The sequence below is a fragment of the Carassius gibelio genome, chromosome A9, assembly GCF_023724105.1.
Source record: "Carassius gibelio isolate Cgi1373 ecotype wild population from Czech Republic chromosome A9, carGib1.2-hapl.c, whole genome shotgun sequence".
NCBI classification, from domain to species: Eukaryota; Metazoa; Chordata; class Actinopteri; order Cypriniformes; family Cyprinidae; genus Carassius; species Carassius gibelio.
In genome coordinates this window covers 18,597,185-18,741,363 of record NC_068379.1, presented here as the reverse complement: position 1 = coordinate 18,741,363, position 144,179 = coordinate 18,597,185, and the positions used below count along the sequence as shown (strand labels likewise).

General features: G+C 38.5%; 5 protein-coding genes across 15 annotated transcripts in view; 3 read left to right on the top strand and 2 right to left on the bottom strand.

Moving 5' to 3' along the window:
* Positions 1-38,546, top strand: part of LOC128019848 (Krueppel-like factor 7) — a 43,167-nt gene extending 4,621 nt beyond the window's left edge. The window contains exons 2-5 of one of the 3 annotated variants that reach the window (XR_008185253.1): positions 24,026-24,638; positions 28,727-28,850; positions 29,936-30,578; positions 33,684-38,546. Coding sequence is in view for 1 of the 3 variants with exons in the window: in XM_052606134.1 (XP_052462094.1) it covers positions 24,026-24,638; positions 28,727-28,850; positions 33,684-33,735 (789 nt within the window). In the remaining 2 variants the exon portion in view is untranslated. The remainder of the gene's footprint in view (positions 1-24,025; positions 24,639-28,726; positions 28,851-29,935; positions 30,579-33,683) is intronic. The other 2 variants (XR_008185252.1, XM_052606134.1) reach the window with 2 other exon arrangements.
* Positions 38,547-71,898: 33,352 nt separating this feature from the next.
* LOC128019847 (cyclic AMP-responsive element-binding protein 1) lies at positions 71,899-82,702 on the top strand. Of its 4 annotated transcripts, none has more exons than XM_052606133.1 (9): positions 71,908-72,065; positions 74,618-74,697; positions 75,742-75,854; positions 76,009-76,155; positions 77,132-77,232; positions 77,301-77,440; positions 77,621-77,803; positions 78,309-78,462; positions 80,371-82,702. In XM_052606133.1, exons 3-9 carry the CDS (start codon positions 75,750-75,752, stop codon positions 80,513-80,515), a joined length of 975 nt encoding a protein of 324 aa, XP_052462093.1. In that variant the 5' UTR covers positions 71,908-72,065; positions 74,618-74,697; positions 75,742-75,749; the 3' UTR covers positions 80,516-82,702. The 4 variants fall into 4 exon arrangements, with proteins under 4 accessions (XP_052462089.1, XP_052462092.1, XP_052462093.1 ...); XM_052606131.1 differs by having other exon boundaries at positions 75,739-75,854; XM_052606129.1 differs by lacking the exon at positions 74,618-74,697 and having other exon boundaries at positions 71,899-72,065; positions 75,739-75,854.
* A 1,565-nt stretch (positions 82,703-84,267) lies between these two features.
* LOC128019846 (cyclin-Y-like protein 1) lies at positions 84,268-91,981 on the top strand. Its single transcript, XM_052606128.1, has 10 exons — positions 84,268-84,421; positions 87,957-88,031; positions 88,200-88,234; positions 88,320-88,420; positions 88,600-88,635; positions 88,758-88,809; positions 89,530-89,649; positions 90,375-90,541; positions 91,373-91,535; positions 91,638-91,981. Exons 1-10 carry the CDS (start codon positions 84,268-84,270, stop codon positions 91,752-91,754), a joined length of 1,020 nt encoding a protein of 339 aa, XP_052462088.1. The 3' UTR covers positions 91,755-91,981.
* Positions 91,982-92,364: 383 nt separating this feature from the next.
* Positions 92,365-96,434, bottom strand: LOC128019844 (frizzled-5-like). Of its 4 annotated transcripts, none has more exons than XM_052606125.1 (3): positions 96,175-96,432; positions 95,859-95,991; positions 92,365-95,764 (listed from the first exon to the last, which is right to left on the bottom strand). In XM_052606125.1, exon 3 carries the CDS (start codon positions 95,477-95,479, stop codon positions 93,734-93,736), a length of 1,746 nt encoding a protein of 581 aa, XP_052462085.1. In that variant the 5' UTR covers positions 95,480-95,764; positions 95,859-95,991; positions 96,175-96,432; the 3' UTR covers positions 92,365-93,733. The 4 variants fall into 4 exon arrangements, with proteins under 4 accessions (XP_052462085.1, XP_052462086.1, XP_052462084.1 ...); XM_052606126.1 differs by having other exon boundaries at positions 95,859-95,994; positions 96,175-96,417; XM_052606124.1 differs by having other exon boundaries at positions 95,859-96,434.
* Positions 96,435-101,861: 5,427 nt separating this feature from the next.
* Positions 101,862-139,052, bottom strand: LOC128019843 (pleckstrin homology domain-containing family M member 3). Of its 3 annotated transcripts, none has more exons than XM_052606122.1 (9): positions 139,005-139,051; positions 138,653-138,710; positions 135,611-136,486; positions 129,702-130,637; positions 122,123-122,268; positions 121,786-121,979; positions 116,727-116,790; positions 107,033-107,190; positions 101,862-104,235 (listed from the first exon to the last, which is right to left on the bottom strand). In XM_052606122.1, the coding sequence occupies exons 3-9, from the start codon at positions 136,062-136,064 to the stop codon at positions 104,064-104,066; spliced, it is 2,124 nt and encodes a 707-aa protein (XP_052462082.1). In that variant the 5' UTR covers positions 136,065-136,486; positions 138,653-138,710; positions 139,005-139,051; the 3' UTR covers positions 101,862-104,063. The 3 variants fall into 3 exon arrangements, 2 of the variants coding, with proteins under 2 accessions (XP_052462082.1, XP_052462083.1); XR_008185251.1 differs by lacking the exon at positions 101,862-104,235 and adding an exon at positions 115,618-115,764 and having other exon boundaries at positions 107,052-107,190; positions 139,005-139,050; XM_052606123.1 differs by lacking the exon at positions 138,653-138,710 and having other exon boundaries at positions 139,005-139,052.
* Between the last annotated feature and the right edge of the window lie 5,127 nt (positions 139,053-144,179).

The window sequence follows — 144,179 nt, the reverse complement described above, 5'->3', positions numbered from 1 at the left end:
TTTGACCCACAATGGAAAGGGGACAGGGATCAGGAAGCAGACAGCACTTATAAGTCACTACTGTGTTGGTATCGGTGTGACATCATTAGCCAACCCATTGTCCAGGAATTTAGTGAATGCTACCCATGCCAGTGACTAGGCAGGTCAAAATCAAGTGCTATCTGGGTTTAGGTATACACTTTGAATCACTGTCAAGTCATCATCTGAGATTACAAAAGAGCTGTCTGGTTTTCTTCCCGCCTTCCTATATCTTTCCTGTGTTTTACATTTTGGGGTGTGCAGTCATTGGGAGTAAATGCATTTACATGCACTTGTGCAATGATTTGTCTTTTGAAACATGTTGTGTCAATGTCTAGTCACTGAAGTTAGATTTAAATAATATTAGCATATTAGATTTGTGAAAAGTTGGACTAACCGACTGGCTGGCTTATGCAATTGTAGCTCAGCTTCCTTCCAGCATGTACAGTATACACAATTATTTGACTACAATTTAACTTAGTGGACTTGCTCTAAAGGTGCAACGTGTGTATATAATCCTTTAAATATTTGGTTAAACTTTGTGTCATGTATACTTAGACGGATAAAGACAGATACACGGCTACTACTAAATTAACAGAAATAAAAACTGTAGCTCAAATATAATTGCTCATGTAAATATTATTAGTGAGTACAGCAAAAGGGGAGCGCCAAACAGCAGATCGCTCATCCCCCAGTAAGCTGACAGTAATTAAAGTGAGGGTGCAGCAGGGTCTTTCATGTGTAGGGCTGAACAGGTTTGACTTTGATGTAGGGACCTTTCAGTCACATTTTCTTGTAATGATTGAGTAAAGTTCATACTATGACTTTAACACAGCAACACATCAATTTCACGTTGCATTCTATCTCTTTGTTAAAATAAATCTGTAACCACAAGCTTGTGTGACAGGTTTGGGCCACCTAATAAACAACTAGGCCTAGCTGTAAAAATTACACAGAAAAAAAGTATCTGACTTAACTATTATTCTGTGATTTCAAGTTACTACATTAAGGTGAAACGTCTTTTCAAGATCATTAGCATTTGAAGCACAGCCCTAGCTCACCTGCATATACACCATGTGCTCTGTTTACCGAATATCGCACAACATGAAATTTGGCAATTGCTCTTTAATTTGTTCTCAGCGCCAGAGGTAGATCAAAGACAGCATCAAACTGGCAGTTGGTAGGTTTTTGAACAGTCAAACATAAGTTGAATGAAATGAGAAACTGGGGGATGATTAGCATCTCCAGAGAACACAGCCTACAACAAAGTAAAGGGCTGAAAAAAAATTAAAATAAAAATATATAATAATGTCATATGTAAAAAAAAAAAAAAAACCTAAATATATATATGATGTTATGGAATGATTTTCCATTACAATGACTTTAAAATTTTACAAGAGAAGAAACTGTGGTGTTCTTTGCAGACACCCGCTGGTAAACAGAAGTGTATTGAAGATGTGCTGCATTTAAACACAGCCAGGAACATTAAACTGTTAAGGAATAAAGTATGAAACAAGACCACTATTGTAAGCTATGAGAGTTGAATATTAAGCTTGTGACAACATTTCAAGGAAGCACTGTAGCTCAGTTATGAGAACCACTGATTTGCTGAGCAGTATTCTGATTACGTTAAAGCCTGTCCATTTCCAGTAAGCACAGAAAGTGATCTCACTCTTGATCTGGCCATGCAAGTTTGACGCACTAATAGGCCTTGCTTATCTTCACTTAGGGTGTCTGTTGTTTGTCTAACAGTATGCCACCTGCATAGCTGTGGGCACAATAAAATGTGAGGTTGCATATGCTGCCTAAGGAACTGCAGAAGATTCACAGCCTGCAACTGATTCACAGAATTCCACAGATGAATTCTAGATATTTCTAAAAGAAAAACATGCATGGAATAGACAGTTATTATTAAATTACCCAATGGTAGTACATGATAACTGAACACACCTACCCTCATCAACGCATTCAGTATGCAGACAGGCCAACATGCTAATTATCCCCACGCCTATGAGTGATTGCTGATGGAAGTGGTCTATTTATTGTAGGAATCCAGAGCTTTTCAGTTGCAATGATTGAGGAGCTGTTGGATGGTAAGGATGGTGAGGGCCATTTTTCAGCCGTTTTCTCAAGAGCCCATCAGCCCATGGAGACGAAAAACAGGGCTAGGATGGACAGAGAGAGAAAAAGACAGAGAAAGATGAGTGTTTGGAATGCAGCTTTATGCATGAGGTCTGTCGTCCCCCTTCGTCTCGACTGAGATGCAGTTTAGCCACTCAAGGATTTGATTAACAGGCTGAGAGAAACCAGCCATGTTTCTCTAAGCGCAAATGCACACACACATACAAACGTCGACTAACAGCCTGATGATATCTCTCACACCACCCTGAAAAAACACAGCCGATTGGAAATCAATACTTCCTCATTGCAAATGGTACATCAACTCTATTTGAGACTGCAGCACTCAGTATTCTGCAAATGGGAGAGTTACATAAACCAGGAGGGCATTTTATATGAATAATAAATATGGTATTGTGTGTACTCCTAACCAGCTATAAGTAGCCCTGCAAAATGTCAAGGTAAAAATAAAGAAATGGAGAGAGGAAAGAGCCGGAGATGAATGCTGAGGAGGGAAGTGAAGGATGTCGCTCATGTTTATTCAAGTGTTCTTGACGTGAGATGATCCTGCACTCTCTTTCTAGCCTCTTTTGACCTTCTGGAAATTCCCTGCACTGACATTGTCCAGATGGGAATGTGCATAAGGCAAATCCAAGACTGCTGTTAGCCTGTCTAATGTTCATATTTTGCAGCTAGCCAATGACAAAGTCAAGCCACGTCACCTTGTTTGACATCACAGACCCAAAAACGAACACAGTATACTCTCACATGTACACATCACAGTCCTTTGTATCCAGATATCTTTGCATCAGTAGCAAATTGTCCTGTTTTGCATGCAGATGCTGTAGCAACACTGCTGGCAAATCTGATTCAGTGGAGATGGTGATTTCAGATTTGGTTTCAGAGTGGCAGGAAGCTCAGGTCTGAATCACCCAACACCTGCGGTCAAGCTGCCAAACAAGAGTAGTGAGCTCATTGTTTGTTTTGGTGTTGGTGACACACAGCGAATAAGGACAGGTCACATGGACCATTCAAAACACTAAGACCAACAACAGGTACCTTTCCAGCAGGTATTAAATGCCTTTAGGGTATGTTTTGTGACCTTGAAACTACTTGTAAGGGAATTAATGCACATTAGCTGGGCATGTTGTAAATTAACAATTTTTATTTTTTATTTTTATTAATATAATATTTTGATTAATATTCCTGTAGTAGTAAGCATACTTACCAGCTAAAGCATACTTGATTGGCCCTTTTTCAGATTTGTGGAAGCAGCATCTAAAATAACACTTACACAATAGTAACATTATTAATGTAGACATAGCAACATGGCTGCTGTGAGTTATGCATAAGTCTTATTAGAAGCAAAAAAAAATTAAATAAAATTGCAATCAGTTTGAGAACCTATCATATCCAGTTTGCCTTTTTAGTGTGATTTGAACTATATTGTATCTGTATTTTGTGTGTGTGTGTGTGTGTCAGGAAATTGACCAAAAAAAAAGAAAACTTCCAAAAATAAAGTCTTAATGAAAATCCAAAACGATTCTATGAGGTTAAGGTTATGGGAAAGAAAATGCAATTAGCACAATATAAAAACAATTGTAGAAAGTTCCCACAATGATAGAAAACCAAACACTTGTGTGCAAGTGCATATTTGCATATCCCCTCTCTCTGGTGGCCACATGACCTGGCATGACTCCTGCCTCCTGCTGTGCCAGTCCAGTTTCTCTATACTTGCTCATATCCTGTAGCTCATTTTCTTTCCTCCTCTCGATCATTCTTTCTTGCTCTCTCACCCAGTTTGACCCTGTTCGTCACTGACCTTTTAAAGCACAGCCAACGATTACTGTACAATTTGCATGATGTGGGCTGTTCAAAATTCCAAAATCAAAACCAGATCCTACACGTATCTAGAGTCATTGTATGGCACAAAATAGACGGCATGTCATTACATCCATGGCACGATCACCATATTATGTACTTGAGATGTTATATGCAAAATAATGAATAGTATTAAAATTGTAAAATCACATCTCTGTGATGCTACTGTATCTGTTCATGTAGAGGTCAAAGCAGGTGTGTGCCACTTATGTTGAAAGGTGTGTAGGCAGCGTTGGCGCACATCACCCTTTACAAAGCCCTCCACCTAACTAACAGCTCTTCTCAATAATTACACGGGGAGAAAATAAAAAGGGCAGATGCCCCCCTGGCACCGGTGTGTGTCCAACCTGGCGATGTGGAAGAGCACACAAGTCTGACTCTTTGCTCCAGCGAGCAGAGAAGCTTTACACAAATACACAATAGAGCTGACTTCGAGCACAGTTCAGAAAGCAGGACCGCCCCATCAAGCACCAACAGAGAATGTTTTGAGGTTCTTCTCCTAGAAATCAAGTTTCTAAGTGTGAGTTAACACTTCCTATTCAGTGGAGCAAACCAAGACCTTGTTTACCGACAGGATTCTCCACTATCCCCCCAAACTCGCAGCCCCCCTCCCTTTCCTCCCCCCTGCCCCAAAAGTCACTCCATACACATGGACAACTGCCAAAATCCTCTCCATTTATCAACCCAACAGCCGTACTGTTACAATTATGCCGGTTACAGCCCCTGGTGGTGGTTGTTAAGCTGGTGCAAGAGCCATATTGTGTAAGCTTTATTTTAAGCCTTTTATTTTAGGCAGGCCAGACCCTCTGTAAATTGTGCCAAGTGCCATACTGTATACCTGATATAGCTCTGGCTAAGGATCTGCAGGCACTGCAGTCTCTCCTTGAGGTGGCTAGGAGCTGCTCTGCTGTGAGACCCACCTGTTCACTATTGCTGGCATGCTCCACTTTTCAAATTTAGATAAAGCTGAATCATATGGAGTAAAAATTTTAATTGTAATTAAGTAGTGAGATATAGTTAATAAGAGAGAAAGTCAAATTATGTGATAAATTATAAAGCTTTAATTGTTAAATAACATCACATTGTGAGAAATAGTAGTATTGCAGCACGTAAAGATTTAAGAGATTGCTGAGTTGCAATTAAAAGTCTGGGGTGAACCTTTTTTTCCCTAAAGAAATAAACACTTTACTTCAGCAAAGTTGCATTAAATTTCAAACTAATTACAAGCAGCATTGTTTGCAACATTGATAATAAGAAATGTTTCTTGAGCACTAGATCAGTATATTATGACTTCGTAATAATTTTATATTAAAGACTGCACTAATTCAGCTTTGCCATGGCAGAAATTAAATTGATATATTTAAATACAGAGCAATTAATTATTAGATATTCAAATGTAATAATATACTTTTTACTGCATTTATAATCAAATAAATGCAGCCTTGGTGAGCATGAATACCTTAATCAATCATTATGCATTTATTAAATACTTAAATTCACTACATCAATGTCTTTCAAAAAATAGCTCAAAACATACAAATAATGTCATATGTTGAAATAAAAGTCTGTTTGCCTTAAAAAAAAAAACCCTAGTTACAAAACTGCAAACCTTCTCCTATAATTCCGCTTGTAATTCAATCTTTCTCATCTAAGTGTAATATGTTTTTAAGAAGCAGAAACGTTGAATCTCTTAATTTGGAGCTGCCCTACAAACACAATAACCTCCCCACCACATCCACACTAAACTGCGCTTTCGTCCTGAAGGTTGTACAATGCAAGTCCTGCTGAGTGCTTTTGGGAAGGAGACAGAACAGACGTGCTGCTCTTATTCCTTCCAGTTTGTTATGGCTCAGTTAAATAGGTCACGCGCTGAGGACCAGCGACCTTGGAGCATTTGTCCTGCTCATTGAGACATTCAACCTTCTTTGTTTTGCGCAAAGACATAGAGACCCACTTTCCACCATTGGCACCAGAATCTTAATCATCTCATTATAATTTCTACAACATTTTGGGTGTTTTTGATGTTGTTAGCGAGTTCTTCTAGCACTGTTTTCTCAAAACACCTGGATGCTATGACAGCACTCTCACCATCTGGTGCGAATGCAGTAAAATTGGAGTGCAAAAATGACAGCAATTGTGAGGTGTTTGCAGTTAAGAACGTAAAGTCTGCCTTCTCCGAAGGGAGGCTGAGCAAGTGTACAACTATGTAGGTCGTTTGCTATTTTAATCTGTAATGTTGCTGGGAATACCTGGGGGAACAGCCCGGCTCTGTTGGAATGGGGGCTTGTCTGTGTGCAAGTGCCAGTTTGCCTGTGTACGCATATGTATGGTGGGTTAGAGTGTGTAGATCGGAAAGGTTGTTTAAAGATTTGCTTTAGTGTGAGCGATGCCTACTGGGCACCTCTTGTACCCTCTTAGATTCAGTGGAGCAGGGAGCATATATGTGTGCTTTTATGCATGGGCCACTGCACCAGGGCAAACCAAGCAGGGACTAGTCGGCATCTGTGCACACGTGAACACATCACGCTGGCACTCCCGGTCTTACGGTACCCTCCCCTCTCAGGCGATCCTCTGACAGGCCAACAGCTCAAGTCTACATTTCGAGTGCCTGTGACTCATCTCGTGTGCTACAATATTCAGGATGAGATCACCCACTTTATCAAATGCAAAGTGCTAAATGTGCTCAACTGCACTGTAGATTCCAGTAAAATGATGAGGTAATGCCTAAGATCCATCGCCGAGTTGCTACCTTGTCCTAGCAACGATGCTGTCACTGATTTCGTGACCTTGTGATAATCAGCAAAGGGTTTGGGAATTTTGGCAACGTTGTGCCAGAGCTCCCGTATGGGTTCCCCGCAGTGCAGACAGGTGTGACGACTACAGGGGTACCTGCCGTTCAGCCGTCCCACTCAGTCTGCGAGCCCGGGGGCTTCAAAAACTCCTAGGTGAGCACAACAGTCCCGGAGAGGTGCAACTCCGAATACACCATGCACACTAAGCAAAGGTCTTCCTCTCCGCAGTTTCCATTGTAGTCAGGGATTAAGAGACTGCAAAGGCATTCATCAAGTCCCAGTTAGGTTTCCTTTTATGTGACTGTAGCAGTCTTGTCAGATGCTGGTAATTGGGTTCAAAGTGCCATCACAGTAAAAAGCTTTGTGGGACTGAGTCAGAAGGGGCGGAACCTTGCCGTCTCAGGTGACCTCACTCTCGGCCCAGCTGCTCCAGAGTGCAGAGAGGAGGGGGGAGGTGGGGGATGAGGTCATTCTTTAGCTGGGAGTGTGTTGGCTGGATTTGCGTAGGTGTCTTTGTGTGCGTGTCTGCATATATGAGCGATAGATGCTGGCAGAGATAAGACTGGAGATTTCTGAGCCTACTTTTTGTGACATTGATAAAACAATAAAGAATGCAAAAAAAGTATGCTAAACGAAAAGCTTAGATCTGATGTCGATCAATAATGTCCACAATAAAGAAAAGGATAAATCTAGATTAGAACACATAGAAATGTACTCTTTGTATTCATGTTGGTTTCATATTTTTTGGAAAACATTTGTATAAAGAAATACCAAAATTAATTTTAACACAAAAATGTTAAACTTGCTCATTTATTTTGTTGTAATTGACCCATCTGCTCACATACTGCAAATTGTGCATTGCAAAGTCCATTGAAAAAAAAAATTGATAAACAAAGGAAAATAGTTTCTCCCACACTGAGGAATTTCATCTACACATTGTTTTATCAATAAAAAAAAATAAAAAAAATTCTCAGTGTCCCCTGCTTGCAGTTTGTGGTTTCATTCCTCACAATAAAGCTTTTAGGCATTAGTTCACAATCAAATGCTCCCTCCCACCTCATCCCATTTATGGCTGACTGGCAGAGTGGCAGGGCTTTGTGTCTGTTGTTGAGAGATGAGCTGGGCTGATAGCCACGTGGAGAAAACAGGACAGTCTGCGAGGACTGAGACGTCACAACGCAGTGGTGGCTTGCCATTGAGCGTTCAGAGCACGTGCTGGAGTGGTATCAGATCATAGGAGGTATCAGTGAAGCAGACATCTGATTTGAGGTGTCTATGATCGATGCCAGTGTTTCAAAATCTACACAAGGCTATTGTTTCATTGTAAATTCTCCCGTACATGTCAGTAAAGACATCTAGATGGAAAGGACAATTCCACCGCTAGCATGAAACAAAGTCGTAGTTGGCTCTCTGAGAGATTGCTTTTGGGATTTTTTACTGCAGTCGTTTAAAGCTCTAACTCTCCGCTCATGACAGACGACAACCTCATCACTCCAGCTTACATACTTCGGAAGCATCCAGCAAATAGCAATACTGTGATTTTCATAAACATCCCCAGAGACAGGCTTTCAAAGACAGGATTTATGTTTACCTTTCTGGTGCATGAAAGCGAAAGGAACAGAGACTAGAAAAGAGCAGAGGAGTTTGTTGTCCCATAAAATACCAGTGGTGCGAAGTCTGTGCAATTACCACACTGCAGGATAATTATAAAGAGGACAGATGCAGGGATGAAGAAGCCATTTACATGCACCTAAGTGAGTGATGGCAATTAACGCAAATGCCTATCCCGGAACTGCAAAATTGGGCTGGAAATCCTCATGGTTATCACACAAACCAGAAACGACCGGTCTTCTCCTATCTCTTGGAGGTGGACCTTGCGAACAGGCTCAAGCAAGTTGTTTAATTCTTTTAAGCCGCTTTGCTAATCTGCATTCTTCATTTTGTTTTGGAGCCTTTCGTGCGTGAAATATCCCTGCAGTACAAAGACTGGTGGGGGCAGCTGCCGGGTTGGAAGGGGTCTTGAATTCCTGTTATCATAACCGCCTTTGTCCATCACTGCCTGATCCAGGGGCTAAGTTGGAGATTGGACAGGTTACCATATCCATTCCCCCCAGGGTAGCGTGCCTGCACTAGTCCACAACGACTCCAGCCAGAAAATTTGTCCAGGCCGATCTTTTTATGAGTGCTTATCGGCAGGATTGCAGCCAGAGGATGGAGGCCCAGCGGGGTTACGTAACTTATCTCTGCTCCAGTCGTAGCATCTGCACCAAGGCAAGGACCCCTGCATCCCATCTATGCAATTTCCTTTTCCATTTCCTTTCAGCTGGCTGGCTGAGCCATCGTGCATGCTACTCGCATGGGACAGGAAGCTCACATAGATGTAGTGTTTCCTCTCCACGAAAACTCCTTGTTGATGGTGTGGCATTCTCCCTGCAGCTCACATTCTTAAAGGGATAGTTCACACGAGAATGAAAATTTGTCCATCTTCTACTCACCCTCAAAGCATCCTAGGTGTATGTGACTTTCTTCTTTCTGAATAAAATCAGAGTTATATTAAAAATTGTCTTTGCTCTTCCAAGCCTTTCAATGGGGGTAAGCAGGTGTTTGTTGTCAACAGTTCAGAAGACATGAAATAAAGTGCATGCATCTGTAATAAAATGTCCCTCACACGGCTCCGAGGGGTGAATAAAGAGCCCCTCACCCCTAACCAACCTCCCCCCCCATAACGAAACCATGTTTTTTTTATAAGATATGATTCCCGATTTACTATTCGTGATCATTCAGGTAGCACTTGAAGGCAACATCAGTGAAAACAGACAGACAATGGTAGCTTTAGCAATAAACTCGCACAGGACGGTTCTATGTTAGAACAGCAGTGTCTGTCAACTTTTGTGGGCAGGGCCTGTGGCTAATGTGATGTCACAGTAATAGCAATGCTGAAAACTTATGGGGAATTAAAAAAAATAAATGGGTGGATTTTTATCATTATAGGGTTTATGTCCAAACAACATGTGAAAGTGGATTTTGCATAAAAGGTCCCCTTTAATGTCACAATTGTTACCATCTATTTGCAATAGTTTATATCCAGCTGATCACATTAATGCATTTGTTAGCAGATTTAAAGCTGTGACGTGAGAATGCAAACTGATGTGTTGATTCGGCCGACAGAAATGCTGTCACGCCGCAGAGCGCCATTCACACAGTTTTCCATTAAATTACATTATATTTGTCACAAATTATAGTTAATTTACATAATGATTTCACCCTGGGCTGGAAGATTCTGTATTGTGCAATTTTGTCTTTCTGTGGCTCTGTTAAAGTCTACAATATAGATTGTGCTTTCTCTTTCTGTTTGGTCTGTTTTTTGCTTTAAACACTGAACTTCCAACTCTATTCCACTTTGTTCAGTCTTGAAGTGAACTTTTCCCACTATAACTGAACAAGATGCATCCAGTGTGTGATACCAAGAAGTTGTCCTAGATGTGCTGTACTTTTTTCCAGTGTGTGATTTGTTTGATTAGATAATCAAGCATTCTAAAACAGAAGCAAATTAATTGTGAGAGTATATATAAAATATTTAGTTTCAATGCCATGGCCTTTGTGTAGATTAGGGCTGCACGATTAATACAACGCGATTAATCGCGATTGTCATGCACATTTTGTCAGGAAAGCCAGTTCTGTGATTGGTAGAAAATCTCCATCATCTGCTTTTATGTGGAGAAGCATTTACTACACAGAGCCGTAGTTCTCTGACAAGCTATGCAAAATTGCATTCATAATCGCAGACGAAATAAAAGTAGGATTGATGAAATTGTTCGCTATAATGACATCTGTTTGAGTATCTTCTCAGTGAACTAATGGCTCTGTGAAATAAATGCTGCTCCATCTGAGAGCACGTGAAAATACCATATTTAATTAACATTTTTTTACTCCAAACTCACTTCATAACGTCATTTGAGTGTTTGAAATAAATCCTACTGTGAGATAACGTAGTCACCAAAATAACTTAAGATAAACCATATATTGCTGTAGTTGTATGTTTATTAGTCACACTGAGTCAATGAAAGCAGTTAAATCTTCTGTTTATTTAGCTGCAGCTGAATCTTCGGGGATTTTCAGCACGAGAGCGCCCTCTGGCCTTTGGATGGAGATTAACTACTGATCACAGAACTGTGCTTTATTGAAAGATACGCATGAAAATTGCAGCTTCTGACTAATCATGATCTAATGCCTTTACGATTTAATTTTGATTAATTGTTCAGCCCTAGTATAGACATTTAAAGATGGCCATCTTTAAGCATGACTGTTGACATGAAATGCTAAAACTTTACAATGAGACTCCATTTGTAACAATAACTAAGGTTAATAAAAGTTCATAAAATATTGTTCCTTGTTAGGGTTAATTTCAACATTTACTATTTTTTTTATTTATTTAAAGTTGCTTCTGTTAATATTAGTTAATTATTATTATTTTATTTTATTTTATTATTTTTATTTTTTAGTAAGGCATAATTGTAGTTTTCATTCAGTGTCTATTTTAAAAACTATAGTTTTATTAATCCATATCAGCTAGTGTGGTCCAACCTAGCTATCGGTATCGGTAAAATACACTGAAGCACGGTAAACCTCTACTTTAAATACATTCATACAAGGGCTTTGCAATGCAGCCTGTTTTGGAAGCACTGCTATTATTATTTTTTTCTTACTTACCCAAGACATTTATCAGTCCATTTATCAGCCATCCCCACCGCTGACTCTGTGGTCAATGAATAAGACTGGCCTTTTCACTTCTCCCCTGCTGTTCCTTGTATAGATGTGAATTTCCCATGGTTTTATGCCACACTGCAGAGCTTAGAAAGCAGGGAAGCCTGACTGATAGTCCCCACAGTGGGATAGGCATAATGAGAGCACCTGCTGGGTCCCTGGCTGAGGCTCCGTCCTGCAGAGAGACACAGACAGCGTTAGAGAGCTGATAGAGAGAAACTGAAGTCCCTGCAATCTGAAATCATGTGGGCTTTTTCTTTGCAATGACATCACTAAGAATGAGAGAACACAACCCCTTCACATCAGTGATAGAGACGTCACACCATAGTAATTTTGATCTTCTCTCCACATGGCTTCCCAATTGTAATGCCAACCCAGTCTCATTTGAAATATGTACATTTCTGCATCACCATTATTAGGTACCTTACTGCACGTTTCGCAGCAGTTTAAAAGTGAAATGTCCAGTGAGTGATGCTAAAAACAATGGTTCAATACATGACCCTGGAACTTTTTTTTTTCTTTTTTATATAGGCATGTATTGCTGTGTTTTATAACATTGCTTCAGGTTCATATTGCATTGGTTCATAAGTCATATATCTGGGGGGTGTCACTAAAAGTTGATTCTCTATCGTGTTGGAAATATCCCCTACACCAAGCCCAACCCTAAACCTAACCAATAGCGTTAACAAATGCAAAACTGATATAAAAATGCATTTGTTGATGCAACCGTGCCATTCGAGCTTCCTTATATGCAGGTTTAAACAGTTTTGTCGAAGCATAGTTTTACGGGATTCGTACAGGAGCTCTTCACCACTCAAGTACAACTTCATACATTTGAATCTGGATATGGGACGCTAACGTTCAAAAGTATCGGTTTTGAAATCTCGCAGCATGTTGACATTTTTTGAATTACATAATATTCCTAAAAAAAATGGCTTTAAATCGAAACTGTAATGATTCAGCTTCTGTATAAGCTCAATACAAAAAAGAATGTTGTTTGCTGGTTTTACAGCTGCAAAAAAGACAAAAATACAGAACTGGTTTACACCACACATGTGTGGGAAAGCATATTGGATCCATAGTCTTCTTAAAATAGTAGTCTGTGAATGTACAACAGCACAACAGTACAAAGGCCAAACCTAGCACTATTGGTGTTTGGCCTTAACTTTCACAATGGAATAATATAAATTGATTATATGTCTGTTGTTGTTTTTGCGTTCTATCCTGAATGGATGTTATGGTGTTATTTGTTAAATACTAATAAAAAGTTGATCTTAAAAAAAAAAAAATTGAAACTGTGGACCTGTAAATAATACTTTGTGTGAAATGGAATAAAAGTTATTGGATTTTTATGGCCTCTAGTGTTTATTTCAACTGTAAACTGCAGCGATTCGTATGAATACAATTTTTCACTTTTGCAGAATTGTGTTTAGAGGCATGTATTTCGAATGAGCCTATGTTGCGGAATGCAAAGCACAGACAAATCTCTAACATGAATCATTCTTCCACTCAAGTATGTTTAGTGAATATAACAAACACCTAGATCAGGACAAAAACTTTTTTTTTTAATCCAATAATAGCATTAAATCCAAACAGCTTCAATAAGTTTTATGTTTAATATGAGGTCCATAGGAGCTCATTTGCAAGGATCTGTGTGAAATATCATCAAGTTAATGGGCATGATCATTTATAGTGCTTCAAATACGTTACTGTGTTTGTCACCACAGCAAAGATAAGAGACATTCTTGGTGAAATAAAAAGCCCTCTTTATTTCTCCTAGGGGTATAGACCTTTACCAGAGCTTGATAATGGGTCTGCATCTGAAACTGACTTCCTTGGAGAACTTGGCCTATAAGTCATGTCTGTTGCATGTTACAGTATGGTATGTAACCGGAGATCTTTATACAATACCCCAGAGGGCCATGCATCTTATGAAACAAAATGCCCTCCAACTCAACCCCCTCTTCCAATTCACTCCTTGACAGCCAGCTCTCTTTTGTTTCCATGTGTTGTATTCCCAACCCATGTGGCATTCTCTTTGCACTGAGTAATGAAGATTAGCCTAGCGTCTGTCATAATAGAGCCCCCCCATCTCTAGTATCCCTTACTTAGACTCCCCAGTCTTATAACAAGCTGTTAACCCCATTTAAAAATGTCCCCTTTCAATCGGCTTGTGAGGGAATAATCCTGCCCAAGCGATTTAATGAAAATCGCTGTATCCTGATTAGATTACCCCAGTGCCGCCAGCCAGTGGCCATTAGCCGACCCCGTACACAGATAAACAGCAGCCCCGCTCCACAAATCCAGTTAAAGGAAGACGGAGAGAGGTTTTCTGAGGCTCAGCTTGCCTCTTACCAGCCTGCAGTCTAACTGCCTTTGTCAGTGGGATTATCCCCCATTTGGCACATCTATGGTGAGGATTCATTCACATCCTCCTGTACCCACTCCATCCATTATTGTGCTTGTCTTATTGTCTGCGGAGTATGATCATCTACGGCATATCTTTAAGATTTAAGATTTATGAGATTTGTCAAGAGCATTCATTCATTGTGGTAAATCTTAGATACACTGATATTGAAATAGGTCCGAAAATAAAATGATGTGTTCATTATTGTTTATTTATTGTTAATTATGGCCAAAGATTATCTAATGTCCAACTGTTTAAATCTATGTTAAAAGAAAATTTAAAACACTAAAGTTTGTGAATGACAGATTATATTTCACAACATATTATTTTATATGGATCCAAAAATTATTTTCTATGTATAGTATAGTTTGAATTAAAAAGCTCTTCTGTCTAACGTGGAGTAGAAAGGGAAAGCACTCTTGGGTTAAATATTGACCATATTGCTAAAACTTAATCAAAATTTTAAATAAGCAAAACATATTATTAAAATAAAACAATATGCAATGTTGGCAAGAAAAATGACTTCCCCTAGTATATATTACTTTCCAGATCCAAGAAATAGTAAATGTACATTTTTCTAACATTTTTTTTATAGATTATTACTACAAATGTAATAATAAATAAATAAATAATTAACAATGACCAAAAAACAAGGACAAATAACTAGATCACGACATACAATCTGGTTATAGTTAAAAATGAATCCATAATCTTTAAAATACCAAGCTTGTTTACCCAAATACTTTGTGGACTCGTAGACTTCACGTTATAAACACAGTGACTTAATCTGTGCGCCTCTCCCCACTACAAATTCATCAGGTGTTCTACACAGAGTTTACAAAGAGTTAATAGTAACTTTGTTCATTTGGGAACACGATCAAGGTCACATTATGTCCTCTACAATGCTTTGCTAAAGAAGATATTGAGAGATGCCATAATGCCTTTTCTGTTCCTTCACAGCTTCTTTGTCCCTTTTGTGACCTTTGTTACTGAAGTCTCACAATACTTTAAAAGCAAAACCACTGTTTGTGTACACAGAAATAGCTCTCAGCAGCCCCACGCAAGCACACCCAAAGGCTGACTGGCACCCAAGCCGCCTCTTCCATCTTTAAATGGAGGTATTCATTAGCTGCAGCTGCACCATGTCAGACTTAAAATCTCTTTTGAGGCTGGATGCAGATGGAGAAGTCGGCAAACACTGTCTTCCACTGTCAGTCCTAAATTATTGGAAGTGTCCTACCAACTGAAGAAGATCAAGTAGACAACAACAGTCCAATTAATGGCTGATCTAGTGCCCATGTTCTGGCCTGGCCTAGAATGCAGTATCATGCAATATTTTTTTAGCTGGTGTCCAAAGAGAGTTTGCACTGGACAACAATTGAAAATATAACTCTATATACATACAAGTCAGTGCTGGCTTGTTGATCTTTGGTGCTAGGTGTGTCATAAATCTCTCAAAAACACTTCTTGTAGTAGCATTCATCTGTGAAGTAATCCTGCCTCTAAGGGTACAGTGCACAGATAATGTTTGGTTGTTATCTTGCATGATTAGCGTTGCTCATTGTTTCGCATTACATGCATGCTAACTGAACGTATTGTGGAGAAATGGGCCATGTGTCTGTAGAGAAAAAGCTCAGTGATATTGGCAGTTGTTTTGATGGAGTGGACGGCTACGGGTGCGTATTTCCTGTTCCTGACCTCACAAGTGTTCTTGTCATAATAAAGCTGTCTCCGTTATGTCATGATCCTGATCAGGGCCCTAATGTTCCGCCAAGAGCTGTCAACGGGGATAAACTCGTCCACAACTAAGGCTAATGAATGCTTTTTATCCCTGCACTCCTTCACTAGACAACATATCTGCCAAATATTTTTATTAGCTTGTATTTTCTCACCAAAGATGGTTAGGTGACTGCATAACAGTCCGAGATGACTAAAACCTTGCTATTCAGTGCAAAGAAATGTAACTAAATATTTGGCCAGCAGATATGTTCACAAGTCCAAGTCCATTTTAGATCAAGTTGAGTCTCAACTCTCAGCTCCAGGTATTACCTAGGGATTTTGGAGATGAAGAAAATGGGAAAATAAGATAACCTCATGTTTTTAGCCAATTTGTTTCATTTCTGGTATCCAGTCACTTGGAAGTTCTACACTTCAGTGCCTCCCAAGACTCTGGTCCCAGTGTTCTTGCTCTTACTTGATAATGGAAACAGGAAAATGTGTCTTTCTGATACAGGCTGCACTCCCAATAATGTCCCGAACCAGTGTCCTGCTGTCTTTTCACATTTTAAAACCCAACAATGTGGCTGCTATGGAACCTGCTGCCAAGCCTGTTGTGTTCATCTCTGGCTGAGTTCCTGTCTGTCTGCTTCCTCTCATTTCCCAGAGGAGCTGGTCTGTGTTTACAAGCCAAAGAGAGACACGGGAGCAGGAACAGCACTGGAAAGGCCCTCTCTCACACAAGATGCAGCTGCAAATGCAAGAAGGAAGACTAGGAAGGAAAATGGAAGGCAGGGGAAGGATGAGGATTTCAAAACAAATTTGCAAATCGTATTACATGGTCAATATGTAATTAGCTTTGTGTGCGAGTGTAAATATTGACACACAGTAATGAGTACATGGAGTTTACACTAATCTGAAACCCAAAGCCAAGCTTAGCCTTTCTAGAGAGCACTCTGTACGACCATTATGCTTAGCAGCATTATCCTTACATTGTATTTGCATGGTGCTTTTTATGGTTTGAGAAGAGGAACAGTGCAAGCACTTAGAAGCAATCCTGTGACAAGTATCTGATTTCCTCAATGGAGTCATGTAATATTGTCTCTGAACAGATGTGAACATGCTGAGACGGGGGAAAAAAAATAACTCAACAGGAGCGACAATCAAAAGCCACATCATGAAAACAGCTCCAGACATTACCTCCATCAATATATAATAATCCAAGATTGGAAACATGATAAAAAATGAGCCAGACAGATGAACAAAGCATTAAGCAACACAGATACCACATGTTTTCTTCTGGGTCAAAGAATTGTAATGAGGTAAGAAGATGTGGTTGAAAATGACAGTATTAATACAAGCGTGTTTGGCTTCCTGAAATATGACTTTGTCCTGGCTGCTCCTGTCAAATTTGTTATGTGTAAAATAAATGTGGATACAAAATATGCTGGGACCATGCCAGTGATTCAATTATTCTAAGTACACATTAGAGCAAGGTCAAATTCGGTACACAGATATTCAAGACATGATTTAAACTGCAGCCAGTTTCTTTGTATTAGGCAATAGCAGTCATTACATAACAGAGCACTCAGACACGCACTCCTTCACAGGTTTGGCAGGCAGACAGGCCACTAGACAAAGAAGAAAAAAGCTTGTGCATCTGTCTACAGCAGGGAAGCCAGAAGCTAATGCATTTACACACTTTAAATGAGTGTTAGATTTCTTTAAAGGTCAGTCAAAATGTAAAACCAGGGCAAGTGAGCATGCACTATTAAATGTCCAGTAGTTACGAACTGATAAAAATAAAAACAAAAAATCTCTTGATATAATATGACATGATATACTGATATCATGCATCCCTATGTTGACGACGTTTGCTATGGGTGACAGATGTCTGGAAGCAACAGAATCCCAGACAGTTCTGGGAGGTAGTAGTCAATAATCATGTGTTTTTAATGCACATTTAAGCATTTGTTCAGTAAATATGTACACAGTGTATGCGCAGGTCTCACAAAACGCACACGATGTTAACCTCAAGTGATTGTGAACAAGTGTTTATATATTTATCTTGGCAGTTCCATCCAGCATTTTTAAAAACATTTGTGGATCAAGACCCAGCTTTTGAAGTCAGGTTTTACTCCTGCATTCAAATGTTGACTGTAAGTTATGATTTCCAATTAGGATGTACAATTTCAGATGCCATAATGAAGAACTAGACTGCTGTTATATGAAAAGCACTTGTTTGTAATCAAGTTGTGTTGTTTCTAAAACTACGACCCCGTGTATTGCAGAGGTGGTTTTGAACAACTTGATGGCAAGCTTGTGATGTATTTGCAGCGTAAGCCTACCGAAGCTGGCTTTTTGTTTGTGCAGAATGCCTCCCTGACAAGCCATGCAAGTTACATTTGCAGATGTACACGAGGGATTTAAATATCATCTGGTTCCCAGGCAACCACAACAATAATGCAACCTATATGTAAATGCAGGACACAAAACCAAGTCATTTTCTCCGGGGGAAATCTGGGACAGAGGTTTTCTCAGTAAATAGCTGCTCAGTAAATCTAGCCCTAAAAACATTCAGGCAGTCGGGCTACCAGAGCCTCTGGCTTATTTGTAGTGGCCCATTCGTCACCGAGTGTCCAGTTTTGCCAGCTCGCTAATAGGACACCATCCTTAGAGTAATTGGGCTATTTTTTTCCCCCAGCATTTTAGTGTAGCTCTGGATTTTGCCATGGAAAGAGCTGCATTATTTTCTCTTTGTCAGGGGCATGATATTAGTGATCTTTAAAATTCTTAACACATTACCAGTATTCTCCTGATGACAGATATTTAGCTCCAATCCATATAACCCATCTCAGCCTACTCTTCAGCAATGCAGCAAAAGCAGCAGTGGAGAAATTGGTGGCAGGTGGTCATTAGCATGTCACTGATGAATGAGAAATGGTTCCGCCATGGCGTTTAAGCATAGGCTACTTTTTACTAAAATTACACATTTTTCAAGATCCTTTTCTGCTGCTCAAACACAGATAAGATGAAAGCATCTGATCATTGCAAGACATTCCCAGCCTGCTATAAGTAAAACATTTTTCTCGTATCCTCCAACTTACAGCTTTTCCCTCAGCAAACAAATGCTGCAGATCGGAAGACAGGGACCCTGACTTGACAAACGACCTGCAACGAGCTTCCATCCACTGCAACAGTGGCCAAGGGCCAAGGGAAATGGGATTAAATTATCCGCCCAAATTAAAAGAGCATATCTGTCTTGTCCCTGCTAACAGCTGTTAGCATTTATCTCCCACGTGTCCGTGCCATTCATTCATTTTATAATCTGTGTTTATCAGACTGACTAGGCCGAAGTGGGGCAGTGGGGACCAAGGAGTGGCGCCCGGTTGCTAATTGCCTCACTGTGTTTGAGAACGTCTGTGTGTGCATGTGTGTGTTCAGAGGAGCCCACCGTTTTGGCAAGAAAGGGGGAGGCTGAAGTGAAGGAGGGGGTAGGGAGAGATGACACAGGTGCAGAAACAGGGAAAAAGGAGGGCTATAACACAGCGGGAGAGTCTGCTAAAAGTCACTCCATCACAGACCGCTGATTAAAATTTCATAGGAGGGGGCCAAGGGGCGAGTCTGCTGTAGGTAGTAGTTAGTAGAAGAACAGTAGAAGTGGATGGAGGCCAGTGGAAGTAGTTGGATTTCCTTTATTTGTGTAGGGTTAGGGGTAAGTGATGTATAAGTGTCCACAATAAAACACTGAAGAAAAAAAATAGTTTAAATAAATGTGCCAAGTTCCTGAAAATAAGCTGTTTGTATTCATGTTGGTTTAATGTGGTAAAAAAAAAAAAAACTTATTTTCAAGAAAAGTTTCAGTTCAGTTTTTCTAAGAATACCTGTTATGTAACCCAGTAAAATAAGAAAAATAACACTGTTTAAAATGTCAATTAATTTAATTATATTTATGAATAAAAAAATATATATTATATAAATTTTATATATATATATATATATATATATATGTATGCATACAAATGTATTTCTGCAGGCGTCGGGTGCTATTGCTAGCCACATGGACCGTTTGTAGTCCAAATGTTGCAGTTTATTGAGAGTGATGGGTTGTGGGAAGGCTAGGGCTACGATTTCAAATGCAATCGTGTCTCGGCAGACTCCTAACAAGTTGCTGACATCTCTTTTGTGAAAGTGAGGTTGCAATGGAAGCGGCCGTTTATTGACTGCGCTTGCTTTGATGGGGAGAATCATGAGCGAGATCAAAAGGAGCTGCGGTTGCTGCTCAGGATCGTACCACACTGATGTTTACCTTTCACATAACAGCTCTTCTATTGGTTATTAACTGCTTTACTGAGGCTCTTTTTCATTCTTTTGTTGGGCCTTTTGTTAGGAGGTCTGCTTGTAAGAGAGTGTAGTTCATTGGTTTTATGGCCACTTATCAACTGGCCATTCGCAACATGCACACCGAGGTCTGCAGTAAATTACAAACTGTGCGGAGCCCCATGCTGTAACTGTATTGTCTAAATGTCAGGAGTCCAAGAGCGGGAGTGCAGGGGGAAGGGAAGATGACAGTAGATGAAGTGAAGAGATTCAAGCTTCACTCTAGTGTGTGTGTGTTTGACAGCTGTTTTCTTCCACACTCACTTCCCCCCTCCCTGGACCCCTGTCAGCCTCCCCACCATTACTCACCCCTGCACTCCAACAACAGGACAGCAGTGACAGCTCCCTTCCCTGAGCTCAGCCGGCGAGGTGCAGGAACCAAACAGAGAGAGCAGTTTAAAAGGCGCGCAAGATCCGTGAAATCCTATCCATGACGGTGAGGGCCTCAGATGACTCTGGTGTCCACCCTGCTGTGATGATGGTTTATATGTCATCGGGACAGATAGGATATGCCTTTGACTGCAAATTTGCAGGCGGCTCGGTATCTCTCTCGGTGCTTAGATAGACAGATCCTGGAGGGAGGTCCTTATGGGCTATAAAGTTTCAGAACATTTCTTGAGGTTGATGGCGAGTTTGTGTCACTTGGCACAAATTGTCTCTAAGGTAATTGTTGTGTCATTACGGAGGTAATCGTGCAGGAGCCATACCAGATCCCTAAAAAATACTTGAAATAATATAGATAAATGAACTTGGTGTGCAAACAGGCTAAAAGCCCTTCAATACATGAAGGACGCATATTCAGTCTTACAAGGGAATGTTATGGTCGTAAAAAGCTAATGGCCATGGTGGGATCACAGCACCCTGGGAAATTGTTATTAACACTGCAGGGTATGGAATGATGGCATATTATAGACAGCTTTCATCACCAGATCATTGACAATGCCTTTGCTCTACTGAACAAAACATTGCCAGAGTCGAGGACAGGTTTTGCAGGAAGCTACAACTGGCCTGTTCATATTTTTGCATGACATACAATCTTTAACATCCGTCAAAGGACAATTTTCTTGGGTTCCTCTTAAATATAAATGGTTCTCGTGCTGACTAGGGTTTTAAAAAAAAGGTAATTGATGTTACATTATAGGTCTTTCAGATCAGCACATTGGTGGAAATAGAGGAAAAGTGAAGCTCTACTGGGTTCTTTGAAACATCAGTACATGGATGGAACTTACTGCGATTCTCCTGTTCTTGCTAAAAAAAATTACAAATAAAATATCTTAAACTAGCTTATGTTGGTTTTCTAGTGTTAGTTTAGCCAGCCTGTTTGCTGGTTTTAAAGGGATCTGGGAAACTTTTCAGTTGGTCATCCTAGAGGATCAGCATGGTGACCTGCTAAACCAACCAAACCCCAAATGCAATGCAGGCTGGGAAATCAGCTGAGAACATGCTTGCTGGTTTAAAATGTATTTTCCATCAGGGATGAAAAATCTATTGCATTAGACCCTAAAAAACATTTTTGCAGCAGAGCTTCCTACAGTCCTAAAAAAAGTGAAATAAATGTATAAATACGGCACTTTTAACTCAAGTGTTGTTCTTAGCCACTACTTCTTACACTCATACAAGCACACAGATGCACACATACACACTTAGGCTTCCCATCAGCAAATTAACTGAATAAAGAGCCTCTCTTTGCTGGGTCGTTTGAGTGGCTAATTAGTCATCAGCGCATGCTGTGTAGGGAGAGAGAGGGAGAGAGAGAGAGAGGAGCGCAGGAGAGATCGGTTTTGCATCAAGAGGTAGAACTTCAAACGACATCTCATGGAAGCCAAAATGCTTAATTAAAATCTATTTGTATGAGCGAAAAATCATCATAATTTCAACCCCCAAAATAGAGAAGGGTCTGTTTTGTTAGATGAGGGTGTGGAGATATAAACACATTAGTTTAGATAATGTGCTGACTTTATTATCCAAGCAGAGAGCGGAGACCATGAGAGGAACCGACTCTGATATTGGCGATAATTTCCCCTTTGTGTCTAACTTGGACTGCTTCCACATTTGCTAATTTTTTTTTTTTAAAACAGTTTTGCGATTCTACCCCTCGCCTCTCTCTCTCTCTGCCCGCTCTTTGTCTGACATTGCCTCTTAGTGCTGCCTGTGAACCCCCTGGCACTGCATTTATAATGTATGGAGCTCAGTGCGCACAATATACGCAGGGTATGAATGGGCTTTCTACACTAGCAGCTAGTACAAAAGAGTTGATTCACCTCATCTACATTTTCTTTACTTTTTTTTTTGTTTATGTGGTTGCACAGATGCATGTGAAAATATAGTGTGGTTATGCCAAGCTCTTTTAACCCTCTGTCATCTCTTAATAGCATGTTGCTTTAAGCTGCATGACATAGAGAATTTATTTGTATGCTGCTCGGTTCTTATTAAGGCAGGTTGGGTATGTCCTCAGGGCATCTATTAAGTAATAAGGCCTACAAAATGCACAAGAATGGAATAATTCCAGAGGTGCATGATCTGTCTCAGTTGCTAAAATTCCTGCTCGCTAAAACATATCTAAAAAAGCTTCAGTTTATGGATAATTCATGCACTTTCCAGGTAGTGCTCAGAATCATAAATGAACACAGATCTCACAGGGAGAGCTTGCAGTGGTAAATTGTAGATGCTGCAGTGGACTGCATTTCAGTTATTTTAGTCTTTGTTGAAGGCTCTACTGTATTGCATAACATGCAATTGTAGCTATAGGATTTTTTTTTTTCTTTTTTTTTTTTTGGTGTCACCACTGAGGTCAGTGAAAGTGCACAGGAACCATTTGGCTTCAGGTTAATTGAATGGTCAATATTGCAGTGAAATCATCTGATACTGTTTCTAACACTTCTGTTCTGTATTAGGTTTTATCTGTATTAGGTTTTAAACAGTAATTTCTGCTGTTTTATTTATATATATATATATATATTATATGTTATGCAGATTTGTTGTTGTTCTTACTGTTAATTACACAGTTTGTAATTAATCTACAATTAATCTCTTGTAAAACAAGCAATTTGGAATTTTTAAACTTTTTCATGAAAAGTGCATTCTTGCATGCATTTGTTTCAGACCCCCTAGAGGACCCCAGACACCAGTTTAAAAACTCCATGCGTATGCATATTTCAGTTCAGTAAAATTCCGTAAAAAGTGCAGTTTATCAGCAGAAAACAGATGCTATGCAAAATCTTCTTTTTGGACGATTTATTTAGGTCTGAGGTAAAGATGACGACAGAATAAGTTAAGAGAGGGCATGTACAGCTACCATACGGTAATTTACTGCTGGCATGAAGTAAAGAGTTGGAAGGTTTACTCTACTGCTGTTTGAGTGTCAAAGTGCTTTTATTGCAACAGTGAACAGAACTCTTTAATATCCAAACTGGCCACTGTGACTGGGGAACAATAATGTTAAACCACTGAAAAAAAACTGCTGAGTGAGCAGTCAGTGAGCCATGATAGCGCTGTCTTTCTATTCCGTTCTCCCTCTGCCTGCCAAAGTATTCATCAGAGGAAAAACCTGAGTGAGGGGAAAGGTATCTTAAGTAATAAGACCATAATTTCTCGCTCAATAAGAACCGTACGACAAGCACTATGCTACGTGGATAAATATTGCTCCCTCAACCACAGCAAAGTGAAATAATTCCACGGATATTCAGTTTCTCTTCCAGAAAATCTTTCCCCCTGGCTGACTTCAAAATGTTTCTTTCCAAAACTCTCTATGTAGCATATCTAGTCATTTACACCTTCCATAGTGTGACCGACTGAACCAATCCCAACTAGATATTTTGTTGTAGCACATTCAGCTGTAACCACAAGTGTTTTTTCAGATGGTTAGCATTCCCTCTTCGAACTTCACTGGACTTAAAGAGTATTCTGAAGCTTATTGTCTTACGTTTATGCATTTCTGTTTCTCCTGCAGACATGTCTGGAACTGGAGAGGTACCTACAGACGGAGCCCAAAAGGCTTTCGGAGCTCTTCGATGAGGAACTCGACTGCCTCCTTACGCCAGCCTTCATGAAGGGAGATAGCGACGAGGACCTGCTGGATCCCCTGCTGCCCAGTTTATCTGATGAGCCCAGCCTGCCACCTCTGCTTGTATCCCTACCTAAAAACCTTCATGCCCCAGCCAACACCAAGAATTCCGAGGCAGGGCTGAAAGAAGCCAGCGGAGGGGTTAATCCTGCCCAGCTAAACGCAGTCACGTCCCTCACTCCACCTTCCTCTCCGGAACTGGGACGCCATCTTGTCAAGCCTACGCAGACTCTTACCGCCACAGCCGATGGCACGCTCACACTGAAATTGGTGGCCAAGAAAGTCGGTCTTGGAGCAGCAAAGCTGGTGGCGACACATTCGCTACCTTCACCACCAAACCGCGGCGGCACACAGAGTGACGGAGAGGGAGGACTGGGAACAGTAGGCGGAGGAGACATTCCGGAGAACAAAAAGAGGGTCCATCGTTGCCAGTTTAATGGCTGTAGGAAGGTTTACACAAAAAGCTCCCACCTAAAGGCACACCAGAGGACACATACAGGTGATTACCTGCACCAGTGATATCATATGTTTTTTTAGGATTTAGCATCACATGTAGCATTTTTTACTTTCCTGGAGAAAGGTTTCAGGTATACCAAGTCTAACTCTGCATGTAATGAGATGACGTTTCAGAGTTTGGAAAATCTTCTTTGCCAAGCCTCTGATACTACAAAAGGGTCACAAGAGATCTTGTGGAGCTAACTCGATTTTTGCAGCACAACCCTACAGCAAGGTAGCTGATTTTCTCTCTCCTGCACCTTAATCTCAGACTAAAATGAACCCAGCCACACCATTCAAAAACCTGCCAGTGCAGTCAGTAATTGCAAGATGATTGATAGACTGACTGAGCTAAATCTCGTTTCCCAGCTAATTCGGGCTTGCACGCTCCGGTGCCGTCGTTTCTGCCCTCTCGCTGAACCTGAGAGCGTCTTGCACTCTGCCGTGGCCCCGAAACCTACTGTGAGAGTGGCCTCAATGCAGCGTATCTGGTCCCTGTGGCCAGCTGTTGACTCGGCAGGTTCCTGTGAGCACTGGTGATGCTAATCACTTTTGGGCTGATTCTAGCGTATAGACGGCACTTTCACTTTTGAAGATGGGGGAAAATAAGCATTAGCAGAAAAAAGGGGAAAATAAAACCCAGAAGAGACATTTTGGCTTGCTGGCTCATCACATTATGTGTTTATTACAAGACAGAATTATTCTTTCAATTGGTTTAATCCTGTTTCTGTTTTTTGTTATTTTTCTATTTCCATAGATTACTAAAACAGGGAGATTAAAATTTCAACAGGATTTAAGGGACGTGTACATGCTACAGGACCCTACACTAATATTTTCGCTCAGGAGCATTCAAAACTCTAAAAAGTGAATTAGAATGTTTCAAAATTTTGTAGACATAAGACATGCATACAACTTTTTTCCAAACTGCATATTTTAAGCTCACTTGAAATAATAATAAACAAACTGACTGATACCTTTAACACCTGAACATTTATAGGACAATTAACAAATCAGTAGTTCATGAAAGGTCAGAAATGAAAACGTGTATATCTGCTATCAGCACCACTTATTTTATTGCTGATTTTTCACATTCAAACTCAATCATTTATGCTCATATATTTGTAGAGCAGCTGTGGAACCTAATGACATGGTCCTGCTTTGCCTTGTCGACAGTGTTTGCTGAAGTTAACGGCACATCCCCAAATGGGATTTGAAGAGTGAAAGTGGGTTAGAATGAGCCACTGGAGAAGACAAAATAAATGGATGATAATTGGGCACTAGGCCCTACCTCTGAAATCTAAACTTCAGAGACAATAATAGCTTACCACCACTCTGTCCTGAGGAAATGTAATTAAGCGCACCATACACACCTAGTGTGACACTGGTGCTAGGGAAGGAGCTTGCTGTTTTGGAGGGGGCTCGTTGCTAGGAGACTATATAAAAAAAAAACTGTAATAGGTTGATTATTTGTGGCTGTAGACACCAATTGAAGCTCCAATATGCCAAATCAATCCCACCTTTCCCCTACCCTCTTTTGGTACAGTTGGGGTTGCCAGGCAACTACATCATGCATATCAAAAGCAAGCAATAATTGGTTGGTATTGCAGAGTGTCCATAGGTTGCATACCGACTGGATGGCTCTTGCTCTCTCCCTTCTCTCCTTTTAACACTCTCTCTACCTCTCTTGGCTGGTTGCTAGGCGACTCCATTTTGCATCCTTGACTCTCCAAGTTATAATTGGCCTGTGTTATGGTTGCCATGGTTGCAGGTCCAAGCCTTGCCTCGCTGCTGTCAGACAGGAAGAGGGGGAGTAAGTGGGCTACGGCATAAGGAGGGAGCGAGCATGAGGGGGTCTTTGGCCAATTATTGTGAATGTAGTGCGAAACGTTTGCCGTCTCACACCTGCGGCCCCGCCACTCTCCAAATGACACAGAGATGCTCTTTCTGTGCACTTGTAGCAGTCACAGACATGAGAGCAGATGTGGCGATATTTTCTCCAACTGATTTTATAAATTGAAAGAGCTCAAGGACAGGCAAACATAATAAAATAAACCTCAAGGCACTTTGACCTGCTGTTTGTCTGTGCTCGTCTTGCCTGGCAAAGAAAGATGAGATGTCAAAGAAGACATGCTACTTATTTGCAGTATTCCCAGAGGTGAACTAGTTGAAAAAAAAAGGCCAAACATGTTGTATTACATTTAAAAATACTCTTCTCTGTCTTCGAAAGTCAAGAAATATGTCTATGGGAGATGGAAAGAGGAACTGGTCAGACGTATTGGAGACGTTTTCCTCATCCCCGCTGCCATGTCATTCTTTACTTTGTCTTGCATCATAAGAGAATTCCAGGACCGACCAAGCGATGTAGTGGTAAACCCGCCGTTATGTCATCCTTTACCTCATCTTGCATCATAAATCTAAAAACCGAGATGGGATAAATAGATAAAAAGACTTTGATTTCATTACAGCAATATGTATGCTCATATCAACTGCAAATATTGCAAAAGCGAATACCTTCCATATTCTCCACCTCTTATTGGGTCATATTTTCCTTACAAAAAAAAAAAAAAGGAAAGGAAAAGAAAAGGAAAAAGGAAAATAACAGCCTGTAATAATTTCCATTCCTCTCTATGATTTTCTTTGCCAGTGTCCAGATACAGTCATGGAGGTCCAGGCACATCCTTGCCGAAAGACTAGCATAGAACAGAATGAACTTATATGCTGGTCAAGAGTAGTTTAGACTGGCTAGTATGGTCTTTCAAGTAAATTGGTTTAGTAAGATTTTTTTGAATACTTATTCATTTTCAATAATCAAGAACCAAAAATCTAGCCGTCTGTCTATTTATCCATCTGTGCGTCCAGCTATCTGTATAGCCATTTGTCTATCTGTCTGGACTTCCTATCCAAGGCCATCTTAGCAATCAACTACAAACACCATAGAAATGCAATAGAAACCACTTAGAAAATCAGAGCAGCCTCCTAGTAATGCCTGAACAACCACTCACAATGCCCTAGAAACCTACCTACTTTGTCTGACTGACTGTAATAAATGTAATAAATATATGAAACTTTCAGACAAGGCTTTGTCAAGCTAACATCATGTCTTGAAAAACATAACGCAACTAACTAACCCTAACGCAACGATTAAACGTAACCTAATATCATGTATTTTCATTTAAGAAATAAATTCCCAACTTGGTGGTGATCCTAGTTTAGAACCATGGTCGGTATCAATTCAGTGAAAAGCTATTTCCAATTGGGCAACTTCAACATTAATGAAGCTTTACTGCAGTTAGAAAGATTGGTGCACACATTGTTTGCTGGAGAAGCTAGCAGTTCTTGTGCTGTGAATATGGCATTGTTTCCCATTAAGTGTCATTAAGACCCCAATTATCATTACCACCTCCAGATCTGAATCAGTGCCATCGACACCCTCCCCATTCCCACCCAGGCCCCGGGCTGAAGCCCATGCTGTTCCCCAGGAACACTGCAACTGTGCCGGGACACTCTCTTCGGTGGTTGGAATCCCCCTTCCTCCCTCACTCAAGGCCATATTTTAAATCTATGCCATAAAAAGTACAGCGTGTGGAACAATTGATATCTCCTTTCTTATCTGTTTAACTTCATTTGAATTTCAGAGCTCACTGGGAGGGTGGAGAACATTTAGCACAAATGGCTTCATTTTGCATACTTGACTTTGGGTTATGAATTCGTTCTGTTATGGTGACCGAGCACATTTAGTCAGCCCCTCTTTGATTTAAGAAAAGATGGAAAATGACCGTTGATCAAATCAATTTCTGTGTCTGAAAACGAGCACCTCCATATATTGCCTGAGAAGGCAGCATTTTTCAAATGTCGATGAGGAGGTATGTGCTACAGAGATGCAATGGGTCGACTGGGGGATAAAGTGAGCGATCTGATTGGTTGGCTTGGATGTGTGATTGAGAGAAACAGTAATGAATGATGGATATAATGGAACTGCTGATGGTGCTTACAGTAGCACAGCGTCTGCCTCACTCCAGAGGTGCACCATCTGTGAACAGGTGTGTGTGAATGGCGAAGCAGGGATTAAGTGATGTGTGTTTGTGCATGCAGGTGAGAAGCCTTACAAATGCTCCTGGGAAGGTTGTGAATGGCGTTTCGCACGAAGCGACGAACTGACGAGGCACTACCGCAAGCACACTGGTGCCAAACCTTTCAAGTGCAACCATTGCGACAGGTAAGAGACACACTGCAAAAGCTGCAAAGCTTGCTCACAATAAATGTATGCACATATTTAACCCCTTTTAGTTCTTTAACATCCCCACACACACACATTCAAGCACGCCAGTCCACAGTCCTCGAGCGCCCATAAACAAATTCCTCAAGTTATGAGACCACAAGACTAAACTCTCTCCCTTAAAAAGAACCTATCGCCCCCTCCTTTTGCTTTTATTTTCTCAAATTCTCTATGATGGCACGCACATAGCAGTACTGCATTGGGCTCATTGGAATTTAGTGCAGGCCCAGTTCCCTGCTGAATAACTTATTCACAGTCTGGTCCTGTGATACCCATTACCAAATTACTGCGAATATCTCATTCTCACATTCTGTTCCACTCTCCTCCATCCTCCCATCAGTACAGCGTATACCCACACTGTGGGTTAAGTGCAGGGAGAAAAAGTAGTTGAAGGCATGGGTGCGCATTCCAAAGTAAGAGAGTTATACAACAGTCATTTTAAAGAGCTGGGGAGGAACAAGATAAGATGGATGTACGTAGGGCTCTGGCGGAGAGACACAGCATATTTGAGGTTTTGTTTTTGTTTTGTTTTTTGAAACATCAGCACACAGTAAGTGTTTTTTAGGACGTTTTATAGAATAACTATAAACAATTTTTATACTATTAGAAATTAATTGATATTACAATTCTGGTAAATACAACAAGCCAACAATTATTTTGAATTTAATTGTGGATAAATGGTCAATTAAATGTATTTTTTCTAAAGAAATTAAAAAAAATGAAACCGTTCAAAATACTTTTAGTATGTACTTTTAACTTTCACCAACCTCATTAATTATTTAAACAATTTTTCCACACCTTTTGACCACTGAATGTTCTTCATGATATAATAACATAACATTTGCATTCCTAAAGAACAAATGTCTTGCTAACAAAATATTTCATAGCTAAACATACAATAAACACAGTTACATTAAACATGAGACATAGAGGAAAGCATGGAAATAATGAACACAAAAAAGAACACACGCCTTAAAAGTCAGGAAATCACAAGTTTTAATTTCCCTTATATTTCATATTTCTAGGTTGTCCATGACTGTGGGATTCCTGTTTAAATCGTAAGGGCTGTAATTCAGGGCACACACACAATGCCGAAGCAATGTGGTGAACATGTGCTTGCGTGTGTGTATTGGTGATAAAGAGGTGAAGAGACACAGGAACAGCAAAGAAAAAGAGAGATTTGCATTAGCATGGGGAGAAAGAGTGATAGCCTGTCAGGTGACAGTATTAGGAAGATGTCACTCGGGCCTGGCATGTGGGCAGCAATTACACAGTGGAGGCTGCGTGCCCACTGAGCCAGCTCCAGGTGGAAGCACAATTAGACACGGCTCCCTATCTCGCCGCCGGCATCAAACCAACCTCGCTGCAGCCTTTAGAAAGTTGTCCATTGAACATTTCTCTGCTGCTCCATCACAATGAAGCCTCGCTGATCCCAGTGGATGAGTTACGGCTGGGAAGGCCTCTGTTCTGCAGACTGCTGCTGACACCTGAACAGCGACATTTTCCCTCAGGCGCAGCAGAGCACGTGAACTCTCTGGGGGAAGGCATGGGGAAATCTGTGTCCCTACACTCATTACTCAGTGTTTGGCAGCTATTGCTTGACAAAAGGAGGAGGAGCCAGCTTGGATAAGCAAATCTACATTGGCAATTCTTTCTCCCTCATGTCAGGTATAAACAAAAGCATCTTCTGAATTTGGAGTCTAGCTTAAGCAATTTAGCTCCACTGCTGAATCCCCCACACATAGATTCCCATCATTACCAGGGAAGCATTTATAAACTGAGCACTCCTGTTTCTTGCTTTTAATACTAAACCTTGAAGAATCTCTTTGGGTGGCACATCCATTTTTAGTTGTGCATTGCATTATGAGCGCATAAAGAGTGGAAAAAGTATTACAAGTGTGAACAGCAATGCTGCTGGAATCTAAAAAGTGACCTTGTGCTGCATTATTGCTCTTCACTGGGACAACAATCAACATTAATGTGTAGGAATGACAGGAGGAGGCAATACCATGCAGTCTGATGGCAGGAAGGATGCCCAGTTGAATCTGGATGAAATAAGCCAAGGGCTAAAGGTGATTCAGAGTGCACTCTGTTGAAAGGATGTGCAAAATTGCCTATTATGATCTTCAATTTTGCAACGGTCCTCTTCTTTGGTCCTGCTTCCAGTCAGTTCAGGGTGAGTCCTGTAACAGAGTTGAGCTTCCAGATCAGTTTGCCACCTGTACTGCCAAAACATGTGAAATGGTGATGGTATCATTACAATTGAGATGAATAGCTAGATACAGATTTTATTTAACTTGTTAGCTTAATAAACAAAAGCAGTTGCAGACATGTGGTAACCTTCTTATAGCATAGCATGGAATAGAATAGAATAGAATAGAATAGAATAGAATAGAATAGAATAGATCAGCACACAATGCAGCATTTCTTCTACAATTTATGGTATAGTGCCAGACATTTGCAACCGTCTTAAGTTACATCGATGGTCCCTCTTGGTCAACCTGAGGTTAAAGGTCTTGCTCAAGGCCATTACAGTGATTGTTCAAGGATTAACCCTTGCAGGGCTAAACCCACAACCTTTTAGTTCAACTTAAATTATCTATGCCTTTTAAAGTGACATTTCACATGTTCAAATTACATGTTCTGTCATCATTTACTCACTTTTATATTGTTCCAAAACTGTACAAGTTGATGTCCTAAAATTACTAAAACTAAAAGAAAGATAAATGAAAGCTAATCATAAAAATAAAAACCAACTGAAAATGCTAATAAATATTGTAATAGTATATAAATAATACTAAAATAACAATGGCTCCAAAAATGACTCCATAGACCTTAACTACATCCGTATGTGAAGTCTTCTGAAGCCATACAAGTTTGAATGAGGAAAAAAAAAGTTCTCAATGTAATTATTCAATGGAATAAAAATATTTGTCTTCTCATTTTCAAAATGTGGTAGAAGTAATAGTAAAATAGTAATATAATCTAGTAATACTCAAAAAAGTTAACTTTATGAATAGGTCACTTTAATAAAGAATATATGTGTATTAAAAAGGTTTAAACTTTCTTAAAGATAAATGGAAAGACATCCAGGTTTGGAATAGCATGAGTTGTGTCGTTTCTCTCTTCTAGGTGTAATGACTGACTGCACGCGTGTTTGAGTTATGAGGAGCAACAATCATAGGCAGTCTAACAGTAAATACAGTCAGCCACAGTCATACTGTCTCACAGTCACACACACCAGTGTACTGGGCATCATTAATCCTGCCTAATCAAGCACAGCCCCCTGTCGGGTGTTGAGAGGGGTGGAGTGAGAGGTGGGGGAGGGGTTATGAGATCTAAGGGTGTGCCAGCTGGTGTAGCTGCCACTTACAGTGAGTCACAGGACCATCTGTCCAGTCGCTCTGCCCTGTAAACTTCACACACACACTCGCACACAGACAGACAGACTCACACACACCCCTAAAAGCCTAGTCACACCAAGATCGATGCAAATCACAAACAAAAAATTTAACGGATTGGAATATACAATGTCATTAGACTCTGCCAAAAATTCACATAACTGAATGAAAAGAAAATATACAACAGCCAGGCTGATTGGTCAATACTGCAGTCCAGCTGTGCTAAAATGAAACAATATAAGAAATTAAGAAAAACTGTCAAAGCTGCTACTGCTGTGAAGGTTATGGTTGGGGATATGGGCTTGATTGTTGTGAAAATAATGTCAACACAATGCAACAGCAACCACTCACTTTTTTAATGGCTTTGATTCTTGAAATATTTCTCTCCCTTCGTTTTTCACATCACGATTTTTAATCCTCAATAATAGATCTAATGTTTGTATATTTGTTTGTTTGTTTTATGAGGGAAGAACTGTGAATGACAAAATTATGGTGCAATGTAAAAATACTGATTTGTAAATATTTTTGATTTGAACAGAATTCTGCAAAGCAAACCACCAACAAAACAGCAACCATCTAAATGATATGTAATACAGAAAATCATCAAGATGACTCATTTGAAAACCAACTGTGTCTACCTGAAGATGAACATCCTCCTTCCACCCCAATTTCCATCTTGGCTGCTTTCCATCCAAAAAGCAACCAGAGTTAACACAAGTAGCTCTTGACTAATTCATAATGGATAAAGCCAGAGGCAAATTAAAAATTCTTTCCAATTCTCTACACTCTTAAACAGTTTTTATTCATTAGTTAAGATTCACTTTCAAAACTTTAGCTGTAATATTGTAATCTTCATAGTCTTATAAATGTAACATAGACATGGCATTGCAATACTGTTTATGTATTGCTACTACTGGCAGCGGCTACATGTGAGCTTAATTGATGATGACACAAAAAAGCCCATGGCTCCTGACGAGAAACCAACCGCTATGACTCAAGTGCTACATAACTAATGTGGCCGCACAATTTAAACTATACCATTTCACCTCCAGCCTCGAAATAATTTCCTAATTCAAATAGGCTCAGCGTGATTTGTGGTCGCACTCCCAAAAGGCTCAGTACAGACTTCCCTGCTAACTGCATTGGCAAGATTTTTGTTCTAAACGATCTGTCACCAGTTTTAGAGCAAAAAGCTGGCTACGCTTAAAAATTCAAATTTTTTTCCCAAATGCCAAATGTTGTTTTCTCTGTTCCATCTGCAAAGCCGCCACACGTCTTCCAAGAAACTCAGATTGTGTCCCTCTTTAGTGCGATGATAACTGTGTTTCCTTAAGTGAATCCAAGCTAACTCTCTCTCCTTCTCTCCGTACAGATGTTTTTCCAGGTCTGATCATTTGGCATTGCACATGAAGCGACATATCTAAAGCCGAGGGAGATGGGAGAGAGAGAGTAAGAGAAAACGAGTGAGAACGAAGAGGAGAACAGGTGTGCACCGCCTAGACGGGATCATTTACAACAGACTTTGAGTGCACATGAGGGATCTGGCTGCAAACGTCACCAGGAAGAACATGCGAGGCAGCGTGGGCAAATGTTGTTGGATTCTAAATGACTAAAAGCCTTTTCATCAGCGATTAGCCATGCCTTACCGAGTGCGAGCTTGGAGGTCAGACACTGCCAAACACAACCGTGTTTTTTTTTTTTTTCTCCATCATTCTCTTTGTGTACAGTAAATCAATCAATAGCATGGAATGGAAACTATACACTTCATGTATAAAACTGAAACGCACATGTCATTCATCACATAACATAATGGTTCTACTAGAGAATCATATTCATTGTACATTCAGGAACTTCCTTTTTCTTTTTCCAAGGACACCTCACAATAACCAACCTGCAGCTATGTCGTATACAGCAAGCAACCAAACATGGAAAACAACATTGCCAATACGTTCTGAGGAGTGACCAATGGAACAAGCAGCCAAACACATCGCCCGGCCCCAAAAGTAGGATCTGCCTGGGAAAATAAAAAAAATATGAAAAACAAACAAATACGGCAACGCTCAGGATGTGTGTTGACTTCTCGTACTCTTCGCTCAGGAGCAAACTCTTCTCTGCTCTTCACGCCTCACGGGCGACATAAACGATGCGCAGCGACACTTTCTTGCCTTTGTTTTTATTTAAAAGAGTGTTAAAAAAGATGGTTTGTTTTCCTTCTGAGATGAAATGTCTTAAACTCCTGAAAAGTAAAAACTTGCTTTGTGAAAACAAGCATAAATGTGCACATACGGGAAGCAGGAGGGAATTGTGAGTCCTTCTCAGTATGCACATGGTTCAGTGACTGCTATCTGGCATGGAAACGAAACGTTTGAAGAATAAGATGAGAACAGAGCACCCCCCTCCCCCCAAAAAAATAAAATAATAATAAGATGGGGATTGCTGGTTTGGTATGAAAGGACATAAGTCTTCTGTTTTTCATTTTGCTTTGCTCTGATTTGATCCAGGAAAAGCGAACCAGAGCATGTCGTCATGGACCTTGTGTGTCACTCTCAACACTGGAAAATGTTCCTTTGTTGCTTTGTGTTGATACTGGCACCTGTGTAAGAACGTAGTAGACCGGTGTGCCAATAGAGGAGACGTTATGGGGGAGGGACAGCTGGCAGGACGTTTGACTCTTAGATTGGAGCACCTGCTGGGATCAGGATCCAAAAGAACTTGGTGCCATCAGCCAAGACAAACTTTGCCTGTTTCGTATCCATTGTCTGCACTGATTTTTTTCAATGTCCTCTGTGCTTTTTTTTTTTTCCATACAGTCAAAAAAGAAGCTCAAAAACTATACAAAAAAAGCTTAAAAACAAAAAAACTACTTGGAGGGAAAAAAGCAGAAAACAAAAAATGCATTAAAAAAAAAAACCTTCACACACACACACTGCAATACAGACAGAATGGTTTCTTTGCTCTTGGCTTTTTCCTGAGAAAAAAAAAATGAAAGAAGAAAAAAACAAGAACAATAATTACCAAGTTAATGAATAGCATTAAAACAAAACACTGCATGGCAGCCTCTTTCAGACAGATACACGCACTCGCACACACACATGCACAGCTTGCCTCTCAGCATTATTTGTTTTGCACCGAAATCTTCACAGCAGGGTTTTAGCAATTGTTGTTTTGTAGGATTGCGTTCCATCCAGACGTCAGACGTTAAATCGAGAGCTTGTTCTTACACTCGAGTAAATTATGCTAAACCAGGCCAAGGTCTAGCTCTGTGTTAACAATCAGCTTCTAAATCGCGGGGATGAAATATATATCATCGTTCCCAAGGATGTGAAGCCTGCCGTGGCTTCACAATCAGGGCCTTTCCCTGCCGACCCTCCTCTTCTGCATTGATTTAATGGCTACAAGGGTGGAAGGGAGATTGAAAGCCATTTCAATTCAGCTGTAACATGTTCTGAGTCATCGCAGACTTTACTAAACGATCCCAGAGTATCCCTCTGGGGACCGCCAGAGCTTAACGATCGTTTCCGAAACTCTCAATGCAGAGTGAATGGTTGGTGCCTTTCTCTTGATTTGAGGCCTGCTGAAGGCAGCTCTTCTATCACACACACACACACACACACTCACACGCCATCACCTCTGTTTGACCACAACCTACGCATTAGACTTCAGTTGCCATTTTCAGTTGATGTCTTTTTTTATTTCCGTGTCATTTTCTCAATTGAAATGCAAAGTCATGCCAAAACTCTGAAGAAACAGGAGGTAAATTGGTTGAATCTCCACTAATGTACAATCAGTTGTGGTTCGTGGCACTTTCTTTCTGCAAGAAGTGCGGTGTATGTGACGACTGTATGTATGAGTTTCTGTAAAGCAAGCAGGATGTATTGCTACAGTGTCATAATAGCATCCGCTAATATCCCACAATTCCACAAATTGGGCAATTATTGACAGTGCACAGCATTCTACATGTGTCACAACAACTTTAAAGCTTTGAAAGGGTTTTACTTACAGATAGCAGGGATGAAAAGCTAAATGTTTTCACATTGTTCTGCTCTCCTACTTTTTCCTTGACAAAATGATGATTCCACTTACTCCTTGATGCACCATATGGGATATAACAGCAGGAATGCAGGGACCGAAAACAAATGCTTCATATAATTTTCTTTAACACCGACGAACAATGAGGCAAATCTTCAAATCAACTCTGAAGATATACAAATATATAGTCTTTTTAAATACAGTGCAAAGCAACGTTAAATGCAAAATTACAAACAAATCTCCCTTTTGCCAACATGCTCCAGATGTTACCAATGAAAATAGGCCAATCAGATTCATTAGCAGACAACATCCCATACATATCCCCTCACATATCAAGTGCCATTAGAAACCCCCTATCTCTCGCTCTTAGAATGACAGCAGCAGTCCACGCAATCGCACAGGCGTCCAGTGCATACTTTGCCCAAAGATTTACACATTTGCAAATAAACTGCTGGATGCTGAAAGAGAGAAAGAAGACATTTTTGTTTCATTTTATTCTCACAGTATCTCTTCTGCCCTACACCAGCTTCCTATGATTCGTTCTTAAACAACGTCTAGGTGACCACTGAATTGGTCTCGAGTATGTGAGCTTTGTAAAATACGGTTTGAATGCAAAGTTGAGGATGAGTTTAACGTGAAGTTCAAACAGCGAATTAGTCGCATCGGTTCTAGTGCTTCTATAGTCAGTGCAGTTCATGCATGTCTTTAGAAATCAACATCCAGGCAATCAGTTTTAAAGAGATCGTTCACGTAATTCCTAACACGATTCTTAAGTAGCTGTACAGAAGACCACTTTTTGTACCGCGTGTTATCTGTACCACTTCAAAACGGAGATAATTCTGTGGCGGAGCGTTTTACACGACAGTAAGAATGTTTGAAAACATTCTAAGGGAACAATTTGAAGTGAACTAGATCTGGGCACTCTTTCAGCGAAGCTCCCTTCCCAAGCCTTTTGCTTTTTAGCTTCAAAAGAGGCTTTTGGCAGCTTAAATTTTATACAAAAAGATGCTTGAAACACCACAAGGGGAATTTATGACAAAAGGTCAGAGGTGACAACTTTTTTTCCTTTTTTATTGTCCGTATTGGAATAACATTTCACTGCATAATGATCACTCTTCATTGTTACCGCTAGCTTAGACTGTTTAAATGACACTGTTGTCGATTGTCTACATAACATTTAGTGGCATTTCAAGGTGCACTTTTCACAAGAATATGGGAACCATTCATTTTTCAGCTCCCTAGATAATGCTTGTAGGTTCATGGCACAATATAACTTGTCTTTTTTGGTCAACAGTACATCAAAAGTCAGCTATTCTGCATATACACTCAAATATTCATCCATATGGTTCCCAGTCATTTGTTTTGAGGTATACCGCATCTTGAAGTGTGTCTGTATCCGTGTTTGTCCAAACTTAATATGTCAGTACGTAAGGTTTTCACCAGGTCTTTCCCTTTGGCTTTTTGCGTTCCTCACCTCCCACCCCCATTTTTCCCACCCTGCACCTGCTGAACCACAGCCACTTCCTGAAAATGCTATCGCTTCAGCTTCATCCTGCAGTTATGCATTACCATCTGTCAGCGATCTCTTACCTGTGAATGTCCCTCGACATCGTTAAACAGGGAGCAACCGGCCAACAACAGACCTCAATGCTTTCACAGGTGCTCTCTCTCATCCAAACATTGATCTCGCAGACAGCCGCCAGTTGGTAGAGCAGGTACAGATCTGAAAAAAAAAGAAAGAAAGCAAAAATAGAACAGTTATGTGCCATCTTGATTTATCTGTATGGAAGTAGGACGAACTTTTTCCATACGTAGGCTGAAGCATGTAGTTTCTCGCTAGAGCAGGGACCCTCATATACACTGTCCTCTCTTTCCCTCGCCACATCACTAACACTCCACCCCCTCACTTCCTGTAACCTTCACACTCTTCCTCTCTGTTTTTTGGTTTTCTATTCTGTTCTTTCCCAGTGTGTTTTTCTTTATTGGTTCTTTTGCTGTACAAAGTGTTTAAAATATTATTATTTGGATGATATAATGTTAGTATGGTAATGTTCTTTATTAAGGCAGAAGATGAAATTTATTTTTGTTACTGGTCTGTTTCATAATTCTTTTTTAAATTGGTATTGTAAGATATCTATGCAAGAACTGTTCAGTGGAGCATTTTTATTTAAGAATGTAATAAGTGTAATAAATGGTAGAATCTGAATGCCTCGGACTGACATTTTCTGTGATTAGAAAGAAGAAATATTACTTTGACAGCAGGTGAGAGAAAGGCGTCTTGTCATGACCTTTTATAATATTTGGTGGAGTGCTTTCAAAAAGCCAAGACTCATTACTAGACAGCTTTTGTCACAGAAATCAAATCACCACATTGTGACAATGGCTCTGTGTATGTTGGCTCAAAATTATTATTTTTTTTCGCCATGGTTGAAATTGGAAAGCCAAACATAGTCGCCAACAAAAGCACTGTGAAGGTGCAAGATCTTATTTGAAGAAGGATATAATGGTGTATTTGACTTGAAATATATAATTGCATTTATAAATAAATCAATTCCATAACTACACTCGTATTACAGTTAATTACCCTAATTATAGGAGATTTCTGGTTGCTCAGCTGCATTAATAATATAGTTACTCATTGTGCATCAGTACATTAGGTGTTTATGTGAAGTCTAACTATTGCAGGTCCAAGTATATAACAAGTGCTTATAATTCTGCAATATACTCCTGCAACAAAAGAAGCCCTGTTGTCCCCACCCTACAATGAGGGCGGCCCACAATCGTCCACTTTGGCAAAGCTCACTCACCCATAAAAACCGTCCTGGGATACTAGCGTCAGCCGTGGAGGTGAAACGACTCATCCAATCAGATTTTCGAGCCAGAACTAGCCATTTAATAATTTAATTTTGACCCCACCCCCCAACCCCCCAAAACGTCTCTCTGCGGGCCATTTTGTGCATCACATCCTTTAATTCGTCGTCACAGGGCTGCCAATGACTAAGCCACCATTTAGAAACTTGTAGCCATGACTCAAGGATTAAAAGGGCTAATCGAATAACTAATGGTTAATTAGAGAGTAATTATGTGAAAGAAAAGGTACTTTTAGTGCACATTCTCACAGCCTTGTAAATGTCTTCCAGTGAGATTTCCTCCATCAGCTTCGCTCTGTTATGGCTGATGCTGCTGGTAATTGAAATTCACATTGTCATCGCCTCAAACCAAAGGCAAATGTGAGATTTATGCGTCATCCACCTCCTGATGCAAGCCTTACAGTTTCATCTCATCAGCGGCAACCTGATACACAGCACATCTGGTGTCAAATGTGTAAATGGAAATCCAATTAATTGCATTGTTAATTTGCAGGAATAGACGTGTCAGTGACTGCTGAATAATCTCACCTAGGCTAATCAGGAAAAAAGGGAATTCTGCAAGCTGCAAATTTTCAGCTCGGTCTCTCGGGATCCGTGTCAGTAGCTTAATGTGCATATCCAGCCCCCTCCATTCACCAGTTCACTCACCCCCTCTGCTCTTGGCACAGGGGTCGAATCGTCTGGGTGGCGGAGAAGACATTCATCCATGCCAAGTTTATTAATGTAATACGTCCCCGTGCCCTTGTGCACAGAGACAATGGTACTAAAATTAGTGTGTTGATTAAATGGAAATTATGCCACTGATGTGATTATTGCTTTAATAGGGCTAAACCCCTGTAACTGATGCTAACTAACAAAAGGTCATTTAATTAAGGAAGTGATAGCTAAAGATAATCAGGAATTTACAGGACTCTCGAGGTGGCTGGGGACAGGAAAACAATGTTTTGTTGCGCATAACATGTTCTTGTGAACGCCTAGATTGTGCGGTGGTAAATTTCCCCTTAAGACTGCATTCTGGGATGTAAGCAAACATAGTAGAAGGCATGAGCACAAGGGATTTCCCATGATTCCACTCTCTACACTTACTCAAACTGGATTAGATTATAATATCATCGTATTTTGATATACCATGGTACTGAATAATTAGTTTCCCCATGTTATTCACATGAGAAACGCATACATTTATTCAGCAAGGAGGTGTTAGACTGATTAAGAGTGACAGTAAAAACTTTTATGGTGTTATAAACAATTATATCTCTAATAAATGTTGTTCTTTCGAACCTTCTATGCATCAACAAATTCTGAAAAAGTATCACCATTTCTGTAAAAAATATTAAGCAGCACACAGATGCTGAAAAGTCAGCATCCTTTATTTTAAGGAATAAAAGGGACACAATATAATAAAATAGAAAACAGTTATTTTACACTGTAATGATAATTCATAATATTCATGTATTTTTGATCAAATAAATGCAGCCTTGGTGAGACTTAAAACAAAAAAAAATCTTTCTATACCCACATATATATTGTACATAAATATTATTTATAGATGTATAAATGTGCATAAAAACTGACATGAAGGCTGAATGGAAAGGATGTGAAATGGGAGTAGTTTCAAATTTATAAAACACTAAAAAGGTCAAAATATGATTCCTTTCATTAATAGTATTGAATTTTAGCTTTTTCACTCACCAGCAATTTCACAAAAAAAATTTACTGCCACCAACAATGAAATATCAAACTTGATTGAAAATGGTGAAAATGTCAAAGGACTCATAAAGAAACTTCGTAAAAGCCCTTCATTGTATTAGGCAATAATTTAATGTCTGCTTTGCTGTCTGAAGAGGGATGATCACGTTTTGTTAAACCTTTAATCTTATGATGGCAATAAATATGCTTTTGTTTCATTAGCTCACATATAAAAGATCTGCTGTTAGGGCACAATGAGCGCTTTCCAATAAAAGCCAGCAATTTATTCCTAACCATGGAGGAGGGGAATTATATTAACTGCCAGAGGAGATGGTATTTGGAGTGGGATATGGCATAAATTGAAGGGTTTCATGATTGTCCCAGGACAGGAAATACTTGTATCCTGACAGGCTGGAAGCAGGAAATGATGGCAAACATGGTAGTTTAACTATTTGAGCTTGAAACAGTACCACCTCCGTGTAAATAGATACCACTTCGTTCAGCTCAAGCTTGTGTTTGAAAAATAGGTGCATTTGATGGTAATTTGTTGAAACATTGTCAGATGTATTCTAATATTCTGAATAAACTAAACACATGACAAAGAAAAAGGAATGCAACATTCTTGGTGGCTCAGACAAAGAGAGCGAGAGAAATCCCTGTGAAATGACTTCCGACTTCCAAGAATAGAGGAAAGAAAAACGATGATCTCACAAGCAGCCGTGCAAACACACCACAATAAACACTTCCTGAGCGGATTTGACATACACACACACCCAAACACTTTTCTAGTACCCTCTTCAAATATCTGTTGTGATTGTTTCTGATATGACTGTGCTAGATCTGTCTGTCCTTTGCCACTGTTTTGCTGTAAATAGCATTCAGCACCCTTCTGTCAACCACGTGTCTCAGAGAGGGAAAAGAAAAAGAACTGAAATCTGAGAGTGGACTGTCTGAGGATTAAAACATCATTAGCGGTGCTTGCTAAGGCAAGAATGACTATTGTTACTAGAATTAAACTTTGACTCATGTTAGTACTATATAAATATGAATGAATACCACAAACCATACAACCCGGGCAATGTCTAAGGACACTCAGGATAGTAGAAAACCACCTGGCAACCACTAAAAACACCCTAGCAACCACAAATCAGAGTGCATTAGTGCCTGCTCATTTTTTCAGCTGTGTTGGTTTAAGCTGCGTTTTTTATTTTATTTAAAAAAGTTTTGCCCACATGAATCTTTAAAAAGTCTTTGTTAAAGCATTAGAAGACATTAACTAGCGACAAGGTGAATCACAAAATTACAAACTTTTATCGGAACCAAAAACATTGTTTTTTAAATAAATAAAAGATAAAGCAAATTATATAATCAAATTTAAAATTAAATATACAAATAAGAATTTGAAGTTGATGACTGTACAACATATTTTAATTTTATTGTGCATAATATTTACTCAGATTCCTGCTACTCTGATTGGTGGAATTTTCTGTCCAGCTTCATGGGTAATGAAGTTGTTCAACAAGCTTCAACAAAAGCATAAACTATCGATTAACAATCTTGGAACTCACGGTAGGTCTGTCTTTAAAGGTTTTTAAGCTATTGTTAAAAAATCCATTTCCCCATGGAATGGAGTTTTTACTTCCAGAACCTACTGTGGAACTCTATACACTTTAAACATCCAATCACAACACCGTAGCAACGGCCTGGCAACGGGCTGGGATTTCATACAGATTTCATGGTTTGATTCGGATTCGCTTGATTCAATTCTCATTCATTTCAGTTACAATGGATTTGCAGTTATAATGTCCATTTAGCTGGTGCATACACTGTTAAAAATTTATTGTAATTTTACAGGAAATTCCTGGCAACTAATTGCCGTGAATTTACAGCAAGTAATATACAGGTAATATATTGTTTTTTTAATACAATAGAGTCCTGTATTTTTACAGCAGTGCTACTGTGATTAAAGTAGCATTATTACAGTAAAATGCTGTAATTTATTTTAATTTCCTGTATATTTACTGCAACTCAGTTGCCAGGAATTTCCTGTAATTTTACAGGAGACAATTACAATATTGTAATTCAAAATAATAAAATACTGCAATTTTCCATCTTCCAAAATTAAAACCAAAACAATGGCAACTTTTTATTATTTTTTTTTTATTAACACACAATGCAACATCACATATTACAAACTTATTTTATCTTTTTTTTTTCATACAAATAAAATTACAATTTCACTGAAGAATCTAGCTCACTTCCAGACGTCCAGACAGTCTATCATCAGGGGGAACATGGTAATAAATAACAAAAGGTCCCAACCAGTCTTGAACTGGGGAAGCTGTGGGGTGTGGGTGGGCATCAATACTAGCCCATCAACTCAAAGCCCAGGAGTCTTCTTAATAAGGTGCAGACAGGTGCGTTGATCCCCCGTCTCTTCACTGCTTTGCTGACATCTTGGAATCGATTCCACAAAAAGCTCTGAAAAAAAGAGAGTGAAAACAAGTTTTCATATCAGGTAATGATAAATACTGTGTAAAAAAAAAAACATAAGTAAACTTTCATTGTAGTAAAAAAATGACGTTGATGTATTTATTTAACATCAACACATTTAACAACATAACATTTAGAATTACATTGGCTTTTACATTGTTTTTCTTAAATATATAATGTCACTGTATGCACTGTAAATTGAATGTCGCTTTGGACAAAAGTGTCTACAAAATGGGTCATATGACGTTGCTAAAAAGAACATTATTTTGTGTATTTGCTGTAATGAAATGTTTAAGCGGTTTAAGGTTAAAAAAACACATTATTGTTTCTCCTCTACAGGTACTCCTCTCCTCGCCTTCTGAAACGTGTTGATTTTTACAAAGCTCATCGTTCTGAAAAGCGAAGTGTGCTCTGATTGACCAGCTATCCAATCTATCTATAATGTGACTGAAATGTTATGCCTCTTAACATACTGTGCCCTGTCCGGCCGAAGCAACGAGACAAACATTTAAATATAATGTTTATTTCATTATAATGTCAAAACCCATTATAAATGTGATATAAACATGATTTCTAGTCGTATTCTCTTTTGGAAGGCCAAACAAAGTAGTTTCCCTTTTTAAAGAAACAGTGTTTAAGAGTGACGCTTCAATTCAAATGAACGAACAAACATATGAGAGCAATTTCAAAAGCATAAAGAGCTGTCTGTTCTGCTCTCTTTAGCTCTCGATCGACCTGGATGTTTTAGGCAATATTAAAATCCTGACGGGGACGTGTCCCGTATGAACGGTGCATATGGCCACCCTGTACAGATCTTCTTCATTCACCAAGAGCTTGTGACACTCCAAAGAGAAAGGAAAAAGTAAAATCACATCTAATGACTTGAACCCCCAAAATTTACTTAATGAAAATTGTAATGTTAAACTGCTGTCTGTCAGACTTCTCTGTGTTTACATAAATGTCTTGCAGGGCAATACCAACTCTATATTAGACACTTAATAGCGTTAGCTTTGTCTCCATCCAGCTTTTTAATGCACATTTTAACATTTTGAAAACAAACAAAAAAATCCTGAATGGAAACGGTTCAAATTCACAGAAAATATTCTAATGTGAATAAAACTTTTTATGTGGATTGACTTGCTAATAAATGCAACATAAATGCACATTTGTTGCAACTCTATCGGCTGTTTTAAGTTGCCCCTTAAGTTTTGATCCCACATCGTTTCATGACTACTCTCCTGTCCATTTCCAATTTACATAAAAGAGCTGATGGAAATGCTCTCCAGTTATAGGGTTTCTTTGCCAAATTTCTACGAATGCGCTTAAAAGGTGCAAAGGAATTGGATGGAAACCTGTCTTTTGACATCAATGCATAGAGTATATCATAGAGTCTATTTTCTTTATAAGTGTGCAAACAGTTTTAACATACCTTTAGTGCTTGAGGCCTCTTTAGGATACTGTTAGTTAGACATGTAGACAGCGAAGGTCGCTGCACTCCATTCAGAAGGTTGTTGTGGGGCCCCATCACAGTTGTCCCTTCCAAAGACATCATCCATTTGTCTGCACTTAGTGCCTCTCCTGAAATGCATACACAATATGATAACTAAAAGAGCACTAGAACCCTTCACTACACACGCATGAGTGGCAGTATTGGCAGAATTGGCAAAAGTACCAATTTTATCAGGTGGGAGACAAAGTTATGGTATGGTTTTTCCTAATTTAGACTAGGCATTTTAAGGATGCAATAGGATTATGTTGAATTACAGCCTTTCCTTTCTTCTTTGACATATAACCATATGACAATTATTAACAGGGCTTAAAGCAAGCAAACGTATGTTCCATCTAGCAGCAAGTGTGCAGCTGATTCTGCGGAGTGTCTACATCTGTTCCCGCGCAGTCTTTTCCTTCTGCCTTGACCGTTCATGACCGTGGTACGGTTATGCCGCGTTTCCACCGACCCCACCTCATTTCAATAAGACGAAATATGATATCAAACACCACTGCCTCCTTTCGTTCTCATTTTCATTCGTTAAACATATTAATAGCCGCAGAAATGAAGTTCAAGGAAATGTGTAACGTTAGGCCTTCATAATATAAAACAAAATATTATACCAAACAGTACCCTATTGTTTCCTTTTTTTCATTTTAACATATTAAAAGATTAACTGAATAAAGACCAAAGATTACCTGTTCGGTTCACCCAAAACGAATTATATTTTATGCTTTACCACTAAAGAGACATCACAGCCAGCGGCAAATGTCAGAAGGTCTAGCCGAGTTGAGAGTGCTCCGGACGGATTAATGATCACTGAGCTCCCGCTGATCGCGTGGAGTTGACCGTCTCCGACATCAGCGAAACACATTTTTTAATAGACGCAGTCTTTATAAATAAACCGCATATTTGAGTTTTAAACAACTACATTCTCGCCTGAAATAGTTAAAACACTATACCTTTCATGACACGATGACAGTAATATTTCAAAAATTATCAAAAGAAACGGCGGTTGAAATTACAATGCTGCATTGCCACTCCCGAAAGTTCAGTAACGTTACCTTTGAACAAGTACCTCGCGAGCAGGGACTTTCTGAGGGGCATTTTTTTTACCCATAACTTTATTTAGATCATGGAAGCTGCGGTGGAAGCACACCGAGTTCCAGCTCAAAGTCCATAGTTTCTGGGTAAAGTTCTTGCGATGTAAATCTGGATAGAGTATGAAGACGCGATTTTAACTAACTTCACCCTATTCCACTGAATTATACCAAATGAAACAATCAGCACTCACTCAGATCACCAGTATTAATATATAAAGACTTATAAAACAAATTTTATGTTACATACCTGAGACATGTTCTTTTTTCCAAAAAAATGTTAAAATACTTCTGGTACCGTCCGTTGGCCGCGTAATTTCAAAATTCAAACAGCAGCGATCCCACAATGCTATGCGGTTGCTGTAAAAAAATGCTTCTACAGTGTAGTTACAATAATTTTACAGGACTGTCCGTTAATTTCCCATCATGCATTTGGATTTACAACAAAAACATGAATACAGTGCGTTGTTGTAAAATTTATTGTAAAAATTACATCAATTGCTAACATACATTTCCTGCTGATGCTGTAAATTATATATTTAAACCATGTTTTTGGTCATTCGTTGTTTTCATGCTTTGTTCATTGACTAAAAAGGACTGCCTTATAAGAGCCATTTGTTTGTCAATTGAACTACCCTGGTTGCTTTGTGCTGTTTTGATAGCAGCCTTAAACTAAAACCTCAATAGAAAGATTAGTTCACGGCACATGTTCTTTTTTTAATCACAACACATTCTACGAATTCACGTTCACATCATACACAATTCAGCAGAATGCAGTGAAACCTGCAGGAGAGGATGTGCTGTATAAACACATTTATTTATTTATTTATTTATTTATTTATTTATTTATTGCCATTTTAATAATAGATTTCAGGAATGTTCAAATGAAGATTGTGATTAAGTCATGGAATCTGAATTTTTCTAAATCTATATTTTTTAGGTAGTCCTACTGAAAGCTAAATATCAAAATACTAATGCTTTAAAGAAAACTGAGTTGGACTTTTATAAATATATAGAATTTGTGACGTGTAGAATTTTACTTGGAACAAAATATACAAATCTGTAAATAACAGCATGCTGTCTGCCGGTTTTCCAGTAGGAAATAGCAACAGGATCTTCACAGTGCAGACACCTTAGTTTGCCATCCAGAAATTTGTCTGTTTACTTCAACGTCAAAGGTCAAGATTCAGCAGGGTCAGGGGTCAGAGAGGGGGGTCTCGCATATGCACAGTACTTAAGCCAGATCTTACCATTAATCCAGATGAAGTGCTTAGGGTAAGAGAAGTAATTACAAAAGGTTTATAAGGATTCAAGACACTATAAACATATCTCTGGATGACAGCAGCTCAAGAGCAGATTTAGATTGTCCTCTTTTACCCTGGTTTTCAAACTCATTCAGTAACTCACGCACTGACTCACACACATGCAGTATTTCCTGCCCATTTTCTGGCACATGCTTTCTTACCGTTTCCTCAAGGAAAATTTTAAAAGCAGCTGAGTCCAAGCCAATGACTCACACTCAGGGTCACATGGAGTCAGAACTGCTCAGCCCATTCAAAATTCCCCCAAAGTTTAGATCCAAACATCTGCAGATTCCACTGAGAAGCAGTTCTGACCAGTGAACTTCCTGAATGGAGTTTGGGTGTTTTTTGTGCACGTGTAGCAATGTTTCCTGCACCACTGCTAAATCTGCAGTACAACAGGAGAAAATATTTCAGTTGCGCTGTTAGTTTGTAAATTGAATGTGACAGGAAAAAAAGACTGAGCATCACCAAATCTGACACAATTTGACAATAAATTTAACACAACTGTCTATTGTATTGTCCACTCACTGAGCAGAATTATTTGCAATCAGTCAGGAAGCATTACCATTATTAGTATTACTGTTAAGCTGTTACAGTGTGCAAGTACTGAATTGAGTTATATCTATATATTTATATCTTTTTTTTTTTTTCAGCAAAATGCCACTTTACATGTTTGCCCAGCCTATGTAAAGAAAGGGAAGAAAAAAAAACATCCACTTGATGACATCATGTTCCCTCTGCTCGATTTCAGATATGTATCAGGGTCCTTCGGTAAATCTGCTGAGATCCACCATTATGGTCTATTTCTTGCTCTGCTGAGTAGTCACATCAACAAGCTTCGAATAGCCAATACCAGCAAGTCAACTGCTATCTACTGACTGCTCAGACTCATTAATGTCATGTGCAGTCTTTATCAGACAGTTGCTGGAGTGTACTGCTTAAATTATTCAGGGTAAACACATGCACATCTGAAGAGGACCGAGGAGGCTTATCTTAGAGAGCAGCCTGTTGTTCTTCCACGTTTCCTTCTCAGTGCGTATCAATTCGACCACGTATCAATTCGACCAGTGTCAGGAGAAATCATCCCGATCATCCTGTGTCTCTGAACAAACTGTGGATCACTTTATCTGCAGCTTGCTCTCTGTCACAGCGAATCCACATTGATTTTAATGCTATCTTTATAGCTGTCCTGTCTATCGAGGGATTACATTAGGTGCTTTTCTGCACATTCAGTCCTTAGCTTTCATTCGCATCATTTTCAAATTGAAAAGAGCGATCTTTGCACTACACACAGTTGCAATCAAAATAACTCAAACCCTCAGAGATTGCAGTACTTTACAAATACCAGCTTTTCTGAAGATTCAGGATAAAATAAAAATTGCATCTAGAACAGTTCACTGTCATATTAAAAGTGATATTGTCAATATATAATGTAATATTTTTGAGTTATAAGATTTTTTAATAATACTGCTATAATTATTCAACCCCTATTCAACAATGCTGTTTTTAAATAACTTATTTGCAAGGTGAGGAATAAAACCATTTCAATGCAGCGTGTAGGAAGAACACTAGACAAGTATGGCCTTCATGTTGAGACATCTCGATGAATACCGCTCTTGACAAGAAGAACAAAAGGTAGACTTGAACTTATTAAAATTCAGTTGTGTAGACCCGTGGAGCTCTGCAAGAATGTTTTATGGAGTGATGTGACCAAACAAGAACTTTTTGGACCCATGGATCAGCGGTATGTCTGCTGCAAAACAGGAAAAGCTCATAAGCAGAAGAAAACCATCTCCATCCTCAAACCTGGAGGATCAGTCCTATTATGGGGTTTCTTAGCTGTAGCAGGAAGTGGAAATCATGACTATAAGAAGGACATCACAGATTTTTTGAAGTATCAGGCCATTTTTACAAGAATTGTGATGCCTTTAGTGCAAAGACTGAAGCTGATGATCAGTGGACTTTCCTGCAAGACAGTCATCCCAAAGTACACATCCAAACCTACTTCTGCTTGGTTCAGGGATCAGTTATAGAATGTTCTTGAGTGGCCTGTTCAGTCTCCAGAATTTAATTCTTGTTGAAAATCAGGTTTCAGCTATTAAGATGAGCCTTTGAACATAAACTTAAAAGTAACTTGTCCCACTCACAAGTATGCCTCAACCCCTTTTCTTAAGAAAAAAAAAAAACCTGGTTCCTCTCGAGGGAAAAACGGCACTGCACATACATACGGCCTCTTTGAGCATGAGGTGGGAACAATGTTCCTTTGTCACCAACCTCACCTCAGAACTAATCCCCTTGACAGAAAAAGTGTAAAAAGAAAAGGCCTCCGTGCTGTTTGTCTTGTCTTTCATCCTGTTTCCCCCCTCTCACTTATCAAGCCTAAGAGGGAAGAGGAAAAGGAAGTACATACACACAGAGAAAGGTCTGCTGACAGTCCACGTGTTTCCTTTTTCTCAAGGCCTGTGTGTATTGTTGTGGCCACAGGTGTGGGCCAGAGGGCAAAAACTGCAATTTCTTTCCCTTACTAGCTAGGTCAAATACCATTCACAGCACTTGACCCTGCGAAACATTGCATCTGAGTCTCACAACACAATCTGGGCGGTTTCATAGATAAAATGCAGAATTTCTTCACACTTCTCCACGGAGCTCTGATGAAGATTTTTGGAGCCGATCACCGATAATCGATCACAGATACCATGATCTGCCGATACGATCACCGATACTGATCTTTTTGAAGCCTTCTTTTTATCATGTAGAATTATTTATATTGATGCTCAAATCAAGATTTTTACAGACATTCATCCAGACCCTGAAATTTCATTTTTGAAAATGGGAGGGATTTCCCCTCTTTGGTGACTCTTGTGGGGGGATTTTTTAATTTAAGGGGTGGGTGTCATTTTTTTTTTTTTTTTTTTTTGTCATTTTTCAAAAAATATGTAATAATTTTCTCACCTAAATGTTTGACCATACAGTGCATTTATTTTAACAATGGAGCAGTTGTTGCACAATAACTTACACACAGCACAAGTCTGATTTTGTGAGCTGTATGCAAGGCGTCTTTGTGTGTGTGCGGCGCTTTGTGCACGAGCACACCGTCTCTAGGAGAGAACACGAGTGCTGAATGGTTTGAACACTGGCAAGACTTATTATAAACTTATATTGTAAACATTAAAATATACATGATAAACTTGAGTAAATGACAATTCCTGTGTCACCTGTGCAGCTCACTTGGATGCGATGTGGTGATTTGAAGACATCTGCGCTTTTTGAGAGGGAAAGACAGAGAGTGTGCGGTGATTCACTCATGGTGTTTGTGAAATAACATATCAAAGTTTTCAAATTACTTCGTAAGTTATTTAATAAAGAAATATGAATTGTACTTCAAGGGGGGGTGAAATGCTATTTCATGCATACTGAGTTTTTTACACTGTTAAAGAGTTGCTTAATTGGATCATTGTCTCTGCAGAAACACAAAATACTAGAGGAAAAAAGGATTAAATTAAATAAACCTAGCCTACTGTAGCTGAATAAATTAAAAGTTTATTTCATATTTATTTGTTCTGTTGTGCTTGCAATTTGCTCCTTTTTCTTAATTTTAATAACAAAAATAAAATAAAAATTGCTTTAATCGAGGTACATATCATTATCATGTAATAAAATTTATCATACCATGAAATAAGATTTTGGTCATATCGCCCACCCCTACCACCAGTCGTCAGAATCTTTTGTTTATCATATCATTGATATGGTTGCCATTTATTTTGTTTTGGTACGCTTTTGTACAGTTATGGTTACAAACTCTGTGTAAAGCAACTACAACTCAACATGTCCTCCTGACAGATTCCAACATTAGAAATGAACTGCTGTTTATTTTTCATAATGTTTCTGATCAGTTTAGTGTCAACTTCATGGTTTCACAGAATTATATTTTGTGATGCTGTCACAAGTGTAATTCAGAGTTTGCCAAAAGGCTGTTATTGAATTGTGCGGTGCAAACAATATTGGAGCCAACAGCAAACCCACAGCCTGTGAGGAAAAAGTTCAGAGAATACTTCATTTCACATAATAAGAAGGCGTTTCTCAAAAATACAGAGATGTTAAAAATTATCATATAAAAAAAAAAACTATTACAGCAAAACAATAAGCCATAAAAAAACAGTTCATTAAGCAAATATTCCAGGTTGCCAATGGCTAGGGCAGAGGACAGTCAGGGTGAGGATGTAATTATTCCATTATCTAATTGTCAGGGTACATACGACGATCTAATTTAATCTTCCAACACAAAATGACACCATGGGCGAAGAAGGGACGGCGATATGGGATACAAAATTCAGTGCACATTTTCACCCACTTAGGTAAAACAAAAAGTCCAAAAAGCCGCAAGAAATGACTAGCTTTCCAAGAAGTTTAAAAACCTATTTATGTTGTTTTTGTCAGTGAACTAATCACATTTTAATTCCTTTTTTCCTCTAGTATTTTGGGTTTCTGCAGAGACAATGATCCAATTAAGCTGAGGCTTAGCTTATCTTTGTGCCTGTAGCCTGCAGAAGTGAATGGGCTCTAATTGTCTCTCTTAATTGCCGCGCTGATTCACCTGCAGCCGGGAACGGTTAGATGGCAGTCTCACGCCAGCCTGACAGACCTGGAATTGAAATGATGCTCCTAATGAAGAGACTGGGCCGAACTATTCCTCACACTGACAGGATAGAAATTCACATCCAGGAAGACTTACCGGTTCCAATAGGGATTAGAGGGCTCCAGGGTTTCTCTGTATTGGGCCTATGTTCTCGTGGGCTTTGGCTTCATCTCAGCACCATTATTTTAAACTCAAAGCCTGAACTATTCACAGATTAGTGCTGAAGGGCAGCTGACACATGCTGGTCTGAGGCTTTAACAGTTCAGATGAAAGTTTCCATTTTATTTTATTCATCATGACATGAATTTTTGGATCATGGGGAAAATATGTAAATCAACTTAAGCTTGACTCCAAATGAATGTAGCTGGTGTTGCCAAACAAATACAATTTAACACAAACAATTTTCTTAGTATCTACAGCAGTAATTGCATTAATTGCACATTTCAGAAGCTCGGCATGCCTTCTACAGCAACCTTTTGTAACATTATTCAAATGCTTTAAGTGTTAGCCATAATAATATCTTTGACTCTTCAACTGGGTGCTTTTCTCAGCAAATAGTGTTATTTCTGATTAATTTATCGGCATATTATGCAATTAGATCCAAGCTGACAGCCTTAGAAAAAAATAGACAGTCAAAGGTTAGGGAAAAAATACTTGTATTCAGTAAGAGTGCATTAAAGGGATAGTTCGCCCAACTAATTTTCATTTCTGGGTAAACTATCCCTTTAGATTTAAAATGGCTTTAAAATTGTTTCATGGTTTCAACGAATACTACGCAACACATTTTCAAGATTGATGATAACTAACTTAAACACCAAATTAGCATATTAGAATGATTTCTGAAGGATCATGTGACACTGTAGACTGGAGTAATGACTGCTGAAAATTCAGCTTAGCCATCACAGGAATAAAATATGAAAATGAATTAATATAGAGAACAGTTATTTTCACTGTAATAACATAATATTACAGTTTTTGCTGTATTTTGGATCAAATAAATACAGCTTTTGTGAGCATAAGAGACTTTAAAAAAAATCTTTCCAACCCTAAACTTCTGAATGGTACAGTATATTTCCCTGTATTCTCCACAGTGAAGTACAGTTTGCTCAGTTACTAGTTACATGAACAGGTACAGCAGGTTAAAATGAAACTTTCTGTTCATCCTCTGTGTCCTCTACTTCACCCTTGGACTGACGTATGGGACACAACATGGCACTCATACTCTTGCTCACAATGGGATACCAGAAGACAATTCAGTTCCAAAAAGACTGAATTGAGCAAAATTTCTCAAAGGGCTCAAGTACTCGGGCCAGCCTCCAGAACCCATCCATTGCAGTGGTAGCTTTCGTTCCAGCCCAGCAGGAGAAACAGAAGCCCAGGTGTGGATCAAAGCGACACTTTAAGACCCTGCAATCCTAAATGGGAACCCCTGAGATGGACTGACCAAGCCACACCTGGGCTGGGTTTGATCAAGTGTCACAGAGGTTCCTCGACCATGACCTCCAGAAGCATGTGTTGACCAGTTACTATCATGCTCCCAGGCTTATGCAGGCGATTAACATGTCTAATGACTCCGTGACAGTCAGGGGGAGATGGGGGTGTTTGCTGGCAGAGCAGTGTGAAATCTGCTAATTAACGTGACCTGCCTATGATCCAAAGAGAATACACAAATGACATCTGAATCAGGAGGAGCGCTAGGCAAACTGGGGGATGTGCCCCACCAAGGCATGCTGGGGCTTGGCGTGCAACTTCAACTCTCCAATATATTACATATCCTTCCTGAAACAAAGATGTCACAGGGATAATCATCTCTTATTTTAAGTGCATCCCTCCTTCAAAGTTTTCTCCATCCACCAGCATCCATCTCAGTCTCCCGGCGTTCTCAGGGAACATGTGTGGACCAGGCAGCATCTTTTGCGCCAGGTCTTTAGCAAGCAGTCCTCTCCCCGTCCCCCTCCCCACAGATGGTCCTGGAAGCCCCTGCCTGATGAAGTGTTGTTGTGCTGTGCACTCAGGCACACTTGATTGAGGGAGGAGGACACATCTCTTCCTCTCTCCATCCAGCACATGGGGCTCACTGAAACATTCCACCTGCTACTCAAGCATCAGCAGTCACACGCTCTGGACAGATTGAGGAGTGATAGGTAGCAGGAGGGTGGAACGGTAAGATTTTGTTGCACACAATTATATTTCTTTCTTTTTTTCAAGAGACTGCTCACTGTAAGCCATGCCAGAAGATGATTCTGTTCTTTGTTTTGTTTAGTTGTTTTTTTTATCGTTGCCCCATGTATGACATTGCATATGTAGAGAGACCATTTCCCAAGCGATGTCACTAGAACACACAGGGGGGCAGCTCACAGACATGTCACGATAATGACTGTTTACCTGTCCTCTTCCTGTCTCCATTTTCCACTGGCTGCATCCCATCATACAGAGAAAGACAGAAATGGAGAGCATAACAACATTCGTTTTAAATGGTATACTACTCGTATAATGTGCACTGTATGAAATTCGACTGCTTGGAATAGCTGCAGGATCTAAATTTATACATACATTTATGGTTTCTGTGACAAAATCTTTATACAGTTTTGTTCAAAATAATAGCAGTACAATGTGACTAACCAGAATAATCAAGGTTTTTAGTATATTTTTTATTGCTACGTGGCAAACAAGTTACCAGTAGGTTCAGTAGATTGTCAGAAAACAAACAAGACCCAGCATTCATGATATGCACGCTCTTAAGGCTGTGCAATTGGGCAATTAGTTGAATTAGTTGAAAGGGATGTGTTCAAAAAAATAGCAGTGTCTACCTTTGACTGTACAAACTCAAAACTATTTTGTACAAACATTTTTTTTTTCTGGGATTTAGCAATCCTGTGAATCACTAAACTAATATTTAGTTGTACGACCACAGTTTTTTAAAACTGCTTGACATCTGTGTGGCATGGAGTCAACCAACTTGTGGCACCTCTCAGCTGTTATTCCACTCCATGATTCTTTAACAACATTCCACAATTCATTCACATTTCTTGGTTTTGCTTCAGAAACAGCATTTTTGATATCACCCCACAAGTTCTCAATTGGATTAAGGTCTGGAGATTGGGCTGGCCACTCCATAACATTAATTTTGTTGGTTTGGAACCAAGACTTTGCCCGTTTACTAGTGTGTTTTGGGTCATTGTCTTGTTGAAACAACCATTTCAAGGGCATGTCCTCTTCAGCATAGGGCAACATGACCTCTTCAAGTATTTTAACATATGCAAACTGATCCATGATCCCTGGTATGCGATAAATAGGCCCAACACCATAGTAGGAGAAACATGCCCATATCATGATGCTTGCACCTCCATGCTTCACTGTCTTCACTGTGTACTGTGGCTTGAATTCAGAGTTTGGGGGTCGTCTCACAAACTGCCTGTGGCCCTTGGACCCAAAAAGAACAATTTTACTCTCATCAGTCCACAAAATGTTCCTCCATTTCTCTTTAGGCCAGTTGATGTGTTCTTTGGCAAATTGTAACCTCTTCTGCACATGCCTTTTTTTTAACAGAGGGACTTTGCGGGGGATTCTTGAAAATAGATTAGCTTCACACAGACGTCTTCTAACTGTCACAGTACTTACAGGTAACTCCAGACTGTCTTTGATCATCCTGGAGGTGATCATTGGCTGAGCCTTTGCCATTCTGGTTATTCTTCTATCCATTTTGATGGTTGTCTTCCGTTTTCTTCCACGTCTCTCTGGTTTTGCTCTCCATTTTAAGGCATTGGAGATCATTTTAGCTGAACAGCCTATCATTTTTTGCACCTCTTTATAGGTTTTCCCCTCTCTAATCAACTTTTTAATCAAAGTACGCTGTTCTTCCGAACAATGTCTTGAACGACCCATTTCCTCAGCTTTCAAATGCATGTTCAACAAGTGTTGACTTCATCCTTAAATAGGGGCCACCTGATTCACACCTGTTTCTTCACAAAATTAATGACCTCAGTGATTGAATGCCACACTGCTATTTTTTTGAACACACCCCTTTCAACTAATTCAACTAATTGCCCAATTGCACAGCCTTAAGAGCGTGCATATCATGAATGCTGGGTCTCATTTGTTTTCTGAGAATCTACTGAACCTACTGGTAACTTGTTTGCCACGTAGCAATAAAAAAATATACGAAAAACCTTGATTATTCTGGTTAGTCACATTGTACTGCTATTATTTTGAACAATACTGTATATATATATAGTTGCATGCAAAAGTTTGGGATGGAAACCCCATGCAGAATCTGTGAAAATGTGAATAATTTTCAAAAAAAATAAGAGATCATACTAAATGCATGTTATTTTTTTTTTATGTAGTACTGTCCCAAGTAAGATAAAATATATGTATATGCCTCTCTGTGTATATATATATATATATATATATATATATATATATATATATATATATATATATATATATATATATATATATATATATATATATATATATATATATATATATATATATATATATATATATTTTTTTTTTTTTAGCTTGAAATTACCGAAATATACTATTATTGTACACTCAAATTTTTATTAAACCATAAAACTCACAATCCATAAAAACTAAAAGAGACAAGACGACACAAAAGTTCTGAAAAATCATAGGGCCCTATTATTGTTTTGATTCTAATAAATTATTGAATGGTTAAAGTTCAACAAATTTAATTAATTGGACATGCATGTTAATTATTAAAATGTAATTACACTGATTCTATGGAATAGATATAAGTTATATGGAAAACAACTGTAATTCCTACATCTTTTAGTTCAGCCAAGAATTCAAAAATAAATAGAAGAGTAATACATCAGTATTCAATTCAATCTTGTAGAAATTAAAGTTTCAACTCCTAAGTATATTTCATGTTATGTCTACAAGAATTCTCGGAGTAAATATCAAAGTTATGATACTGGTGCTCAATAATATATAAAAAATCTAATTATCAAAAATAATAACGATTGAGTAAAATGTACTTGAGCATTGCAGAGTAAACTTCAGTAAACTTCAAACGATTGAGCAGAAATTATTAAAACTAACTGGTTAAATGTAAAGTTAAATGTATTTATACTCTTTTCACATAACTTAGTTAAGTAGATTTGACTTAATAAATTTTTTACATTTATAAAAAATATGTGCAAAAACTTTCAAAATAAAAAATAAAAAAAAGCTTTTTTTCCAGTGCATTAAAATGGAATTCAGAAAAAAAAGAAAAACACAGAATTTGGGAAAAATAAAACGGTTTTAAAAAAGTGCAGTCTATAATAGCTGGATGCTGTATTAAACATGCTCTTGTGAGGTCATGTGACAATCTAGCATACTACAGTGAAACATACTGTACAATCTGTACACACAAGCTTTAGCTAAACAATAAGAGTTGGAATAAACTACACATTTTTCTGCCCAGATTTGTCCTGATTTGCAGTCTGAAATGAGTTGACAGTGACTAAACATCAGAGCCAGTCTACACATTTTGGGCAGTTGGAGTTGACAGATTTCACAGAAAATTGTTTACTGTATGATGGGCACAGATTACAACTTTTTTGTTTTTAGTTTCAGTCTATGATTTTATTCAGCTGAAGGATATCAAACATCTTGAATATTTGGAGCCAATTTTAGAACACATTGTTTTCATTTGTCACGCATCTCCCAGTCCAAACAATGAGGAATGTGTTCCTGCGTGAGTCTGTGCTTCAGAACATCATGAAAGTCGGATTCTTAGTCGATTAAAATATGATGGCGAGTTTTTCTCTGGAGCCATTCACAAAGTCAGCAAGTGTCTGTCAAAAGTCAAGTATTGTAGTGTATTCCAGCTTTAAGATTAAAAACACAGACAATCAAACAATCTACTAAAACACATTGAATCTACAGGGAAACGAAAGCCTCACATTGCAATCAAAACTGATTTGTTTTTCTTTTTAATCTGATCTTCAGGACTATCTTCACAGTCATTTTGCAAATTAATGAGTCAGTATTTTTATTTAGACGGTGTAGTCAATATCTGTTATATCTACAATGGTTGATGCAAAGGTGATGCAGATACTTTTTTCTCCAACAGCAGAGTTGTTGTCATTGTGGATGAAAACTGGAAATTTCACCTCCATCATGACCTCCATATTGCTGTACATAATGACATTGTGTTATTAAACTCATGGAGAGACAACATTACGATACATTATATGCCCCATGAAGTACTTCACTGTGGAGAATACAGGAAAATATACTGTACCATTCAGGAGTTAAGGGTTGGAAAGTTTGTATTTTTTTAAGTCTCTTATGCTCACAAATGTCCATGTGTCCATGGCAAACAGTTAACTATATGGGGCAAAGGGAAGAAAAAATTGGTATATTTGGGCACAGTTGTAGATGCTGTGATGTTTCACATACACTGCATTGTTAACAGTACAAATCCCAATTTTGTTATTGCTGATGAAAATTCAAAGAAAAAATATAATTTTTAAAATAATCAAGCCAATTAAACTTTAATTAGCAGAACTTCATTTCATTATGTTCTCTTTTTTGGGGGGGAAACTGATTCATACAAACCTAATTGAATAATCATATAGCAAAAACGAAGTCACAATATATTTCACTTGAGTCAAAAACCACAAGTCAAGAATGTAAAAGTAGCATTATAATGTTGATATAAATGTGTTTATAAATTATAAATCTATATGAATGTGCCTAATAAATGAACAAGTTTAGCTCCGTATTCTCCAAACCTGATCTCATGAGAAAACTTAGCTATTTATGAGTAGGGGATTTTTTATGAATTCATCGTAACATTTGAAATCTGTATTATCTTTAGAAAGAAGAAAAAATAAAAAAATAAATAAGGGTATATCCATAATACCAAAGCTAAACCTAACTTTGATGGGACAGACGCAGATTGTCGTACAAAGTTATACAAATTGCCATGACCGTGTCCCAATTTTTTTAATGCATTCTGCCCTCTGATTTAACATAAGTGGCAAAACATACAAGTATAAAGTATATACAGTCAGACATACAACAGCCCTTATGATATGTCCAAAAAAAAAAAAAACTTGAACAAACTATCTGAACAAATCCTATTATTCTTGAGATCAGGAGTATAGTTTAAATAGGTTTTTTAGACTGACGAATCTAGAAGATTTCAAACTGCATTAATATCGGTTCAATCTATATCAAATGTTAACACAAACCCTTGTCAGTACCACTCCACAGCAAACAGAGAAGGTGTTGCAGTAGCAGTTTGGGGGAAGCTTCATAAATTGAGCAAGCGAGGAGGAGCGTTGAGCAAAACAGCACACGCCAAATCACTGCATCCACCTACCAGACACATTCTGTCTATCTGGTTTTAAGAATCAGTAGGGACTGTCAAATCTCTGGCAGGCTGTTGGGAGCAGATTAAGGACACTATCCTGGCATCGAGCTGGGTCTACATGCACAGCTTCTGGAAATAGATAGCACATGCAAGCCTATAACCACAGAACACACTGTAGGCGCCCAGGATGGGGCCGTGGCCAATAGCATGAGCTTATTCATAGAAGACACCAGTCTGTTTGTTAGGGATGTGCTGCAACATTAACGATTATTAATTAATGCCACAGACTAAAGTCCTGGACAAAAGAGGATCTTTATATTAAAGAATCTTCCTTGCTGTGATCTCTGCTTTAAATACAACACTGATCCACCAAGGATCATTATTTTTAAATGTTAAGACTTCATTTAAATGCTAAGTGCATCCCTGAAGTGCCACCAGTGGCCCAAAACATAATTGCAAAAGTTTCCAAACTATCTATCTAAATATCTGTCACCACTTATCAGACATGGCATATAATTATCAGCATACGGTGCCAACTTATTTTGGCACCGTTGGTAAATATGAGCAAAGGCGGCTGTGAAATTAAATCTGCATTGTTTGTCTTTTTGATCTTTCATTAAAAAAAAAAAAAAAAAAAACACAAAATTCGAAACTGTCATTGAAGTAAAACAATTGAAATTGGGGGGAAACTCACATTATGAAATACATGTTTTATCTCCAATGCATTTTGGCCACAATTATTGGCACCCCTATAAATGTTTATGAGTAAAATAGCTCTAAAGTAGCTATATTTCCATTCATATTTACATATAGAAGAGAGTTTGAGTGGCTAAAGACTCCAAGAAACACAGCTGGAGAACCGCAGAGATTAGATGAGACTTGGGGTTCTAGAAGGTTTCAAGAAAAATCCTCTTCACTCAACCAAAAACATACTCCAGCATATTCAGTTGTCAGACATGGAAATAAAAAGCTTTTTGGCAGCAAACCCACCAGATGGGTTTGGTGCAAACAGGGATAAAAAGTACCCCATGTCCACGGTTAAATATCCTGCTGGATCTTTAATGTTGTGGGCCTATTTTTATTATTATTGATATTGACATCATGGATGGATCCTATCAAATACCAAGAGATAACAAATTGAAACCCAACTGCCTCTGTTTGAATCATGAAGCATTATAGGAGAAAACTCAGAGCTGTTAGATTGGGTAAAGGACATTGCAATAATTTGGTGCCAATAATTGTGGCTAATGTGAAGTAGAGAAAAACATTTATTTCATAATAAAATTGAAATAATTTTATTATTTCTAATCCACTATCCATTGTTTTACTTCAATGATAGGTTAAAAATATATATATTTTGAAAGTTTTATTCAGTTTTATTCCAAGGCTATAAACTAAGCAAAAAAAAATAAATAAATAACCATGTTATTTGTGAGGCAAATAAAAAAAGCTAAGTTTTGATCTTGTTGATAATGTAGAGGCCCTACAAATTCATGCAGCAAATATGATACAACTAGGCTTTACAGAGTTAAGAAAGTCAACCTACAAATATCTTATTTGGCTCTAAACATTAAACTGATAGTGTTCTAACATTAGGTGCTTCAACAAACACACTGAAATGAAAGAGCTCTCTCCATCTGAACGGTTGAAAATATTAGTCAACATTACTTAGAATAGAAATTCTCTGAAAACCTTACCATGTTTCCTGTGCATCGGCTTAAAATGTCATTTTCAGCTAATTACAATAAATATTTCTGCTGATGTGTAAATGGAAGTGAAAACAAGCAAAAGTCTTAAGATGCTGCATGTGCTAACAGCTTTTAATGTGTCAGTCTGACTGCAATTTAACGATTGTCATGTGTGAAAGTGGCTAACGTTACAGTGCACTATTCACCTTACATATTCTTGCCAAAGGGACTGTTTTCCACAATCAAAACAGATAATGCAAACAACTCCGGTCCTCTACAAGGGGTTTCTGGAGGAATGATCCTCATCCACGATAGCATCACAACAGCATGTAGAAGCCACATGGTGCACTGTGAATTAAAGGATCTAAGAGCATCCAAGAGTGCCAATACATGATGATGTACTGCTCGATTTACATGTTTCATTCGAGCTCACTCTAATTAGGAATGAGCAATCAGCTTTTGTCTTATGAATGCAGCACACATGGCTTGGAATATGAAAATCGCATAATGCTTCAAATCCCAGTGAAGCAGTAACACCGGACACACTGTGCCGTAATGCACCATATGCTTAACTATACAGACATTAAAATATAAAGGCCTCTTATATAAAGCCTGGTGATTAACTGCCTTAAGAAGCAGATTTCAAACCGTTCGTTTAGTGACACTGGATATGGCGGGCAATAAAACAAGCATCTGTTTGGTGCAAGTGTCTTTTCCTAATGAAATGTTGAATCTCACACCTGCTACCTGTCTCCTTCCGACCAGAGGGGATATCCTAAACATATTAGACACCACAGGATATAAACTATCATTGCATGGCAGTTAAAATGCAGTCAATCTCCTTTTTGTAGGTCACTTTGGCTGTGTATCGTTTCCTTGCTGACTGTAATGTATTCATTTACCAAGTGCCCAAAGCACAGGAAGGTCTAAATATTTCCAATTATCGAACAAAGTGTCAGGCAGACCTGTCGTAATTAAAACCCAGTTGACATGGAATATAGACAGCACTCTCATAGGTCACCACTGCACGGGCTGCAGGCTGCTCAGTAATTGCCACCAGATTTGATTATTATTATTATTATTATTTTAATTTTGATATGATGCTGCGATAAATGCCTGTAAGAGATGGTGTAAATCATATATTTCTACTTTCCATCTATGCACTTTTTATCTGTTGCAGGACTCCAGACGGTGACTAAAATAACAATATGCAGCTATAATTGAAAATCTAGTCAGTTGGGAAAGCTTTGTGTTCGTCCCTACATTCAGATATTACTTTCTCAATGTGTGCGCCAGTCTTATTTGTATGCAATAGAGTTATAAGCCATTAACCAACATTACAAACTTTGATTTGGAGAAAAATAAAGAAATGAATAAAAATATTGGACAAAAAGACAAGTGTAAAAGACTACATACTGAGTTTTTAGTACATACTGAAATTTTACTCATCCTCAGGCCATCCAAGATTTAGATGAGTTTGTTTCTTCATTGCGACAAATTTGGAGAAGTGTAGCATTACATCACTTGCTCACCATTAGATCCTCTGCAGTGAATGGGTGCCGTCAGAACAAGAGCCAATAAAAATGTCACAATAATCCACGTGACTCCAGTTTTGTGAAGTGAAGAGCTGTGTTTCTCTTCTGATTCAAACAAGATGCCTTTTCCGCTGGCGAGAACAAGATTATGGATAGAGGAAGCAACCATTTGAAGTTAAAAATGTCTTATGGATGGATATGTTTCGAACATGTAGCTTTTTGTGTCACAAGACATTAACAGGATTTTTACTTTGGAACTATTCCACTCTATAAGAAACTCAGCATGAGTAACTGTGAACGAATCATGTATGACTCTTATGAACCGATCTTTCTGACTGACTCGAGCTCCTCTTTTAGTTAGCAGTATGAATCAGATTCACTCAGTAAATGGTTCAGAGCCATAACTGCATTAACAAGCCACTCCTTTAATGAACCACAATCATCTTCTGTTTATGTACAATTTAAAAAAAAAACTAGAACTGTTGCTGTAGTGTATACAATAAACTGAAGCACCTCTGAACAATTTGTCGAATGATTCCATAATGTGTCAACTAAATAAGTAAGTTGGCGTAAGTCAATGCTCCTCCTTTGCCAGTTTTTGTCTGGAGCCCTTTGTTGTCGGTGAGACCTGTGCATATTTAGTATCATTTTTTAACAGCATACGGAAGGTACGCTGTTTATAAATACATTAGGTTTTAATGAGCTCTACCCGGGTGGTGCGTTCAGAAGAACATTTGACATTTCTGTCAGCCTAGCTAAAGGATACGGCTGTAGTCAGAGGGATTTTCAGCATGTGCTGCTGAGAGAATATAGCAAAATGTATCATTCAAATCCCTTTGGGTCTAAGTGTTCATGACAGGTCACACTCACAGAATGCTGAAATGAATTCATATACAGACAAACATTCAATGGTCCACAGTCATGTCCAAATAAGCATAAATATACTGGACATTAAGATCTACATGAATACAGCAATTTCTTTCTTATTTCTATGAGTGATGAGTTACTGCAGTTTTTAAATCACATTCAGTAGCACAACTGAATACATTATTCATGTCAAGCTTATGATCCAAATGACCTCCTATCTAAATGCCCTTAATATGCTGATCTAGGACCTGCTTTCACCAAGTCGACTCGTGATCTTAACCATTACCAGAAAAAACAGAAGCTTCAGACAGAACCTTCAGATGGGCAATAGGATTCTATGGGTGTTCACTTGACATTAATGCCCATATAGACTCACTATAACTTGACTAATTAAAGTCCTGCCGTTTATTAACACACTACCAATGATCAAATCAATGAAATTACAAACCATGCACATCCTAAGTAAAATAATATAATTTCTACAAACTAACATAAACATGTGTGCAAAGCTAAACTTAAGCATGAAACCCTACAGTAGGTAATGAAGACCACAGCAGGTGCTGCAAGAATAAAAATAGACAACACATCATGTACAGGGGGTGTGGCTTATCGTGGGAAGAAACTATGGAGGTTACCATAGTTACTTGTTCATTTCTAGAGGGAAAATGAGAAATAGTCAGTCTGGCTATTGTTAGAAAGAAAATCATCCTTAAAAATATGCTTCAAACTTACAAATACTGATTTCACAGAAAATCTTTTTGCTGAATTTCCAGTCTTATTTTACTTTATTAATTTATTTCTAATTAGTTGTTTGGGGAAAAAAAATAATGTTGTGTACATAAACGCATACTAAACATTTTCTCTGCATTTTCTCATGAAAATACCCTACAATAGACAGCAGTAAAATGAGTGCTGTCTGTGTGGACCAGGTGGAAAGATATCCCAGATCAATTCTACCGATGGACATGTAACTACAGCAACTACTTTCTCTGTAAATTACATTTAGTAGTTGCTTTTTTTTTATCAAAAGTGACTTACATTGCATTAAAGTTACACATTTACACTGTATCTCTTTGTATCACTTATCAACCTTGTCATTGCTTGCACCATGCTCTGTTAATAGCTTCTAATAAAAACCATTAGCTTGTGTTATGATGACGTTATCTCTACAGAAACATTGAGGAAAACTCATTTTAAACTAATGCAAAAGAGGTATTATATCCCTTATCAGCTTAATACACATATTTTCTACCACTAATACGACTTGACAGGCACCAAATGCACATTGCACAAATGCCATAAATTTATTGGTGCGACCTAAACATACGAACAAAGTGTGCTCTCAAATGCACCTGAAGGGAGATACTTTCACGGCAGAATGCGATTGCGGTTTACTAACTTTCTTTAAAGGAGTCATGTTTTGAAGAATTAACTTTTACTTGAGCTTTTGATAAATAAGAGATCATCATACTAAAGGAATATCCTGTAAGTTTAAGAACTGAAAACGTTCTTGTTACTGAAATAAAAGCAAATTTTTTGGCACACAGGCCCAGCGAACAGTAGATCCTGGAATCTGCCTACACCATTATAGATAGGTTAAACACTGCCTCCACAGAAATATATCAACGCCCAATTCTGTAGTCCCCTCATTGATTCGCACATGACTTAGGGAAATAACTTAAAGGGTTAGTTCTTTTTTATTTTATTGTCCTAGCCCTATTATGACTTTAACATTATATAAATGATTAAGCTACTTGTGTAAAACTATTATCTAAATATCTACTTATAAAATATTTACTGTGTTAAAAATGTTTGAGTTGTTTGATATCAGTTATGATATAAAGACTGTCCAACAGCTATGGCATCATTCCCACCATACAAATGACTTTGTCCAAAAAAGTTGTTTAGTGTACATGTTTAATAAGGATACAATAATGTCACTGAAGAGTTTCATAAGAAATGTGATGTGTGTGGGGGGAAAACAAATAATAGTTTATGCATACTTATATATATATATATATATATATAAAACTGTAGGCAAATGATCCAAAATGTGAAAAAAAAAAGACATAATTCCCCTCTGATGCTTATGTAGACTATATACACACTTTTGGACATTGTTATAAAAGGCAAATTAAATAAAGTAGGCTATTGTAAAAAGTGTTTTAAGAGTTAATTTACTCAGTATTCATCCATAGACTGGCAAACAACAATGATGTGAACAGCTTTGAATAAAACCGAATAAAGCTAAAAGAGCATTGCTGCTGCATTTGCACTGTGAATATTAATGGAGCATGTGTCTGTATCTGCTTCAGTCGGTGGCTCGGTGTTCACTCCAAGTGCAGTGCATACAGTGCAGACTTTTACGGCCCTCAAAGAGCATACTGCTTTGAATTCTAACAACTTAGTCCACTTAAAGCAAATACCGAGGTTTGTACTAGCTTTGAATTAATATCCAGCGAAGCTTGCACTTCACACCTCCCATTAGATGTAAACCGGGTCTAAAGTAAGGGTTCGGGTCAGCACAGTGTGATGCTCAGGTCTAGAGAGAGCACCTGGTTGTGTAACACCCCAGTGTCGCTCCACAGGGGCCATGCATTATGTAGCGATTGCATTTCCATGCTGCTCCCTCCTGTGCAGCAGTAAAAATAGAAACGCAGACCTCGGTGCTCATGCTTCATTGTTTACGACTGCGCCATCCTCCTTCGCTCCTGAGCACAGACGGTTATTACTCAAACAACCATACACACACACACACACACACACACACACACACACACACACACACACACACACACACGCGCGCACACCTTAACAGAGATATTAAGATCAGAAGAGGTCAGACTGTTCAAGGAAACATCGTCCTGAGATGTCAAAGATCTCAAGACACCAGGTTTTCTATGGCTTACTTATATAAAAAAAAAAAAAAAAAAAAAAAAAAAAAAAAAAAAAAACCTTGGTGTACATATTCCACCTCTGAATGGTTCCTGAGGCATAGAGATAAAAAAAAAAAATTAAGCTATCCAGAGCTTCATCCAGGACTTCCATTTTGCTATGCATATTTTTGTCTAGTAACTTGATAAGAATTTACATATTACATATTCAAGTTGATGTTTCTGTGGGGGCTGTGACCGGTAACTTTGCTTGCATTACCAACTTTGTGTTTTAAACAGCAGAAAAGGCCAATAAAATTTCCTCCGGGTATACAAAATCTCTATCTACTCTGTTTACTGTTGTCCCCACTGCAGTTCTAGTGCCTATTATAAGGAACAACACAATATAAAAAGTGAGTGCAACTTCACTGACAGCTACACTGAGGCAGCCTTTGAGCCCACGCATCAATAAAAATTGTGGCTCTTACTTTCTCGAAGTCTACCGCTATCAAACTGCAGACACAGACAAGAGAGAATGAAAAAGACATGACTCAGAACTGGGGTGCATACCCACTGAATTAAAGAAAAAGTCCATCGCTTATTGATAGGAACAAACTTTTCCTGGTTTAAAATGATAGACTGAAGAAATGTATGATGCATTACATTAACATTTTAGCTTTTTAATTATTAATTAAATAAAGAATTTTTTGTGTGTGTGTGTGATTCTACTTTGTGTGCATGGAGAAAAAAAAATCTAATTTCTAAAGCTCATTTGTGTATACGGAGCAGGGTCAGAAATTAAGTGGACCCTGGAAAACAAATGCCACAGAAAGTGACAGGAACCATCTATAGTACATTATCAAACAGCCTAGCAAACAATTTTGACACTCTTCATTAAATTAAGTTATTGATACATTTGCAACAATATATGTTAATGAGTTTCATATTTAACGGTGTATAATAGGTTGCAAAAGGAGGTTTACACAGCTATGCCATAGATTAGAAGAACCATTGTTGGTTCCCCAATGGCCCTAAAAGTTTTTTTTTTTTTTTTTTTTTTGTGTGAATAATATTTTAATAATCTAGTAACCATCTGCACTAAAGAACCTTTTGTGCAATAGGAAAATTCTGTGGATGTTCAAGTTTTTTAAATGGAACCACAGATTCTTTAATTTTAAGAGTGTATAAAAAGCATCTGAAAGAAACACAACACCCCTTAACAGAAAAGTTCATTTCTGACACTGACTCAGAGCAGTCATTACCTTCAAGTCTGTGTCAGACCACCATGCAGTGTGGGTTGCTGCTCGCCTGGGAGAGCTCAGTCTTGTTTCCTCGAATTGTTTGGGTTGCATAATTAGCTGAATATAAATCAGTGAATAAAACCCAATCTGCAATTCTAACGATAGGCCATTAAGTACTAAACACATTCGCATTTTTTTCTGATTTTTTTTTTGAATAACGATATTAAAGAGAATTTTCTATTAGATGAAAATATGATCACAGATTAAATTTGTTAACTTTTCATTAATACAACTTTACAAATCACAGACCGAGTAGCAGTGTTTAAATCCTTGTTTTGGCACACATCACAAATGCAGCACAACTAGCCACTGGCTTCTTTGCTTCCTCTGACGACGTTTGATGAATTTCCTTTTAGTGATGTGCAGGGTTTGCAGCATTGAAAAGGCTTTAATGTATCATGTTTTTTTTTTTCTTCATTCTCGCTCTTTTTTTCCCCTTTTCTTTTTTTTTTTTTTACGTTGAGCACCCTTGCTGCAGCATCAATGGAGCAGTTCGCCCAATCTCAAGTCCTGCTCATCCTAATGGGTCCTGAGAATTAGGCTGAGAAGAGAAACAACCGTGCCAGACTCAGACAAGAGACTGAACGAGAGTGTGCGTTCACTCGAGGGATGATGCGCAGCAGGAGCTCAAAGGAGAGAAGGAGGGGGAGGAGGGAGGAGAGGGTGAAGAGGAGGAGGAGGGAGTCTCTATGGCCAACTCTGAATGTAGTTCTTTTTCAAGGTCAACCACATTGGAACGGTTATACAAAAAAAAAAAAAAAAAAAAAAAAAAAAAGACTACATACAACATGCACTTTCATTAGAAACTGAAAATTGCTTTAGAAAAGATGCTTTCTTCTAGATTTATGTTTTCAATAACAGCTGCCATTGCCTCGGTATCATAGGGGCCGAGCGGCGTGCCCGATTTGGGCAATTTTAACGTGCAGGCGTTTTGTGATAATGGAGCAAATTCTTTTATTGATTTTGCTGTATATCACAAGAGTTTCCCCTTATCATCACTCTATAGGTCTACTGTCAGCCCACGCAGCCTCCTAAAGATAATTTCACATATTGCACAGATTTGTCATTTTTTTCCCTGAAGACATCCACCAAGCACAAATTCATAGTTGTTCATTAACAAGACGGTCAATTCCCCAAACAATGTGCTTCACGTCACAATAAAAGGCAGGTTTTATGGCTTGTAGCAGTAAAGCGCTATTAAACAGATAAAGCACACCAAACAGGTATCTGGAGAATTTTAAAAAGGGCTGCCACCCGAATAAACTCACACACCCCAAACCCATAGCCATTCAGAGAGAGGGGTTATTGAGTGCATGCTGTAAAAAAAAAACTGTGTAACTGCTGCCCCCTTCAGGAAGACTTCGGAGAGACTTCAACAGAGTGTAGAAGATAGAAGAGAAAATGACGAGTCTTCCCTCAAGTAAGGTGTACTGCTGCCCCCATGTGTTAAGTTAAGTGTGCGGCTTTATGTAACCTCTTAAAATTGGCACATTTCACATAAGAGAAATACAGAGAAATTGAATTGTCTTTCTCTGCATTCCTTTTATGTGAAATAAACTAAATATATATTTCTTTATTATTAAATGCATGCAGTGCCTTGCAAAAGTATTCATACCCCTTCATTTTTTTTTTTTTCACAATTTATTATGTTGTTGCCTTTTGTTAAACCGATTTAAATTACTTTTTTCCCCACATTAATATACACCATAATGATAAAAAAAAAAAAAACATCTTTGCAAACTTAGCTGGCACAATTTAAATTTAGCTCAGGAACATACATTTTCCTTGTGGATGTTACTACACTTCGAGTGAAGTTAACCTTTGGCAAATTCAATTGAATGGGTATGATTTGGAATCACACACACGTCTTAAAATAAGGTCTAACAGCCGATAATGCAAATCAGAGTAAAAACCAAGCCCTCAGGTCAAATGAACTGCCTGTAGAGCTTAGAAACAGGTTTGCAATCAGTCACACATCTGGGGAAGGTTTCTGAAAAAAAATTCTGCTTCATTGAAAGTCACAGAAGCATGTAGTCTCTGATACCCTTAATGGAAGAAGTTTGAAACAACCAGGGCTCTTCCTAGAGCTGGTCTCCTGGCCAAACTGAGCAACTGATGGAGAAGGGCTTTGGTTTAGCATGGTGACCAAGAACCTTGTGGTCACTCTAGTTGACTCCATGATCATTCATGGAAATAAGAGAAATCTACAGAAGGACAAACATCACTCCAACACTCCACCAATCTGGGCTTTATGTCGGTCAGTTGGTGTGGCCAAACTCAATCCTCTCTTCAGTTAAGACACATGAAAACACACTTGGAATTTGCTAAAAAGCACCTAAAGGACCCCAAGACTGTAAAAAACTATATTCTCTGGTCTGATGAACCTCAATTATAAGTATTATGTTTGAAGGAATCCAGCTCTGCTCATCATCTGCAGAGTACCATCCCAAAATTGCTGGTAGCAGCAGGGACTGAGGGAATCAGAGTAGAAGAAAAGCTCAGTGCAACAAAATATTGAGATAGCCTTAATGTAAACCCAGTCCAGAGCATTCAGGATCTCAGACTGGGCAGAAGGTTAATCTTCCATAGGACAATGACCTTTAACACAGCAAGAGTGCCTTAGAGACAACTATGTGATCGTCCTTGAGTGGCCCAGCCAGAGCTTTATACATTTACTAAGTTGTGACGATTCTGTTTTTGCTTTGTCAATATGGTGAATGGAGTGGAGATTGATGTGGGGAAAAAAGTAATTTAAAGCGGTTTAATAAAAATGTAATAAAAAAAAAAAATGAAGGTGTATAAATACTTGTTAATACTTACACTGTAATACATATACAGATGAAAGATTATATTAAAATATTCTCTATTATTTTTAACTTTCTAATAATACAATTTGAAATGCAGCCCTTCTCACGTCATACATTGACAAATTGAGATAACAACAAAACTTTGTTCCGTGGTGAAGCAATAACAATTTTTCTCTTAATTGGAGTAAAACCCAAGAAGTAATTTTAGACTTCAGGAAGTATCCAGTGCCCACTCCTCCTCCTCATGTTGAATAAGGCCCAATATTTCCTGAAGAAACTCAAAACGGCCAGTTTGAGCATTACAAACTTGTGTGAAAAGAATCCAGACCAGCAACATCAATGATTCATTTTGTTTGGCAAATGGGCAAAAAGGATAAATGCCTTTTTTTCTTGCCGTCTGTAATCTAGTTTGTGTATACTCTGTGTATTGTGTATATACCGTTTTTCTATATTGCATGCTGAGCATATTGTATATTGTCTGTAAATGATATATTTTATTTGAGCAGCTGCCACGTTAGAAATGAACCCTTTTTTATTATTATTAAAGGGCAATATTTCCCATTTTTGAGCATTATGAGAGCATGCTTTTTTTTTAGCTTCATGAGAGCATTCATTTTTCCAATCTCATAAAAACATTGAGTTGTCTATTTAGGTCAAAAATGCAATCTATTAAATTGAATCAACATCATATAAAAACAATACAAACAAAACAATGGACTCTATACAGGTCTTTATTGACTACCATCAGAATTCAATTTGAATATAATTGCTTTTTCTGTTTTTTGAGTTTGGAGATTTTATTTCATGTTGAGTGTTTCACTATATGATCAGGAATATTATTTTTGTTGTTGTTATTAACATGTTCTGCACGATGGTTCCAGAAGTCACCGTATTTAATGTTCTCCTAAATGTAGAAGAGAAATGCCAATAATATTTTCCTGACGTTGACATATTTCTAAGATATAAGAATATTGTTAAACTAATTAAAAACAATTGCTTGTCATGATATTCCTCTCCCACGATGAGTGTGTTTGCCAGCTCTGCATATTCATTTAGAAAAGCCAAAGTTGGCCATAGTGAAAATAATAGGGGTGATTTGTCTTTTCTGTCTGGATAATTTATGTTGAATTAATTATTAATTGATGAACATGACGTTTTGCAGTATTTTGCGTATAGGCCTGTATGATGGATTTCAGATAGTCTACACTGTTAAAGCTTTTTGATGAAATCTCTGATGAGTTAAATAACAGCTCAAACCAGCATTAGTTGGTTTGCTGATGGTTCCAGCTCTAAACTGGTCTTCTGGGAGGTTTAGGGCACTTTTCAGTTGGTCACACCTACCAGTTAACCAGTTGGAACCAGCTTCGACAGACTGTAAGACTGTTTTTTATATTTTGATATTAATTTGGTATTTCTAAGTATGCTAAATAATGTTCCATTTTAGAAACATGTGACGAGGTTCATTTAACAGTATTTCTCAAGTATGTCGTATTCGCACTATTTCGTTAAGCTTCGGCAACGCTTCGTCTATATCCGTCACCACTCGACTCTTTCCGCCACGCTGTTCGGCAGCTCTCGCTCAGTGCAGTGGGGTTGATGATCGGATTTTCGTCTCGTTCTCTGTGTTGTTGTTCTCGGTGACGCGACGGAGGTGTAGCCTGACGCGGTCTCTTACGTGTCGGCCTGAATAAAAGTGGAGCTCCGAGGGCTCGAGAGTGACGGAGGGAGTCTGTATCGGTAAGAGGAGACAAGTGTCCGGAGGGAAAGGGCTCGTCTCGAGTAGCATAAAAATTTGGTTTGGGTTCGGCCCGTTGGAAACAAAGAGATCATGGCGGCTGTAGTTGTTGCATGCAGAGAGGGAGGGGAGGCAAACGGGAGAGCAACACAAACCCAGGGTGGGAAATCTTAATGTATGGCTGAAAATTTAAAATGAAAGGAAATATGGATATATAACATCTCTGGTGTTCTCAAACCATCTGTGCAGATCATATATGTGGGTTTTCCCCTTTTCCTGTTGGCTTCTTTCACACGCTGGCAGCGGCTGGCTAGACAAAATGTGTGCTTCTGGGTGGATTCAGGGTATAATATCATTCAGAAATAATTTAATCTTCTCTGATGTCCTTTGATACACTCTGCGATTTATTGGACACACTGATCCTGTAGGACTGGGTTATTAATGTTTCATTATATACGATTCTGTTCTGCCTGTGATTGCGCACCCTCAAGCACATTTACCTTCTTTACATTGCACATAATAAATTCATTATTGTATTACATATTTGGATATTAAATTGCACCAACTTAATCAAATGCAAGATGTAAAAAAGTATTTTATAAAAAAGTTTAAGGCATTGATCATGATCTGTTCCACAGTGGCAAAAAAAAAGAAAAAAAGAAAAAAGAAAGCAAATAATTATTTTGTAATATCTATATGCTGTCGTTTGGATGCATGCTTATGGCTTTAGATGTAAAGATCTATAAATGCACAACAGCTACTTTTCCTAGAATAATCCGTCTGGCAGAAAATAGAATTTAAAAAGTAGAGGGAGAACTATGCATGACCAATCACGCCACAGATGAGATCACATTACTGTCAGTTCAGGCTCTCTGCCATGCTGGAGCTTGTTCTCTCTCCCTTTCTCATATTTTTGTTTCAAAGTGCTCGGTCGACCTTTTTGTGTCACACACAACTAAAAACAGCCACTAAGGTTAATAAAACATTGTTATAATTTCTAATGTATTTATTTTAGACATTTTATCATTATATATTAATTTAATATTTGATCACAAATCATTATTATATGATATTTTAATTATCATACTAACATTATGGTACAAACATTTAGTATGGTTTAAGGTTTAATTTTATATATATATATATATATATATATATTATATATATATTTTTTTTTTTTATAAAGCAGATGAGTATAATTTCGCCATTCTAGGTTACTGTCTGTTGTTTTGACCAATAGGAAGTGTTCAGGAAACCCATTTAACTATTTTTGCAAATCATTTTTTCTTTTAGTAATTAAAAATGGCTTTTTTTTTTTTTTTTTCTTATTATGCTGAAAGAAGCTGGTCACAGGTTCATTCATGAAAACCTATAGCCTTGCTATCTGTATGTGGGGTAAATTAATCCAACTATTAGAGGCCTAGAGGTCAGACACTCCAAAGTCTACAAATGCTGATCAGTCAAGAGAAGTCAGGACTGCAATCACAGCATATTGTGATGCACTTTCAAAAAAAAAAAAAAAAAAAAAAGCGCTATATGATGACACCTTTATTGCAGTACTTATTTTTTATCACTGGGCAGTGCACTTGTAATTTTACACTCTAATATAAGATGTTATTGTAGACCAGTGCAGAAATAAAGCTTTTCAGAGCACCTTGGGGTTACACACTGGACTTTATTTAATGAGAACCTACAAAGATTTTAAATTCACAGTGGGATTTTAATTCATTTCTGCTGTGCACTGTAATGCATTGCATCTCTTAATGGGACGTATGAAGGTGTATGTTTCGAGAGAGACCTGCCTGTATTCTGTGCTAAAGCAACAAAGGTTAGATTTCACAGAACCCTGAGCGTAAACATGTTCAGCAACGATTTAGCAGTTTGTTCCTGCATCTTACATTTAGCAACTTTAAATGAAGACAAGTCATATTTGATGCAGTTTCCCTGAACAAGAAGCATTTGTCAATGGACATGCAATGTTGCAGTCTCAGTTTTTAGACCAAATGGCCATGTAATGTATTTATTCATTACTGTGCTCATCTTGAGTGCAGGAAATTCGTGCCCTTTTTTCCTACGTAATGTCAAATAATTCAATTAAACCAATTAAAAAAAAGTTGCAGCACAGGAAAAACTTAACCATACTTAACTAATCTGTGGCTATATATGTATATTTTAAAATTAGCAACCTTTTCCAAAAAACCCTCGAGCTTAATTTTGATTTGCTTGTCTTATAAAACTGCACAAAACATTTTAGTGGATATTAAACTTTGTTTAGGTTGGGTTTTCATATCTTAATCATGTTACAATAATCCCAGCTAAACTAGTACTACAGTACCAAGTAGCATTACAATACCACTGGCTTGGATGCAATGAATGTGATGGTACCAAGATGCTGTGAAGCACTTTCATTAAACTTAATGTACATTCATTTATAGAAGTCACAGTGACAAGGAAAAAAGGAACTCGGTCTAATCTTACATTACTTGTCATGTTTTGATGATACTTGTCAAAGTTCCTGCCTAATATAGTGACTTTTCTGTGTCTGTCTGATCAGATTTCTGCAGTAGCAGAGAGTGAAGACTTACCAGAGTCAGTGGACGGTGTGAAGATTTTGTCTGGGTTTCCCTCTTAGATGTATGTACACTTCATCTGTAGTGTTGATTAAGAGGAATTAGCTTGCGTAACATGTGTTGATCATTTATTTACCGTATTTTTCTGACTATAAGTCGCACCTGAATATAAGCCGCATTAGTCCAAAAATACGTCATGATGAGGAAAAAAAACATAAGTCGCACTGGACTAGAAGTCGCATTTATTTAGAACCAAGAACCAAGAGAAAACATTACCATCTAACAGCCGCGAGAGGGCGCTCTATGCTGCTCAGTGTAGACTACAGGAGCACTGAGGAGCATAGAGCGCCCTCTCGCGGCTGTAGACGGTTAGTTCATTTCTCTTGGTTCATGTCAAATTAATTTTGATAAGTCGCACCTGACTATAAGTCGCAGGTCCAGCCAAACTATGAAAAAAAAGTGTGACTTATAGTCCGGAAAATACGGTAATTCAAAATCACCAGTTTCTTATTTTTGTATGGATTATTGCGGAATTTATTATAATTATTATTTTCTTCATCAATATTATCTTTATTGTTTTAAATATATACTCATCATTATTTGTTAAATCGTGCGCACAATTTAGCAAATTGAGGGAACGAATTAGTAAATAGTGCGCACAATTAATAAATCAAGTGAACTAAATAGTAAATCGAGGGAACTCGGTAGTAATCGTGTGCACGTTTTAGTACATTGAGGGAAGGAATTAGTAAATTGTGCACACAATTTAGCCTTATATTTTTTTCTGCGTGTCATGTGTGGGGCTCAGTAAGTGATGCCTTTGATGACTTTCATAAAAACTATAATGTGGTTTTTGACATGCTGTGTATTCTTTGGTTTTATTCTATCAATATACAATATATAAATGGAAAACTAAATTACATTTTTCAGTGGGATGACATGATATCGGCATGTATGATGATTAAAACATGAAATATATCTAGTTGTATAGATATAGTATATCTAGATCGTTTTTGTCTACTTCAAAATATGGGCTAGATAGTTTCTTTGTACACGTGTCAAAAATGTAAACTCAGTATGTTGCAATTTCCATCCTGTTTCTTAGCAGCTAACTCAATGACCATGGAGTCGGGAGCCGATGCCCAGCAGGGTGCAGACACTGCAGTCTCTGAAACTGAGAACCAACAGATCACACAGGCCCAGATCGCCACTCTTGCACAGGTGGGAACACAATCGATTGTTTACTGTACAGTACATCAAATTAATTCAGGCCTTAATGTTTTATTTTGAAACATGAAGAGCTTAAACTTTCAATCAAGAGTCTGACATTAGTGGCAGGATGACTGTGTTTGAATGTATGTGTGATATTGGATAGGTAACAATGGCTGCCGGACACGGTAGTGCCTCAGCGCCCACAGTCACCCTGGTGCAGCTGCCCAATGGTCAGACAGTGCAGGTACACGGAGTGATTCAGGCTGCTCAACCTTCAGTCATTCAGTCCCCACAGGTGCAGACGGTCCAGGTAAGAGAAATGAACACTTCCAACTAGGGGTGCTCCGATCACGATCGGCCGATCGTTAATGCGCATCTCGTCAGTAAAGCCGGTTATTTAATCAGCGGTTAATTCCATCAGGTGCGTGATTTCACATAGAGCAGCTGTTACTACACAGAGCCGTTGTTAACTGAGAAGATGGGCCAATAAACGCTGAAAATTAACGTGATTTGCGCATCTTCTCTATTAACAACGGCTCTGTGTAGTAACAGCTGCTCTATGAGAAATCAGGCACCTGATGGAATTAACTGCTGATTAGAAAACCGGCTTTACTGAGGAGATACGCATAACGATCGGCCGATCGTGATCGGAGCACCCCTACTTCCAACATCTCTACATGTTTATGACTGATTGTCAGGTGACAAGATCCATTTCAACCTTGATGTATTCCGATCACCTCACGTGATTCTCTTAATCAGAATCAGAAAGAGCTTTATTGCCAAGTGTGCTTACACACACACACACAAAGACTTTTTCTTGGTGAGGGAAGCTTCCAATGCACAGACAGGTTGACAAGTGACAAGACACAGATAGCAAAGATTGAAAATAAGTGAGTAGAAATAAATATGTAAAAACATTAGACAGGAGACAGTAACCATTATATTGTATGTACTGTGCTCTAGACGAATTATGCGAGGGAATGTGGGTAGATGTAAGATATATTAAGTCACTAACATACGTATGATAAATAGAAGTATGGATAGTTGGGAATTGCTCATTTTATTGCACAGTGGGGATAACATTTAACATGCTGGAAGAAACTTTTCCTATGTCTTACTGTTTTGGTGCTCAGTGCTCTCTAGCGCCAGCCAGACAGAAACAGTTGAAAGTGAGTTGTGAAGGGCCCAGAATGATTTTACCAGCAAAGATTTTAACATGCAATTATGTGATATGTGTCCCATATAGGCAGGCAGGTCTAAAAATGTAAGAATTGTCTGTTGATCAGATTTCCACAGTAGCGGAGAGTGAGGACTCACAGGAGTCAGTGGACAGTGTGACGGACTCCCGAAAACGAAGAGAGATTCTTTCTAGACGCCCCTCATATAGGTATGTAAATGTTCTTCAGTGGTTATTGTAAGGAGATTTTCAAGTCAACAGCTTTGTGTGATTTATAGGAAAATCCTGAATGACCTATCATCAGACGCTCCGGGAGTTCCAAGGATTGAAGAGGAGAAATCTGAGGAGGACACTGCGCCTGCCATCACTACAGTTACTGTGCCAACCCCGATATATCAGACCAGCAGCGGCCAGTACAGTGAGTACATGATTGAGATATTTTGAGATTCAATCTGCACCTCACACTTTATAATCCTCAGCATGTCAGGAGCACCATAAGACCACAACTCCCAACATATTTGGATCTTAAACATAGTTCCATGTGCAAAGCTTCTCACCTAATCAATGACAACCTCTTGATTGCCGTTTCTTCCTCCAGTCGCCATTACACAGGGTGGAGCCATTCAGCTTGCGAATAATGGTACAGACGGAGTGCAGGGACTGCAGACTCTCACCATGACCAATGCAGCAGCAGCCCAGCCGGGGACCACCATCCTGCAGTACGCCCAGACCAGTGACGGTCAACAAATACTGGTGCCAAGCAATCAAGTGGTGGTACAAGGTGAGCTGGACTATATTCCCAGAGTTCTTTTTTTTAAATACTTTCCTGCAGTTTCAGTAATAAATATAAATGGAAGTTACAGCAAAGCACAACAATTGATGTACAGTATTTGCCAGTTTTAAAAGGGAATCTTGGTGGTTTCAAACGGCAATTAAATTACCACACAACCTTCGTTTTTGTCAAAAGAATATACAAGTCATTTGGCCAGGGAATTTTTACACGGATGGTGGGAGAAAAACACAGATGTTCTGGAATCAGATGGCAATAAAATCACAAATTAACCCCTGTAAATGTTGAAAATAGTGTCCCAATGAGAAACAATTAATTGTTCGAAAGTTTAAGGATACTAATGTTGCTTAAGTAAATAGTATCAATTTTGATATCGTTTTAACAGTTTGCCTTAGTATCTGGGCTATTGAAAGTTGAATGTATCCATCTGTATTCTCTGCTTTAATTCAAAACCTTTCATTCATTGTTTGTCGGTTGTGTTTTGTCCGCCCTTAAGCTGCTTCTGGGGATGTTCAGACCTATCAAATTCGTACTGCCCAAACCAGCACTATTGCTCCAGGTGTGGTGATGGCATCCTCTCCGGCTCTGCCAAGTCAGGGAGTTCCTGAAGAGGCCACGCGCAAGAGGGAGGTCCGCCTCATGAAGAACAGGTAAAAACCAAATCAACTTTTTGGTAAAAGCAAACAACGTAAAGTCAGCCAGTTAATACTCACATATGTGCATTACCGATTGGGGTTGTTAAGATTTTTGAATGAAGTGTCTTTTGCCAACCGAAGGTTTCATTTATAAAAAAAAAAAAAAGAAAACACACACACGGCAATTTTGCCTTTCATTAGGATAGGACAGTATTTTAGACAGGTAGCAAAGTGGAAGAGGGGGGGATGGGGCAGGATCGGGAAAGGTCCACAAGCCGGGACTTGAACTCTGAACGCCAGACACGCAACAGCACTATATGGCAGCGCGCTGGCCACGAGGCTATCGGCACCAACAATTATAAGACTTTTTAAAATGTCATTTATTCCTGTGATGGGATAGCTGAATTTTCAACAGCCGTTACTCCAGTCTTCAGTGATCCATTCAGAAATCATTCTAATTTGCTGATTAAGAAGCATTTCCTACTATTATCAATGTTGAAAACTGTTGTGCTGGTTAATATGTTTTGTAGAAACAGCGAGTACAGATTAGTTCACTTCCAGAATAAAAATTATGATAATTTATTCAACCCCATCTCATTTGAGAGGTTCATGTATTTCTGTCTTCAGTCGCAAAGAAATTAAGGTTTTTGAGGAAAACATTCCAAATTCATTCTCCTAATAATGGACCTCAGTGAGGGCTGAAGGTCCAAACTGTAGTTTCAGTGCAGCTTCAAACGGCTCTACACGATCCCAGCAGAAGTGTCTTATCTAGTGAAACAATCAAGAATTTCCTAAATAAAATTAACATTTTATACCACAAATGCTCATCTTGGACTAGCTTGACCTCACTCATTACATAATCATGTTGCAAGGTTATGCGTGATGTAGGCGGAAACACCGCCTCAGTGTTTACAAAGCGAACGTGAGCTTCAGATGATTTTGAAGTTGGAGGAGAAAGTGAGATGGAGTTTTTCGCCCTGCATTTCTGAACCGGAGGGCACAGATTAAGAGCTAACCGCACTTGACCCATCCAACAGGATTACGTAATAAGTTAAGATGCTCATGTGCAAGCAAAGCTAAAGCAAGACAAGCATTTGTGGTTAAAAAAAAAAAAAGTATAGAAATGTTTTTTTTTTTGGGGGGGGGGGGGGGGTCAGAAAATGACAGATGGTTTGGCTAGATATGACCCTAAGACCCTTATTCCTTTGCTGGGATCATGTAGAGCCATTTGAAGCTGCATTAAAAATACAATTTGGACTTTCAGCCCATTGGTTCCCACCGAAGTTCATTATATGTAGAGAAAAATCCTGGAATGTTTTGCTCAAAAACCTTAATTTCTTTGTGACTAATGACAGAAAGAAATGACCATCTTGGATAACATTGGGGTGAGAAAATATCAGGAAATGTTTATTCTGGAAGTGAACTAATCCTTTAAAAGCAGTTCAGATTTCTGACCAATTTAAATACTCAAGAGCTGTTTGACAGATGTATGGTGAGACGATGTAAATCTAGCCAGTCTCATGTTAACAAGAAAAAAATAAATAAATAATTAAATAAATAAATAATAATAATCTCATTGCTAAAATACTGAATCTGGAGCTTGTAGTAATTGCAGCCTAAAATATGTTGATAATATTCATTAAAAAAAAATAAAAATAAACGAAACATGATGATGATAACTGAAGGATACATGTAATTGTGTGCTGTCAATTAGTTGGTTAATTATATATATATAAACATTTATCTTTAAACAAAAGGCATGTGCAGTATAATATTCATCTTTAAATTAAGATTTGCTGTACCAGATAATCGTGAAGTTTCACTGGTATTTGACTACTTTTGGACAGCGCTATTTTGGACCCAAAAGATTCTTGAAAACATCTGTTCTGCTCAAGTAGATCTCAAATCTCTTTCCCCCTCCAGAGAGGCTGCTCGCGAGTGCCGTCGAAAGAAAAAGGAATATGTCAAGTGTCTGGAGAACCGTGTGGCCGTTTTGGAGAACCAGAACAAAACTCTCATCGAGGAACTCAAAGCACTCAAAGACCTGTACTGTCACAAATCAGAGTGACGTACCACCCGTTCTCCCTTCGTTCTAGCAGACTTACGTGTACAGAGACTAAAGGGCAAGTCAGCCAGACACGGAAGCATGTTTTCTAAATGTTTTCTTATTTTAAATTGCTACAGACTGCCTGTATGAACACACAAGCACATGAGGGAACTGAACAGAAGTCCCCGGTCAACACCAATCTCCTCTAGAAATATTGGATCATGCATTTAAAAGACAAAAACAAGCAACAAAAAAAAAAAAAAATGCTGAGAACTTTATGGTGGATGTAAACACAAAAGTACTTTCTCAGGCATCTTTACTCCTGGACTCAAACGGAAACTCAGAAGAGGGATTTGTGGGAAAACGTTTACCTTTTTTCTGTGTTGGTGTATAATATGTCCCTAACTTTTTAAAAAAAGATACAAATAATGTACAATAATAATAAGTAGACGGAGATTAATAGCATGGTAGGCATCGAGAAAGATTTGGTCTTGGAGTTGGCATCATTCCCTCTTGAGATTCTAAAGGTTTAACGTGTCTGACTGTTACTTTTATTTGCGTTTAGTGCTCTTGTGTTTTAAGTTGACATTTACACCTTTAAATATGAACAAACTATATAAAATTATGAATATTGATTTACAGAATCTATGCCATTTATAAACCGATATATTGTGTATCATATTCAGAACAAGATTATAGTCCATGAATATTTCGATTTTGACATTTTGCTCATTTAGGATGGCAATTTTTTTTACCTAAATCATTTCAATTTCATAAAATACTGCCATTGCAGTAGGAACAGTTGCACATACACAATATAAAAGGTTATTTTATTGCAGACATTTGGTCACTTATACACCAAAATCCACATTACAATGTCAGGAATTTGGTATATTTTCCAGGTTGAAACGTTTCTTCCCATTTATGTTGATCATATTCAGCAGATCACTTGTGTGTTATGCTTCTAGATCATAGAGCTATGATTGGATGACATACGGTCCAATACATTCTGTCGCTGGCATTATAAACTAAAAGCATGTTTTATAAATATTACATTAGCTTTGATATCGTTATATGGTCAGTTTTTCATTTCAACACTAACAACTGGGACGCAGTGTCTTTGTATTTGATCATGTGATAACATAAGTAAAGAGTACATGTTATCTGTTATTGCATATGCATTTTTGGCAGCTATTTCAAATATATATTAAGATTTCTCTTGATTGCATTTTTCCTTTGTCCACATGGAGTTGCTTTCAAGAAACAACTGGACAGCTGGAAACTTATTACAGTTTGCCTTCGACAACACAAGTTGTATTTTGTTTACAAAGTTGCTTCTGTTGAAAGTTGATGAATAATTATAAAAAAACAAAAAAACAAAAAACAAAAGTCAGTTAAATTGATTGCATCGAGGACAGAAAGTTTTAAATGAGATGTTAACAGACTATGAATTAAAAATGCCCATCAACAAATCCAGTCTGTACGGAAATGTACCCGTGTCATCTGTTAGCAAGTGCATCATCTGCTGCGACTCCTAAACTTCAAACCGACAGCCTGACGTGTCATTCATGCATTCAGGCGTGACAAATTGGGGAAGCAATCTCTCCACAGCAGGCGCTTGTGGTCCAGATCTGCAGTTTAACTGCTTATGCAACCTGATTTCCCTCACAAAACCAATTATGTTCTGACACAAGACTCTGAATTGGTACATCGGAGGACAGACTGACCTCAGCTTTCAGAGAAATGCAAATTCTGTCTGTTTTCAGTGATTGAATCTTTATTCGTTTTCTGAACCGGTAGTAACTTTTTTTCCACTTGTATGTACCCCATATGCAATAAGATTGACCTACTATCATGCTGGCCAAAGTGAACTCTGAAATATGCTACTATGTGTGTTTGTCTCCATGCATACAAAAAAAAGAAGAAAAAAACAATCAGTCTGAAGCAATGTTTGATCTCATTCATTTTGGACAAACACATCATGCACTTTTTGTATGATAGCTTTAACTTTTTGGACATGATGTACAGCACTGGTAGGATTTTATAGTGTTTAGAAGTGTATTATATATACACTCTGTGACTTGGCTTACATTTTTAGATGCTTTGCACTCAATTACTGTTACAATACAATTGTGTATACTTGTTGTTCCCCCCACCTCTCTTTTGTACACAAATGTAAATCTTTAATAAAATACTAATACTGCACAATGGGTGTTGTGGGTAGAGATGCAGTGCAATGCACAACTTGATGTGCATGTAAAACATGATTTTTCAAAGCTGTAAACAAAAGGTTATTGGACTGTTTTACAAGAAAATACCATTTCAGTCTTTCTATTTTAAAATTGAATGTTTTACTTGTCATTCCCTGAAATTTTTAGTAATTTACAGTTTCTGAATGGAAAAAAAATAATATTGTCTGTGTAATTTATATATAAAAAAATATTAGTCTGAAGAATTATATTAACTCACATTTTTCTGTTTATATTTAGCAAAATTAGATTTACATTTTATAATAATGTCATTCCTGAATTGGAGTGGCAAACGAGGCAGTTTTTTTATATTTTCCTTTTTTGTAAAATATGCTTGGTATTTAAGGTCTATACGGTGTTGTAGAGGGATACCACTGCCAACCCAAAAACCCCAAAAAATACATTTTTATTTCAGAGATGATAACTAGACACCATTTGCTGACTTAAACACGTCCTATTTCACTAAAGAATAGTAGGCACTGTACGGGATATACTGTGCAGTATGCTAGTATTCCATTGCATTCTATTCACAAAGAGGTGTGTAAATGGGCGGGGTTTAAACCTTCAGCTAGCCGGCGTGATTGACGGTTACAATAACCAATTCTTAAACAGATATTTATGTTTTTTGGTAGCTCATCCAATCGTAATTGATGGAATGTCGGAAAGGGGCGGGACCTTACCTGCGTCACTTGGAGCAGATGGTGGTGGTGGCGGGGAGTGGATCGCTGCTGCACTGCCCGGCGAAGAGGAGGGGATAACGAGGGGACTCTCCGACGAAACTCGGTGGACAAAATCTAATAACTCTAAACAAACCGGAGTTTGAATTAGACGCGTGTAAACGGACAAGTCTTTATTCATCTGCTGCGTAAAAGCCTAATTTTCCCTTGCTACGGACCCGAAGGCCTGAGGATTTGAGTGATTACTGGATCCAGAGTTTCAGCTAACACAGATCTGCCCTGTACATGACGGATAAATGCTTGGAAGTCTGTTCTTCAGGGGATATTTCATCCGTTCCCGATTTGAACCGCCAAACCGGCCTAACTTAGGACACATTCAGACATTTAAATCAGAGTTAAAGGGATGGTTTATTTCAGTTAGCACAGCGGCTAATAACTCGCTTATTCACAATGAATCAATATTAGCCGTTAGCAGTTAGCATGTGCGGTTAATTTAAAAGAACAAATCTGTATTCAGTTATCTCAGACTGATATTTTCTAGTGACATGCTGTCAGTCACCTGTCTTATATCCGGTTGTATTTATTACTTGGATGTTAAAGCCTTAGGTCTTCTGTCGCACTGTCTCTAAATGCATGGAGTCCCGTTATATGACTGGCACAGACAGTAAAATCCCTCTCTCGAGTCTGGAGCAGCAAGACAGCACAGATCTGAGTGTCCATTTCAGCCTTTCATGCACCTTCATTTAGCTTGAGTTCATTCGTTGGATCCATTGATTCACATTTAATGACAGAAGCGGTCTAGACGAACACACCTGATCAGGTATAGCACATACCTTTGTGTATCATCATGGGAAATACAGTGTCCTGCTGCGTGTCCCCCAGTGGGAGCCCCAAACTACCCCGGCAGGTGGAGCGTCTGGAGGACTATCAGATCAACACAGACCTGAGCGATGACACCGGTCCATACTTGCAGCACATCAGTGACCGAGAGGTGCCCGATGGTAAGTACTTGTGCTAGGACTGGAGCCCTGCAGAGTTTTGTACATACCATGTAGTTTTCAAATAAGCCTGAAGGACTTGATTAGTTGGATCAGGTGTGTTTAATTAGGGTTGAATCTAAACACTACAGGGCTCTGACCCTCTAGGAATTGAGTTTGACACCAGCGTGACCATGATTGCTCAGTCTTACTAGTGGAAATCAATCTTCTGGACTAACCCTGCTCAAACACATCTGAACTAGGTCTTAATAGGTTACTCCAACTCAAAATGAAAATTTAGTCAGTTATCACTTACTCCCATGTTGTTCCAAACCTGTAAAAGCTTTGACGACACAGAGGAGACAAATTGTTGAATAAAGTCATTATTTTTGTTTTCTTCGCATTCAAAAATTATTCTCGTCGCTTCGTAAAGTTACGGTTGAACCACTGATGGCAGATGGACTATTCTGACGATCTCTTTCATACTTTTTTGGATCTTGACAGTGTAATTTACTTGACAGTCAATGGGACAGTCACAAGCCTCCCAGTTTTCTTTCAAAATATCTTACATTGTGTTCCGAAGACAAATGAAGCTTTTACGGGTTTGGAACGACATGGGGGTAAGTGATTAATGACAAAGTTTTAATTCTGAGTTTAAGTTTCGCTTTAATGTTTATGTGATAATAATACAAACAGGTGTTGGACATTTTTTTTTTTTTTTTACTTTCGAGGTGAATCTCCACTAACAAAACTAAGCACCCTTGATTTAAATCTACTGTTGTGAATGTGAATGTGAATGTGAACTGGATGTGTCCGATTAGGTTGACTTTCAAAATGTGCAGTTTTGGGGTTATCCAGAACCAGATTTGAGAACTAAATCTATAACTTAAGTGTTGGTCCATGACACCACAAAATTATTTTCTATTCTATTCTACACTTGTGTTTCCACATTTGTGTGCCACTGCGCCTTGAGGAGCTCTACTGCTGTGATCCGATGCCTTGACCTCTTCATCTCATGGGTCGGGTTTCTGTTAAGAGCTGAATACCTGAAGTGCTGTTGGTTTGCTCTGAAAATGATTGGCCTATGCCAGTTTCAGTCTAAATAACAATTGCATATTATAGTAATCAGCTACACTTAATAATGTTATTGAAAGAAACAAGGTTTATGGAGATCCTCATAAGGATATCTGTTAGTGTTTGGCATGTGTGTGATGCCTCCTGGGATTGTTTGCAGTCTTTACTGCTGTTTATTTTGCCTGAGCTATTTTACCCTTAGGGGAGATGCATATAGTCACACACACGCACAAATAACTTCCAGTGCTGTATTTAGAGTAACATGTCTTCATCTTCATCTCACCACTATGGCTGCAGTTAATCCTTTGTGATTCCAGGTTTTCGTTCATTTGGAATTCTGTTGGACATGAGAATAAAAACGATTCTAAGTTTAATCGGCAGAGAAGATCAAAAATGTGTAGTATTCCTGGCATCCCAGTTATGTAGATCTTGAGACAGCTGCATTCTCTCCTTATCTCGCTCTCTTGTTGGGAATCTCCACGAGGCATGTTTTGTTCCCTTCGGTGCTTAGAGGTTAAGTTTGGATAAGACTCACCGTATTCATGTATCGTTTCTCTCTAGTGTGGTATTCCAATGTTTCCCAATCATTTATATCTTAAAATGTACATACTCCTTAATTACCACCAAAACAAAAGAGAGGCAAAATGCAAGAAATATTTATTTTTATTGCATTGCCAGCACTGAAAATTATAATCTATCTGTGAGGTACACATACCCCTTGTTGGGAATCGCTGTGCTATGCCACACTATAGCGTGTTCCTCCCCTCAGTGAGGACAGTTGCCCTATCTCCAGGGGTCATTTATGACTTTGGTGCTGGGAGAATAGAAGTGTCAGTTTGGTACAATAATAAAGTTATTCTACATATATATATATATATATATATATATATATATATATATATATATGTATGTATACAGGTGTGTAATTTCTAACAAACAGGTATTTAACTTAAAATATTACTGTTTTTATAGTATTTCTTAACAATAGATGCAGACTCGGTGAGCGTTGATGTCTTTTAAAAGCATTAAATATTCTTACTGACCCTATATGCTATATGGATATTTCATTAAAAAAAAAAAGGTGAGGTGGAGTAAAATCACTATAACAGACACCCTAGAGATCTTTGTCTAATCTTTATGTGTGTGATCCACTATTTGTATTTGCCATCAATGTGATGTCAGCTTTGCGTTTGATTACTGAGTTAGCGAACATAAAATTGGCTCTAGTTTGCTGCCCTTGGACTAAAGCTGCCTTGTCACCAGGCGTTCCTGTACCTCCCTATCAGTCAGCATTCTCTCTCACCCATGTCCATCAATCTCTCAGGGCCTCAGCCCTAACTAAAGTTCCTCTAGACCAGTCATTCTCACTCTGCCTTGCCATTCATTTCCTCGGGTAGGAAATGGATGAGAGTTTTTGGGTTAGAGAAAGATATCAAGACTGTTCCTGGTTTTCATTTATTAGAGTACGTGTTTGGATGTACCTTTACTCCACTGCGCTTTGCTGTGACCATATTTTAATGAATGTGAATTCCAGCAGTTTGCTAGAGTTATCTTGAATTATCTAAACAGAATCAATATGTTTTCATATAGCTAGTTATAAAGTCAGTTTATAACTTACAATCTTATGAACTTTAACTACCCTGCTTTACACTTGTTTCATAGTTGTTGACCTGCAACAGAAAAGTTTGAAGAGAAGAAAACTTTACTCTAATGCCTGCTTATTCATTTTGATGAATTGGATTTGGCTTCTGTTGCACACGGCGATGTGGGCGGAGCTTATGGTGTGAGCTCACTTTGTTCTATTGCAATGCCCATACAGTAGGCTTATAGTGCCCCCCCCCCTCCCTCACCCCTGTGGCCAGAACGGGTAGCAGCATGCCCCTGCCAATCAGCACTCAGTGCAGGACGACATACCGTCTTATCTCCCTTATAGGGGGCTGTTTCAGTTTAAAGATGAATTTGCTTGGATTTTCTTGGATTTGCCTTGTTGGGCAGATCAAATGAACAGGAATATTAGAATGTTATGCTATACTGAACGAACACAACTGTTCAAAAGTTTGGGGTCAGTTTGTAAGATTTTAATTTACATTTGTAAAAGAATGAATACTAAAATGTTTCTTGAGCACCAAGTCATTCTATAAGAATGATTTCTGATGGATCATGTGACGCTGAAGACTGGAGGAATGACTGCTGCAATTTCATCTGTTCCATCGCAGGAATAGATTACATTTTATAATATGTTAAAACAGAAAACTGTTCAAAAATTTTACTGTTTTTACTGTATCAAATAAATACATCTGGGTTAAGCAGAAGAGGCTTAAAACATTTGAGACTAAAAAACAACATCCGAAACTGCTGAAAACTAAAAACGGTAGTGTATGTGTGAAATAATTTTGAAAGTTTGATATTTTATTGGTATCAAGCATGTAGCACCCATTCTTGGATGACCATATGTTGATTGATTGATTGATTATCTGTCTTCTAGATCTGGCTTTAGAGTCCAACCCATCAGATCATGCCCGTGCCAGCACGATCTTCCTTAGCAAGTCACAGACGGATGGTGAGTGTCTCTTTATAATTTCATTTTACCTGCTTGTTAGCAGCTGCATATTAACTAGTGCTCTGACCAAACTTTGAATAGCTGGAAGATCACTTTGTTAAATGGCTACTGGCACAGCTTGTCAGTATTTGATAATGAAATGTTTAACTTGCTTTTGTCTTTTTTCAGTACGGGACAGGAGGAAAAGCAACCACATAAACCATGTGAGTAAATGTGTTATGGATTCGGGTTAGTGGTTGTGCTTGGTTATATGGTTGCGAGTGTATTAAATGTTCATTCTTCCTGAAGGTCTCACCTGGGCTGCTTTCGAAGAAGTACAGCTCCTGCTCTACGATATTCATTGATGACAGTACTGTCAGTCAGCCCAACCTGAAAAGCACAATCAAATGGTCAGTGACAGTTCACTGTTTTATAAAAACATTTTAGTTTTACTATTTCTGCAGTTTCATTTATAGTAAAATAGAGAAATGAATGAGTTATGAATACAGACCAAAAAATAATAAGCAAAATGAAAAGGTAGAGTACTGTTTGTTTGTATGTTGACCACCTCTCTGTTCTCTGTTTCCAGTGTCACACTAGCAATATATTATCACATTAAAAACAGGTACGTTTGATTATGTTCTTTCTCAAAGGCAAATCATATGACCCACACATTTTAATAAGACTTTGCATTTAAAATTTAAATGTGTTCTGGGATTTAAAAAAATGTTAATTAATCCATTTCAGGGACTCTGATAGGTCATTGGACATCTTTGATGAAAGAATGCACCCCTTATCTGTAAGTTAACCTCTTATTTTTCTTGTTTTTTAGTAACATCTGCAGCTGTTGGACAATTTATAGTCACTGTTTGATTTTGTTCAGAAAGGCTGCAGTATCTATTTTTTTGTGTGCATCAAATCCGTTTAGCTGTTTAGTCTGAGCCGAAAAAAAATTCTGCAATCTGATTTACACATTTGATCTGATTCGTATGTGGTTTAAAATCCATTTGAAATGGATTTTTGGAAAAGCATTAACAGTCAGTTACCTTTGTTATTTGGGACTTGACATATAACATACACTTTGTAAGAAGTGCGTTATTTTTTCTCACTGTTATCCCATATGGTCAAGTCTACCTGGTTAAAGTCTACCACTTACCACAATGACAGCGACTCTTTGTAATAGTAGAAGGTGTCTTGGTGTCTTCATAATAACATTTTAAAATATGAAAGTGATGTGTATTTAAGTATGGAGTCCCATGCTTGTAATTCGTGATCTGCATTTATCCCATCCAAGTGCACATACACAGCAGTGAGTAGTGAACAAACACACAAACCGTGAATACACACCGGAGCAAGACTCTCTATCCATTAGGCAAAGACTGCCCCGTTTTAGTTTTCAGAAGTTAATAATGACTTTACACTTTATTAAATGAACTGTAAAACGCATTTGAGCTTGAAGCTGAGCTAGAAGTTTTGAACATATTTAGCATATAATGTGTCTAAATGCTACCTTTGGCAGAGGGAGCAGGTTCCTGATGATTACTCACGCACAGACCCCGAACACAAACTCATCTACCGATTCGTCCGGACACTGTTCAGTGCAGCACAGCTCACAGCCGAGTGTGCGATCGTCACTCTGGTAAGAGAGTAGCAGCCCTTCTGACTGGACTGGTCCATTTTCAGCGTATTCTGTACAATGTGAAAAAGACAGAGTCGAACATAAAGCAGAGGCTTTTTTTTTATTATTATTATTATTGGGGTGCTTAGATAAATATTCCTGATGTCCACTAGAGGACAGTAGAGCACCAGAGAATGGATCATTATGTGTTCGTTTAGCCAGTATTGGTCCAGACTTGATTCCAACTTCCTCCTTTTACCTCACAACCAGTAACTTATGATTATTTACAATCAAATATGTGTAATAAAACATTGTACAATAAGGTTGAATTTTAAGGTATCGCGAACAGTTTTTACAGCATTTATTAAATCTAGCTTATTGCTCATTGTTAATTTAGATTCAGTTATAATACAGGATCTCTGTTCAGGAGTCTAACTAAATGTAACCTTGAGTAAAAAACAAAACAAAAAAACTTAACCAACCCTCAAATTTTCAAATGTATGTAGAAATGACCATTAACCTAGATTAAATAACATCAAGACAAATTCCTTATTTCTTTCTGAAATTATAAAAAGCTGTAAAAGTATTATTAATAGATTTTTCATAAGTTACACTAGTGTTAATGAACTAAATGTTCAAGAGTTGCCAGTATTTTCATTCTAATTTTCACAGAATGATGCCATATCACAAGTTACCCTTGGAAGACCCTCTTTTGAGCACATTCATGTCCGCTGTCTTTGCTGCAGGTATATTTGGAGAGGCTGTTGACGTATGCCGAGCTGGACATCTGCCCATCTAACTGGAAGAGGATCGTTCTGGGAGCCATCCTACTGGCCTCGAAAGTCTGGGACGATCAGGCCGTGTGGAACGTCGACTACTGTCAGATCCTCAAAGACATCACTGTTGAGGACATGTGAGTGAGATAATATAGTCAGTGTGTGTTCTGCTCAAATGTTACAGCTCATTTGTACGGTCAAAATAATCTAGAACAAAACGTCTTGATGTGATACATCAACGCACCTTCCAAAATCCAAGATGTGCTGCAATGAGGAGACAGTACCCTGTTTCACTTCACTCCTAACTCTTTCCTGTCTACAGCTCCTACAGACCTCACGGCTTCCCATATCCCTCAGAACAAGCATGCAAGGTTTTCAAAAAAATGAAACCACACCCTTCAAAACCTTGTTTTTTTGTTTGTTCTGATGTCTCAATATCCATATAAATGACACAGACAGGTTTATGTGAGGACGTGTCTGTTCTAGATGATTGTGTATGTTAAAGGCCATGGCCCTCTTCTCTCCTCTTTGCCCCTTCGCTCTATTTTCATCCCTTTCATTGAAGCAGTCTTTGTGAGTCTCTGGGCTGGCGGGCTTCAAGTGCTCTCAGACTCCTCTACAATGGTCCAGCCTCTCGCCCACTCCATTTGTTGCCCCTAGCGACTGAACCGAATCAATCTTGAAAAAAAATATAAGCAGCACATGTTTTCTTTGATAGTCATAATCACCAAATCAAAATATTAGAATGATTTCTGAAGGATCGTGTGACACTAAAGACAAATGAAAACATAGAAAATTGGACTGTAGCTTTGCCAATAATGTATTGTATAGTTTTCATGTTGCTCATTTTTCAAATCTGTCTGCTTTAATATCTGGTTTTATATGGCTTTATTTACATTGGTACTATTATCTGTGATTTTAAACCAGAAAAGACAATCCTGACTCTTGAATCTCTATACATTTTTTAGGAATGAGATGGAGAGACATTTTCTGGAGCTGCTACAGTTTAACATTAACGTGCCGGCCAGCGTCTACGCCAAGTATTACTTTGACCTGCGCTCTTTAGCAGACGACAACAACCTGAGCTTTCCTTTGGAACCATTGAGCAACGAACGCGCACAGAAATTAGAGGTGGGCAGCATACCTACAAAATGTCCTCAAGTCATACTTCTTCTTCTAATGGGTCAATTTAATTACCAACCTTCTCATATAAACTGTTTTTTTATTTCAAAGGCTATCTCAAGACTATGTGAGGATAAGTACAAGGATCTGAGCAGAGTGGCCATGAGGAGATCACTCAGTGCAGATAACCTAGTGGGCATCCGCAGATCCAATGCTGTTCTTTCGTAGGGCTTTTTCTTGGAACAACGGCCACTCCAAGACCAATTTGAATGGACAGAACTCGTTCTTTGCCCCACCTTTGGCTGTGACGTTATGCAGAACACCATAGAGACAAAAACAGACTGGTTTCTTTTGTTTGTTTTTTGCTTACTATGTAGGCTACTAGCTGTGAACTGTCAGTTTTTAATTGAAATCATTTGCAGATGGAGTATTTTAAATAAACACTAATCATGTGACGCGTCTGAATTTCTGTTGTTCTGAAGAATGTTTTACGAGGTCACTCCAAACGGTCAAAACGGTGGTTTGTTTTGTTGCATTACAGTGAAAAAATTATCCAGGGAATTTAACACTTTTCTTTCACAAAAAGGGCTAATTAAATGTTAGAACTGTATTTGTGTAAATGTAAAAAATACATATATACACATGAATTAATTACAGGTTTTAATGCCTTTAAAAAATAGCAAATTGATAGCATTCTACTAACAAAACATTAGAAAAGTAAACAAAACAAAAAAAAAATTAGATCATCTGGGTAAATAGTTTTTCTTTTTTTTTCTTTCTCCAAAACATGAGTAAAAAAAAAAAATCATAATAATGAACCAAACATTTGACTTGCAGATTCACAGATTGCTCTTCACTTTTATTCTCTACTAGTAAGAGAAACAAAAGAAACATGTTTAAAAGACACTTTTCATAAATATCTAAGAATCTCTTTAAAATTGTAGCACTGTATTTCATATCTTTTACAAAACATATGTACAGAGTTGCAGTCTGGACTCAGAAAAGGACACGTCTTCTGCAAGATTTACATTTGTATAGAGCCAAGCGAGTATGTACACAACCAGACATGCGGCAAAATTGTGAGACATTTTAAAGACTACACAGGATATGGTAATATTACAACAGATTAAACCGTAAAAGTAGCCAATCAATGCTTATATTTACACCTTGATGCTCCATTGAAAACTACAAAAACAACATTTACAGATTCTGTCTGCTAAAAGTGCATCAACTGGTTTTCTGATTCAAAACACAAATAAGGTGAAATTACATAAAATAACCCAAAACGGATCATGAGACTTGACAAGGAAATGAACAGACCAAAAATAAGTTGTATTCAACAAACCTAGTATGGCTGCTGGTTAAGTCCTGAACCTCATGAATATTGAACCATTGACCACAAGAGGGAAGTCAAGCTCACACAGTAGACCTGCAGACTCTTCTAAAAACTCTATAGATAGAACATACACATCCTATCATTTAACACTGCCCAATAGATGCTTAACCAACCATCTATTATCAATTATCAGCGGGGAGATAGCTTTGATAAGTGGCTCTTGAGGGACACTGAAAAACATTTGGTGAGCATTAACCTGTGTAGAACTGCCTGCAACAACTTGAGGTGAATGTGAACTGCTTCTTCTCTAGACTTGGACAGTATAAGCTGAAATGTTCTTTTTTTTTTTTACACAGAGAACCCATGAAAGCACCTCATATCTTAGAACAAATTTGTAAATTAAAAGACTAGACGGTACTCAAAATAATCCTCCTGATAAAGTCACAAACACAACCGAGCGACTGTTTATACAAGATATCATTTACAAAAATACACAAATAAATTAAATATCTCCACGAACCCCTCAATTATCTTGACTCATATCAAGTATTAAACATCTTATTGTTTCCATCATTCATGGTCTAGAAAAACAAACACAGAAAGAAGCTAGCAACAATTGTAAAGCAGACTAATTAGCATTTCCTCACAAAGTATCAACATGTTCATTGCTCTGCAAATTAGACCAGTGAATGAGAAGATCTTGGCTACAATTAAACAACCAATAGCCTGTAAAAATCCTTCATAATATATTTGTTCCTTCCATCAAGTCGAACAGACACCTGGTGATTCAGAGTCATGACCTGCACACTTCATGCTTCACTCGTTTGACAGTTGTAGGGTTTATAATGGACCCGGGCTTTCTGGCAAATGTTCAGATGTGTGATGAAGGTGCTGATTTGTGATAGTTCCCTGTGGGTACTGTTCCAGCTCGGCCTGTGAGAGCGGTACTCGCCTCGCTGTAAATGGAAGAGCCTGTTACAGGTGGCTTCCGGGTCCTACAGGGGAGGTACCGTGCCACAAAACGTCTCCAGGACTCCAGAGTCTTCCCAGACCAGATCCAAACACCTGAGGTAATCCCTACTACAAGACACATGAAGTATTTCAGCATGAAGACAGCATAGTCCGGCCCCATGCCAAGCTGCTGGCGCTCCGACGGGCAAGAACAGGCCAGGGCCCGCTCCCAGCCTGGCCTGTAATGTTGCTCGTACAACAGGCAAGCCACCACTATAGTTGCGGGCACGGTGTACAGGACAGTGAAGAGCCCGATCCGGATCATTAACTTCTCCAGCTTGTCCGTCTTGGTGCCGCCCTGTTTAATGACGCTACGGATACGGAAGAGTGAAACAAATCCAGCCAGAAGGAAGAGGGAGCCAGTGAAGAGGTAGACGACCAGCGGTGCCAATACGAAGCCACGTAGGCTCTCCAAACTCTGGTTGCCGACGTAACAGATCCCAGCCACGGGGTCTCCATCCACCGAACTCAAAGCCAGGACAGCGATGGACTTGACACTGGGGACGAGCCAAGCAGCAAGGTGGAAGTACTGCGAGTAACCCGCGATGGCTTCGTTCCCCCATTTCATTCCCGCCGCCAGGAACCAGGTGAAGGAAAGCACCACCCACCAGATGGAGCTGGCCATTCCAAAGAAATATATGAGCAGGAAAACTAGCGTGCAAAGGGCTGGACCCGTGGTGTCATAGAGGATGTGCTGTTGGTTGCCGGAGCCTTCGCAAGCTACCCGCTCATGGCCGGCAAGCAGTCGCACAATGTACCCCAGTGACACAAACAGATAACAAGCAGCCAGGAAGATAATCGGCCGTTCTGGATACTGGAAACGCTCCATGTCGATGAGGAAAGTGGCAACAGTGGTGAGTGTCGAGACAAAGCACAGCACTGACCACAGGCCGATCCAGAAGGTTGTAAAGGTACGCTCATCCAGGGAAAAAAAGGGTTGGTGGCAAGGCAAAGCACAATTGGGTAGAGAGCCAGTATGTACCCGGTTATGGAGAGGATGTGCTTCCTGTTTAATTGTCACTAGGGGATTTCGACAATGGCACTCACGCTCACACTTCTGAGGTGGAGCAGATTTCACGGTGGGTCTATGTCGTGCTGTTCCCTTGGGAGTGGGTTTGGGGAAAAAAGGTGATAGAGTTGTGGTCTCAGTGCTGTTCCGGTCCATACAAAGCCGATCGGTGTCGCCCAGCATGGGCAGCTGCTCGCAACTCATCCGCTCAGGCCACTCAAACCCATACTGGATCATGAGGGGGGAGCAACCCCTCTTAGCCCTCTCGCACACGGACCTGCAAGGGGGCAGAGGTTTTTTGTAGTCCTGAAGACAGATGGGAGTGTACATACTGCACAGGAAGAAAAGCAAGTCCGGGGAACAACGGATCCGGACAAGTGGCCAAAACTGGTGCACTTCCAAGCCGACTTCTTCCTGGGTGTCATGATTGAACTGGTTGGGCATGTAGGTGTGATTGTATCCAATCCCTTTGCACATCGGTACAGTGATTGGCTCACACACTATATCCTTAGAGGCAGCATCACCAAGCCGAGACAGTTGCAACAGCAGCAGAGCGTGCAGCCAAAATCTGACCGGGTGCATCCCTGAGGTCTCCATGGTGAAGTGATGCTCATCTGCAGGTTTCCCCGTACTGAAAAACTCTCAATTTCAATTCTTGAGTATTTCCTCGGCTCAGGTTTTTCCCCTTTCCTTCCTTTCTTTTTTTAATTTATTGCTGCGTTTCGGAAAGAAGAAATCCCAAAAGGAAACCTTAATTGCTCCAGCAGCATGTCCACAGTCCACAAGGTTGTAAATCACAGTGAAGTTTCATTCCAGATCCCGAGCACACTTTCTTCCAACTGTGTGAGTGTCTTTCATACAGACCATGATCCTAAACACGGGCTGAAAGAGTAAGAAAACGACTAAAGTTAAATCAAACAACAGCTTAGTAATTCTACAGAAAATCATAAACATAGAACTGAGCGTCAGAACGTACCATGGAAAAGCACGCGCATCCGTGGACTAAATGGTCAATCATTCACCGAGTAAACCGTGCTAAGGTCGAAAGTTCATTTCCCGCAGATACTTTGTAACAAAGTAACATTTTAAGCCTAGGTTTCCTTTCGGATCTGCTTTAAATTCCACATGGCAGGTGAATGCATCCGATGAACGCAATCCGGCGGATTCACAACCAAAAAGACGGCGAAAAATCGAGAAGAAAATATGAAAACGAAATCTGACACAATCCAAAAAAAAAATTCCTTTAAAAAAATATATAATAAGGGTGTATAATAAAAAATAAATCAGTTCACCTTTCGCATTAGTGCTCAGAGCAACAGGTTTCATGAGCTTTCTGTCAGTTCCTTCGGTGTTTCCCAGCAGTCCATCGGAGTCACACACTGTAACATGTATAAATTCCACAATTCCACGCCAGAATCTTCCACTAATTTGTTGAGAACCTCTTTTTCTGTGTGACAGAGCGTGTGTTCCCTCGGTTGGCTGCGGAGTCAGTAATTACTCACTCCGTAGAGGTTCTGTGGAGTGAAAATACTCCACCCGCAATGACACGCCCACAACTTTCAGGCCCCAACCCCTTTATCACCAGGGGCCACTGACAGTCATCTGTGTGGAAAAAAACTGCCCTATCTATCTATCTATCTATCTATCTATCTATCTATCTATCTATCTATCTATCTATCTATGAAACGAATATTATTTCTATGGTTTGTCTCGGGAGTCGTCATTCATATCATTGTGTGAAATTAAGCTTTTAATCATTTAATGAGACCTGAGCAATGGTTTCCACCCTAAATTGAATAGGAAATGTAATAGTTAAACTGGTTAGGCATTATACAAGAATGGCTTAACAAATCAACAAAATGTACATTTATGTTACATTTAAATAATTCTGGGAAGATGCCACATGTTACTCATTTAACCATAATGAAGATGTTTGAATTAGTCAGTGGAGATTTGGGGGGAAATGAATGGCACTGGTGAGAGTGTGTGTGTTTGACTATGAAAAGGCCTTGAGTCTCTTGTGCAAGTGTATCCTGTATTACGTTTGTGTTTACCCACTGGGCCCATTCAGGACAGACGGAGCTGTGCAAACACTCAGATAATGACTCCTAACGCAAGCTTAATCACTCACGGCTCGACGAGACAAAGACAGCAGCAGAGAGGAGCACCTTGCCACACTGCTACTCTGTTTGTGAACAGCTAGTGTGTAGGATGCTATCTCTAGGTCAGTGTTCAGACGTTGTTTACATATTTGTGATGTTTGGAATCATCAACCAAATAAAACCAAATAAGGTGATGTTTGTTATTGTCCTGTTTTGTGGTGAAGCAGCTGTAAAGCTGAAGGACTGATTTGTGCTTCCTTCTGTGAACGAATTAAACACGTTTGCCATATTAGTGTTGTTATTGTTAACTTTAAACACTAAAGCAATACAACCAATAAAAATCATTGTTGAATATATTCCGAATATAGAAATATTGAAAAACTAGAAAATTATATATGTTGCCTGAAAAGTATGTTGACATACTAAAATTACTAAAACTGATAAAAACAAAGTTAAATAAAACCTGACAAAGCACATAAATAAATTAATCACTGAGACTTGAACTGAAATTAAAATAAAAACTGAACATATAAGCCAATAATTAATATTAGAATAGAATATAAATCATAATAAAATAACTTTATCAGCTTAACTTCTATAATGTATAAATAGCATTGAAAAATCAAACCAAGTGACTTTTATTTTTAAAAAAGACAGTACTAACACTTTTGGAGCAAAATATTGAATAAAACATTTTTATACGTTTTTAAAATGATAATAGACTTACATAATAAACTTGAGGGAAAAATGGCATCACATCCTCTAGAAATAATTTTCGGAACAGCTGAGTCATTGCAAAAGTAAAATACTAACTATGGGAACCACTGTATGTACAGTATGCATTATTAATATTTAAGTAGTTCAGTTATTGTGCTATTAAGAAAGAAGCATGACAAATGATTGCTCACTCCCTACACGTCTGCACTGGTGCTATACAAACTCCTCCGTTCACTTACTCAGACAGAAAGCATGTTTAAGAATTCTTCTCAGTAGGGTGGTTCTCTTTCTCTCTCCCAGGATTCTGTAATCTCACAGCTTTCTTTAAGTCCAAAGGTCTCACAGGGTGTGTGCCAGTATTATGTGTGTTTAAAAGTGCAAGTGATCAATCCGACTGCTCCGTCGAGTATTTCCAATGCTCGATTAACACTGAGATGACATCAGCTCACAGAAAGTCTGAGAAGACGAGAGTAAACAAAACTCTGCATGCCACAGACTTGCTTAGGAATCAATCACTCAGACAGACGAGGACACAAATGGCTGATTGCATTGTTTTGCTTGTAACGCACAAGATGTTTGATTGTGTCTTAAATGCTATGGTAACCGAATCAATCTTTCCAGACACTTGTGCACCTGTTTTATAGGTTACCTAAGCATATTGTCACACATTAACTCCAAAACCCCACCTTAAGGAGTCACATGTGCGCCGACTACCTTCCTTTCTGAATACTGTGTCCATGATATGCCTTGCAAGGGAAACTGCTAGTATGCATACTTGTATCTAAAGTACTTAGCTAGTTTGCAGGGAGGAAATATAACCTGATTATAATCAGTCTCAGTCAAGCTCTAGATAAGTCGAGCTTGGATTTACTTAAGTTGAGCAGTAGAGCGTTGTCAACATCAAATGACGCTGAAGGGTGATGAGGTGTGGTGCACACTAGCCGTCTGCTTTATTCTGTGATGTCTCCTGGGCATGAAAATATCCCATGGTGGTTGGTTTTTCCTCTTTTTCTCGTTTCCACTCCCTCCTCTCGTTCTTCACATGCCTGAACCTGCGTTTGGGCAAATGCTTTTATCTGATGATCGACTCTCCGTGTCTGTGTGTGGACAGACAATTCATACACAAAGCCAGTGTGATGCAATCTCACCAAATTGACCTTTTCTCATCTGCATTTAGTTTCCTGTCTCTGGCATGAGAAGATGAGATGATATTGGGTGCTTTTGTTGTATTTTGTTGAAGTACAGTGATAGGATATTGAACTGGAAACGCTTTTTAACAGCGTAGTGTTAAAAATAAGTCCATTTGAACAACATGACCGCTGTACCAGTGTAAAACTGCAGCAGTTAAAATCAATTAAAAAAGGTACGTATAAATGCTATTTATCATTTTTATATAATTATTTTAGATTTTATTAAATATATATAAAAATGATTATATATTCTTTAATTGATCAAACTGATAAAAAAAATATATTTTTATAATTTTACAAAAAAATCAAATAAATACATGAAAATAACTAAATAAATAAATGCCGCTGAATACTATTCATAAAAGAATCCTGAAGAATTATCATGGATTCCAAAAACATATTACGCAGTTAACTGTCTTCGGCATTGATAATAATAAGAAAAATATTTTTTAAGCAACAAATAGCTTTATTAAAACGCATCAGTATTTATGGACAAAATGTGTTTGATATAACAATGCATGAAAAGATCCCAAACATACAAACATAAAAAAAATAAATAAAAAAAACCGGACCTTGAGAAATGGCAACTGAAGTCAAGTCTTGTTATTGCTCATGTTTTATTGTCTTTGTGCGGCAGGTGGACGTTAGGGAATAAGGGGTTGAATCAGACATTCTAACCCCTTTTTCACAAAAATCAGACCCTGATGCTCCATCTCATGTCACTATTGTCTTCATTCTGCCGCCGTCTTTTTTGTTGTCTTTTCCTGATGGTATTTCTGGCCCCTTGTTGTCAGTCCTAAATGAGTCTTGACTGGCCTGTGGGCCACTGGAGAAGCACAAAGGAGAACGTTCCCCTTGCTACAGTGGAGCCATTGTGGCTTTCAACAATGCACTAATTGGCGACGACAATTAAGCAAGACCAACACTCGGATTCAATTTGCCCACTCCTCAGTACAAATCACAGGCAAATGAATCAGACCGTGCACACACAGCTCACACACACATTCACACGGCCCTGCTAAAACAACAGCTATCCTCATAAGCATAGTGCAACTACAAAATATACACTCCCGCCCCTTCAGGTTAGGTATAAAGGGACAGTGCAGGAGACGCGTATTGTGAGGATGATGGAACAAGAACGGACTGTTCAGCTTGTCTGGGCTGATTGGAAATTTTTACAAAACAGATTTTCCTTGGGACAATCATGCTTTTTATTTAAAAAAAAAAAAAAGAAAAGAAAAACGCATCTGAAGTGTTGTTTGTCTTTCTTTTATTTACAACCTCACCATGATTCCTCTATTGTTCACTGCGTATGAAAAATCACAGCATATCCCTAAAAACATCCTCTTGACACACACACACAAAATCTCCCCCAGTCCAAAAAAGGATGCAACAAGTCCAGATATGTGTGAAAACACCCATCTAAAAGGCATCTTCAGCATAATGGAGTAATGGATCAGTAGGATGCCTCAATTTTAAGCCCAGGCTCGACAACCAGCTTTAAGAACTAGTGAGCAGCCCCACCACACACACACACACACACAAACACAAAAGAGGAAGACTTGGCATGTTCTGGCCCATCGGCAGTGGCAGGATCCTGGTGGATTATTCTGTCAGAGAAAGGCTTTAGAGCTCTCTAAAGCCAGGACAAATTACAGTTTTTTTTTTTCAAGAGAGAAAAAAAAAATTACAGGGAGGAGGAAAAAAAACATAAGGGAAGTGTTGAAAAAGTAAACCAGGGAGGAAGCGTCTGGGGTGGCCAGCCATTAGCTTAACTGAGACATCACTCAAGATCCGGGAAAGGTTTGTGAAAATAATATTAAACAAATCTGGTCCATTTTCCCATGTACATGTAAGGTGATAAAACTGGATATATGGTGTAAACATAAAATATGTTACCCCCCAAAACACACACGCACACACACAGGTGTCCACTGAGACCATATATGTATCCATGTATGTATTTATGTACATGTAACAGGTGAAATATTTTGCTTGAATAAAAAAAACGTGAATATTGAAAAATATCCTTAATTTGAAAAATGTTCATGTAAATACATCACAAATACATATAGAAGAACGGAAAGTGGAAAAATGTCCAAATATGGTTTATATTAATTTTCAACAGAATAAAGAAAAGAAAGATATAGCACGGCTCAACAATGAGAATGCATGGAGGATACATTTTTAATATCTGTATTTATAGAAATTATTTTATCATTTAATTTCTATTTTTGCTAGTAATATTGGGCTTTCTTTATATTGTTTTCGACACTAATATTATCCCATTTCTTTACTAAAAAGAAAATCAACACACGGAAATGTGTGGTTTAGGACATGTTCTTACTGATACTTTTAAGACAATCGCAAGCCATTTTTGCAATTTCAACAAACCCCATTTTTATGTTATCCAGTTTAATAACATTAACTGACAAATCAGCAGAACTTGCAACAAAAATGAAGAGCGAACATTTGCAAGGCATAAAATTTTCAGTGTCAGCTGGCACGAAACTCTATCCTCGTTGTCCGTTGAGCCCTGGATAGGTTGGACAAATATTTAAAATGCCTCAAAGATGAAGACAGTACCTCCATGGTAACTGTTAGACTCAATAGAATCATAATCACTTCACTAGACTGAATTTCAATCGTTTATACGTCAGTACCACTGCGCTAAAAATGAGAAGCCTCGTACTGTGGTCTCTAACAGGTCCAGTGGTTATTGGTTAAACTCCAGAAAGAACCAGATACAACCATGTGGCTTTTAATTTGGGATTAGCTTGTGAGTCAATGCTTGGACCTACTCCGGTGCACCGGGACCCAAAAAGGGAACAACACGGCCACGGCCATGATGCATTTGTTCCACTGCTGCCACCTTGGAATCTGACCAAGAAAATAATCTGTGAAGAACCCTAAATCCTCAAATTAATTCAGATGACGAGATTAGTGTTGAAGCATAAAAAGAGGAGAATGTAATAAGCAATTTACTTTATTGGCATCAGTGGTAAAAAAAAATGTAAATAAAAAAAAGAAGAGGAAAAACTGGAAGGAACCCGCACCTGTGCTGAAACACAAATATTTGTAGTTGCATAAGAGGTTGTCCGTAATGAAGAGTTTGCAGAATACAAGAAAGCACAGGGAAACTCCAGAAACTGATACAGAAATTACAGCGAGAAATATACAAATGCAATACTTTGGAAAGAAAACTGATATGTCAATATACAACTGAGAACAACATGACAGCAGAAAAAGAAACTTCAAATTACGCCTTCAACAAATATGAAAATAAAGACCACAATAAAAGACTTGGTGTGCTGAACGAACAAAAGATATTCACCAAGTACATCCACTGAGTTCCCTTTTTGTTTGTCCCTCCTTGACCATTATTCAGTGTGTTAAGAATCCCTGATTTAAAGAACAGTGCGGATAATGTAACATAATACATCAAACTTTCAAAGCCAACCGTTTGCAAATACACCATTACATCTTATAATATCATGTAAAGCATGGTGCATTTAGCTCAGGTCAAGCTTAAAATGGGAAAATGATGAGATATCTTATGGGAACACACACAATCTCTTTTTCTTTTTTTTTTTTTAGAAAGGTAAAAAAAAAAAATTATATTATGATATGTTCCATCTATAGCCTGATATTCTTATTAGTTTAATAAATACTGAAACTTTTTTCAAATGACTATAGCTTGCTAATTGAAGAACATCAACAGGCCGATGCATTGGCTTTTAATTTAAGGCAGGCAAAAAGACACAGATTCAATAAATAGAACCAAATATTCTGAACAGCTAACACGATCATCCATCCATCTACATTGTCCTATCACACACCGACCGCACGTAAACTAAGACAGAATCACATTCAAAAGTAAACTTCTTGGTGCAAAACATAAGCTCAAGGGAATGAACACATTTTCTCGTAAAACAAAATGTAACATGGTAGCAAATGATATGTATGTTGACCTAGACGCATCTCAAAGAGTTCATTAACTAACACTGTCGACCAGTAATGCTGTAAATCTCAGCAGACGGCTCCTCGCACTGTCAAACATCAAGCGTACAGCTCCAGCCAGAATGATTCAAGTCCAGTATAACCAGTAACTGTTCTGGAATGTGCAGGTAGTTCCAATGTGTTTTATATCAGTAATGCAGAGTGTGATTTATATCTGAAGTATCTATTTGCTGGTGAAGTGTCCAGGAAGAGATGCCTACTGCTATTTTCTGTATGCATATATATATATTTTTATAAAAGGGGAAAAAAAACGGAAGATGACATGAATTATGAGCTTGTCCACGGCGGGTTTTCTTTACGTTTCTTGTTAAAAAGACGTATGAATGCTAAACAAAGCCCTGGAACTCTAGACTGTAATTTCGGGGCTTGGTGGCCCAGGGTAGTTTGTAATCATGGAGCAAGCGGTTAGCAAGAACAACGTGGTTCAGCTGCTTATAGGCAGAGCCACTCAAGTGTTGATAAACAGTCAACCTTTTTAAACTGTAGGTCAGGTGGATGGGACAAGACATCGCTCCTTCTTCACAGTACAACGCAAACCAAAGCTGAAGGACTAAAAAGTGAAAAAAAAAAAAAAATCTTAAATGTAAAGTGCAAAAATGCGAACCCGAAAAAGCTATTTTTGTTTCTAAGGATGTTTATCTTTATGTTCAGCCTTCAAGCGCTCGAGATCAAGGTATTCGGCACTGTAGGTCAACTATTGCGTGAAGGGAAACCGAATCTTGCAGCGCTCATTTTCACCGAACCATTAATGGATTAGAAGCTCTATTTGTGTCCAGAAATTGGTATGAATCATCGCTCTTGGATTGTGAGTCTGCCAGAAGGGGCATTCTTTAACATCTGTCAGTAAAAGTGTGTTTATGTGCAAGTGTGTGTGTGTGTGTGTGTGTGTACTTTGCCTGTATTTGTCGGTTGGTAGATGAAAGGCAAGGGTAAATTGGTCTCATTATGAAGACTCCGCTCTTTGGGAGCTGAATTATTGTCTCTGTGCCCATCTCTCTCAGGTGAGGGAGAACATTTAAAAAAATAAAAAATATGCCACTGTTTCTCGGCATTCATGGAGCAAGTCCTCCGAGGGAGCAAGGAAGCTTGTCCTTGTCGGATGCAGCAGCACTTGGACTTTATTTGTGCAGTGTGCTTGGCACCACTCTCGTCTCAGGTGTCCAGCTCAAAGCAGTCCAGCGTCTCATCATCAGGGCTGTCGTGAGGGCCGTGCCTCTTCCAGAATGACGCCGGCTTCTTGTGCAGTTCTCTGCACACACATCGTGGGCAAGGCTGAGCTCGCATCCGGCACTCGGCATGGAAGACGGCACCGCAGCCCTCGCACCTGCATTTAGAACATAGAAGAGCACTGATGGTCAAAATGGGTCAAAATGATCGATTTTTCTTTTATGCCAAAAATCATTAGGATATTAAGTAAAGATCATGTTCCAAGAAGATATTTAGTAAATTTCCTACTGTAAATATATCAAAACTTAATTTTTGATCGGTAATATGCATTGCTAAGAGTTCATTTGGACAACTTTAAAGGCGATTTTGACTTTTTTTGCACCCTCACCCTCCAGATTTTCAAATAGTTCTATCTCAGCCAAATATTGTCTGATCCTAACAAACCATACATCAATGAAAAGCTTAGTTATGTTAAGACTTAAGACTGGTTTTGTAGTCCAGTGTCACATATATGGTCTGTTTGCTTTCGCTCATGAAGAATCACTTTTGTGCAATCATAAGTTTTGGCAGAAGATCTAATGACATTCAGAGTACAAATATACAACACAAATATATATGTATTTCTTTATGATTTAACTCTATGCAAGCTATCTTGGCTATATTCATGGTGAGAACAAGGTTACTTAAATTACGTTTTTAAATTTCATGAATAAATTATTCAAAACATTAAAAGGTAAGTACAACTTATGTTTTTTAATGCAATAATTATTTTATGCTCACTGTATTTGTTTGACTGAAGTACAGTAGAAACGATAATATTGTTAAAGGGGGGGTGAAATGCTATTTCATGCATTTCATGCATGCAACAGAGTTTTTTACACTGTTAAAGAGTTGGATTCTCCTGCTAAACATGGACAAAGTTTCAAAAATTAAGTTGTACATTTGAAGGAGTATTTTTGTTCCAAAAATACCTCTTCCGGCTTGTCACAAGTTTCGGAACGTTTTTTTCGAGTATGGCTCTGTGTGACGTTAGATGGAGCGGAATTTCCTTATATGGGTCTATACGTCCTGTATAGCAGAGCACTGAGAGCACAACAGACGTTCACTGATCAGAGCGAGAGCGAAATGTCACAAAAGGAGTGTGTTTTTGGTTGCCAGGGCAAGACAACCCTGCACAGATTACCAAAAAAAAAAAAAACAGCATTAAGGGACCAGTGGATGGAGTTTATTTTTACAGAGCATCAACGGAGTTGTGCAAGTGTTTTTGTTTGTTCCCTGCATTTCGAAGATGCTTGTTTTACAAACAAGGTCCAGTTTGACGCCGGATTTTATTCTATTATGCTAATTTAGTGCTCAAGAAATATTACTTCTTAATAATGCTAAAAACAATTCATTTTTTTGAAACCGTGATACTTTTTTTTCCAGTTCAAAAGTTCAAAACAGCATTTATTTGAAATAGAAATATTTCGTAACAATCGATGTCATGTTTATCAATTTAACGTATCCTTGATTTAAACAAAAACAATAAAAAAAGACCCAAAACATTATATTTGTGTGTGCATGTGTGTGTGTGTGTGTATGTATATATTTATGTATTTCTCCTTTACTAGAACATTTAGGTGCTCAAGTGTTCCTCAGTCCTCTAAAGAGAAACAACTTGTTTCTGTGCACCATCATGGGTGGTAGTAGCCCAGTGGTTAAAGTTTTTGGGCTGCCAAACCAAGACTAAAACCCAAGATCTCTGTTGGCCAAGAGGCTGTGCCATACTAACCAGACGAACTACTGGTGTTCTATTCCTAAAAGCGGTCTATGCTTTACACAAAAGAATTAAAAGCCTTGTTTTTGATAAAAATTTTAAAAACTCTTAATATGATTTCCTCTTTATAGGGAACTATCAGTTAAACAGACGACCAGAGCTAAAAACGTCTTACATTTTGAAGCACGCCTAACATGAAAAAAACCTAAAGCATGCTAACAAGATAATAGTAGTTGACAGGATGTCTATTTTAAATCAGTCGACAAATAGTCAAAGCACACATATTTTTCCATACTCTGTTCTCATTTTTACATACTTTTCTAGACCTGAAAATTACTTAAGGTAAATAGCTAACCTCCGCAGGAACCGGTGAGCCAAAGGAAATCATGTTGATTTACATAAACCTCTAATATTACAATGCAGTAGCAAGTGTATAAAGTAAATGAGTGTAAATTTTATAAATGAAATAAGCGCAAATGAAATAGCAGTGTTGCACTTGGCTTTTTCCATGCATTTCCTGGAAATTACTTAAATCCATTTTCATATTTCTAAACTGCATAGTAACCTTTACGGTTTTAATTAGAAGATATTGAAATATTTATGGATCACGAAAGGTCCCCAAAATGGGACTTGAACTCGCGCTCGAAACTTTATCTATACAAGGGTATCACCTTCGACTGTTAGAAGATATTTAAATAAATGTTAAAATCATTACTTTTTTTTTTGTTAAACACCGCATATTTGTTCAGTGATAACTATGAAAAAAACAAAGTCTCTAAAACCATAATGGTCTTCGCAACTATAATTGTAAAATGTTCCGGTTCAAGCTCCGCCTACTTACGGTTTTATCTGAATACAGCTACGAATAATTTTGTGATTGTTACAGATACAAATACTGGCTTCACTGCACACCCCTAATGTGTGTGTATATATATATATATATATGCATTATTAATTAAATTAATTTTGTTTAAAAGATTTTTTTTTCATGATGAACAAATGTGACAAGGTTCTTTTGGAACAGAATAAACTATGAAAAATTTGGTAAAATTAAATTTCTAAATGTACAACTTAAACTGTAGCAGTCCTAACCAATCATAGCGGAGGCTTTATCAGTGTTGCAGTGTTTAAACAGCAGCATCTGTTCTGGGAACAGCACTCCACTTCGCTGGAGAGTCAGAGTGGCTACAGGTCTCACCTTTTAGTGGCATTTTCCTGGAAGGGATAGATGACCTGGCCAGAGTGGCAGAGCTCACAGATGAAGCCCTTCTCCCGGCACAGACTACAGCTATAGACATGAGAGCTGGCAAACTTGATCACCTTACAGAGGAAGGGAGCAAGCTTTCCATCTATGACCTGCAAGAAAGAGAAAGACAGTGTAGAGGTGGGTGATATGACTAAAACATGAGTCACTGTATTTGACGAGAACTACATCACACTATAGTTTAGTTCTGCTGGAAATAAGATTGTTTTGATGCCAGCATTTTAGATACCACTGAAATGTCCCAATATCGATACCACAACAAACACTAATATTAACCGAACTAATATAAAAATTCATAAAATTTATAGAAGACAAGTAAATAGTCAGTAATAAAATAAGAACAGAGAAACTAATTATAAGCAACTGTACAAATAAATTCAACAGGACAAAGATACAAACTATATAAAACGTCCTTTAGATTTTCCAGACTAAGGCCGGGTTCACACCGCAAGCTGCAGCAGAGCAGAAGCAGCGCGTATTTTTTTCGGTGCCTATGTTAACAGATGAGAGCGTTCACACCGCAAGCAGAAGCTGCGCGGCAGAGCGTTGCAGAAGCAGAGCAGAAGCAGCAGTGCCGCGATCGTTTCGGCGCTGGGTCTATTTTTGCAGCGCTGCTGACGCTCAGTTAAAGTGAAAGTACACCTTTGATGGACAAAATAAATATGATTTCACACAAAAAGTGCTCTAACTGCACAAAAAAGCACATCTAGGGTGTTTTAACAAGAACTAGAGTATGTTACGAAAAGGAAATTAATATAAAAATATATGTATAGAAGATAAAGTGACCATGGCCAAAATGATCATGATCATGGCAAAAATACACATGTACTTAAACGAAAATTTGCCCAAAATTAGCATTAATGATATCTACTGTGTTATTAGCAAATTACATAAAAAATGTATGATATTTAAAACCACATATTTTTCTATTTTTTATTATAATTTTATTTTTAATATTTTTTTTCTTTTACAAAATCTGTTAAAGTACTTACAGTTCTATCCAAAAATAGACTTTTTTGCCGAAATACAAAAACAACTTTAAATAATTTATATTGCTAGCTTAGCCTTGGAGATTTATTTATTATTAGTAGTTGTCCTATTCTTTTAACTAGGCCTATGTATTGGCAGAAGAACGGATGTCGTGCTAACAATCATAAACAACAGCACGTGGTGTCACAGGCGGTGGTCTTCAGAGTGCACCTGGAAAGACAATAATGGACGACACTCGTCTCATTGTGGAAGTTGAGAAATATCAAGTTCTTTATGATCCACACAATGTACTTTATAAAGACTTGCAGGAGAAGGAAAAAGCATGGGATGCAGATGGTAATTAATTTTATAGTGTTTTTGACGCTTTCGTTGGCACACGAGCAAACAACTCAATATTTGATTCAAAATTGATTCAATTGGAACCATTTATTTACAATTTCTAAATTACACATAAGCACACAAATAACAAAAGCAGGTGATACATGCATATATAATAAACAAGTAAATGCTGATTTCAAGATGAGCAGGAAGTCAAGGCTGTGAACCATTTACAATACACATAATTTAAAACCGTTTATTAAATTGGTTTTCAGGGTGTTTTTTGGTAAATTTGATTGCAAACAAACCCAGTGACAAGATGGTAATATGCACCATGTTCTCTCCTACGTCGGTTAATGGGATGAACCCAAAGTCTGGGTCTTTTTAGTCTCCTTAATAACAAATATAGCGCGATGGCCTTTCTTCTATCAACAACACGTACTGCACGGAAAACAAAGACAGCAAAACAAAGATCCAACAAAAGTAACAATTAAATTATTAATTAAAAAAGCTTCTTGCCTAGTCTTTTTATTTAAATGTATTTTAAATGGGAAATAAAGCAATGCGAACGTACCCATTATAGAGCACTCTGACCAAAATCTGCTGTTCAGTTGCGCGCTGCCTCCGCTGCCGGTGTGAAAGCAAAATAGGCGCGCGCTGCTTCTGCTCTGCCTACCTGCTGCTAACGCGCTGCTTCTGCTCTGCTGAAACTTGCGGTGTGAACCCGGCCTAACAAACTAACAAATAAATACTACAGAAATGTAGTACATAAAGCTGCACTGTGTGACTGGAAGCCTTTTGCGCACACATGTCCATCAGACAGCAAACAGAGTTTATTTTGCCTCTTTTAGAAGTTGAATTTATTTTTTAATTGATTGAATGGTTTAAAATTACGTGAACGTTTAAACTGCAGCACTGCAACATCACATAAGGATAACTGAGCAGAACTCGGGACAAATAAATAAATAAATCAATCAATCACTTAAGGAGCCATTGTGACCGTTTTAATTTCAGTCTGGAGCCCTGCTGTGATAAATACAATAGCTTCAAATCTCTACTGATTGACTTGCCTGTCCCTTCAGATTTTTAAAATACTGCAGAATGCATTTAAATATAGCAAAATGTGTTCAACATATTTCCACATTTGTATACATTTGTATCTGTAGTACAAGGCTGATGCAAATTCACCAAAACATTCATAGACAAACATGTGAAGGGACAGAGGATGTGTGGAACTTTGTGAAAGATGATAGTCTGAGGTCTACGGAACTTCCTAGGAACATTTTGCAGGTGCAGATTCTTTGCAGGCCAGCTTTAAACATGATGAGAAATGGGACGGAAAAGCACGTAGGAGGAATCTAGGGAAGTGTAAAATGCGACCCCAGCAATTCAGCTAGCAAAAGGCCTTCACCAAATGTGTTCAACAGATATGAGAGAGGAACAGGTTCAAACTGTCAATGCAAAAATAAAAAAATAATTACATTATCAAATGGACAGTAATCCTCCTGTTAACAGAGGTTTATCAGAAAATTTCAGTGACTGGACACTTACAATAACATGTTACAATGGGAGCAAAGTACAAAAAAAAAAAAAAGACATCACATCAGGAATCCACATGAAAACTAATGAATGCTTTGAGAGTGGGGGGTTGGCTTCGGCTCTAGGGTGGAGTGATTCCTTTTGGGAGACTGTCTGCAAAAAATAATATGTGAATGCCATTTATCGGCCAGAGTAGTTAAAAATCGGCCTGGTCTTTGAAAGCGGGGTGCTGAAGAAGGCGTATTGTGGGCAGCTGAATGAGACGGGGAAGGGGCCTAGACCTCCAGTGCATATTCACCAAGGGGGCAGAGACAAGTGGATACACCTGGCAGCACTGCGGCACACCAATTAAACGGCCTGCCAGCATTCTTCAGCCCTTCCACAAGGAGCCAGCCAAAGAATGGAGGAGGAGAAGAGGGGACAGTGGAGCAGCGAGGAGAGCTTGGGAGGGTGGGATGTGAGGGATTGGGGGAAAAGAAAGAAAGGAAGGACCACGGTGGTCTCCCACGAAAGACACGCACGCGCGCACACACACATACGCAGCATGAACGGGGAGAATGGGTTGAAAAGGGGAAGTTTTTTGTGGGAACAGGGAATCTAGAATATACATGTTTAATTACTTGAACTTGGTTTGTAAGGTTATATTGGATGGTTGTTCACCAAAAAGTGTTAAAAGTAGCTTCTCTGGTTCATTTAAATGAAATATCTAAAAATAAGAAAGTATAACTAAAATGAATAAAGAAAAAGAAAAGATTCTTCACATTCCACTAAAGCACTGTCCAAGCCAGAAGGACTCAAGGCAGAAAGACTCATAAAGCGGTCACTGTCATTGCCCAATGAACATAGAGGTGATGCTGTTGGCAAGCTTTCTCAGTAGAGGTACCAGGAGAGCCCTTAACCATCCGTCCATCAAGTAGCTTTCAGTTCAGATACCACTGTTTTTCTCTGACTGGGCTGACAGAAGCCTGAAGGCAATACCCTGCCTCTTCCCATGAGGACGAGTAATATAGCAAGCCATTAAGGAAACGCTGCAAGCCACCAATCAAAGCGGTGGGGTGAGCACACTTGCCGTCCTTTGCTAAAGATGATATATACTCCCCTTGATCAATGTTGGCAGAGGGAGTAATTAAACATTTCGATAATTTAGCAGACACTGTGAGCAAAACAGGGAGTATGCTTGCACCAGGCTTGATGGGGAGGGACTGTGAAGAGCTAGAGGGCTGTTGAAAAGAGTAACTGACAAAATAGTGAAAGTGAGAATTTATGCATGAACGGCTAGACAAGTTCAACTGATTTAAATGAGTTACAGTAATTAAAATAGTTTGTGCAGTGACACCTTAACTTAGAAGTTTTACATTTATAAGGAGTCAACTTTCAATAGAAGCTGCAAGACATTTTGCATTCTTAGATTTTTCCTAATTTCTCTTTTGTATTACTTCACAATATACACCTATATACCTTGAATATCTTCTATAAAAAAGTTTAAAAGTATTTGACAAGAATACAAGTATTTTGACAAGAAGGTTTTTTTTTTTGACAATTTTTGTTTAACTATTGTTTAATGTACACAAATGTTAATAACCTTGCACCCTCACCCTTAAAAGCATTTGTTTTTTTGTTTTTTTTGCGTACTGGGAATATTACAAACAAGAGCTTCTTTACGAGATGATTAAAAGCACATTTTAAAGTTACTGATTTTGGTTGTTTAGCTTTTTCTGCAAGAGCTGTTAATAACTTGAATGATTTACCAAGTAATATTAAACCCTTTCCTACTTTTGCACAAGTTTAAGCTACATGTAAAAATATCGTTAAAAACAAGTCAGGTTTGTGATCATTGGATATTCTTGTGTTTTGAAATGGTTACATCATTTTGGGGGGGCTTTTTTAAAATCATTTTTATTATAGGGTGATGTTTTGTAGTCATTTGGATTGTAGTTTCTATGTGAGGGATTATATTTCTTATATTTTAAATTATGGGCTATTGTGTGGAACATGGGTGACGTCTGCCAAATCAACTCCCCCCAAATCCCCCACCTTCTGCTCCTGTCTTGCATGTGCTTTGTCGTTAGCTGCTTAATCCCCTAAAATCACAGTTTAGCGCCTACTTCTTCATCCCCTCCTCAACCCTGGCCCTAATGTCCTCGCCTGCTCCATTAAACGGCAGAGAAAGGGCCCAGATTAGACTGATAAAAAGAGTGAGAGCTCTGTTTGGATAACACCCTCCCTGGCAAAACAGGATTACAACCATCGTGTGCGAAGAAGTGTGAGAGAGCCGGCCTGCCAGGGTATCGTAAGAAGTGGTCACTAAAGAAACCGCCTTAAGTTTCAACATCTATGTGAACCATGTGAATGTTTCGGTCACAGTAGACCAGGTGCCATGAAGGAATCCTTGAAACATGATGGTTTTATGGATATGTTGAAAGCTAAAGTTTCTCTTAGCGAGGAATAAATAGATTCCGATACGTAACTTCCGAGGACCTGAAAGTTGTCGCCTGAGCTCAATGAAGTGCCTAATCTTGGCAAGGACAACGCTGTTGCCTTCAGTACAACATATAATACAATTAGCATTTATTGCACTCGTACGTTTGTCCATCTTAGTTCAATAAGTAAACTTTTCTTACTCTTTCAGTGGAGATCTCAAACAAAAAGCTGTGGCCAAACAAATCTGGCTTCTAGGCAAGTCTTACACAAACAAATATGGTCAACGGGTCGTTTACAAAAAAAAAAAAAAAAATGAAAAAAGGAAGACTGCCCAAAACTCTGTGCTAATTGTTTGAACTAAAAGGGGAGAGCATTTGGTTTCAGTCTATAGTGTTTGGAGACTTGCTGGAGATAGTTCAACATTCAGTGACCTCGACACGGAGGGCGAGCATTCCAGAGCTGCGGAGGAACCGGCATTAAGTAGCAACACTAAAAGAAAATGGCTCCTTAATAAGGTAAGCCAATTAAAAGCTGAAAGAGAAAGTAATGTGACGTGAATGGGAAATGCCTCAAATTTGGGCCTAACAGAGGCAGTGGGGGAGACAGCATAAAGGCCTTGCGGCGAATTCCATGTATAAGTAGTACACAAGAAGAGCGACAAAGTACTGACAGCACAGAGAGCATTTAAAGGGTTAGTTCACCCAAAAATCTTGTCATTAACGACTCTACCTCATGTCGTTCCAAGCCCGTAAGACCTCCGTTCATCTTCGGAACACCGTTAAAGATATTTTATATTTAGTCAGAGCTTTCTGTCCCTCTATTGAAAATGTATTTACCGTATACTGTCCATGTCCAGAAAGGTAATAAAAGCATCTTCAAAGTAGTCCATGTGATATCAGAGGATCAGTTAGAATTTGTTGAAGCATCGACAATACATTTTGGTCCAAAAATAGCAAAAACTACGACATTTTTCAGCATTGTCTTCTCTTCTGGGTCTGTTGGGAGTGCGTTCAAAACAGTGCAGTGATGTCCGGTTCGCGAACGAATCATTCGATTTATTTCAATTCAAGTTTATTTGAATAGCGCATTTTACAATACAAATCGTTACAAAGCAACTTCACCGAAAATTATGTTTCTACAATATTTAGTAATAGAGGTGACTGTCAGTTTGTGAACGTATGACAGGATTTTTAGAAAAATGTAAACCAGTTCTTCTTGAACCAGTTCACCAAATGGTTTGAAACGGTTCGCATCTCCAATACCCATTAATCCACAAATGACTTAAACCGTGAACTTTTTTAACGTGGCTGACACTCCCTGTGAGTTCAAACAAACCGATATCCCGGAGTAATTCATTTACTCAAGCAGTACACTGACTGAACTGCTGTGAAGAGAGAACTGAAGATGAACACCGAGCCGAGCCAGATAATAAATGAACGATTGAATCGTTCTCGAGTCAAGAACCGGTTGCATCGGTTTTCGTACTGAGAGACTGCTTTGTTTTGTGGCAAAAAAAAAAATATATATATAATAATAATAATAATAATAATAATAATATTACATTTTATATATATATATATATATATATATATATATATATATATATATATATATATATATATATATATATATATATATATATATATATGAATAAAATATTTCAACATTTATCAACTGAATTAATTAAAAATAAATGAATTAATAAAATTTGCTATTAATGAAATATACAAGCTGTATAAGACAAGCTGTAATTGACATGTAGAATGTAAAAGACGTGAAAAAAGGGACAGAGAGGCAGTGTCAGGCATTGGGATGCTGGGGAAGAACAGAATGGAATAGAAGCAGAGGCAGGACTGTCACGCTTTGTTTTTCTGCCTGTTGCTCCTGAATGGCAGTAATTAGTTAGCTGGGTGGGGGCGGAGGGGTGGAGAGGGACCCCAGCCTCCCACCAGGAGACAGAAGGGAGAGGGGATGTGGGACAGGAGAATAGATGTTCTGAGAGCAACAGAAAAATAAGGGCAGGGGTCATTCCTAAGAAACAGAAGAATGACAAAAATTCATGCACGGTAAAAGGGGGCTATGGAGAAACGGGGTGCAGAATGAGGAAAGGAGAGAGAGAAATAAAGAGGAGAGCATGGTTTCCTATATTTATTATATATATGAATAGTTATTTCAAACATGTAAGTTAATTAAAGCATGTAAATTTCATAATTTTAGTTCAACATTTTAATGATGAATAAAGTTTCAATCAAATAAGCCAAAAACGAGCAAAATTTATACAAATGTATCGTTCTAAGTATTTTTGTCTTGTTTTTCATGGAAATGTCTAAAAAAATCTTAAATTAAGATGTTTTCTGGGAAAAGTTATCAAAATAAAGTGGATTTATGATTTCAAAAAAAGGACAAATATCTGCCAACGGGCTCAGAGAAATCAACTTAAATCAGACAAGTAATCAACAGATGGCTGTTCTTGTTTTAAAGTCATTTCTTTTCTCCATAAACAATTCACATCTTCACTCTGCATCAAGTCAAAATTAAGTATTTAAAGTTGTTTAGATATTTGTATTGGAAAAGCAAAGGATGCAACATTTAATGCAATGCCTTTATGAATTTAAGACTTTCTGCTTAGATTTCAAACCTTTCAAGGCCTTAATTTGTGTAAGGGAAAAATAAAGACTTTTTAAGACCTGCAGAAACCTGTTAAACATATTACAGATGGATTCACAACAGTAAGTGAAAAGCAGAAGGTTAGTGTGTCATTGAAACTGAGGCTGCACGTAGATCTACAGTGACTCTACGAACATCAGGGTTACGAGAGGAAGGGTGTGAAAAGTTTACTTCCACAGCCTCTCAACTCCCACTGCCAGATGACACTTAGATGACACATCAGACACTGCGCATGGTGATGATGTGTGCTACAGGTGTGTCTCTCTGTGTGTGAGTGCGATGAAGTATTTTATCACAATCAGGTGGGACCAGGTTATTAACATATCAGCCACACAAAAATGTATGAATGTCATTCCATTGAAAACAAAAAAACAAATATTAAGTGACATTCACAGTCAAGAATGCGGTCAAAACATGCACAAAATAAAATGTCAAAAAACATGTTTATTTTATTTTGATGGTATTTCCGGCAACCAATACTCCAGTTTCATATGACCCTTCATAAATAATCCTAATATGCTTATTTGGTGCTCAAGTGTAAAAAAAAAAAAAAAAGGACACTTTTAAAGGATTAGTTCACTTACAGAATGACCCATTCCAGGATTTTTCTTCATATAATAGACTTCAATGGGTTGAAGGTCTGTATTGCAGTTTCAATGCAGCTGCAAAGGGCTCTAGACGATACCAGCCGATGAATAAGGTTCTCATTTAGTGAAACCATCAGCCATTTTCTAAAAAAGAATTGTAATGAATAAATAATAATAATTTATATAGTTGCATAAACAAAAATGCACGGCTTGCACTAGTTCTGCGATGCATGCCCGCTAATTCATGCAGGCCGGGACGAGAAACCGCATTTCATTTTCTGCTCCAACTTCAAAATCATCTGACATCGTTGTTTTACCTTTTTTGTAAAGGGTGTTTGACTTTCTTTGCACGTTCGTTTTGTAAACACTGGGTCGGTGCTTTGGGCCAAAATCACACAGGATCTTTCCAACGTGATTACCTTATTCGTGAGGTCGAGATAGTGCAAGATGAGCATTTGTGGTTAAAAGTAATGTATATACATTTTTATTTTCTTATGAAAATGACAGATTTTTTTGCTAGATAAGACCCTTAATCCTGGGATCGTGTTGAGCCCTTTTAAGCTGCACTGAAACTGCAATTTGGACCTTCAGCCCGTTGGTTCCAACTGAAGTCCATTACATGGAGAAAGATATAATAAAATATTGATATTGGATCATATTCATAGTTACAGTGATGAATATCTGTGATAACTATGCTAGGACACTTGTTTGATGTGAAATTAATGAGAACTGACTTCCTGCATAACCGCGAGATTAAAAAAATAAATAAATAAAGGCCTGACAAAATATTCTTGTGAATGCCATTTGAATTGATATTTTATATCTACTGCACTGACATTCAGGAGCAACTGTTACATGCTGACAGAGTTTGAAATCCTTCATGTTAATTTATGACATCTTTGATAGTTTACACACTCTCAGCTCAATTGGTAAAACATTTTACTACCTTTTACTCCATTCAGAAGAATTTCGTAGATTATCTCACATAGCACACACACACACACACACACACACGCACACACACACACACACACACACACACACACACAGATATATGTTTAAAATAAAAAAAGAGAGATGTTAATAAAGGAAAGAGATAAAACTACCTGCTGCAGATCTGACAATGAGTAGAGGTGCACATGCTGTAACAGGTATTCTCTCGGAAAGATCCTGCAAAAATAGAAAGAAAATAATCACATTAGTGTAAATGCATATGAATGTTATCTCAAGTCATAACGGAGCATGCACATATCTGTAGAAAAATAACTGCATTAGCCTGCACACATATACATACACCTCCATTTGAGGCGGAACGCTAGTATCCTATCATCTCGTCTCTGTAACCATAACAACATGGGACCAAATTGCTTGGAAATAGGGGTTAATTCAATTGAATTGGAAAAAGGCTGTAAAATAGGCATTTAAAAGCACTACCTCTTATCATGGGTGAAGTGGGGCGGCTCTGTCTCTCTCTCTCCATCTGGCTGGCTATTATGGCCCTCTTCACCTCTCTCCTCCCATGAGCCTACACTCGCTCTTTCCCTCTCTAATTCACCCACGCCTGCTCACATTACAAACTCAAGGGCCCACAGAATTATCCAGAAAAGAGGGGACTGGGAAAGCTACAGGCACACAGTGAGATAAGGAGAAAGAGAGGATATGCTGTTAAGAGAAGCAAACGAGATGAAAAACTAGAAGATATTGGAAGTGATTGATCTCATAGTTAATCCATAACATCCACGACAACTAAGCAAACAGAACAGATGATTCCTTCTAATTAATTGGAGATGCAAAAAATCTATTCATTCTTACATAATGCTATTGGCTTGACACCCTATAGCTGAATGCTTCAACAGGATTCAGTCTTTTTTCAGGCTGGAAAATGGGTTCGATTAAGTAGTCTGGCACTGGAAACTGGTTTAGCTTTACTCCTGCCCACTAACAGTTCATCCACTCTGCTTTCTCAGTGGCTTGGGTCCATCATTAGCAGGCCATCAGACAGATGCTGGCAATTAGAGACAGGCTTACAGGCCACAAACACAGCTAAAACACAGGAGAGAGGGAATTTATGGCATTATGACATGGGAGGAAAGTATGCTGGGTAGCTCTGAGCTATAATGAGGCATTGAGGAGTAAACGTAGCTATTATATTATGTATACAAAGTCACATATGATTTAAAACGGTTTGTGTTGATGCGTGTGGCCCAAATGCATGCGTGGCTCGCTGGACATCACCTCAGTTTTCAGCTTTGAGGATTGTGGTGAGGCTCCTTTTTTCTCATTCAGTGCCATAATCGCATTACTGGTTGAAGAGAAGCATGGCGGCTCTCCAAACAGCCCAATTCACAGCTCGTCCCCTCAGGCCTCATTAGGCCAAGCCATCATTACGACGCTAATCTAAGTCTAAACTGAGTCATGGAGGCAGGGGGTGGGATGTTTACTAAGCTGGGGATGAAATCTCTTTTCATTTGTTTATGGGAAGCTCAAGGGTCAATGTGCTGCAGTAGGTGTCATTAGTACAAACAGAGCTGATGATAGCTGCTTTGTTGCATGTTTGACATAAGGCATGTCAAAAATGATACTTTATCAAGAGCTGTCGTGTGTTGTTTGAGGCTTAATAAATATATGCATTTATAAGTGTAAATGTGCTGTTAAAATGAGTGTAAAGGTGCGATCTTGATCATGTTGTACCCACACCACCTCTTTATTTCAATCACAACTGACAGATTTGCGGTCTTAGAGAAGTATGAATGCCTAGTTAATAAAGGGTCTGGAAACCACAGAGCTCAAAGCTTTACATACCCACAAATCTGATATAAGAAGTGAGGTATTACTGAACATCTTAAGAAGGCTGACAAAGAAAAGATACTGCACTGACAAGATTTCATGGTATAATGTGGTATCTTCTGTAGGACAAGATGAAATCCTAACTTAATCCCTGTGGATGTGTTGTTACGCCAATTTGCCAGCCTTTGTAAAGCTTGTTCAAGTCAGGACAGTGTGTGAAAAGAAACCTTAGTCTCTCCGGGTGTTCATTTTCTTCTGATTATGGAGACATCTTTCTACTTTCTATCTCCTCAAGCATAAATTAATCTCTGCTCATGGCAGAGCTCCATGTCTTTATCGTTTGTCCTTTCTCAGGGTAAATACATATAAGTGTTTATAGTGGTGCTAACCAGGCGATATGGATAATTTGTCACCTAAGACTGGAGTGATGGCAGCTGGAAATTCACCTTCACACCAACACATGAATAAAACTGCTATTTTAAATTGTAATAATATTTCGCAATATTACAGTATTTAAAAAAAAAAAATCAAATAAATACAGCCTGGGTAAGTTTTAAGACTTTACTTAATGAGACTCTAAGATGGTGTTGTCAAAAGTAAAAGATGAAATGTGAAGATATCAGCATTTTCCGCATCTATGAGCAGATATATTAGAGATGCGCTGAAAGACGCTGCTTTGAAACCACTCGGTGAAGAGCGTTTAGCGATGATCTTTGTAGCCAATCACAGACATATCTGTTGAGCGAGTGAACACAATGGCCAATCAGAGCAGTTTAAGAATCCACACTACAGCGCTCAAATAGCTAGCGGGAAATTTTTCTAATTTCAGTACAGACATCAGTACTTTGGACAACACTACATTAAGACAGTACCAACAACAATCTTTTGAAGGTTAGCGTAAATTTCACATTTCATTCATTTATTCAGAAATCCATGCAGTTTTGGAACAACTTTAAGAGAACTTGACAGAATTTTAATTTATTGGGTGAATTATGCCTTTGTGTGTCACATGACATGTCTTAAGCACTACAAAACACATTAAGGTGTGTTTGATTCACTAAAATAACTGGTTTTAGGTCACTTAAAAGATCTGGTCCAAAATAGTTAAAGAATTGGACTACACATCAATTTCAAAACTTGTTTTCATTTCCCAATCCCAGACATGAGGGGAAAGTCATAAAAGGTACAGACAAAGGTAGTTAGCGTGTGTGTGGATCAGTGAAGTGCATTAGATCAGACTCGGCGGTGTGGACTGTGACAGCTCCCACTCTCCTCTCTGTGGATTAGTGTAAACACTCGTGGGCCTCTTCACAACCGCTCATAAGCGTCCCGGCTGTGCAATGAATGGCTAAGGTAATATTTTAGCGCCACCGCCCTCATCAATCCTACACTGTTTGGAAAAGCGAAGCATTAGCCTGATGCCTGCTAATAGACTGGACATAAACACTACCCCTCTAGCGCTGCCTCCTGCTAGGGTCACCGCTGCTGAACCCCGTAAACACAGCAGCCAGATAAAGTCACCACTCAGTAGGCAGCTGGGACCCCTCCAAGGAGATGAACCTCAGAGAGGATTTTCAGTTCAAACTGAGGTTTGCTTTGCTAGACCCTCATGTCTGGTCTTCAAACGGCCATCCCGCTTCTACGTCCCCATGCAGTTCAAAGGAGCCAATACATAGGAAAGGGTATTTGCCCATTCAATAATTCATTGATTCAAACAACAAACAGAGTTCTGAACATGCAGCTAAGAGTGCATTAGCAACACCATTAAGTCAACATCTGAGGTTTATTTACTTATATTTTTTTGAATGTTTTTGTCATGCCGTACTTTATTTCAATAGAAAAAGATGGAAAATAGTTTACCACAAAAACAATGTGAATCCAAATATGTGTTTCATGGACACTAAGAAAAATAAACCCTAGTTTCCTCTTAGTTTACCCAAAAATGAAACATTTGTGATCGTTTGAATCAAAAAGAAATTTAAATTTATTTTATATTTATATTTTGTGGAAAACAATTGTTGTTTTAGACCCCACTGTCTTTCATTGTATGGAGAAAAACAGTTTGATCATATATATACACTACCGTTCAAAAGTTTGGAAATGTTTTATTTTTTGCTCAACAGCTGCATTTATTTGATAAAAAAATGTAAATACAGTAATATTAGAATATATGCTTATATATTTGTGGAAACTATGTAGATACTTTCTATTCCTCACAGATTTCTGAAAAACCATTTTTTTTTTTTTTCAAAATAACATTTATAGCATATATAAAGAATGTAATACAGGTTTAGAATGACATTTACATTTTTGTGTAAACTCTCCCTTTAAGAATCTAAATATAAACTTTCACTTAACTCTAAATTAAGTGAACAGTTCTATTTTTTGATGATTAACTGTCAATATAAAAGGAGGTGAGGCTTTTTGGGGGGGCAAAGCTGGTGGTAGCTTAGTTTCCATTATGAGATTTGTACTCATCACAGAGCTGTACAAGCTTTCGTCTCTCATGGTGTGAATGTGTATGGCCTCCTAGCGCAATCTCGTGGTCTCCACACTGACCCTGGTAAGAGCATCAAGCATTCGTCACATAGACAAGCCTTTTAGTGCCGAAACCTTCGCATAAACACAGCTCCTTCACATTCCCGCTCATCCTGGCCCTTGGGAATACACTAAAGATCTGCATAAGGATCTTACTCCCAGCAACCAAATGCATTCCTTGAAATAGCATCTAAAAATTCATACTTTGTTAGTGCTACATGCTTGACACATGTATTACAACCAAGCTACCTCAACTGTATATACTGGCAGGGCTAAAAAAAAAAAAAAAAAACAGATGCAAAAAGCAGCAGTCATAAACTCTCTTTATGTGACTTGCAAGGCTTCACAAATGTTTATGTTATTCCACAATATATTCACTTTCAGTCCCATCCTACAAGAGGAAAAGCGTGTGTCCCTGCTGGCTTAAATCAAACAATGTAATCAGAAACACTGGACTACTAAAAAAATTAACTAGGAAATATTTATACACTCGCGCACTGATATCAATGAAATAAACCATAACTTCATCAACCATTTTGATGATACTAACAACAATACAATCTCTTATATGGGCCCTTAACAAGAAAAAACAGACATATAAAAGGTAAAGATGAAACAAACTGTTATTCCCAGGGAGTTTTGCTCTTGCCCCATGGTTGTTTTTTTATAAATAATTGTGTCACAATAATAAGTCATAGCAGAATTTAATTCATTTGCATATGATTCTAGTTACCGTAACCCCTTTTTAAATAGGTGAGAAACTCACTTATATATTGGTCCAATTTGAGATCACTTTCACTAACCCTGCCTTTCCCATTCCTGCTTTTTGGCATTGCTCACCTGCGGCGGAGGTCTTCTGCCACTGTGGCCCGACAGCTGAAGAGGTACGCCCTGAGAGACTGGAGCTGCTGTCTCAGTTTGAGAACGGCCGCCAAGGCCTCACAATGCTCATACAGACATGGGTTCAACTGCTGGACATCTAACAGGGGCTCCTCATAAACAAACTCCAGAAACTCTTTTGCTTGTTTTGACACCTGAGCCACAAAAACAGTGTTGTTAATTAGAATCACTTTGTTGGTTGGTGCAAAAGCTGATTTCTAAACTCACCAAGGAAACGTACAGAATTATTAACGATACTGAAGATATGGATTGGGTTTATAGGTCTGTATACACACACCTTGTGTTTGTTAGTGTCCCAGTTGTGCAGCAGACGAGCAGGTATGAGGAAGAGGTTGTCCTGGTGGCAACTTGGGCAGTAGTACCAGCCGCTGTAAGAGCAAACTTTGGCCTCGCACCGTGACAGACCCACTGGCCTCTGACATCCTAAATGGAAAAACAAAGCAACAATAAAAATGAAGAACCTCAAACACCACAAATCAAACCCAGGACAGGACTTAAGTCTGGGTTAAAGACAACATTAAAGGGGGGGTACAATGCTGTTTCATGTATTCAGAGTTGTTCACAGTGTTAAAGAGATGGATTCTCATGCTAAACATGGCCAATGTTTAAAAATAATTTAGAAGAATGTCTGAGAAATTTCCGGGTTGGTACATGTTTCGGCTGTTTTTTTTTCGATTGTGGATCTAATGACGTAGACGAGAACGGAACTCCTTATATGAGCATTTCTCCCGGAAAAGCGTGCCCGCGCACACATTAACCAGAGGAAAGCAAGACCGCGCACATCAAGTTTATTCTTAGTTTACCGTGTTCAGCTTCCCAAAGAACCCAGTGTTACATGAACAGTGGATGCAGTTTGTTTTTCCGTGGCAGTAACGGAGTGCATCAACGCCATTGTGTATTCTGGTCATTTGAGTGACGAATGTTTTATAAACAAGGCCCATGTCGACGCTGGATTTGCACATCGTTTGCTATTAAAACACTGAGCCGTTCCTGTGATAAAAGACCCCATTCATGTAAGTAAAATTGCATCAGATTTCTGTATTTTGTTGGAAATCGGCACATAAGTGTATATATGTTAATGGAAACAATACGAGACATCAGTATTATAGCTCCACTCACGGCATGCCTCCAGGAGCTTGGCTTTTTCCGAAAAGAACCGGAAAGCTGTATTATTCTTTTATAAATATGATAAAACTAAAGACTTTTTCGATATATGAAGGATGCAGTCCTACTCTCTAGGTTCTCAAGATTAACATGAGATTAGGTGAAACCGTGTATGTTATTTACCCTTTAATGACCACCTAATCTACTGATGAGGGCATGACCCTGTTAAAATTTGACAATCATTAGCAGAAGGTGATCAGTCTGTTTGGGTTGTGTACTGATCTGTCAAAGTTTACGACACAAACCTGGCTAAACACAGTTAACTATTACTGATGATTCAGAGGGTTTAAAAGGCACTGATAAAAACCAAAACAACCCTCTACGAACACCTTGGCAGTTGAATCACCATTGGCTAGTAATTTTTTTAGTTTACTTGCCAGACTCAGATATTTATAGATAGATATACACACACACACATCTGAAAGTACACTCTTAACATCAGTCAGTCAAGCATTATAATAATGAATTATTATTGAATAATAGAACTTGATTAATTAGAATTAAAACTTGATAACCATGTTTGAATGCCTATTAATTGTTTTAACTGAATTTAGGACTGGTGGTGGTGCTTTCTTGGTCTTTCATTGTGATAGGTGAGCGCTAGCCAATGAGATTGCAGTTTGCACATTAGGTCCGCCCACTACTGGAGAAACCGGCAGTTCTTAAGTTGAAGAATTCCATAGGAACACGGTTATTTTAAGAGGAAAATACATCAAACAGTATTGTTTACTGTGTCGCGTTAATTTCGGTCGCTCTTTCTCTCTCTGCGTGTGCGTGTGAGACAAAGCGACAGCGAGTCGTGCGCCTTTACAGTAGAGTTTATGGTACGTCAAATACAGGCGAGTTGCACATCCATTCATAAAAAAAACTGAAAAATATCACAGATCTCTTGACAGAGAGTGAAATTCTGAAGCGCTCAGTCAGACAATATTTGCTGAGTGAAAATATATCGGTGCTAAATTTTCACTTAGCCTCCAACTCACACACTGGTGAGTAAAATCTGAGAATTTATTGGCCGTTGGCTATTATCAGACATCATTTAGTCGCCCAGGGGTGCGTTTCCCAAAACCATAGTTGCTAACCTGTTAGCAACTTGGTTGGCAATGGGAAATTGCATTGCAACATACAAAGTTGCTAACTTAGTTAGCAACTATGGTTTTGGGAAACACACCCCTGGTAAAGATTTTGTTGCATATGCGAGTGATTTACTCGCAATGTAGAGAGTTGCAAAATAAAAACCAAAAGGTGTTTTTACCTGTCCAGATACAACATAATCAATCTAAATGCTTCTTAGTACAGAACAGGCATAAATCCTGAGCACATTTAATACAAGATATCTCCTGAAAGTGCATTGCTTTGTCTTGTAATCGTTGTTCAAGTTGTCTTCAAACAGTTCAGACGGCACTCCAGTAAAAGGCTTATCCCAAAGGAACCAAAACAGGGGACTGTGAACATGGCAGCTGTCCCTTATCCTAACCATCTGGGAGAACCAGAGCCGGGACATTGAGGACGTTCAAAGAAAAAAAGAAAAAGAAAGGAACAGGCACAGACAGATATAGACTAGTACAATCTTTTCGGTGGAGCATAGCGTCAGCTATACACTTCATAGGGAGAAAAAGAAATGTGGACAAGATGGGAAGTAGGATAGAGAGGACAAAAACAAATCAGAAAACAAGTCTCGAAAAGAGGGACGCAGCATGTTATCGCTACGAATATCTGTAAAGGGAGACCCTGATTACAGTTTTCACAGGCAATGCTGTAGGTCTATGTTTGATGCATTGTTAGCTAGCTGAAAAGGGCCAATCCGAAAACAGTGGTGATGTACATGCATCCCTAAATGTAAGCAAAATTACATAATTTACCATCCGATTTGAAAAACAGTTAGTTCACCCATAAAATACAGTTCTGGCATTATTTACTCAGCCGTATGCATTCCATTCATGTAGTGTTATTTCACGTGTGCAGTTCAAAAGGAGATATTGAGTAGAATGTTCACACTGCTCTTTCCATACAAATTACAGTTAATGGGTTAACATGCTGTTGGGGTTGGAAACCACAAAAAAAACAAAAAAAAAAAAACCTAAATGAGTAATTCACATAAACTGAACAACCTTATATCCCAACTCAGACACTAGTGCTGTGACAAATTACTCAATTTTAAATATATGAATAAACTAAGAATAAATAAAGGAATATTTTTTTACAGTAATATGTAAACTACCTTGCAGTTGGTAAGACTGGACTGTTTTTTAAAGAATCTAACTATATAATTTGATGATGACATTAACAATATGCATGCCCCGCAACACTGTTGCACTGAAATTTTAAAGGAGAACTGTGTCATATTTAGCCATTTGGGAGGCATAATTAAAAATGGGCAAACGTTATTTCTGTGAACAAGACTCTTGCACAATACGTCGCCAAGGAATACTGCCATTTTGGAACAAGAAAAGAAAATTCACTCTATTCCACTTCCAAACCAATACGTAATGGGTTGTTCTAGCTGAGGTTAGGCACTAACATCATGCGCTGCACTGTTCTGCCAATGTAAACTTGAGGTTTTTAGGGGCAGGGACCCCAGACTATAAAAAGTCAGAGGTGGTGTCCCCCATGCCACAGCTGATGGGTGCCTGATATTTGGGCTGAACCACAGACCATGCAGCAGGGTGTCGTGTGTCAGAGCTGCCTTGTAATCAGCATACATGCAGAGCGTAAACCCACAAATACCACCCTTTTCCAAAAATAGTAAATCGTTGTATAGCACTCATGCTACAGAGACTGTTAATAAGAGAGTGCTAGTTGAGGCCGTGCTTTTCAGCAAAAGAAAAACAAAACTTTTGCAAAATTTAGAGGAGAAACAGTGACTAAAAAACTTGATGGCAAGGTTTGTTTGCATTCAACCGGCTTCCAAAGCATAGTTTCTGTATAACATCACAGTTGAATCAGCAACTAACAGCTCACATACTGTAGGTCACATGCACTGAAATAAAAAAAGACAATATATGAACAACAACATTCAACATGTCTTAATCGGTCTGTCCAATTAAACATAGGACAAAACTGATTTTAAAGGACTAAATAAAACACTGCATAATCACTCTTTCAGAGCCAACTGTAGTCTGATGCATCCGTGTCTACTTGGCAATGCAGAATATGCGAGACTTCAGATTCTCACTGTAGGTAAATAACTACAAAAATATTAAAGTGTGGTAAACAGTGAAACTATTTGCGCTACAAACCGGTTTATAAATAACTTTATAAAAAACTGTTTGCAATATAAAGCAACATAACTGACTTTTTTTAAACATGCAAAATAACTGAAAGCAGATGACATTGTAAGGCTAGGTCTGTAAGATCAACATCGCAAGTATCACTTTGAAATCATTAATATGACATTTTCAAATGAGTCCAATTAAACTGAACTTGTAATACATGTAAATGCATGTTTGAATTGCATGTAAACACAGTACCAAAACAATTATTAACAATTATGTACAAAAGAGTCACGGTTGACCAAAACCATGTGAATTACTGTCCTAACAAAGTTCTGATACATTTCCATCAAGACTGTTGGGCTACAGAGCTTCTGGAGAGTGGCCAGAGAGCATGTCACTTCTGGGAAGGAGTTGGCCGCTAGACTCTATGCATTGTGGACATCGAGCCTGTGCCAGTAAAGCACAGCCCCACACATGAGTTCCCACATACGCTCAAACACACAAGGTGGAAGTTTGCACATCACAGCCAGACAGATGACACAGAAAATATCCCCTAGTTGAGGGTACAGTGATGTCTGAGCCACTCTGAGCCAACAGATTCGAGCAGGCTGGATCTGCAGCTTTGCAGTCAACACGTGTGAAGCTCATTCAATTACAATTGAATATGGTTCTCAACATTTCCCAATCTCATAGCCAAGAATAAGTGGAGGGGAACAGCATGTTCCTTTGCACAAAAAGTGGGGCCAACCTGGGACTGTGGGAAAGACAGGGAGTTCTGCCAAACAAGAGGCGTTTGATGTGTTCACTCCATGACGGTCCACAAGATTCCCCTCTTTCATTTTCAGCAGCACCCTGTTGCCCTAAAACGGCAACTATTTGCAGGAAAAAGAAAGGTGAGGCGGGGCGCTCTGAGGTCCCACTAGGACAATGGTTTTCTAGCAGAATAGACGTTACGACTCCATAGGAGGTGTTCGGTCCTTCAATGTGAGAAGGTTTCTCTGTTTTCTTCCTGCAAAGGCTATAACTCGCGCCACTTTCAAGCATCCCGTTGGGTTCCACGGCACATGAACCCCAGGGTGGGGCTTTGTGATTCCATAAGCGTGAAAGACGAAAAGGCCCCAGCTTTGATGTACCCCATTCAAGCTGACATCCACTTAAAAAAAAAAAAAAGATGGCATGAGGTTGTGCGTACGTAAGTATGTGCACACATGTGTTAGCTTGAGACAAATGCACTGCCCATCTTTTTGATGTAAACAGCAGTCCCTTAGACCCATTTCTCTTCACCTGACCCTACACTCCCTCTTTTCCCAACTACAGCTAGATCTTCCCATTTGATCTGCTGTCCTTGTATGCTCTACAGGGCACTTTAGTGGAAGTGTGTGAAGAAAAAAAAAAGCCCAGGCTGGGTTCAGGCAAACTATGTGATTTGGCTTGAGAAAAAGGCTGTATGTGTGTGTGCTTGAGAGAGAGAAGGAAAGAGGATGGACTCTTCTTCTGCTTTGAAAGGCTGGCATGCATGATCCTCTTAAACAAAGGTCTGTTATTCTGTCGGCCTAATGATTTGATTAAAGTTTGCTCATTAAGTGTTGACCAGCAATGTTTTGATGGGAGATTAATCTAGAATGAATTGGACAACCAGTTCAAATCAACCAACCAAATCAACCCATCCCAATCTAAATATAACAAATTAATAAACATAAAATAACAAAGTGAAACAATAAAAAATAACAAAATAAAATATTTGGCCCTCTTCCTTCTTTAGACAAGGAAGAACCAAAATATTAATACTGTTAATACTCTCATACCACCTTTAACCATCACTCCAGACTCTCTTACACATTAGATCCATAAACACAAGGCATTTTGGGGATTTTTAGAATCAACTACAGAATGGAAAACACAACAGAACACAGGAGTCTCAGTAACATTTCTTAAGTGTTCATGGTAGCATGTTTAAGGCACATGTCCCCACAAAATGTTCTGATGGCTGATTGGATTGCTCTTCTGATATGTAAAATTACCAGTCACGGTTTGCTTTCTTTTTAGATGACAATTTGGATGTGGGTTAGGGTTGGAGAAAGATGCATCTGCGAAAGATACCACTAATATACGGTCTTATTTAAAAGAAAAGAAAAGATTGAATGCCTTATTCTACCTTAGAAGCACTCATTATGTCTACATCTGTAAAAGTACTCAAACAAACATGCAATATAAATCTTAAAATCAAAACAGCACTGATCAACAAAGAAGAGAAATATAAGGTATTTTTTGGTATATGATTGGGAGTGGAGGGGGGGGGGGGGGGTTAAAAGAAAGAGTTGCAAAAGTGTAAGTTTTGGGTAATAAAAGTTAGAGAGAGCCAGAAAGAGAGAAAGAGAGACAGAGAGAGGGACTGCTGAGCAGAGGGATGTACCCAGCTGTTTTGTTCTTTTTAGGCCAATACGTCCCATTCAAAAAAACCTCTTTCGTGGCCCCGAATCAAACAATTAGCCTCCGCACAGATCGCAGCATCCAGGGAGCCTTTGATTCTAAAAGGGGATTTTTTCCGCTTTATATGGGCCAATTATTGTCAGGTGCCTGCTGTCATTGTTCGGTGAGGCTTTCAAATATCCTGCATTAAAAAGCTGGTTGTTACAGCCAGGTGGGAAAGCATTTAATTCATAGCCACTTAAAGGGTGGAAATTTCACACCAGAGAAAGAAAGTGATAGACTTTGATAGACTGATATACTCCAAACTGGCATAAGGGCTCAGATATCTACCTGCCATTTGAAGGCCACCACTGCAAAGCCCCAGACATCAATTTCCACATAATTAAACAGTATTTGGAATGGAAAGATGATGTTTGTGTGACGAACTGCAGACCAATGTTGAGGATTGGCATTGTATAATAGTTGCCTGTTTGCTTGAGTGATCATATCATGTGGCAGGATTTTGAAAAATAATGCTTTAGTGAATGGAACTTTTTTCTTTGGGGGTTGAGTGAATCATTTGACTCATGGAGCAAGGCTGAAGTTTATACAGACGTGGACTTTTTTCGAAAGGCAAATATCAAAGTTAAGGTGTCAATATCAGCTGGCAGCCTTAAACCAGTGAACTCAAATCCAGATCAGAGAGAAAGAGTTAATGCACGCTAAAATGCAACATTTCAACAGAACATTTAAGAACAATGACACAATTACTGTTTACACCTGGTAAGAACATGCATCTCAAATGTGCCTTGTGATCACTGGATTTTGTTGATCAGGAGGTTTCTAATCTAATGACTAATGGCCCAAATTTGATATTAATTTGAGAAATTGAGAAATCAATTGATAAAAAATTTTTTTTTAAAAGAGTCAATCAATCATTGATATAGATAAATAAACAATTCACAATTAATAACAGTGAAGTAATAAAAATGACTTCCGAAAAATGAAATCCGAAAAAGCTATTACAATTTAGGAAATGTTGAAAGTGCATTGTAAAAAGGTGGTCACCTGCACATCGGAAGCTTTGTGCCGTGAGACCCTTTTCCACAGCCAGACAGGTAAGGATGCTGAGAAAGCTAGTGGTGACAGACTGCCGTTTGGCTCTCTGGGCCTCCCTGTGCCGTTGCTCCCTGACCGGCTTACTCCTTATCACCACTTGGTTATTCTCCGACTGTGGTCGCTGAGCCATCACTGCCGTGTGCAATGCCTCCACCCAGTCCTGGGCCTTGGACTCGCTCTCTGCCCGCAAGCACAGCACATTATCAGGGAAGTTCACTTGGAAGGTGGAGCTGGTGTCTCCGTCTTCATAATCCCGCTGCACAGCCAGACAGGAAGCCAGCGGGTACCTGAACACTGGCTCCGACACTGGGCCTCTTCCCTCGGTTGGAAAGGCCTGCATCTCAGTGCGGCTCAGTACAAAGGTGAAGGGCCTCCAGTTGTTGAGGTCAGTGAGTTGGTGCAGAAGGCCAGCCTTAAGAACATCAGCACAGTGTTGGGTGAACAGTGGAAGGGCCGTGGGACGTACCAGGGGTCGAGGGACTGGCACCGTCACCACATCTGGATGGGGTTCGTGAAGGGTAGGGCAGTTGGCATGGGCTGGCTCCCCTTTGTGATTGGCTGGACGGGCAGCCAAGACGCGTTCCCAGAGGAGTCTACGCCACTCCAGTGCCTCCCACTGGCAGGATGCACGTAACTGCACACGAGTGCTGTTGAAGAAGACAGCCTGCAGTACACGTCCATCCTGTGGCTGGGGCGTGCTCACTCCTTGGCAGTGGGAAAGCGAGAGGGCAGCACATAGTTGCTGGTTGCCACTGCTGTCCAGGCTGTAGAGACGCAGCTCACAGGGTGTAAGCTCCACATGACAGGAGGTCCAGCGTCCCCATGGACCCTCTCTCTGTTCCAGAGTTCCCTGCTTCACCAGGCTAGGGCTGCTTTCCTTATGAGCTGGAGGAAAAAGAAATTTCAGAAAGAGCACCTTTAATGGCAATAACAAACTATAGACTAATGGTTTATATTGCATGAAATAACCATAGATATGATTACTAGATTAATGCACCACGCCAAGCTAATGGCAAAAAGATGAAGTGAAATTGCATAGGAGATTTTGAAAAAATACTGTGCATCAAGTACTTTCTGGTGACTTTTGATTTAGGTTTGAGTCATTATTTTGCAACTATAAGTACTAAGGTGAGCAGTCTGTGATCAGATTCTACTTATTGAACTGATTTTTCTTTTATGCTGGAGGGAATGCCAACACTCTTTTAACTAATAACTAGTCTCTGAGGATTACATTTCTCAGAGGCCTTTAGCAATACATTTATTTATTTATTTAATACTTTACCAAAAAAATTATAATATGAGAAGCATTACAGAAAAACAAATTATAAACATGTGGATTGAGAATTATATTTCTCAGAGGACTTTAAATAAAAGCATAATAACTTTAGCCAATTTACCAACCCAACAAAATAGGCAAAAAAAAAAAACAATCCTAATAAATAAGAAACAAACAATAAATAAATAAATAAATTGAATAATCTCAGAGGACTGAGGGACAATTGGCCAAATACATAAGAATTACAGAAAACAACTACAAAAAAAAAATAATAATAATAATTAAAAAGATTATTTTACAGATTACGTTTCTCAGAGGATTTTAGAATTTATTTATTTTTTTTACATTTTAAACAAATGTACAAATGTTGTGTGAGAAACTTATAAACGTACAAATATTCATGTGAAATCCAGTCCAAAAATAGCAATATATAAATGTTAATAATTACGGTTTACTTTTATTTTCCCATTACACCATGACTAGAACCTCCTCTTGCACAACGTGCTGGCACCATGTTAGTCTGGAGCCCTGTGTGAGAGATGTTCACATCATTTATGATGGACGCTATTGTGTTGTGTGATAACAGTATATCCATCCACCTCAAAGCAGGAAGAAACATTATTGTGTGTCAGGCTGCTGTGCAAACAGAACAAGTGACCCCTAATCTTTGGCACTCCTTTTCAGTCCTTCCTTTCTCTGTACATTTCTTTCACATACTCCCTCCTTTATCTCCTTTCCTCTCTTGGTCCACAACACCACTCATCCTTACACTTCCTTGGCTGGTAACTGGCCGTTTTCCTCTCAGCCCTCTGGGACCTGCTGAGTGCCCGGGGCATCTGGTCCAGCTGGCCAGACCCAGAGAAACAGACAGAGGCAAGAAGGAGGGTAAATTAAAGCAAATGCCCCTGTATTGTTTTCTTTAAGTCTTATCTCTAATGTACCAGCTAAAACTGCACCTTCCTATATATCTGTAACATAATGGGCAGTCCCTTCCCTCTTGTGCTGATAAGCTGTGAGCTCAGAGGGTTGGGTTCTTTTGGGTAGTCAGTAAAAGCTACAACAGAGTACGTTGTGGATGTTTGGGGCTCCTTGCACTCTGAGGCCTTCAAAGGTGCATAGTTTGCAGCTGTGGAAAGAGTCACTAGTAATTTCACGGCAGAGAGGACATGAGGCGTGCTGACATGACCCAATTAGAGAGCTGGTGCAAGGCCAGTCTGCCTGCAGAGCCTGACTTTTCTCGAAGACCTTTTCATTTGCAAGTGACTAAAAGACCCATTTGAGACAGACATGGCACATAAAACCAGTATTAGTGGTGCTACCACTTATAGTTGGGCACGAGGGAAACAGTCATCAGTGATGACTCAAAATCTGAGCAGGAAAGGAAAAAAGCAGACAAATGCAAACAGTGAGCCAGAATGGAGCTGAGTGAAACCATAGTAATCTGAATACTCTTTAAGACCAAACTACTTCAGTTTACGACGATTTTTTTATATACTATAAAAGGAAATAAGTTCTAAATAATTGTTTTTAAAATTAGTTTCTTATGATTTCAAAGGCTCCATTTATTTGATCAAAAACAGTAAGATTACGTCAGTTAAAAACAACAATATTATTAAATATTACTACAACTTAAAATAACTATTTTAAATGCGGAATATATTTTGAAAAATGCAATCTATCCCTCTGATGGCAAAGCTGAATATTCAGTAGTCATTACTTGAGGCACATGATCCTTCAGCAATCATTCTAATATGCGGTTAGAAAGAACAGAGATAAACAGAGATAGAGATTGTTTGTAACATTATAAATGCATGTATCTTTTTCTTTTTTTATTATTATCAATTTAACCTTAATCTTTAATTAATTTAATTTTATATATATATATATATATATATATATATATATATAGAACGCCAGTATTATCGTCTATTACAAAAGAGAACAATTAAATGCAAAAGGTAGTGTTTAAAAGAGGTGTCATTTATATTTTAAAGAAACCTACATTCAAATTAAGTTGATCTATGGCCAGTCTCGGAGTAAAAAATCAAGATGTTGAAGAATAAGCGCAAACAAAGCAGTCTATATTGAAATTGATGCTTGTAATGAACTACAGAACCAAGTCAATGCAAACACTGAGACCTGTGCAGTGAGGTGTGTAGAGGTTTCTCTAGTCTTAATCAGTAGATCTATCAGCATTAGAAACTGGGTGGGTTGCCAATACCTTAATGTCACCTAGGATTCAATCTCAGTCACTCAAGAAACGGTGGGCATTCGAGCGTGGAACTTACTTCTATTTCCAGTTGCTCCCTTTGGTGTAATTAACAATTTGCCCCATTAAGTTTTAACACGGATGCAAGGACAGCCAAGAGGATTGGTATCACCTGCCGTTTTAAAACCTAGTACTGATTTACTAGATGTAGAAATAAATCAGCCTTTTCAAAATGAGTTAATACAGAATTAAACCAGACTACACTGGATATAAAAAGCTTTAAAATAATGTTTGTATTGGTGAATAATATGTATTGTATTAAATCATAGCAAGCATGTTCATCATAATACTGCGCTATGTCTTAACTGTTCTTGTTCTGGGATGACCATGTCTAAATAAAGCCTTTCAGATGAAAATACACAAAAACAAACAGGCTAAACCATAAGTAGGCAACAAATCATTGAAAACCCCCTCGACATAAAAGGAGGGGACTCCTGCAAAGATTGCAGGGGAACGGTGTTGACAGAAACGCAGACAAAACAAATCACAGGTGAGAGGAGATAAAAAGCTACACCATCTGGTGACATTTTAATTAAGTGTCCAAAGTGATAAAATTATTTTAGCAAGTGAATAGTCTATTCCATGTTCAGTTTTTGTCTTAATCATTCACAAGTGACAAATGGAAATTTCATTGGTCCAAAGTCCTACTTAAAGGATAGTTCACCCAAAAATGAAAATTATGTCATTAATAACTCGTTCCAAACCCGTAAGTCCTCCATTCATCTTCGTAACACAGTTTAAGATATTTTGGATTTAGTCCGAGAGCTTTCTGTCCTTCTATTGAAAGTGTGTGTACGTTATACGGTCCATGTCCAGAAAGGTAAGAAAAACTTCATCAAAGTAGTCCATGTGACATCAGAGGGTCAGTTATAAAATAGCAAAAACTACGACTTTATTCAGCATTGTCTTCTCTTCTGTGTCTGTTGTGAGAGAGTTCAAAACAAAGCAGTTTGTGATATCCGGTACGCGAACGAATCATTCGATGTAACCAGATCTCCTTGAACCAGTTCACCAAATCGAACTGAATCATTTGAATCGGTTCACATCTCCAATACGCATTAATCCACAAATGACTTTTTGACTTTTAACGTGGCTGACACTCCCTCGGAGTTAACTAAAACAAATATCCCGGAGTGATTCATATACTCAAGCAGTACACTGACTGAACTGCTGTGAAGAGAGAACTGAAGATGAACACCGATCCGAGCCAGATAATGAACGAAAGATCGACTCATTCTCGAGTCAAGAACCGGTTGCATCTTCGGTTGCCCTTTATTCAAGCCTTCGGTTTAACCTTGCTCATAACATTACCACAGAATCAGTTCAGAATCAATCATCAAAAGAATCAGTTCGGTTCAGACGCTCTGTGTGTCGGTCTGCTTCACGCTGAATCACACATGCGCATTTATCATCAGCTCCTCGGTTCTCGAATCAGACTCATCCGACAGAAAGTGTTTTGTACTCGCTCACAACAGACACGGAAGAGAAGACAATGCTGAATTAAGTCGTCGTTTTTGCTATTTTTGGACCAAAATGTATTTTCGATGCTTCAAAAAATTCTAACTGACCCTCTGATCTCACATGGACTACTTTGATGATGTTTTTCTTACCTTTCTGGACATGGACATTATACCGTGCATACATTTTCAATGGAGGGACAGAAAGCTCTCAGACTAAATCTAAAATATCTTAAACTGTGTTCCGAAGATGAACGGAAGTCTCACAGGTTTGAAACGACATGAGGGTGAGTGATTAATGAAATAATTGTCATTTTTCGATGAACAAACCCTTTAATGCAATTATACATGCAGTGCATCAGTTGAGTTCCGAAGGTAAAAATCCCATTCATTTTCTCGTTTTATGATAACTTGTAAACCTTTAAAAACAGTCATACAGTAAGCTACGAGGTTGTTAACCAATGGTATATCAATAAAATATATGGTTAAAGTTGCTACTGCTTTGAGTTATTATTTTGGAATAAATGTAAAATACACACACACACACACACACACACACACATTTCGGCTTCAAATGCTGTGCTTCACTACATGGTTCATAACTGATGAATGAATTGGAAAAATATTTCCAGAATCAAGGCCACTGAAAAAACGGAGGGCACTGTTGCTCTATTAAGTATCGATAAAGCTCTGTGGTTGTGATTGTGTGGCAACACCCAGCATTTTCACTTTCAGTGTGGACCGAGTCTTGTAAGTGAAACACCTGGTTTTGAATGAGAAATGATTTGAACTTGTTTGACCTCTGCACCACACAACCATTCATAATAAATATATGAATGATGAATAAAATTCTTACCATCTCTGTGGTCATTCAGTGACATGTTCTTGAGTGTATTTGTGTCAATTGCAGGCATGCCATTATCGGTGTAAGTTCGGTTGTTGACGTCTGAACGGGAGCGGTTGTGGCCACGTTTGAAGCCACCGCTGCATGTATTGATGGTAGAGTTTGTTTCTTTGGCATGAGCCGCCAAATCGTTGGTAGATCTTGCCCGGTTCCTTCTTCCATGTCGCAGGCCAAGCACGGTGAAAGATGTCGGCTCCGCCCAGGCCATATTGCTGGGTGAGTTCTCAGATTGCTTTCCTGTCAGCAGCCCCCACACCCCACTGGAGTTTAACTTATCCAAGGTGGAGGCCTCTGTATGCTTGGGCAGACATACCTGGCCATCTCCTTGATTGTCATCGAGGCAGTGCAAGTAGTCCTCAGTGGCCTCGAGGGCAGGGCTTATGTTCTCAACCTCCAGAACCTCCATCACCGTGACAGTTTTGGAGACACAGAAGAAGCAGAGGGGTGGAGCAGATGGTCCAATTCCTTACGTGTGTGAGGGTAGACACGGCAGGATCGAAAGGACTGGGGGCACCAAAGACGAAACATTTGCTGTCTGAACCCAAAAGGAAGTGTAGCAATTCAGATGGTCCACAAAGTCATGAATCCCTTCCAGGATTGCCACTTTATGAGCCAGTGTTGTTAATCAAGACCCTAATGAGAACTGACCGCTATGCCAGCTATCAGTCTCAGCACTGGGTAAGGTGAGGACAAACAGTGCGGTCTAGAACAAGTGTTGCCTCATTCAGACAAGTGTCTCAATTAAATCACTGCAGTCTGGAAGGCAGTAATTCAGCGGGTGATAAATGCAAGGTGGCACCAGGACGTCCTTCCCCAGGGCCCAACATCCTGAATTTAGACAAACAAGAGAGAGAGAAAAGCACATGACGGTCAGCAAATACAGCAGTAACTCCATGGACAGCTGATGCTCTAGTATTATAAGCCTTTGAGCAAAAAGTAGGACGACAGTAATTTGTACAACAGTTAAGCCCCAAATAGACGATAAAGACAAGTAATTTTTAAGACCTGGTTGCTTTGTTCTAAACTCTAATAACTTTTCTTGCTGTTTAATATCTATATAGACGGTTGCCTGCTAAGTTGGCATCCTAAATGAAACAGAAGATATTTAAAGACTGACTTTGAATGCTCTACATAATCAGCAACACACAGCCAACACACGATTCTTATCAAATGTTGTACCTTCACATTGAATTTTGGTGGAGGTGTGAGTCCTCACCAGGAGCATTTGCATTTTCAATGTAAACACGCACTAGATAAACAACTTTTCCTGTTTGCACCACATCTGGCTGTTTTTTTTTTTTTTTTCAGCATCTAGCGCATAAACTTCTGTGTAAAGTACAAAGAAACTCATGTATCAAGAGCCTGTGTTATTCTCTATTCCGCTGCATCTCACACAGAAACGTATTCTGTGTGAATGGCCCATAAGGCTGCTTATATTTGGTATGGCTTCTGAAACAATGCTGTAGAGGTAGGCAGCAAGCTATCATTTGGAACAGAGATACAGAATCAGCAGCTGAACTCCATTTACCTTGACCTGTGTTTACACACATGGCATAATCATAGTAAGCCACCATCAATTTCACACTACTACCTTGGTGGCTGTGGAATCTGTTCAGCAGTCTACCTAACATCCCAGAGCTTCGGGTGCACAGACAAACCGTCATCATCACTGGAAGTTTCCAGTCTGGGGTGGGGTTCTCTGCCTTTAGAAACATGAATACGGCTTCTTTCTGTTTTCATTTCTCATGAACATACAGCCTTTTCTCATCTTACTCATGTCTACCTCTTCCCACACTAACATTGATTTCCTCTGCAGTCCGACTCTTTCACTTTCTTAAACCATCAATTATTAAAAGACCATTACATCACCTCAGATCCGAGACTCACCAGACCCATGGGGGAGAGAAACCGAGAAACAAAGAAAGAAAGATAATGCAAGACCAACAAGAAAATCAATGGGCAAAGTAAACAAACGACAACAGTTTGTTTTTGTTTTTTTTTGTTTTTTGGGTGAACTATCCCTTTAAAATGGTCAAGCAAAAGTTTTTGGACAGTTAAAAAAAAAAAAAAAAAAGTAGTCTAGAGGAGCAGCTAGCCTTGAGAACCAGAACTGCTACAATACAAACTTGAGCTGTTGATGATCACAGTTCACACACCTCTGCTAAATATTACAAAATATTCAGGCCCTTCTCTACCATTCTATTTTTAACCATCTCACACATCAATCTTCAGACCGAGTCAGTGACAGAGCTAAGTTCTGAACTGCAAGTAATGTGTGAGAATCCTAACATGAAAACAGTAGAGAGCAGATGTGCACAATCTTAAATGCCACTTTATACAATATATTCAGGTTTTTGCCACAACGAACGAGGAATATAATGTGATGAGCAAAAACTTGTGTGTCATCATTCTGGAACATGAAATCATAGGATAATAGATTTGAGGAAACACATTACCAATCACCCTGCCAGTAACCTAGACTGCTTATCTTTTGACCTGTTACGCTGTAAAAGTACAGTCTCAGATGCTGATGGTAACATCTTCAAAGAATACAATGGAAAAGCATTTTTGCTAGTGAGGTGAGACACAAGTGTTGTTTTTCTTCAATACTGTCACCTGATGGAGTTTTGGTTCTTTGCCGCTGATGCTGTTGCCTTTGGCTTGCTCAGTTTGAAGTTTAAAAGACCATTCAGATTTAATATTCAGCCGTTTTTGCTGTTTCACTATTGCCTTTTGTAAATGTGCTTTTAGGTTAATTTAATTAATTTAAAAATTGTAATTGTAATGTTGTTTTTTCCTGTTTATTACCGTGACGCCTGAAACAAACAATCGCTATCTTATAAAGAGCTTTATAATGTGACTTGACTGACAAAAACAGATTGTCACCTTACTTCAGCCATCAAATTTTGACTGATCACACCAGACGTTCTGCACAGAATAAAAACCATAGACAGCATTTAACATTAAATCGACAAGAATCCTGAATAATCTTACCTAGTAAGTTGAGGCGGACTGGCAGTTCACCCAAGTGCAGCTGACACACACAAACAAGCTACAAGATATTTGAGAATAAAAGGACGACGATCAAACAACAACATCTAGGTTTGCCTCTCTTCTGACATAGACTGTGTTTTTATTTACAAGCAGCTGCTTCTGTGAATTCATCATGAAGCTAGTTAGCACCCAGCTACATCATCTGACAATGACATTTGTGTCATCTGATTTGGTTTAACTCTCAGCGAATATAACAAGTGTATGTATCGACTACAATCAGAGATTCCCAACAATAAAAAATTCTGAGCATGAAAAGAGCAAATAATATGTTATTTGTATGAGAAATACTCACCCATCTGTTTACAATCTGTCACATTCAGTTCCGTCAGCGAAAATGCGCACCGGATGAAACAACACCCTGCCTTAAATGGTTCCTATGCCGTTATTTTTCTACATACATCAATGGCAATCATTTAATGTCATGTTTGAAATAATATATTCCAAATAGTATCATGGTATTCTTTAATGTATGTTGGACTACCACATAAATTCATGGACATAATATTCCAGTATAGTGTTGAACAGTAGCCTACATTAAAAAAAAATATATTTTAAATACTCAAGTGAAGCAATATAATTTTTCTCCTTCTTAACACAATAACTATAAAATGAGGGGTTTAAAAGTCATACAATCTCAAGGTTTTCAAAATAGCATTGTCTCTATTAGCTACCCATCAACAAAATATGATTCCAGTTGTTGTGTAGGAGTTTGTAAATGTAAAATAATTGTAAAGCTAGTCTGTAATACTGCAGACATTGTATTTTTTCAATCTTTCTTCTCACAAACACACAAACCAACATCCCACACAAACTGCACATATTTCACAGTCATTAGCAACCCATGTGGGCTTGTAATTAATTTACAGACAAATTCTCACAAAAGAAATCTAACTACATAAAAGATATGCATTCTTAAACTGTGGTCGACGATGTTAAGACTGTGCGATAATAATGGCCAAGAGGTTTGGTGCAAGTGGCAAAGATAAGTTTTTTTTTTTTTTTTTTTTTTTTGTAATAGCCAAAAGCTTGCCTTTCTTGAAACGAGGCCTGCATCTATTGTTCAGGTCCCCACAAAAAAAGAAACATTATTCAAGTCTTTTTCAGGCCGCAGACTGAAACACAGTAATTATCGTGGACTCCGGGCTAAACCTGCCACCTCCCCTCCAGTCCCCCTGTTCTCCCCCCGCTACCCTTTCTGAGAGCTTATTGTCTTGGCTTATTTAAAGAAAGGTCTTCTTAATGAAGGAGGAGGGGACATGGGCTAATGGGCTCAAATAAGTTCCTCTCTGCGATATTGTTGTGGGATAATGGTGGTACGAGCACCATCTGTAAACTTGCAGGCGCCAAATTGTGTGTGACCTACATAGACCCCCATTTGAACCCATGCTGAATGCTTATTTGCCCCAGAAAACTCTATTTCTTTCTCTTCTTTTTTTCTTTGTAGGTTGTTCTGAGAAAATTAAGAGAGTCTGTAATTGGACAGGCCGCTGTAAAAGTGACATGTAGAGAGGGAGAAGAGAATATTTTTTTAAAAAGGACACAGTGCTTGAAACACTAACCTTGTGAACCTTTGACAAATAGCAGCAACTGTTTTAAATGTTAATCCACTTAGCTAGGTGATTATGAAGTTATCTTCATTAACCTTACTAACCTTGTCAAATGGCAGCGAAAATGAAATGCTAGTCCACCTAACTGGTTGATATAAATAATATATGGAATATGTATTTTTAAATCTGATTCATTGTATGATTCAGGATCATATGTGCCTGCATATCAGTTTCGACAGATGTTGCTGGCCTACATTTAAGTTATTTTATCATAGATTTTACACTACTTTGATTGTTTTATTTTGATCAGTTTATTGTAAATGGGCTTTTACTCTGTTCAAAATACTAGCGACTGAAAATGAAAGTGAAAATGTGAATGTGACGTCACGTGACGTACAGTATGGCCATGGTTGGTGTCCCATACTCTGAGTTTGTGCTCTGCATTTAATCCATCCAAGTGCACACACACTGGAGTAATAATGCTCATAATGCAGCGTTGCCATCACAGGAAAAAAAAATAAAAATACTGGAACAGAAAATAGTTATTTTAAATTTTACAAATATTTCATATTATTACTGTTTAAATATATTTTGGCCAAATAAATGCAGCATATGGTGGACATAAACATTCTTACTGAACCCAAACTTTTTAATGGTGGTGTATTTCTACAGCTACTTTATTAACAGTTCTCTTGGGCTTTACCATGACTAACACAGTCATGCTGTGTATATGTTGCACTACCCCTAAAAGTCTGCTATGTTACATAATAATAAAGAATAATAATGATTTTTACAATTAAACAAATATATCAGCCATCTAAACCCACACCTACTCCCTTAATAGACAAAGAAGTATGTCCTAATAAACAAGGTTGCTATTTTTGGTTTGAACAATGGAGTTGATGCATCATCATTTTCTCAAATTGGATGAAAGTGGGCGCCATCATTTCAGCACAAACTACAGCACAGAGAATAGATCATCAGCATGAAAAAACAAGCCTGAGCCACAGCACAACTATTCCTTTATCTCTTTGAAATTTATCCTCATATCAGTCTCCCATCTCTCTCTTTCTCTCTCTCTCTCTCTCTTGCTCAAATCTTGACCCACAAGCCTCTCCTTTTCTCTGTTTGTTTTTTCAGTGTCTATTTGGATTCTGTGCTCCAGCACTGATTACTAAATTATGATTGGACATAAGGATAGCAGGGCTTTCATCTACCCTGCGTTGTTCCATGCTGTCCTCTCCAACACAAAGGGCCCCTCTGCCTCTGCCCGGCCCGCTTTTGAAGAGTAGAGTGGCTATGAGTCCCCATGGAAACCACTGCGTTCCCAACAGGAGTAAGGTGTACTCTCAGACAGAGAGAGACAAAAACAACTTCAAGCCATATCTCAATCATCCATCTGTTAATTAAAGGGGTCATATGACTGCTAAAAAGAACATTACATTGTGTATTTGGTAAAATGCAATGTGTTTATGCGGTTTAAGGTTATTTTCCACATAATTGTTTCTCCTCTGTGCTCCGCCTTCCTGAAAGGCATCGATTTTTACAAAGCTCATCATTTTGAAAAGCGAGGTGTACACTGATTGGCCAGCTATCTAGTGTGTTGTGTTTGGCTGAATGCCTCAAGTGTGTGATGGAAATGTTACGCCCTCTTAACATACTGTGATGTCGTCTCCCAGCACAACGAGACAAAAACAATAAAACCCATTACAAACAGGCATTTGTTGCATGCAGTGGGGACATAATTACAGATTATAATGACTTATACTGGGTTTTTAAGTGTTGCGTATCATGCTGTGTAAACATAAAACCATGTCTGCATTTGTGATCAGAGAAACAACAAACAACAACCGCTATTCTTCATGGCTCAAAACTCCCGTTTGAATCATCAGTGGCAAATTCTAAAATATATATATATAAAAAAATAAAAAAAAATTCAGGCTGTGAGTCAGAAGCACCAGACTATCCTTGCAAAGTTGGAACTGCCCCACTTTATAGAACAGACTTTGAGCACAGACCCATTGTAGACTAGTCTGCAGATTCAGGAAACACTTCTCCATAAAATGCGTCACACAGCGTCACACACTGCGGGCTTGAGTGAGAAATGGCCAGCGGGTTAGAGAACGGCGGATTCGCCAAAGGACCCATGTGACGACACCATGCTGGACTCCGCTTCATCCACAGTGATACCCGATCTGGTGATCCACAGCTCCAAGTTGAAGCATTTCCTCAGTGACCAGCATGAATCAGCTCTAGGCATGATGAATTGGATATCATCCTCTTTTGGAAGGCCAAAGTAGTTTTGCTTTCACAACATGGCAGCGTGAATAAAAGTTACACCTTCTTTCTTTGCATGCACATTTGGGTGGCATTATGCAAATCTTCCCACACAGTGACGTAGACGTGTTTAAAGGAGGCGTTTTGGGAAGGCGTGGACAAGTTTTAACTTTGATAAAGAATAATTATTTGGATGTAAGACTTTAGTCTTTGCAATTTTACAGATCTTCTTCATGCACCAAGAGCTTGAAACACACAAAAGATAAAGGAAAAATTAAAAACGCATCATACTGTATAACCCCTTTAATTTTCAACATCCATGTCCTTTTTTGAGGCTCTGTATGGTCAGACATGCTGGTGTGCTTGGTGCTACAAATAGTGCAGTTTTGATGTTGACTGTTTTTGTGACCTGTGAGAATGTTGTAAGATTGTCCCATTGGTTGTAAAAAACAAAAATATTTTTGTATATAATTTGATATACATATTTTTTGTAAATATATTTTGAACATTATAAATACATTTAAAATACATTACAAAATAGCCAAAAAAAAGTATGAAGAAATTTAAGTCTCACAAAAAATGAACTATGAAAAATGAAAATTAATATTAAAAACTCTATGTAATATCTTTTTTAATTAATATACAGTTATTCATTTAAAATGAAATATAAAAAAAAAAATTCTTGACAGGTGATGCGTAGTTGAATTGCCCAATTCAATCTTTTGGGGCGGGGTTTGATTAGCAGTGGCCTTTATGGTGCTCCAGTGACCTCAGCTTGTTCTTGTTTTACGTCATTGACGTCGGAATGACCGCTAGCCTCTATTTCATATTCACAAGGCCTTACTTCCTGCAGCACAATAGTAATCTTTACACTAACAACGCTCGTGAATGAGTCTCCATTCACACAGGGAGAATCCAATTATCACGGCACAATGGTGACACTCTGAGGCATCCTCTCTCTCTCTCTCTCTCTCTCTCGGGTAAACCATTGTCACAGATATCTAATAAAGTCAAGAAGAACACTTGGGTTCCACTGCATGTCTTAATACACAGATCCGATCTTTTGACCATGTCCAATTTTTTGGCCCATTTGTTTACATTAATTTTTTTTGTAGCAATCTGTGTTCAGACTTGGTTTTCATGTTTTAATTAATTTATTTCCCTTCAAACACTGTTTTCAAAATTCTTCAAAATAAATACATGGATAATTTCATGTGTTAATAATAATACAAATGAAAATAATAAAATAATACTATTAAAAGCGAATTAATTCGAAAATCCTCTGTTATTCGCTTTAACATCGTCCAGGCTCCGTTTAAGAGGCTGTCTAGACGTCATCGTGCTGCCATCTAGTGAATGACGTGTGTCGGAACCTCTAATGATTTCATCGGGCAGCTGGAGACAGACACTATGGAAGCATATGGGTAGCATTATTCAATTTGGGATGTAATATGCAAAATGACAATGCAATATGTAAAATGGCAATGCATTTCTGTATTTACATTTACATTTTCCAATACATTTGTGCAACGTTTGGTGCAAAATGAAAATGAAAATTAAATTACATAATTTTCATTTGCCATTTACTACACCAGTTTTAAAATGTAAAATGAATATTAATTTTAAAGCTTTCTAAGTTGCAA

What these genes read in the sequence shown, in the direction of transcription:
- LOC128019847 (XM_052606129.1), top strand. Translation starts at nt 75,750, where the DNA reads ATGACCATGGAGTCGGGAGCCGATGCCCAGCAGGGTGCAGACACTGCA. An exon ending in CAATCAAGTGGTGGTACAAG is followed by an intron (nt 77,804 to 78,308) that starts GTGAGCTGGACT and finishes TCCGCCCTTAAG; the next exon opens with CTGCTTCTGGGGATGTTCAG. An exon ending in GTCCGCCTCATGAAGAACAG is followed by an intron (nt 78,463 to 80,370) that starts GTAAAAACCAAA and finishes TTCCCCCTCCAG; the next exon opens with AGAGGCTGCTCGCGAGTGCC.
- LOC128019846 (XM_052606128.1), top strand. Translation starts at nt 84,268, where the DNA reads ATGGGAAATACAGTGTCCTGCTGCGTGTCCCCCAGTGGGAGCCCCAAA. An exon ending in CTGAAAAGCACAATCAAATG is followed by an intron (nt 88,421 to 88,599) that starts GTCAGTGACAGT and finishes CTCTGTTTCCAG; the next exon opens with TGTCACACTAGCAATATATT. An exon ending in AGTGTGCGATCGTCACTCTG is followed by an intron (nt 89,650 to 90,374) that starts GTAAGAGAGTAG and finishes TCTTTGCTGCAG; the next exon opens with GTATATTTGGAGAGGCTGTT.
- LOC128019844 (XM_052606124.1), bottom strand. Translation starts at nt 95,479, where the DNA reads ATGGAGACCTCAGGGATGCACCCGGTCAGATTTTGGCTGCACGCTCTG.
- LOC128019843 (XM_052606123.1), bottom strand. Translation starts at nt 136,064, where the DNA reads ATGGAGGTTCTGGAGGTTGAGAACATAAGCCCTGCCCTCGAGGCCACT. An exon ending in ACAAAGCTTCCGATGTGCAG is followed by an intron (nt 122,269 to 129,701) that starts GTGACCACCTTT and finishes TTTTCCATTTAG; the next exon opens with GATGTCAGAGGCCAGTGGGT. An exon ending in CATTGTCAGATCTGCAGCAG is followed by an intron (nt 107,191 to 116,726) that starts GTAGTTTTATCT and finishes TCTTTCTTGCAG; the next exon opens with GTCATAGATGGAAAGCTTGC.